The sequence below is a fragment of the Callospermophilus lateralis genome, chromosome 1 (assembly GCF_048772815.1).
Source record: "Callospermophilus lateralis isolate mCalLat2 chromosome 1, mCalLat2.hap1, whole genome shotgun sequence".
Lineage (NCBI taxonomy): Eukaryota > Metazoa > Chordata > Mammalia > Rodentia > Sciuridae > Callospermophilus > Callospermophilus lateralis.
This window is the reverse complement of record NC_135305.1, coordinates 42,752,209-42,896,387: the sequence shown is the minus strand read 5'-3', so window position 1 is coordinate 42,896,387 and position 144,179 is coordinate 42,752,209. Positions and strand designations below refer to the sequence as shown.

The following is a 144,179-nucleotide window of genomic DNA, read 5'->3' as shown; positions in this document are numbered from 1 at the left end:
TTTATTGTGGTCCTGGGACCTGAATCTGGGGAACCACTACTACTGAACTACACCCCCAAAGAATTTGTTCTGTTTAAAGCAACAAAAATGAAAAGCAAAATATTTTCATGGGCCCCTGTAAATATCATGGGTCCTAGACACTTTGTCTAATGGAGAAATCATCTACCTGGGGTAGATGTTTAAAGGGGTTTCAAAGATTCTAAAACAATGAAAAAACTTCTTTAAGAAAAAAAAAAGTAACATAAGAAGTAATATGAACCTCCCTTCTATCTAGGATGTAGAGAGAATGCAGGTGTTTTGGTCTCATATCCCAAGGAAGATGGTTACTTGAAAGTGGTACTTTGTTGTCTTTATATCTTCTGCATTAATTCTGGCTCCACTGTGCACCTGGGCTCATTTTGCTTCTCATTGTTTTCTTGAAGCCCTGTGCACAAGTTTGGCAGGATGCAGTCTCCTCACCTGGGCTTAGGTAGGGGAGGAGAGTGTGGTGCTGATAACTGTCAATTCTATTGTGCTGGCCCTTCAGCATTAGTCACATGGGGTAGCCAAGTGTTCAAACTTAGAATACCAAGAAAACATAAAGAACCTCTTTCCCACTCCAGTCCTTTAGGAAAGCACCTTGGAAGGTAATATCTTCACCAAGGGATCTCTTCTATCCCATTCCTGATTCCCTCTGGGGTCCCCAGTCTTCAACATTACCCCTACCTCTATCCTTTTTTTAGGGAAATCCCAGTTACCCTCAGGAATTTAATCTTGCTCTGGGTTCCGCAGCTCTGAATCATTTGGCTTAATCATTTGGCTTAATCCTTAACTTCACACATTTTAATGGACGTAAAATTTCTTGATATCTTACGCAAGTAAAGAATCAAACTCAGTAGGTCTGAAGTGGGGCTCTAGACTGTGTAGTTCCACCAAATTCCCAGGTGACGCCCATCTTGCTGACCTGCTACCATAGTTGGAAGAGGGACTTTCTTTAACATTCTTAAGCAAGTGACTGACTCATCAGAGAAAAATGGGAAGGGCTGCTAGCACAAGCTTATGACACATTGCAGGGTTTTGACATCGAAGTGGAGATCAGGCTGGGTGTAGGGTCAGCACATCAGGTGCCCTTTGTGACCTTTCACTCTTTTAAGTAGCAGAAAGTTGGGGCTGAGTTATGACATGAGGGAACTATAGGCACATTTGCCTCATGGACCCCTTCCTTCCTAAACAAATATTTAAAATTATATTTTATGACTGCATTGGTATCAAGATAAATATAGTCAATTCTAAATTCATTATTATATGTGTGTCTATCTATATGTATATATACATGCATATATATATATATATATATGTGTGTGTGTGTGTGTGTGTGTGTGTGTGTGTATAAAATCTTCTGATTTTAACAAAAATGAACATTAAAATATTTTCATGGGCCCTTGTAAATATAATGGGTCCTAGGCACTTTGTCTAATGGAGAAATAATCTACCAGTGGTCTGCCTATTGGACCAAATGCACAGATATATTGTGAGAAAATCACTTCTCAAAAATGGACCTAAATTCCTAAGAAGGATAAAGTATTTTTTTTAACTGCCTTCAATTCACAAAGTATCTCCTTTTCTATAGTACTACATTAATATTCAACACCAGAATTAATTTAATTTGTTCACTCTCCTCCCTGCTGCTTTCCAAATTGTGCTCATTTGGATTTGTCATGAATAAAAGAAAAGGGTATAGTATTTTAATGGCTGCATCTTTAATTACAAAAAAAAAAAAAAAAAAAAAAAGGAGCTTTGAGACTCTTCTCCAGGAAGAGCTTGATTACATTTTGAGTCAAGGGCCTGTAGTTCTGCTCCATTGCCACCTGCAAGTATTTTATTCTTACAGTTGTAGCAGTTGGGGAACAGATGCAAGAGGAGCCCTGTGGTTGCAGTGGGGAGTAGAGTCCTACCTGCACAGATTTCCTTCCATGCCTAACACTCCTCTGAGCAACACCAGGGCTCTTCAGAACTCCATTTGTGAGCCACCAATGGAACCCACTCCATCCACCGCACTTATATAAACAAGGAATCAGAGGGCCAGAAAGTGTGATTTTGCCTTGTTTTTCAAATCATAAAGTTTCATGCGTTTCTAGGTATTCTTGCCTCTTAACTTAGATACTTGCCTGCCTTCTAGACAGAATGGTGAGTCACTTTGTTAGTCTGAATGATCTTGATTCCAGAACCCCTCCTTGATTTCCTGGAGATAAAAACAGAAAGCCTGAAATGGAATTGTCAAGGCCAACAATGTCCTACTCCCAAGGAAGAAATAATAATAGAACAAAGATACTTAAAATAATTTGGGTCACATGAGGTTGTAAGCACTTGACACATGCTACTTCTTTTTACTGCATGGTGGTACTACCAGGTGGGCATCAGCGTATCCATAGAGGGTTTCTGTCACGTGTACAGGGGTGGGTAGTTACTCAGCTGTGGAGTTAATCCATTTTCTAGTCAGTCTGACCACATGGTCTAGCTCTTAACCCCTTTTTGATATGGAGAGCCTTGAAAGTTCCTATTCCAATACTGACTTTTTTTTTTTTTGCTTTCTTTTTCACTTAGCTTTCGCTGTTCTCCATAAAGTTGAGAAATTGTCCACATCCTTCCTTATCTACAGTGACTACTCACCTCGCTTTCAGAATCCATCTGCAGACAAGAACTTCTGGTCATAATCCTAGTTATGAGATTTAAATAAATACTATTTATTTATAATATAAAAACTATTTATTTATATTACTCTTGGGAGTTGAACTCTGTGTAGAACTATCTTGAAGACTCAGAGGGGAGTTCCTTGGAGGCTGCTGTGGAGTTAGAGCTGGAGCCAAGTGAAACCTGTTTCTGGTGCTCAGAGCACTTGCTCTCCCCACCCCGGGGGAAATGCTCTCCATGTCTGGACATTATGTCTGAGTCTCAGAACTGAGCCATCCCCACTTGACCAATTAGTCTGACCACATCCATGCACAGAGAACTGTGCAACACACAGACCTCCCATCCCTGCTGCACTCATTCCCCCCCTGTCTCTGGGAGGCATTTGAGTGTTCAGACGGAAATCAATCTCTCTTAGAGTCAATGCTGGTCTTGGGGAAGTTGAGTAATCAATTTAATCCACTTCTGCCTCCTTTTTCTTATAATAAAATAGAAAAATAATTATAGTGCCTGTGTCATTTAGCTGTTATAAAGAATGAATGGAGCCAGGTACAGTGGTGCATGCCTGTTAATTCTCAGTGGCTTGGGAGGCAGAGGCAGGGGGATCACAGGTTTGAAGCCAGCCTCAGGAACGTAGCGAGGCTGTAAGCAACTTAGGGAGATCACGTCTCAAAATAAAACATAAAGAGAGCACAAGATGTGTCTCAGTGATTGATTGCCCCTGGGTTCAATCCCTAGTAAAAAAAAAAAAAAAAAAAAAAAAAAACAACAACAAAAAAAAACAATAACAAACAAACAACGACAACAAAAACAAAAAAAAACATGATAATATATATAAGGCACAAAGCACTTAGAACATTGCCTGGTTCACAGTGAAGGAGTAATGTACACTAACATTTACTATTATGAGATGGTTGGCAATAGGAGAGAAGACAAGGTGATCCTCATCCTGGGAAAATGGATAGGGTCTACTACTGGTAAAAGGTATCTCAAGAATTCTAATCTTAGTTGGGTGCTGTAGCACATGCCTGTAATCCTAGTAGCTTTGGAGGCTGAGAAAGGATTGCAAGTTCAAAGCCAGCAAAAGTGAGGAGCTCAGGAACTCAGTGAGATGCTGTCTCTAAACAAAACACACAATAGGGCTGAGGATGTGGTTCAGTGGTTGAGTACCCCTGAATTCAATCCCTGGTACCCAAAACAACAACAACAACGTCAAAAAAAAAAAAAAAAGAATTCTAATCTTAAAATATGATCAGATTATAATAGTGGATCACTGTGCTGCCTTCAGTTGGGTGCAGACAAAGCAGTATCTAGTTAATTTCTGGGTAGTTGTTAAACTAACTCACCTGGGAAAGCTATGTCTGTTAATCCTAGTCTGGGTCATAGTACCAAATCACATCTGACTCACTGGTTTCACCTCCACTGGTCATAGGGCGTTATCACTTTATGAACAGAACTTCTAACCCTGAGCTCAGTTTTCTTCTTCATCAGCTTCCTTCTACGTACGTTCATGACTCTTCTTGGGTTTATCTTGTGCCACTCCTAAATCATGAGTTTTTACAACTGGGACTTTCTGCCTTTTACATTTTCTTTTCTTTTAAACAGTGTGTGTGTGTGTGTGTGTGTGTGTGTGTGTGTGTGTGTGTGTGAAAAATACCAGGCATAAACTGGTGGTGTGGTGAACACTGTGGTGTGTGGCTCCATCCCTTTTTAAAATGAAGGACTTTGTCCCAGATTCTGGGAGTGTTATGAGCAATAGTTCTCAGTGGTCATCCCTAGGTGGAGGACTCCAGCTGAAGAGAGCAGCTTTGCCCAAGGTCAAGTCATTCTCTGAGGTGGCCTGCATCCCAGGAATGATCAATGTGGCTGTATAAAGACTCATCCCCCATCACCAAATCAGGACAACTCTAAAGGGACATCCCAGCTCCAAACTCCCTATACTCTTGGCTGAGAGTCTGTTGAGATGAAATTGAGCATCAGCCACACCCTCTACACAATACTGCTTTCTTCATTGCATTCTAAGAATACTCTCAAATTAAACTCTTACATGAGAATCTCCATCTCATAGACAGCTTCTCACCAAGTTGTGACACGTATAAAAAAATTGTATCATTTAGGGGATAATAAAACAAGCATTCATGTACCTTTCATCCAGCTAAAGATGTAGAGTATCTTACCAGTATTTGAAGGCCCACTATGTGCGCCTCCCCCTCTAGGCATCCCATATTCTCACCCCAGGTAATTACTATCCTGAATTTTGTGTCAATTATTTTGAGTTTATATTTTTATCTTATATATGTAGGTATTTTACATAGTACTTTCTCCTTATTTTTGAACTTTAAAAAATGCATCCCCATACCATATGCATTGTGGTAGTCAAACTTTTCCTTCCACATTATGTTTTTAAGATTAGCATGAAAGTTGGAACAAAGAATGTTCCATAAATATTTGTTCTCATTTTCATTCTCATAATACAAATTTTCCCTCACAGTCCTCAGGAAAAAAAAAAAAAACAACAACAACCCTGGGGCTGTGGTTATAGTTCAATGGAAAAGCACTTGCCTAACATGTGTGAGGCACTGGGTTCGATTCTCAACACCACATACAATAAATAAAATAAAGGTACATCAACTACCAAAAAATATTAAACAATAACAACAACAACCACCTTGCTGATGCTTTGAACTCAGGTTTCCAGCCTCCAGAACTGTTGTTTGTGCCACTCATTTTGTGGTACTGGGTTACAGCAGCCCTAACAAATTGATACACTCTATATTCTCTTTCCTCCTCTATCTGTATGCTCCCTCACCATGAAAATAAAGCAGGTATATAGGGTATGTATTTTCTGAGAGCTCTGTTGTCATGTTATGGGAACCAGTCTGAAAATGTGGACGACTTTTCACAATAAGTCCATGCTAATGCTGGGAAAATCAAGTACTTATTCAGGTTTTCGGTTTCTGGGGGAAATAATTAAGAAAATCAGCAGAAATTAAAAATACAAGAGTTGTGATACTAGATCTGGACTGGGATGAGTTGTAAATGGACAGACACTACCAAAGTAGCAATTTTATCTTTACAGGGGAAGCAGTAAGCATGGCTATTGATTGAACAGACACTGGGCAACAGGAGTCAACAGGTGAAAGAGAGACAGATGGGAACCCAGGTGGGAGAGAAGTTGAGAGTCAGAACCAGAAGAATTGAAGTAGTGTGCAGAAGGTGGTGTAAGACGGTGACCAGATAAGGACTTTGAACTCAAGCAAGAGATTGAATGTCTTCTCCATGACCTGTCCTTCTTCTGACCCATGCGAGTGAGTTTTATTAGTTACAGCAGCATCCATATATCTTTGAAAACCCGTAACATGTATCCATGTATATTTGTTTTATGTATCATGTATCCAATCTATACATAATACTTGGCTTTTGCTGAAGTGTTCTGAATGCCCAAGGAGTCTAAACAGGAGCCTGAAAATACATTATTTTGAAATTAGTATTCTCTGATGTATGTATTTGTGTGTATGTGTGTGTGGTGCTGGGGATTGAAACCAGGGCCTTGTGCATGTGAGGTAAGCAGAATACCAACTAAGCTATAACCCTAGCCCTCTCTGGTATATTTTTAACTCTTACCACCAACCCCTCCTCACAGCCCCACCTCCTCACCCTGAACTGTCATCCAGTATGGTTGCCATGTGGCTTCTTTCACCTGCCAGTGTATTGCTACTGATTCTGGGGGTGATATACACTCTGTGTGAGGAACAGAGGCCTATGCATTAGAAGATGCCCCACCATTGCTTAGGGTTCTTTGAGAAAATGATATCTAAAAATTAAGACCTTGGGTAATAGGAAATAACATATAGAGTGAAACCATGCTAACACGTTACTTTTCCCAGTTTACTTTTGGTTTTCAATGAATATTTCACAAAGGACTCTGAGTGATATAATGGTTAGGTCAGGACATCAAAAGAAAAATACGTAAGTAAATAAATTAGAAAAAAAAAGCTGTTTATTTTAGAATACTTTTAGTATTGCAGAAAAAGTATAAGGACAGTCTAGTGTTCCCATATGCCCCACAACCAATTCTCATATTACTGACATTACATAAGTATACTTCATTTGTCTCCATGAACAAACTGATATTGGTAAATTATTATTATTAACTAAAAGTCCATACTTTATTCTGATTTCCTCAGTTTTTATCTTAGTTCTTTTTCTGTTCCAAGATCTCATCTATGGTACTACATTATATTTAGTCCTTGTATCTCCTTGGGTTCCCTTGGCTGTGATGATATTTTTTCAGAATTTCCTTGTTTTTGATGATCTTGATAGTTTTGAGGAGAATTGCTTAGATATTTTGTAGAATATTATTAAATTGGGATTTACCTGAAATTTTCAAGGACACATATTGTCAACATGACTCATGACTGTTGATGTTGACCTTGTTCACCTGGCCAAGGTATAGTTTGTCAGGTTTATCTACTACACAGTAATCTTCTTCCTTCCTAGCTCCCTTCTGTTTCTCCCTTCAATTAATGCTAATTTATATTCATTCTACACTGTAAGTTATAATCCAATACTACTCTATTTTGTTGCTCAGATTTTTCTAGATTTGCCCACTGGAAACTCTCTCTCTCTCTCTCTCTCTCTCTGTGTGTGTGTGTGTGTGTGTGTGTGTGTGTGCACATGTGTTTTAGCATTTTCTTATTTTCTGGGACAAGATGCTCTAGTCTTATCTTGTTTGGTAGGTATTTTTAGGATCCACCAAAAGAACATCAAACATTTTCCTTCCTTTTGGCATCTGCTCAGTTGCTCTGTAATTCCAAGAACTATCTTGTTTATTTCCTGCAGTATCCTAAATGCATGAGTTAAAGACCTACAAAAACCCACAGTAATGAAATAGCCACAATAATGAAATATGTTTTTCTTATGAAAAAATGAAAAATAAGATGAACACAGAACTTTCTGTACTTATTACACCACAGCAGAACAGACCCCTGTAGCCAAGAGACTCCAGAAAGCACAGTGTGAAACTAAGGGGAAATGAAAGTTCAGAATGGTTGCCATATTAGAATGACCATGATAACCTATCACCCAGATGCAGAAACAACAGGCAACGTACAAAGCAAGAAATGGAGAAATTAATGGATGACTAGCAAAAGTTGGTGTTTTAAATAAAGTCATCTTTGTCAGATGCAAGATAGAGTCTAATATTGTTATTAAATAAAATCATTTAGTGAAACTTGCATTTGATCAAGAGCATTGGGAATTTCACATTTTTACATTTTCATTAAAATGCAGATGTCAGGTAGCATCAGTTGGTCAGGTCTTATGCAAGGTGTTATAAATGCAGACCACCCCAAGCTTGCAACTCAATTTATTACTTTCACTCTTCATGCTTTGGCTGGACATTCAAGCAGGAGTCCCCACTTTGCCACTAGAAGGAGAGCACCAAGCAAAGAACACTTTTTTTGGGTGGAACTGAGAATTGTCCTGAGCCCTGAGGCTGTCATTTAGGAAGTGAAGACTCCAGTTTCAATTTTCTTCATCACATCTTTATGTAAAAATCACAGCCTGCCTTAATCAAAAGCAGACTGAATTTTGCCTCTAGTCCTCTCCTTCCCATTTTAGACTTCCTTTTATAGCACCAACTTCCTGTTTCTTATCCCTCTAACCTCTTGGGTGCTGCTCTCACTTTGCAAATCTGACAAATGAATGCAGCCAACGGAGTAATGAGAACTAATTTTTGCATGAGAGCAATCTTTCCAGGTGCTCTTTAACAAGGATTTTTATAAAGGAAATATGTTAACTTTAATGATAAGAAGAACAGGAATTCAAAAGTAGGGACGATAGTTTTGTTTGTTTGGGTAGAGGGTTTATGCTACAGTAAAGGTATATATCTTGCTTTAGCCTTGCAGGTATTTTTAGGTAATGAAAGATCCCAATTACTCTAAATAAATAAATAAGATTGATATTTTTTTAAAGAGAGAGAGAGAGAATTTTTTTAACATTTATTTTTTAGTTTTCAGTGGACACAACATCTTTATTTTATTTTTATGTGGTGCTGAGGATGGAACCCAGCGCACCGTGCATGCCAGGTGAGCGTGTTAACACTTGAGCCACATCCCCAGCCCAATAAGATTGATATTTGTGGTGCACTTCTATTATTAACATGGACTCTGCTATACAACAATTCATTAACAGTTATTAGTGCTGGTGGTATTATCAGGACCCACTAAAAAACAGAAAGCATTTTCCTTTATTTTGACACCTGCTCAGTTGCTGTTTTCCGAAGGACTACCAAAATAATTAATTTATGCATTTAGTTTAGGAGTTCCAAAATAAGCTGGAGTTCCATAATGATAAATAGATTGTTGCTGGGCACAGTGGCCCCTGCCTACAACCCCAATGACTTAAGAGGTTGAGGTAGGAGGATTGATTACAAGTTCAAGGCAAGCTTGGGCCACTTAGCAAGACCCTGTCTCAAAAATTAAAATGGTTGGGGATGTACCTAGCTCAGTGGTAGGCTCAATCCTCACTACCACCTTAAAAAATAGTGTATGTATCTATCTGTCTATCTACATTCACACCCACACCCCCCCCCCACAAAGCCATATAAACACACATATACATGCATACTGATGACTAATTTTTTTAAAAAGCAATTATAAAATGCATGCAAAGTAAAGAAGTTTGTAAACTAACCATTTTCCAAGTGGCAAGTGGAGAAGTGTGGCAAGTACTCCAAACTGTAGGATTTCAAATTATTAAATTTTTTATACTGAATTATTAAGCAGGACTTCCACAATGTATCATTTCCACTCTGATTACTATTTGTGATGATTACTGAAGACTGACAGTATATATGACTTACCTTTCATTGAGACTTTAAAAATGATGACTTGAAAACACCACTTATTCTTGATAATATATGTTTGTTGGGTAGCTAAATGCATTTACCTTTAGTGTCTTCAGTAACACTGATCCTAGAAGAGGGATAGAGATGCAGGAATAAGACTTAGTTCTTGTCATGAAGGAGCTCAGAATATATTATCAAGCTAATAAAAATTTGTTATATGGCTCAAACAGTACAATAACAAAAGAATATATTAGTTAAAATGGCAGCATAGGGAGGAAAGAAGGATTTATGTGGAATTTAGTAGATTTGAGAAGGCTTTGCAGCAGAGGAGAGTTTTGAGTTGGGTAAAGGAAGAACATGATTTTAACATTTGAAAGGGAAAGGTACAGACTGGTGAGGGCATTTCTAGGGAAAGGAATACCACAGCAAAGAGGGAAAAATGAGAGGACATTTGAAAGTCATTTGGGAATGGTTGGAACATAGAGGTGGTCACAGAGGCAGGCACCTAATCACAGAGGACTTTCCCCATTTTACTTAGTACTGTGTATAAAAAGTGGAAATTCTGGGGAATGTTAACTGAAAACTTATTTATTAAAAATAGGCATTGGGCTGGAAGTAGTGGCACACACCTGTAATCCCAACAGTTTGGGAGGTTGAGGCAGGAGGATCACAGGTTGAAGCCAGCCTCAGCAACTTAGCAAGGCCTTAAGTAACTTAATGAGACCTTGTCTCTAAATAAAATATAAAAAGGCCCAGGGACATGGCTCAGTGGTTAAGATCCCCTGGGTTCAATCCCTGCTACAAACAAACAAACAAACAACAACAAATAGGTATTGGATTTAGGAATGGTAAAAGGGGCCAGGAGATGGGGGAGACCAATAAGGAGACTATTTAAGATGCTAGATTATGAGGAGACTATTTAAGATGTAAAAGATTATGAGGGCCTGAGGAAAGAAAAGGCAGCAGACAGAGGCAGGAAAGAATGAGAGACATATGAGATGTTTAGGAGACAGAATTTTAATAACCCGTTGAATCTTGGGAAATAGAAACATTTAAAATGTGAGTGGAAGCTGATAAGGAGAAGAAAAGGCATTTGGGTAAAGCAGAAGGTGCTGGCCAAGTAGCAAAAATGGAATCAAGTAGAAGGTGGTATTCCATAGCACCTGTGCCTCAGCTTTATATATAAGCAGAACACTAACAACTACTGCTTCATTCATTTGACAAACATCTTTGAGTATCTATTGGGTGTCAGGCTCAGTCTAGATGCTTAAGAGTATAGAGATGAATAAGAGAAACCAGTCGCTGCTCTCTGGAATCTATGTTCTAGTAAAGATGAGACAAATAATATAGAAGTAAACACATAGATATGGTCATTTCAAATAATTATAAATAACATACAGAAAATAAAATAAGATTAATTTAGAGTATGAGCATATTACTTTAGACTGGGTGGTCAGGAAAGGCCTCCTCAAAAATGATGTGAGGGACCAACCTGTAAAAAGTCCTGGGTCAGATAGCTCTAGGTGGAAGAAAAAACTCAGGGCAAGATCTTGAAGGGGAACTGAGCTTAAAGGAATGAAAAAGATTGGTGAGGTGCTAGAGAGGGTGAATGGAATGAGATGGATTGAAAAATAAGTTGAGGTTCAATTATGTAAGTTCTAATGAATTAGTAAGCAACTTGGATTTCATCCTAAGTACAATGGGAAACAGTTGAAATATTTTAGGCATGAATGTGGCAGGACCTGATTTATGTTTTCTAAGGTTCACTCTGGTATGTATAGAAGATAGGTTGTAGTGAAAGCTTGGAAACGATTTGAGCAGAAGTTCAGATGAGAAAAGATATTGGCCTGGTCTTGGGATTTGGCAGTTAAGATAAAACAGATGGTGAATATATTTAGAAATAGAGTTAACGGTATGTGCTCCTGGGTAGGATATTGGCAGAATGCCACTGGTTGGATGACAATGCTATTTACCAAGATGGTGGAAGACTTGAGTGTGGAGTGGTGGTCAAGAGTTTCATTTTTCTCTGTTACATACGAAGTGCTTCTCACATGAAGACGTCAAACAGGGAGTTGAATGCATGAATCTAGGGTTCAGGGAAAGATGTAAATTTGGGATTCTATGGATGTTATGAGAAACTGTGGGAGTGACTCCTGTTACCCATGAAAGAAGTGAGGATGCAAAAAAAAGGGTCTCCAGGACTGAGCCTGAGATACTCTAATATTTCACATTCAAACTAGGGAAAAGGATTTATCCAAGGAAACAGAAAAGGTTCTTTCTGTGACATGTAGAGAGACAGGATGGCATGGTGTCACTGAAGCCAAGAGAAGAAAGTTAACCATGGAGGGTGGAGTGATCAACTGGATCAAATGCTGGTGAGAAGCTGTGTAAAATTGAGGATAGATTTAGTATCAGTGGTGCATTTGATGAGAACAGATCCAGTTTGAGGAGAAACAGAACAACAGGAAACTTGAATAGAGAGAACAGAGTATTAAGATGTTGAAGTAGAGACTGTCTTTCAAGACATTTTACTGTCAGGTGCAATGGCGCATGTCTAATCCCAGTGGCGCAGGAGGACAAGACAGGAGGACAAGACAGGAGGATTCCGAGTTCAAAGCCAGCCTCAGACACTTAGTGAAGCTGAGGAACTTGACAAGACCCTGTCTCCAAATAAAATACAAAAAAGGACTGAGGATGCAGCTCAGTGAATAAGTGCCCCGGGTTCAATCCTCAGTACCAAGGGTGTCGCGACCCATCCATGGGCTGTGTGTGTGAGTTGTGTGCATTTGAGCCATAAAAGAGGACTGGTCTGGTGTTGCACGCTGATTGGGCTGTGTGAATCAAGTGTGCCTTTCCTCTGCCTGTGATCACACACAGCCCCCGAGATGGGTGTGACTTGCCAAGATGCCAATCATTCTGCTGACCACAAGACATCACCAAGCAAGACTCCACCTTTTGAAACCCTATCCCTTGCCTTATTTGGGTGGAATATTCTATCGAATGTCTTTTCCCCAATAAATTAGGGGGTTTGGAATGTGCTCTCTCTCTTGCTTTTTCCAGCACTGTCCAACATGGAGCTGACCCTTGGGGTCTTAGAGCAGTCCCACCCTCGAAACTCACTGCCGTGGGTTGCATGGTTTCTTTGCTGCTTTCTTAGTTATTGCTGCAGCCAGCTCCTTTAAACCCAGCTCTTCTCGTTAGCCCAGCCAGCTGGCGACACAAGGGGGGGAAAGACATTTTACTGAGCAAGGAAGAAGAGAAATTTAATATTGCTACTATTTACTGAGCACTATTTTGTACTAGGAATTTTTTGCAAATATTATTTACAATCCTTACAACTCTCAAGGTAGTTTTTATATTCCTACTGTATAAATAATTAAACAGAAGATCAATGGGGTAAGAAAAAATTTAAAGGCCATATAATTAGAAGTGACAGAACTGGAATTCAGGCCCAAATTCGACTTGGTCCAAGTCCTATCTCATTCCATCATACTATATTCCCACCAGAAAGGCAAATTACTCCATTGACATGATCTGCAGGGACTTACAAATTCTCTTATAATTTCTGGCCAGAAATATTTTTTCTTGAAATGTATAATATTCTTGAAATTACTAACAGGGATTTAAAAAAATACCAATTTTTAAAAGTTTTTCAGACTTCTAATTAAAAGGTCAATGACCAAGGGAGATGTAGCAATCAATACAGATTTTCATGGTTTTAAAGTACTGACTATAAACTCATGACATCCCCCTTCTTTTTTTTTTCTCTTTAATTCTGAACTTTTCTTTGGATTCTGGGCTCATCAATCAACTTGATATTTGAATGTATTACAGATATTTCAAAAGTAACATATCCCAAATTGTACTCTTGGCTTTCACTAATCCCTCTTCCATATGAGTAAATGGTGACATAGTTCTTTCAGTTGCTGATTGCAGAAAACTAGTAGTCATCTTCTAATTTTTCCTTATCCTCCATGTCAGATCCACCAAGAAGTCATATCAGCTCTTTCTTTAAAGAGATCCTAAGTCTGTCTGCCTTTCTCTGTCTTCAGTATCCCACTCTTATTACTCGCCCACCCAAAGTGGGTCTCTCACTCCATCACCTCACCTACTATCATTAAATTCTTCTAGCATTTATTCCATTTATTCCAATGATAGCAAGAATCATTTGGTTTATTTCTTCATTTGTTGTAAGACTTCCCCTCCAGATTACAAGTTCCATAAGGGCAGGGACTCTGTTTTGAATACTATTGTATCCCTGGCATATAACAACACAATGCCAGGCACATAGCAGATGCTCAATAAATATTTTGATACCTGTATAAAAGGATTAATGAGTAAATAATTTCCATGTAAAAGGTGGGGTCTGAGGTCAAAGAGATTGCTCCAACTGTGACTGAAAAACAAAAACAAGATTTAAAAAACCAACCTAAAGCACTAAAACCTGTGATCAACAAGGTCAACCTTTCCAGTCCTCGAGGCTCCATGATCAGTGGGGCTGCCTGCCATTGGCACCCCTTCTATCCCTTCTCCTGGCATAAGGTGCACGTATGCCTTCTAGGACTCGACAGTGAAACAATAACAACTTAGTATTTGATGGTTTACCAAGCACATGCAGATATATTACCTTAATAACCGGTGAGATGGTGAATTGAATTTTAGAGATAGGAAGTATGAAGAGCAAGGGATTATTTCAGAGACTATTCAGGGCTGAAATCAGTACTGGGCCTTCATATCGGACTCCTGGTCTACTTTGATTTCCACTGGGATATTTATATTTTCTACCAAAAGGCTATCATAACCAGTCTCAAAACATAGCAGTGCTGTAAGGTCCATGCCATGTTATTTGCGTAAGTTTAAACCTTTCTGATGAGCAAGGATGTCTATTTCAGAATTTTACCTAGAGTACATTGTTTTTGCTCATTTTTGAAAGCCAGGAAAGAAAATGAAGACCAAAATGATTTTTAATTTACTGAGACTTTTACATATAATGATCTCACTTAGACCTCAATAGGACTTAGGGAAATAGGTGGAGTAAATTTTATTATCCTTGTGTTCAAGATAAGTTATCTGAGTTGTAGGAAGGAAAGGGTTCAAGGTCACCCACTTGTGGAACATTGATTAAAAGCTTGGGTTCTTGGAAGAACACTACGTGTGTTTGATTCCTAATTAGTCTGTTTATTAGTTACATGATCTTGGGCAAGTTTCGTGACCCTCTGCCCATTTCCTCATCTACAAAATAAGGTAGTTAATAGTATGCACAGAATGTAATTTTGGCAGAGTTTGCTGAAAATTATAATATCAACATACAGAATTGTTTTTCTTTTTTTCAGTTTATTTTATCCCCCAGAATTGCAGAACATAAGCAAATGTGGCCAAGTCTGTTTGTTATGACACATACTCAGACATACTGTGTGTCAAAAGATGAAAGTTTTTAATATGATGTCGAGGCTGCAGCAATTATTTATTATTACTTTTTCTGTCTCTTTTGATTTCTGCACAGAACGCGTTGTTCCAAAAGCTGGATTAATTTAATCAATGTATGTTAAAAACAAAACAAAACAATGGGAGTGATACCAAGACCCAAAGCCACTGTTCTGAAGCCCAGGAAATTACAAATGATCCTGGCTGTGGTTACAGGCATACACAGATGCCACGGACCAGTGTTATTTGTCCTTATTAACAGTCTGCTTCATTTGAATAAAAAACTTTAATTGAGCAGTGCTCATGTATGGCAGAATTCTGATCTTAGTCATTATTTTTCAGTTTCTTGGAAGGCGAGAAGTGAGATACTTTTTTTTCAAAAGAACTTCTTTGATAACTACTTTAGTCTCATTTTTGTTTGTTTGTTTGTTTGCCATCTCTATAGCTTATCTGTCCACACATTTTTCTGCTGACCTCTTGGTGGATGGTGAAGTTAAGTGGCAGAGCCTTAGTTTCAAGGACAGCCCATGAGGTTAGAACTGGTTAAAATTTACTTTTCAGTTATGGCTACCTCTTACCTATTACCAGATAGGCCAGGCAATCAAAGAATGAGGGGCAAAATTTGAGATAGTTTTGCTATTCTCATGCTCCCCCCACACTGGGAAAGCCTTTTCAGATGTTCAGAGACAACTGTTTTTTCTGAAGTTAATACTGGATTGAGTAGCAGTCTTCATCTTTGACATGTGGGAAAATCTGATCTAGTTGGCCATTGTTCTAGATTTTAAACAAATCTAGAAATGTCCTCTAAGAGCTTCATGATCCGCTTTCTAAAAAACCAGAAAACAAAGATTACCTTCTTCTTTCAGCATGATGAGGTTGAAAGAGCTACTCTTTGGAGCCAGATAAAAAGAATTCAGATCTTGATTTTGTTACTGGCTGATTCAGGTGGGCAAATTTTTTAAATTTTTTAATTATTATAATTTTGACACATACTTATTGGATGAATTAGTGGATTTCATTGTGGTGTTTCCATATATGCATATATAGAACTTGATCACATTCACCCTCCTTTCTTCTACCTCCTGCCACACCCTCCCTCCCCTAGACTCTTCTCCCAATCCATAACAGTCATATGTGTGAATTTTTAATACATCCTAGTATTAGTTTTCTCATCTGTGAAATGGGAATGCTAATCCCTATAGGGTAAGCTATTTCAAGGATTAAAGAAAATGATGTATATAAGGTCAGGAACTTCATGCACAGAGAATGCTCAGTAAGTCCTTGGTCCTCATAGTGAAAGTGTTGTGAAGGAACTAAGTTTTGTATCAGAGGCTGACAGATGCATCTAGTCTGGCCTGAGGATTTTTTTTTTAAAGAGGTTAGCATATATGAAATTGGGAGATTTATGCATAAAAATCTATTTGGTTGGTTTTTCTTGGAGGGAAAACAATAGAAGATATGGCAGTACTGGGTCTGCCTTACCAAGCCAGTCTTGACCAGAGTTGAATGTACCTGCCTCCTTTAGATGTAGCGTTCACACACCTTTTCATCCAGCCCTCACAGGTCCTATTTATCTTATTGGTTGGCACCATCACTTTGGAGTTAGAACCTGCCATTATTAGGGCATGCTCTTGAAATTGTTGTTCTATAATATTGGGGTAGGGGAGACTCTCCAAGACCTTTTAAGGGTAGAGAAGACAAAAAATTCATAATGTCAGAAAAGGCAGATGTATTAGACTACATAGAAATTAAAAAAAATTAAATGGCAAAAGACAGAAGCAAAAGATATTAAATCAAAAACAAATGATTGATTTATTTTTCAATAAAAATTAAGAGTCAATGGGGCTGGTGTTATGGTTCATTGGTAGAGGCCCTGGGTTCGATCCTCAGCACCACATAAAAATAAATAAATAAAATTAAGATATTAAAAAAAGACTCACAGAATGCTTTAAAAAAAGAGTTAATATCTTTAGTGAACAAGACAGTTTTACTGATAGCTAAGAAAATGATAAACAAACCAAGAAAAAATAAATAAAAACAACAACTGAAGCCAGAATATGAGGGGGCAAAGACTATGAAAAAGAAAATTTAAAGAAGAAATGCAGATGGCTAATAAACACACAGTCAACTACCCCATTAATTATGGCAAGGCAAATTATTACAAAGGTGAGAATCATTTTTACTTTGTGACAATAATTTGAAAAGAGTGAAAATGTCCTGACCTGGTGGGGAATAAATGAATAGATAGTCTCATGTCTTGTTGGGAGTATGAACAGCTGTACTCTCTGAGGAAAGTAATTTGCCTATATCTAGTAAAATACACACTGATAGATTTTGCGATCCTACTTTGGGGACTGTAAACATGAACAAAAGGCCAGCATATTAGATTATATGTAAAAGATCATTTTTGCAGCATTGTTTGTCATGATAAACACGACAAAATAAAAAGTGGAAACAACTTGAAGGCTCATGAAGAGGGGATTGATTAAATAAATTTTGAATTATCTATTTTACAGATTGCTAGGTAGCAATGGAAAAGATGAATTATAAACTCAAAGAATGCCTATGATATGCTAAAGTGAAAATAAGCTCGTAGATTATGTGTATAGAGCGATCTTATTTTTATTCAAAAATTGAGAAATCCACATATGTATATGTTTTTTGATAAGTGTGAGAGGGATATAAAAATGGAGAGGATAGAATCTATTGGAATGTAGGTGATACTGGAGAATACTGTTAGAATCTTCAAGAACTCTAGCTTTAAAAATATTGTAACTTCCTTAGATTTAAAGATAATTTACTTTCCCTCTGTTTGATCAATTTTTTAAGAAAATAAATACTATTCATTTAATTTTAAAATATTGTATCTTGACATTATTTTCCACATAGAAATTGTGTGTTAATTATGTAATAAAACATGAACTAAGAAGACATTTAAAATGTTTTTCTTTTGTAGTGGCCAATTTACACGTTTACTCTCCTAAGCCCCCTTGATCTTGAGGAATTGTACTGATAAGATGCCTTGAAGTACCCAACAGCTCTCTGTCCTGTTAGAAATCAAACCTTTGAACTTGATTTCAACAGCACAGAATTTCAGCAGAACAAATACCCTTGTTGACACATCATCATAGCCAACACAGGGTCTGCCTGCAAATTATGAAAATATGCACAGGATCACACACACCTTCTTAAATAACTATGATTTAATATTATGTTTGTCTTTTAATTTATAAAAATTATGATATGTGGATTTCATTATAGTGCAAAACTAAAACTATGATGTCTGAGCTTTAGATATGTACATACAATTGCCTCCCTTTCCACTGACTTACGTGATGTTCTTTAAAATGTGGCAACTACCTCTAGGTTTCAGATTAGTAAAGCCTTTGAAATACGACTCTCCTCCCAGAAAGGAATCCAAGTCACTTGGAATAAAGATTATAATTGTTGGCCTTCCCGTGTGAGATTTACAACTGTGACCTTCGGCTCTATTTCTTCTGGAGTGTAGTCACTTGAAGTTACCAGTGATGATTGCTTTGAGTTACTAGGTCAGTATGAATTGCCTAATATAATGTCAGATTCGTGCTTCCCAAGGGCTGGACAGTATTAGGGAAACGAAACAAAGTGAATTTTAATGTCTACAGAAGGCAGTACTGTGATATACGAGCCACCCCAGAAACAGCAAATTTCCATGGCAGGAGATTTCAACACCAGCTCCATCCTAGCCATCCTTTAATTCATGAATTATTATGAATTCACCTTTAATTGGTGAAAAAAACCTCAAGAAACTACATGCTTAAAGAGATGAAAGGAAGGAGTTACATGTTAGTTCTTTAAGGCTAATCTTTTCCTATCATGATAAAGTTGCTGTATTGGGAATGAAGCAAAACTGCAAACAATAGCCTCTAACTCGTTAATTCACCACTACCTGGGTGTGGAACAGAAGCTCTCTTCCCACTGCAGTTCAAAAGGAAATATTTTGATTCTTTGAAACTCATATATAAATTTGGGTGGCAAGCAATAAAGGCTGTTTAAGAATCTGGTTTAACAAGAACAGTCACATGGAGTATGTGAAATTAGACCCTTCTTTGGTGCGCTACGTCTAGTCAACACTAGATGGCACTCTAGGGTTGCTTTTCCAGTGTGTTCCCCTAGTTCCAAGTTCCTTCAACATCAATTACCTCCTTTAAAAAGAGCAAACATGCTATTTAAACAAAGGGTCCCTGTAGTTGCTCTGTAGTTCTGTTTTTATATTTATAGTCATGTAATCAATATGTTGGAAGAGTAATTAATTTTTAACCTCAATCCATGGGGAGATCAAATGTTAGTGGAGTTAATGGATGGAACAGGCTTCATTATTCTAAAGTAACACTAATGATAAAGCAGGGAAGAAAGTCTAGGGTTGTAAACAATTGTGCCATCAAACACAACCATAAAGCAACTGTGCAACGTGATCATGCGGTGCTGACCTCTGGTCTCCCTCTGTACTGCTGCAGTTTTAGTCAACTGGACTTGAGCGAATAGTCTTCTAATGTTTTAAAATATTTCCTCTTTGAATCAATGCTATTGGGGTTACTATTCCAAATAATAGCTCTGGTTTCATTGCCACTCTGTTTGAAAACCTTTCACTATTCTCCATCTCTGGCCACCTTAGGGTGATATCAAAGCCTTTCATGATACACTCTAAGAGAGTAGCTGATTCCTCATCTGCAACCTCCTTGTAGTGTTTACTGTGTGCCGGACTGTGTGCCAAGTCCTTCGGAGAGAGGTACCAGCCCAGAGTAGCTTTAGCATTGATTTCATCATATCTATCAGCAGAGAAGGTTCAGGATGGGCTTATTCCTGTCACAGAGTGTGCTGGCATCATTAGAGCTGAGGGGACGGAAGCCAAAAAGAACAAAGGACTTTATATAACTATAATGCAACAATTTAAAAAAAGTAGAAGGAAAAATCAATAAAAGTAGAGGAAGGGGTTGGAAGTAGGGAGGAGGGAAGAGAAAGAGGAAGTAATATGGAGTTAAATGAAGAAAACCATGTTATATGCATTTATGTCTAAATGAATCACACTATTTTGTAAAACATAAAAGAAATTTCAGAAAAAGGACAAAGGACTCAATCTCTTTTATTCTGATTACACTTACTCATCACCCAACTTCACCCCTTGAATTTCTAAACTCACATCCCCAGATCATGAGTTTATATGAAAGATCATTATAGGCAGAGAAGGCTCACAGTGAAGTGATGCCAAGGCTTGTTATTAACAGATACATTGCTATTACTTTTCTAAGTATTGTCATATTTAAATTAATCTCTTAATCAACCTTGTACTTTTCTGACTTCTTTGCAGGCACAATTTCCTACATGGGGAAGGTTCTTTTCCTGCCTATCCACTGGGCCTGACTTGCATGTATCTTCTTTTACAAAATGCTTTTCAACTCCTTCTATTATAATGAATCTCTTTATATATTACACTCCCAAGTTTCTTAAGTTACATGCATATTATAATAACATGTTATAGTCAGGACTTCTGTCCTTATTTTTCTTTTTAATAAAAGTGTAAAAATGTGAGGACTTGCAATACCTCATGCAACACAGATGAGTCCGTAAATGCTGAATTTTCTGAAATTGGATCAGTTGAAACTTGATGAGCCTAAGGATTTGGCTCAGCAGTAGCATACTTGCCTACCATACTAAAGGCCCTGGGCTCCATCAGTTTCTAGAGACAGCAAGGAAAAACAAACAAACAAACAAATAAAAGACCCAGGATGGATGCTTGTGTAATTGTATTGAGGAAGATCATTTTCTTTTTTTGACTAATCATTAAAAATGGAAGATTCCTAAATGATTTATTCCTTAGAAAATACTGGTTGATATTAGTCTGGTACACTCACTGTGAAAGACTATCAGTTGCATGTCAATATTCTCCTTCCTTAATAATCCTGGTTTTCAGCTGGGCAAATTGGGGCCAAGAGGAAAGGGCTACATTTCCCAGTTTTGAGGTTCTTTAGGAAGGTTCTTATAATATGCTAACTCAACCTCTCCTTTTTCCTGAAACTCAGGGACTGTCTGGAGTACAAGGGGACCTCGAGATTAGAAGCCATGAGTGTGGTTTGAATGTGTTCCCCAGAAAGCATGTGTTGGAAACTTCATCCTCAATGCAACAGTGTTGGGAGGTGGGGACAAATGGGAGGTGATCAGTCAAAGGGGACTCTGCCCTCATGAATGGATTGATGCTGTTGTGAAGCGAGTAGGCTCATTACCACTGAAATGGGTTCCTGATAAATGATGAGTTTGGCCCTATTCTCTCTCTTTTTTTCCCTCTCTGCCCTGCCCCCATTGGATGGTGCAGCAAAAAGCACTCCCTTCGCCACATGCTGGTCCCTAGGTCTCAGACTTCTCCAGAAACGTGAGCTAGTCTATTCATTACAAATTATCCAGTGTCTGCTCTTCTGTCATAGGAGAATAAAAGGGACTGATACCATGCACTGGGATGGTGGGGCAGAAAGATGGGAGCCCAGGTGTTAGCAATACCTTGTGACCTTGGTACCAGTCCCCAGCTACTCATTCATTCCCTAACCCCCTAACTAGGTCTATGCAAACCACACTTGTTCAGGGGTTTTCTGAACCCAGTGTTGACACTCACACTCTAGGTTAACTTGGGATTATTACTTTTTTTGTTCTTAGGGATTTTCTCTAATTGTGATAATGATTATATAAGCTTTTAATCTAAGCGTAGGCAGGAGTGAATGTGTTTAAAGGGAACAGATAAATGTAGGATGCGTAATTTTCCATTTTAAAATAGACTATAATTGGAGATATAATTTGTGTCAATGTAGTGAGGTAAAGCAGAATAATTTGAATGAAATAAAATTTTTCAGAACAGAGGAGACCTGTCATTTGCGGTTTCTGTTGTGATGCATAGTGACTTGCTAGTGTATGGTCTTCACTCATCCATTACATTCATTTGGGACCTAGATGAATTGAGCTAAAAGAAACATAATTTTTTTTTTATTCCATAGGGTAGGTAAAGACTCAGTTAGAGTAGAGATTGATTGTACAGCAGGAGTGGGTGAGAAGCGAAATGACTATAAAAAGGGAGGAAATTAATATTTGTTAAGTATCTTTAACAGGTTAGTGAAAAACTTGCACAATTTTATATAATCTTTTCAGAAAATAACCTTGCATTTAGCCGGCCTGGTGGCACACTCCGGTAATCCCAGTGGCCTGAGGTAGGAGAATAGAGAGTTCAAAACCAGCCTCAGCAATTTAACGAGGTCCTAAGCAACTCAGTGAGATCCTGTCTCTAAGAAAAAAAAAGAAGAAAAGAAAAGAAAGAAAGAAAAAGAAAAAAGAAGAAAAAAGAACTGGGGATGTGGCTCAGTGATTAAGCAACCCTGGGTTCAATCTCTGATACTCTGATACTTGAATTATTTAAACAAAACAAAAACAAAATGTTGGATTTTATTAAAAAGTAACTCTTTCTCAAATTCACTTTTCTGACTTCCAGACGGTTTCCTGAAATTGTGTCTTGGCTTCCCTGAGCTTCTATCCCTTAGCTGATCTGATTCTGGTCCCATGGCCATGTCATCGGAATGTCGATTATCTACTATGTATCTAAGTATCTATCTATCTACCTACCTACCTACCTAATGATGGATTGAAATAAGTGCTCCTTTGGTTAGGAAGAATTACTCCTGGGGCTAACAGACTTGGTTACTATATTCCCTGCTATATTTTCCTTCTTTAGAACAATGCCTATCATGTAGAAGGCTCTCAATGATATATTTAAATTAAATAAATAAAAAACCAAATTTGTCCATAGGCAAATGGTAAGTAGGTGGCAAATTTAGAATGGGAACCTGGTCCGATCTTGCTTCAAACCCTGTTCTTTCATTATAAGTCTTTGCTACCAATCAGCTGAGACTTAGAGTTCTCTGACATTAAAGCAAGGATAATACTAGCTAAAGTGAAGAAATTCAGAAATGATTTGGTCAATTGTATTCTCTCAAGATGATTTTATCTGAACTCCACAAATGCTTTAAGTACTATATGCTAACTATACAATTCATAAAAACTCATTTTTTACTTGAATTATTTAAATAATTGCCTTGACCCTTGGTTTTCTTTGCTGTCATTTATTATTCTTTATATGTATGAAGAACCATTTCCTTTTGAAAATAATATTGTTCATACCCTTATGAACTAGTTAATTTTCTTTCCGACATTTTCTTTTGGGCAGCATAGATATGACCTAATAGTCACCACAATAATACTGTTGTTTCAAAGGGTAAAGACCTTTTTTCTTATAAAAAATTGAATGTGTGTGTGTGTGTGAGAGAGAGAGAAAAAAAAAAAAAAAACCTTCCTCATACAGTATGAGAATGCCTGTTTTTCTTGGTAATATTTCATTTCCTTAGCAAGAATATTTTCTTCTGCTTTCCATTGTCAGTAGACAAAAAAGATACAATTAAATCAAGGAAACCTGGCAGGACTGATTTTGGAAAATGAAGTGAATTCAGTTTCTGATTTGAACAAAGAGTAATTTATTATGTTGGAAAAACACCCCCCTGATGAGATTCAAATTCAATATGCCTCCTGTTAGTACAGGACTCCAGCTCAGATCTCCATTTGTGTTTATCTTTGAGAAAGGGCAGTGATTTCACTCCCAGACTTTGAACTCTGTAGAAGACGCAGAGATGTTTAAGGGTCAGTTAGCACTGAGTGTCAGAACCCCTGGGTGAGGGGCTCATGGTCTGTTGGAGGCTTTCTCCAGCTCTGAGCTCTTTGATTCTCAGCACATATTTGTGTAAATAATTCCAGCAGTTATGTTGGAGCAAAGGAAGTGTTGGGTTGATTAGAGGGAATTTTAGGAGTCAGATGAATTATAAGGAGATTTTCAAAGTGAAAAAAATTATTTTGATGATTCTAAGAATTGTTATAGCTGGGAAAGGTGGAGTGAGCCTGTAGTCAGCCACTTGGGAGGCGGAGGCAGTATTGCTTGAGCTCAGGATTGTTGTAAGGCCAGTCTGGGCAATAGACTGAGATCCTGTTTCCAATAAAATTAATTAATTAATTAATTAGATTTTTTTTTTTTTAAAAAAGCACCTTCTCAAAATATGTAATATACTTCAGCACTTAGCTTCAGTTTTAAGGAAAGTACAACTTAAAAGATGAAGTGACACAGAAGGTCACACAGGTAGTAAAAGTCAGGATGTGTTTGTAGGTACTTTTATGCCTGGATCTTCCACACTGAATCTTTCTGTGAAGTAAGGCAGGCTATAAATACTAAAAAGACAAAAGAGAAAATCAAGGTCTTGAGAAATACTGACTGTTGCTTGCTGAGTGCTTTGCCTGCACGCATTCATTCAATCTTTGCACAGTCTTGTGAGGAAGCCATGGTTAGTATTTCCATTTTACAGATGTGGAAACTAAGGCTCAGGAGGATTAAACAATTGTCCCCCCAATCACTTTGCTCTTGCCTGGTGGAACTTATTCAAACCTACCGTGTCCAATTCTAAAATGTGTCCATCTAAACCCTGTGTTCCAGCACTTATTCAGAATGAGAGTAAGGGGTGGCCCTCTGAGGCAGGCTACTGGGTGCTGACTTGTGACAGGATTAAGTCAGTAATATGTGTCAGACGACTCAGGTTTCCACATGTGGCTCCTTATGTAATGGACAAAATTAGGTTAGGTGTGCTCTGCCAAAAGGACAGTTGGGGTGAAGGAAAGTAACTCGCAACAGTAAATAATCCACGTCTGTGGTGTACGTGTGCCACACATAAGAAAGTATAATTCCAGTCAGTGAAAAGTCATCCGTCAACTGAAATTCTAAAATAATTCCCCACAGAATGCTGTTTATAAGGATTGGGTGATTTATACTTACTAAGTTGAAAACCCTTTATAACATTCAGGCAGTCTGGAAACTTCCATTGGAAAAGAGGAGGCAAATTTTTAAAAAGTGTACTACTTTGCTAATTTTAAAACTATGTTTATTTTGCTTTGGCAAACAGAAATAAGTAAATCTGTTTCTTTAATTTTCTGAGTGAAAAATAATTTCAGTCTCCTCTCCATTTAAATAGAAGTCGAGAAAATGATTTTTACATATCTATTTATTTATTTATTTACTGAAAAACAATTCTATCTATTCATTTATTTATTTTTGAGAAAATAATTTTTAAGACATTGGTTTGAAGGGACATCAAATTATAATCCACTGAGGGCATAGGGTTGTTCAAACAGCCCTTTTATACAGCTCATAGCCCAAAGGAGGGTATTTTGGTGGGAGTTCAAAGTCACAGAGGTGGAGAAACAATCCCTTCTTCTGGACAGCTCAGGCTGAGTAATAGAGTTTAATTGACAAGAGGGAGGCTAATGAAGGCTGTACCTATGTGTCTGGCTTAGTTTAGACCTGTTGTGGGGTGGAACTTTTCTGGAGTAATATATAAGAGAGTGTTAACATCGTTTACCCACAGGGAGTGAGGATGGAGGGAAAGAGAAAGTGGCTAGAGGATATTTTCCATCTACTTTATAGCTTTTCAACAGTTTAAAAAAATTTCCATGAGAATATGTTTTATAGTGAAAACAAATAAAGTAAAACAACATAAAGGATTGGTCTGGAAGTGAGCATAGATGTTCGAGCAGGTAAGTGACATGACCAGACAGATAATTTTGGCAGCAGTCTTTAAGTTATGAAGCAAAGGCAATACGGAAAGGGCAGAACCAAGAGGTCAGCTGTTAGAATAATCTTGGAAAAAGATGTTGAATAATGACTTCTAAGCCAAGTATAATTTGGAGACAATACTTTAAAGGCAACATGGAGGATCCACATCTTCTTCAGATCAGCGATTTAGGGTAGAATGATTCCAGTCAAACATAATTTTAGGAAATTCAATATGTTTACACTAGAGGGAGTTGTATTTTTATTAACAGGTTAATTCTCTGTCAATTAAAACTAATTCATAAATAAACACATTTTCAGAGTAAAATTATGAGACAGATGTATGAAAGCCAAAAAACCATAAAAGATACATATTTTCTGAGTCACTAATAAGTAAAAAATTGAGTAAGAGCAGCACATGACACATTTTCACATTAGCTTTTTTTCCCCTGTGAGTCAACCAGTCCTGATTTTGTACTTTCTGTCATTTTAAGCGTTCGTTTACTAAACTAACAGCATTTCATGAAGCAAGACTAATCCCCGAGAGCATTACCTTAGCCCATTAGCTTCTAGACAGTCATTAATTCCTGTGACATGCCCTGGAATGAGGTCATTATTATTATCATTATTATTATTTTTATCAATTAAGTTCATTTTCAAAAATATGTGCCATTTTAGACTGGGTATTTTCTATTTTTTTTTCCTGAAAACAATTTTTTAAAAAAATCTGTATGATAGTGATTTGCTGTTTCTGGACTCAGGTGTTTCCATAGACCCTGTGGGTACTGCTGAAGCTCAAATTCTCTGTTTAAGGGGCTGGGGTTATGGCTCAGTGGTAAAGCGCTTGCCTAACACATGTCAGGCACTGGGTTTGAACCTCAGCACCATACAAAAATAAATAAATCAAATAAAGGTTAAAAAAAAATTCTCTGTTTAATTCTCACAGTTCAACAACACTTTAGAAATCACCGTGTAGAAGTAGCACAATAGGATATGTGGGTTTCTCTTTATCGAGGCTTCTGAAATTGTCTCTGGGGATCACGTGACTGAAGTGTGGTCTCTCGGGGCAGGATTTCACAAAGGGTCTGAATTTGGCATTTCTTGTTTACAGGAATTGTTGCCACTGATGAATACGGTGGTTGTTTAGTCACAGTTCTGCAAAAGGAAAGCCCCTGCTCGACAATAATGGAAAGAGCAGATGTCACAGGAACAAAGTGGCAAACGTCAAAGTGAGGGCTTCGCTGGCAAAGCCCAGGTCCACTTCCCAACACTCTTAGAATTAGAGACAGAGAGAAGAAAACTCACGAAAACACTGTGAAAATTATGACCAACCACCGAAGGTAGATGAAATCGGGTGCTTAAAAATTCCAGGCTGTTCAATAAAAAAGGGGAACTGGTATTACAGATGCCACAGGGCCATAAATGAGGAACACAAATGGTTTGGGGAGAAAAACAGTACTGACATGTTTGGATGCCAAAGATTTTTAAAGTTGATCTCTTTTGGCCTAGTAAGATTTTATGCATTTTTGTCGTTCCAGCTGAGAGGTCTAAGGATTAGTGGCTGTTTTCTGCCAGCCTGGAACTTGTATGGTGAAAGGAATGGACTCGTGACAGTGGAAAGGCACATCAATAAAGACAAAGGGCTTCTTTTCAAGAAAGGGATAAAAATTAATTATCATTGTAATCTGGGTCCAGTGCTACAGAATAGTGTTGAATTAGTAGTTCATCTAAATGAGAAATTTCTGTTTATGCATCCAAGCTCGGTAAGCTCAGCTGTACTTCTGTAAGGTTACCTGATTTTCAGAGTGCTTGACTAGGTAGAGTTTAACTGTCCAGAAGAATGGTATTTGAAGCCTATTCTAAACTGATTTTTATGGGGAACTCTAGCTTCTAATAATAATAATAATAATAATAATAATAATAATAATAATAGATTAATAACTATTTGAATCTTTGCACATTATTACATATATTAATAATTCACATCAAATTTTTTAAAACCTACACTTTTTATTGATAAGAAGGGAAACACATTCATCAGAATAGCTCAGAAACATCCTATGGAGAACAGGGAGAAAACAGAAGTTCCTACCGATTCCAGAATCTATTCAGTTTTTGCTTGTAAGCCAACGCAGTGTTAGCTGGATGACAGGACGGTGAGTCCCATTACTGATGGACTTTTCATTACCATAGATATGCTTTTGCAATTTTCCTAGATTTCTACTCCAGGGTCACATGGTAAGTCAATAGTAGTTATAAACCTCTCAGGGTTGTGATCAATACCTTTGGCTGACGTAATCTAGACTGTTAGAGTAATTTACAATAAAGGACAGTTTGGGCAAGTCTCTGTTTTATTACCTTTAATTCACTAACTGAAATATTTCACTGGTTTATGACTGAAGTTCTTTGTAGTCTTTTGATAGATAGGGAATTGAAATAGTCCCGAAGAAAAAGGTCAAGTTCGAAAAGGAGAAACTGCACAAGTGTCTCCTCCTTTGGGGCATGGTGCTTGCGTCTCTTCTATGTCCTGCAATTGGCTGAAGTGCCAAAAGAGTGAATTGTGTCTGTGACTACATTTGTATGTGTCCAGCTGTCTAGATGGACAAGAATATGCACAAAGTATTCCTTATCTTCCAAACACACAGCATGTAACTAAAGAAATAATGGTGCTTGGTGCTTAGTCTGTCTCTACTGGAACCTTAGTAAACATTAGCTACCTATTTGAGCAAAATAAGGAATAGCAATTATCTCTGGACACCAATACTGAGGCCTGTGCCTCCTATCATTGTACCTTCTTGAAACATTCATGTAATTTAGGTGAATTGCTCTTTTCTCTGTCTATTGTGTATTCTAGGTTTGAAGGCTAAAGTGGGGCGGGGAAAGACATCAGTCAATGGAAAACTGATTAAAGGAACACTGAGAAGCCCAGAACAAGAAGAGATGGAGATATCCTGCAGGTGTCCTGCACACAGGGGAAGGGTGCCAATGTCTTGTCACTCTTCCAATCTGTCACTCTCTGTCTCATGAATCAGTGTTGGAGGATGAGGTAGAATCACAGCTCCCTACTGTCTAAAGCAAGCTTGAGGTGGAGACTTAAACCTTTAAAAGGGTGCTTTTGGACCAACCACAGTCTCCATTTACTTGGGTTTTTATTGTCTTAGACTAAAGATAATAATAGTATGGCAAGTATTGAGCAACTATGGTATACCAGGTACCTTCACACTCATTCAGTCCTTAAACACTTCGTTAAACGAACAGGATTAACCTCTCTGACCGATGAGAAACAGGTTTAGAGAGGTTCAAAATGTTGCTCAAGATGAGTCAGGGCTTGTTCAATTTGCCCAAGGGTCTGTACTTTTTGTATCTTTAAAATATTATGTTTCTTATAGGCATTTTACAGATCTGAGATATGCATGCTTCTAATATTCACTAATTACATAATTTTGTCTCTTTCTTCTGTTAAATTCCTTGGAGTGAGAAACACAATTTTATATTCCTATTACCTAACATGTCTGATACACAGAGGTGCTTGATAAATATTTAATTAAATAAAATATCAACTTCTTTGATATAGTGCTCTTATTTCCTAAATGAAGTTGGGTAGATTAACAATGTGAGATGTCAGCATTCAAACATTTGATGTATTTTTACAGGTTTAATATATCTTTCCTTTATTTCTTTAAGGATGGGATCCCCCCTATAGAGAGTAAATATATAATTGATGACTATATCATGAAATGAAAAATTAATTACAAGGTAATTGAAAATTCAGAGAACCAAGCAAAACTTTGCAAAAGGATATCTTTTTAACCCTCCTTCCCCAGAAGGTCCCTTTTCCCCATTTCCTATGTCACTGTTTGCTAAATATCATGGGAGCTACATAAACAATAACTTTCTCCATTGTGGTTTAAGACTGAGGATATAAAATTACTGTTTCAGTTCAGCAATTATTTGAGAATTTACTACATGCCGGATACTAGGGATATAAAGACAACAGGCTCTCGTCTTTATGGGGTATAGAGAAGTGATTGAAGTTTCTAAGGAAATGAATCTCTTGACTGAGAAGGAGTGTGGCTGTGTATTGGGACTGGATTTGCTTCTAGTAAAGGATCAGCCCCTTTCTGTATTTTGTAGCACTCAGTCTAAACTTGGGTCTGTTCTAGTCAGCTTTTTCATTACTGTGACTAAAGGATCTAACCAGAACAATTTTAGGGAAGAAAAGTTTATTTGGAGGATTACAGTTTCAGAGGTCTCAGTCCATAGAGAGCCAGGTCCATTCCTCGGGGCTCAAGGTGAGGCTGAACATCATGGTGGAAGAGTAGGGTGGAGGGAAGGGGCTCACATGATGATCAAGAAGCAGAGAGAGAGAGGTAAACTCCACTCTCCAGATACAAAATATATATCCAAAGTCACACCCCCACTTCCCACTTCCCCCCAGTCACACTCTACCACTCAGTTACCACTCAATTAATCCCTACCAGTGGATTAATCACTGATTGAGTTAAGACTCTCACAAACCAATCATTTATCCTCTGAAACTTCTTGTTTTGTCTCACACATGAGCTTTTGGGGGACACCTCACATCCAAACCATGAGGGGTCTTTAAAAAATTCAATTTACCTGAAGTGTTACATAATTCTTAGATAACATAGACATTGCTTTTGATTTCCTTTACCATTCAAAAATATCTGTGGAGAAAACTTGAAGATAGTTTCTCTGGAAATTGAAGGCTCAGAAGAGTGAGCTCCCATGTAGATGATAAAAATAATTTCGAGTGGGAAAGAAGACATCTTTCTTCAATCCCTACCTGGGTATCTACCTCTGTGCCAACCATAGGGTTATAACTCCATTGTCACATCTTTTGGTGCAAGGAATACATCTTGCTGGAAAAGAATACCTAGCTAAAATAGAAATCAGTTGCTCTAGCAGATGAAAGATTGTTAAAACATATGAAGCTACTTTAGCAACTCAAGGCAAACCACCCTTGGAAAGAGAGATTTCCAGAGATTCAGGTATGTAAATTTTTTAGCTATAGCCTATGCATTAACGTGACTCCATATAGCCAAGTGAAATCAATCTTAGGCTTCCTATGTCATTATGTAAATGGAGTAGGTAATCAAACATGACTAGCAATAACAAACTCTCAGTAACAAGATGTTACATCACTTTATTTTAACTGTATAATTGATCAGAACAACAACTATTAACATACAAAGTACCATTCAGTTCAACTGCAGCTATAGGCAGGGACAAGTATCTAATTCTTAGCAGAGTCATTTACTCCCACAATCTGTCCAGACACATTAACCTAAGGACAAGTTCATAAATAGAAAATAACGATTTTCACATTGCAGCTTTCTCAAGCATGTATGTACAGGTGTGCATTCCTGTTGATGGGTGATTTTCACAAGTTCTCTGTTCTCGATGCGCTTATTCTCTTAACCTTGTGGAGACAGCTCTTTCTTTCTGCAGAGCAGATTTTTTTTTTCTGTCATTCACCATTTACAATACTCTGTGAATTAATATTACTCTTCACATATAGGAAGTAGTAGAACTGATATATTTCTGCAGCATAGTTCCTTGTGTCGAAGATCATTTGGTTGCAATCATTTCCCCGAAAGGACAGCCGAACTCAATTACTGGGTTTCAGCATAACACACCCTTGTTGCAGCTTGCTCTGTTAACCCATGGCTTTGAGTCCTGGTGATGTAATGAGGGTGGGGTGTATTGGCAATTGGTACATTTCCTTATCACTATTTACAGCCATTTAAAATCATGCTGTTATTAATCCAAGTCTGACATACCTTTTCTGAAATGTTCACAGTGCAGTATTTTTGTGGCCCAACAAATTTTTTCTTATATCATTAAAAATAAACATTTCTATAAAAATATAATACTTTCAGTGTTTACATCAACAAAACCTGTTAGAGTAATCTACGGCACATGCACTATACAGTAGTAAGCACAAAATTCAACTGAATGAAACATTGCAAAATTCCTGACCAGAATTCATCCAGGCGAAACAGCCAGGATTTTCTGTTCTACACAGGAGCAGTGGTTGAAACCAATGAACCTTTCAGTCAGTCGTATTCTACTTTAAAAACATGCTAGGTTACCTTTAAAAATATTTACCATCACAAATTACTTGTTTATTTTCCAAGTTGGCATTAAAAAAATACAGACAAAATGTCCAAATGTCCACATTCATTTGATCAGAACAGTATCATTCTCAGTTTATTTAAATTTTTTTTTTCTTTTAATATATTTTTTTAGTTGTCAAAAGACCTTTATTTTAGTTATTTATATGCAGTGCTGAGAATCGAACCCAGGGCCTCATACGTGCTAGGCAAGTGCTCTACCACAAAGCCATAACCCTAGCCCCTCAGTTGGTTTTTCAATGACAACTAAATATTTCATTGTGATTAAGCTATTTTATTAAAACCTCCCTAATGTTGTCTATGTACAATATGTAAATACCCCTATTAATTTACAAACATACCGGTGTCATGCTACTTTGAAATTTTGCATTGTCTATGGACATTCCTTCAACCAAAGGAATATGTGTACAAAAATTTGAAAGGGAATGTCTACCTAACTGGTGAATGACAACATCAGTAATAAAAAGTGTTCATGACCAACAACACACAATATTTCTTTTAAACACTAGAATTCTAAATGTGTGGCCTGGTCCTGCCATATCTGTCGCAGACAATATTATCTTTTCTTTTCTGTGATTAAGCAGCCTTCAAAATTTGTTGCATCAGTTTCACATATGAAATCAAGTGGGATTCTGAGTTTTTAGAAATTTCAACCCAGAATTCAGGTTTTGGACTACAATGCAATAGGAGTGTTGTCATAGTGGCAGGGTGGCCATTGGTCACTGGCCTGTGAGACCAAGCTTCTCTTTCTGATACTTTGTCAGATAAGAAATTCCTTAGAATCCAGCAGTTTAAATAACAAAACAAAGTCTTATACTGGTGCAATTTTGGCAAAAAGTAAAAAATACCAAATTGCCTTTCTGAGGCCAGGCAGTGAAAACTGTTGGAGAAAGTGTGGACTGCTGTTAGGGCAAGTACAATGATGTCGCTCAGAAGCAGGTGTGGTGTTCCCATCCTTCACGTGTCCACCACGCCATCAGCGTTATCTTGTGACGACAACAGAGAGGGATACGGAGCCACACACTTCACATTCACATAAGTAGCGTTCACATGGACATAGTGCTCTCCAATGAAAGTGGAGAAGATGGCAGATATCCTGGAGACCAGCTCAGAGAAGGATGGGCGCATTTCCGCTTTGGGGTGCCAACATTTAAGCATCACTTCATACCTGTTTCAGAAAGAAATACTGTTGAGAGACCCCTTGAAGTCAAGTAGTTCTGCAAAAGTAATGCATGTAAGAGCTAGCCACAGAAGATCCTGTTGGGATTCCTACTTACAAGGGATCTGGGCAGTACTCAGGTTGTAAGAGCCTTCTACCTTGCAACAGGTAAACCGTGATATCAAAAGTGTTCACATCAGGATAAGGTGGGGCTCCCCTTGTCATCAGCTCCCAGAGGAGCACACCAAAGGACCACTAATAAAACAAGAAAATGGAGAATTCAGGTCAGAGAGTGTGACAACACACACAGGAAGGGGAATCAGTAGGTCTTGGACATTGTCAATACCATGGCTACAGTGGAACAATGGTTTCCTTTAAAGGCAATTATTAAGCCGTACATTTCATGATATGTTTAAATGATAAGGTTTAGTTACAAGTAAATGTAGTTTTTAAAAGGACATCTGAGCTGGGTGTGGTGGCGCATGCCTGTAATCTCAGCAGGCAGTGGTGGGAGGATTGCAAATTGAAAGCCAGCCTCAGCAACTTGGCAAGGCCCTAAATAACTTTAGAGAGACCCTGTCTCAAAATTTAAATCAAAAACAAAAAGAACAACAACAACAAAAACAAACAAACAAAAATAATAAAAACCAACCAAACAAAAACCAAAAACACAAAACTTAGGTCCACATGACAATGAAGATTTCACCTGTAGTTGGCAGAGTACATTTTCAAGTTCTCTGTTGTGGAGTCAAAGCACCAGCACATTTCTATCCTTCTCTCTTTCAATAACTTTGCTAAAATTTCAGATTATTCATAAAAAGGAAGATAAAGGAAGCCTTGGGAAAGTTATATTTGTAGAATTTAAAAATGAATGTCCATAGTCTTAAGAACAGTAAAAATATCTAAAGTTTAATGTTAAAAGAAAAGATCTAAATCAGTATTAGTAAAAGTCAACATTAAGAATCATACATAATAAAACCATTGGACAATTATTGAAAATTAATTTCAAAAAAATGTAATTTCAAAATGTTAAAGTACTAGATGACTATAAAAGAGCTGTATCAGTACTTCATAGGAAGATCACAGACACGGAGAGGTTAAATGACTTGCTCAAATTCCCCAATATATCTGAATTTACACTGGGATAAACATTTGAGAATTCTTGACCTTTGGGTCTTGCTGGGTCTCCTGAACTTCACTAAATATGCAATTTCTTGATTTAAAGCACTCTAGTCGGAACAGACCAGGTCATGCACATTATCTCTCCCTGGACATGTGCCAAGGTGAGTATGACACAAGAGTAAGTCAGCAAGTGCGGGTCACCCCGTGCAGAAGATCCAGAATGTCAGCTCTCACTAGGCAACGTTTCCAGATCAAGACACATATGGGGGAGGACAGGAGCCCCTGGTTAAAAAGACACTTGGAGGTAAAAGACAGGGGGAGTAGGAAAATGTAAAACTGAGAAGCGAATAGAGCTTACAGTTCTTGGCAAGAAAAAGAATAATGCATGTTTTTGAATTCTATGACTGAAAGAAATGAGGTAGATATTGTACTTGCTGATACAAATCTCCATGAATAGCTTTCCCTTTGCCCAGGTGTAAGAACCTTTTAAAGTAATAAATGCCTTGATCTACATAGAGATCTCAAACCCCTGCTGAGGTGGGAGCCAGGTAACTCTGCTAACTTAGCCTTTCAAAATTGAAATTTTCTTAGCCTGAAAATCCTTATGAGTCATTCTGAGAATTTTATTGCGTTAACCTTCAAGTCCCAGAATTTGTATTAAAATTCGAATCAGTTGAACAAGTATCTATTGACCTTTGATCATGTACCAGTAGGTTACTGTCCAAGTTCTGGGGTAAGTCCCAGGGCTGATTAAAAGGGTTGAGCACTGTGCAGATATTTGTTCACAGAACAGTAAGATAATGCTTGTAACATACAGCAATAATATAAAACAGGTCAAAGCACTGTGAGAAGCCAAAGAGATAATAGTGGGTACTGAGAAAGCCTTCAGAAAGAGTGACAGGAAAGTGGGTCCTAGAAACAGGGGGAATTTGTTTCATAGGTTCGTGTAACATGAGGGCAGAAAGTGTTCAGATGGAAGGGGTGGGCCCAGAGGCAAGAATACATGTGTTCTTATTGAACCCCCAATACCAGCGCTCACCCTGCTGGATGTGTGGAGTAGATGAGGGGACTCGGGTTAGATGAGGTTGAAATGGTACTGTGCAGTGGAGGTTTTTAAATGTTGAAAGTGGGCTACACTGAAATTGGTGGGATGTAACTAGTTGTGTTCCTGGAGACCTCTGTAAATACCAAGTTTAAGACAAACAGGAGAAATCGGTCCACAACACAGAGACTATTTAGGAGGCTTCTGAAGAAGAAAAGGTGAGAATGCATAATATGCTGACACAGAAAGCCAGAGGGGCTTTACTTCCAAATTAGGGTGGTAAAGAGGGTATCCATCATATGGTGAGGCATCCATCATGCCCTTTACAAAACATTATTTTATTTAATCCTCATAACGGGTTGTAATTGGTTATAGTTCTGTAATGTAACTGATCTTGTGGATGTTTTAAGGATGAGGAAACCAAAGTTTCCATCCACTGAGAGGCTGTCCAGTTTTGTGATCTGGGCTTCTCACTGGAGAGCCTAGGCTACCTGCAGGTTTGTCTGGGACAAATTAATTTAGAAAGGGAGCAGAGTTGGATAAAATCCTGAGGAACTAGAGGACTTGGGTAATAACTGGTACCAAAGGGGAGCTGGAGGACTCATGGGAGAGGAGAAGTTAGAGAGAGGCAGCTTTCAGGAGAAGTACTGTACTGAACTAGAAAAATATATTTGCAAAAACATACGTGGGATAACATAAAACTGCATTCAGAATATATAAAAGGCCCTTAACTCAACTAATGTAAGAAAAAAAATGAAATTAAATTCTAAAACTTAAAAAAAGACAAAAGATTGGAGTAGACACTTTACAAAGGTGCTATAAGCATGTCAAGTAAGAACATAAAAAGATGTTCAGTGTCATTAGTATCAGGAAAATACAGATTAAAAAGAAAATGAGGCATCACTACAACCTATTAGAATGGTTAAAATCCAAAAAAAACCTAGCAATGTGAAGTGCTGGCAAGAATGATGAACGACTGGAGGACATGACCACATTGAGGAGTTTCTCATAACATGGGACATAAATTTACCTTCCAACCCAGTGGTCTCATTCTTAAGCATTTATCCCAAAGAAATAAAAAACCCGTCCACACAAAAACTTTTAAGCAAATGTCTCAACAATTATAATTACATAGAAGTAATTGCCTAAAAATAGAACTCAATTGTCCTTCAACTAGCAAATGGATAAATCTAAATGTGGTGCATCTGGACAATGGAATACTACTCAAAAAATAAAAAGACATGAACTACTCCCTTATAGAAACAGTACCAAAGTAATTCATTTGAACATAGAGCCACTATATGACCCAGAAATCCCACTTCAGGGTATATATCCAAAACAACTGAAAACAGGTTCTCAAAGGGAAATTTGCACAACCATGGTCACTACAGCACTATTCACATTAACCAAGGAGTGGAAGAAACCTAAAGGTCCACCAACAGATGAATGATAAAGAAAATGTTGTTTATTCATACAATGGAATATTATTCAGCCTTATAAAAAAGGAGATCTAGTTATATGCTACAGTATGGAGAAGTTTTGGGAACATTATGCTAAGGGAAACAAGACAGTCACAAAAAGACAAACACTGAATAATTCCATTTTTATGACTAGGTGAATATAATTAGTATTACTGCACTATACACTTACAAGTGGATTTAGATGGTAAATTTTATGCATTTTTTTCTTAATAAGAAGATTGAATTTGATATATTGATACTACTGATTTAGCAACATGTATCTCTCTCAAATGCATTATAAAAATGAAAGGCAACAGACTCACAAGACTACTGACGGTATGATTCCAGTTATATAACATTCTAGAGAGAAAAATACCAACTATAGATATTGAAAATAAATCAATGATTTCCAGGTCCTTGGGATAAAGTAGAGGTTGACTACAAAAGGGCACAAGGAAATTTTTCGGATGATGGAAACTCTACATCCTGATGGTGATGCACTGGCCCAAACTTGATGAACTCTACATTACAAATGGTGAGCAATAGATGTGTTCCACAATGAGGATGGACACGGATAGAAGATAGGAAGGGAGGAGTTGCCAGTTTGGTGGGAAAGCATTTGATTTTGAACAAGACAAACTTGTGATTAAATGATACCAGCTGATACGAGCCTCCAGATGGAGAGGGTCAAAGGAGATTGTTGATGAAAATGGTGGCAATTGTTGAGGGAGTTCCATCCCAGAAGACAAAAATCTTGGGGGTTAGCTACCTCTAGTGCATAAGAGAAAGAAAAGAAGCAGTCAAGGCTAAAGAAAAAACATAACCAAGTAGCAGGAGGAAAACCAGATGGTGCAGTATCCAGAAACCAAAGGAAAGGATAATTTCAAGAAGGAAAGGATGGTCAACAACATTAAATGCTTCAGAAAGATGAGGCAAGATGAGAGCTGAGAAGAAGCAGCTGGACTGAACAAAAGGAGTAGTCAATACAGACTTTAATGAAAGAACTTCTGCTGAGTGTGAAACATTGCACAATGCTGGGTGTGAGTAATTTCAAGAGTAGTAACACACTAATTTGTTTGAATGGACTCAAGACTATTGAGTTAGCCAAACTCCATCTGGGCATTTGCTAGAAAGAGAATCTATCTACAAGCAGGCAAGTTTTTGCTTGTAGGTCTCAACATGCACACATGCTTTTGGAAATGTTCCATGAATGTTGGTTCAAAAGACTGTGCTGTCTTTGTGCAAATTTATCCAGGCAATCAGTAACCACTCGCCAAAGCAGCATTGTGTGTGGATTACTCAGGTTTCACCTTTATGTCACACAGTATCGTGTCTTTCAAGGAGAGGGAGAGAACACTGTCTTATCTACAGAAGAGAAATTTCCAGTCAAGCACCTCAGGCTTGACTCCCCGTCTGCTCTTACAAACTGGAGCCAACTCTTACAACATAATAAAAAGACAAAACAGCCCAATTTTTAAAAATAAGGCAATTAAAAAAACATTGCCTCTTGCTATGTGAGGAGCATTGGCCTCCATGCTGTGTGTTTGTTGAGGACGCAGTGGTAGTGGTGTTTGTGTGTTGTTGTCAAAAAGCTCAGGGGATGGGATTGTGGCTCAGCGGTAGAGCGCTCCCCTAGCATGGGTGGGACCCGGGTTCGATTCTCAGTACCAAATAAAAATAAAGGCATTGTGTTGTGTCCAAAAAAAAAAAAAAAAAAAAAAATTCTCTCTCTCTCTTTAAAAAAAAAAAAAAAAGCTTAGAATTCTAACTTCTGCCTTGAACACGCAAAATTTCATTAGACTCTCTCTTTTTAATCAGCTTTGCTGATGTATGATTTATAGGTTGTAAGATATACAAATTATAAGTATATAGTCGATGATGACCACTAAATTTACATAGTTTATACCAATCAATGTAATCTAGTTTTAGATCACTTTCAACATTCCAGAAAGTTCCCTCATGTCCATTTGTAGGCTATCCTCATGCCGATACGCAGCCCAGGCAAACACTGATCCGTTTTCTCTCTCTATGGTTTTGCCTCTTTCCAGATATTGTGTATAAATGGGGTCATTCAAAATCTAATCTTTGGAGTGTACCTTCTTTTACTTAACATGATGTTTGTGAGGTTTACTTCATCCATGTTATAGCACGTATCAGTAGTTCTGTTACGTTGCTCAATGGCATCACTCCATTCTATGGACATACTACATTTTGTTTGTCCATTCACTAGATGATAAACTTCAAGATTGCCCTTGTTTTTTTTGACTATTATGAATACAACTACTGTGATCATTTGCCTAAAAAAAGTCTTCATGTGGCATACATTTTCATGTGGGTTAGCTAGCTATTTATACAACTTTTGGCAAAATGTCTATTCAAATCTGGTGCCTATTTTAAAAAACTGAATTTTATCTCTTATTAAGTTTAAGAGTTGGCTCCAGTTCTTAATGATAGACTGGGAGTCAAGTCTGAATGAACAGTCTGTTCTTTGAGGATGGATTACTTCTTTCTACCTTATGCCTTCACTTGCTACCATTACAAGTCCCCAGCCACCCTCTCTAGGACTCACTTCTATCATCTCTTTCAGAATCTTTCAGGGTCAAAACCCCAAGCTCCAACATGGTTTATCATTTCTTTTCTCAATCTTACACACCCAGCAGTCCCATTTTTCCACCATGACCAATGACACATTTATTTATTGGAGAAAAAAGAAAGCCAGTCACCTCAGTTTTCTTTCTGGTATTTCCTCCACCTCTTTACAGGAACTGAAACTTGGTATTCACTTGATAACACAGTTTTTTTGACCTACCAACAGAGGCCACACCTCCCCCTCTTGCTGACTCAGGGATGAGAGTAAAATGACTGGATTCCCAATATTACATTCAGATTCCTGTCCCTCGTCATCTCTCAATAGCTGCTAACTCTTTCTTGTTTGTACATAGCCTCGATGAACATTATTTTCAGCCCAAGTTGTCAGCAGATATCCTGAATTTGCACTTTTTTCTCTCTCAGTTGTTACCCTTACAGGCAGAAATGTTAAATTTTTCTCTCCCTCCAGATATCACAATTATCTTGACCTGTTACGTGCAACAGAGTAAGTATACACTCTCCATTTCTTTCAACTCCCAGGCTCCTCAGTGAATTCTGGACCTTCTAAGTACTCAAGGGGCTCAGCTTCCAAGACCTGTCCAGCACAGTAAGCAGCAATGGATGTGGTAAACATTCCAGATTCTTCTTGAAACTTTTTCTTCTTCTGACTTTCATGGTAGTTTCTTCTCCAGGGTCTTCCACCTTTCTATTTTTTTCCCTCACTTCATACATGTAGGTTCTTTGAATAATTACTTTGGGACTCTCAAGAGCATGTTCCTAGGCTTGACCTCTGGCATGTGATGATGTTTGAAAGTAATTAGGTTTAAATGAAGTCATAGGATGGGGTCCTTATGGTGGGATAAGTGCCCTTATTCAAATAAACACTGGAGGGTTTGCCCTCATTCTCTTTCAACCCTGTGAGGACATAGTGAAAATGTGGTCATCTATAAGGCAGGAAGAGGACAACCTGGTCTTGGACTCCTGGCCTCCAGAACTATTAGAAATAAACTTCTACTGTTTAAGTCAGTCAATCTATTTTTTTTTTAAATTATGCCAGCCTGAGAGCTGATTAATATAATATAATCTTTTTTACAAGCCTCAGATTCTTGTTTCCTAGTGCCTAATGGATGAGTCTGCCTAGATGGAGTAATCCCAAGTCAAACTGAATGTGGTCAAGGCTCAACTTGTTATTTTTTTCTCCAATTCTAGCTTTTGCTCTTGTGCTTTATATTTGTTAATATACCAGCCTATAGCTTTGCTCATCTTTGAATTTTATCAGTTCTTACTAAATACTGTTAATTCTACCTCAGAGATCCTTTTTCTTCCACCTCTTCCTTTCCGTTCTCACAGTTTCTCTATTATTCCAAGATCTACATCTCAATTGATAGTCCTGCCCCCATCCCTCTCTAGTCATTTTACAGAATGAAGATGGATTGTAATCTAACCTGATCACTTTTGTTTGTTTCCATGTGACTAGAAAATAAATTTCAGACTCTAGCTTGGTAAAGACCTTTATGATCTATCATGAATCTATTTTTTTAAAATTGTAGCTTCTCTCTACGCCTTCCAGTCTTGCCAAATCACCCACTAAATCCTCTGTCCTCAGCACTTAAACATTCTTATACTTTCCTGCCCCTTTGCTTTACCTAGATTGATATTTCCATTCACCCAGCTGTCCAGTTCCAAACCTGCTATCCCTTAGGGCCCATTTCAGGTGCTGCCTCCTCCATAGGGGTGTACGAGGAATGTAGGAGAGCTGGTCCCCCAGGTGAGTGTCTTGCCCATCCTCAGCTGCTCAGCTGCATGCCTTTTGAAGTGTGTTGTCTGAGAGGAACATGGCTTTTACTGATAAAGGAGGACTCTTTTCTAATCAGGCATGAGGATCATGCCCTTCCTGCTGGATCTGCCTCAGTTACAGCTTCCAGATGTCTCCAAGTGGAATTCTTGCTGCCCTTGGACTATGAAAGGAAGTGCAATCCCAGACTACTTTGTGCTATAGTCAATTGATGGCCATGTCTTTCTCCCTGTGGACCAAAGCTCCTTCCTGCAGGACAAAGCTTATGCCTAATTTAACTTAGCACTTCCCAAGGAGCCAGCTTGGTACTCCATTCAACAAATGTTGGATAAACAAGTGAATTTATGAAAATATACTATGGATGTTAACTGGACAGTCAACCCCAGTTTTACATATAAAGATAAATGAATTAGTAAAAACTAAAAAAAAACTTTTTTTTTTTTTTTTAAATTAAGTTGCCATAAAACTACAAAGAAGTGGGGTATGAAAGTAAAAGAGAAAAAAAGTCAAGGATGATCAGTACATTACCACATCTGATTTGGTGGTGAACTTCTGAGTTTGTAGACTTTCTAAAGCCATCCACTTCACTGGCAGTTTTGCACCTGTTTTGTTGTGTACGCTGTAGTATTCTTTGTCATACATATCCCTGGCGAGACCGAAATCAGCAACCTTGACAGTGAATTTTTCATCCAGCCTACAGAAAGAAAACAAAACAAAACAAAACAAAACAAAACAAAACAAAAAAAAAACTACTGGTAGCTGAAGTAAAATAATTGCCAAAGATGTCAAATATCTATAGATCAGAACAAATGGCTTCAGTATTTGAAATCCATAACTTACGAAGCAGGGCTTCCTCTGGCCTATTGACAAACACTAAATTACAGTGGAATTCTTGAATAAAAATGTTTGACATTTATGTGACAAATTCAGCAGGCTGAGGAGAGGGATCATGAATGATACAGCATTGGAAAGTCCTTTTTGCTTTAATGGAGATCTGGAGAAAAAGTAAAGCTGTCTCCCTCCCAGCTCTCCTTAGCTGATAAATAGAGTACGTCAACTGACTACCCAACACAATTCCCCATCTTCACTTGTCAGTTCATCAGCAATACTCAGTTCCATGACATGGGATTGTTATTTTACTTCTTCATTCTCACATGTGTCAGGTCAGTATATAAAACTCAAATATTTCACCACTGAGATAATAGAGAAATAGGATCCAAATAAAGCATCTAACACACTAAGATTAACACACACACACACACACACACACACACACACACACACACACATTCTGCTAACTGGTTTAAGTTGGATTTTATGATGTTACATTAACCAAAACCAAGGTAGAAAATTAATAGCACAGCTCCTTCATTCACACATACCATAGGTCCTGAATCAGTGCTCAGCAAGGGGAAGGCACAGAATCAATTGCAAACTGTTGACTGTTGGTTATACAGCCAGGCAGCCAGACACAAATAAAAGTTCTTTGTATATTCATTCCCAAATACCATTTTTGGTAGGGTGTCTGCAGGCTGACTTCAGATCTACACTTGGGAAGTTACACTGTATGGTATTTGTGTTACCAGCGCTCCTTTCCACTGTTAAGATGCTGAAGATCAAATTCTCCCTCCTAAGGACTAATTCAGTGTGAAACCACAACACTGGGGGCTGCTTGTGGGAAGGACCCAGGAAAGTGAAAGTACACGACAGCTGCTGGAGACCCCCTGTGGGGCAACCTTTTAAATCCTCTGCTTGATAAAGCCTGAAAGCCCCTACCCCCACCTCCCAAAGGCTTACACATTCATTTAAAACAGCCAAGGAAATAAAGGATTTTTTTTGCATAAAAAGAGAAAAACATCTTCATTAGCTTTGAACAGTGGGAAACAAACTCTCATCACTTAATTTGGACTGTGGGTACAGAGATTCTCATACTTACATACAGTTTCTTGCAGCCAAGTCTCTGTGGACAAACTTTTTGCTTGCAAGATATTTCATGCCTTTGGCTACTTGAAGACCAAAGCCTATAAGATCTTTTACAGTTGGGTTCTGCAATCAAAGAGAGTTGGAAAAGCATAAACTAAACACCCACTGTTCTAACTCTGATCTCCAAATCCTAACATGTTTATAAGAATAATCTTGTCTCAAATAATAACTTATTCCCTGTTGACAGCAACAACTATTTCTTAAGGACCTATAGTATGCAAAGCATCAAGCTAGATGTTTTTATGAATTATGGCTAATTCTCATACTCTTCTGAAGGCAGGTGTTTTCCAGATGGGGAAATGGTGATGTTTTGAAATGCAGGTTTTAAAATCTTCAGTTATGATGAGGTCAACAGCTCCAAAGGCAATTTTCATTGAAAAGATGGTTTGTTACTTACAGTTCCCAAGAGAAGGGAGCATCTGATGCCATGCAGGGCTACCAGGGAAGCACTGGGGAAAGTCAGGAGGCGGAGGGAGTGAGGGGCAAGAGCCTTTATTGTAATTTCCCTGGGGAGGAAAGGTGAGGCAAGCTACCAGATTTCAGATTGGCTACTCTGAAGAAGGTGGCTGGGGTGTGGTCTATGGAATGGTTGGTCTGCATATGAAAGGTGCTTTCTGAAGACAAGTTGTTTATTATTTCTAGGAATTCTAACTCTGGGAGGAATAGCCTCAGTGTCAGCAAGGCTCAAATTCAAAGCACCAGAAATACATAGTAAATTCAGGAGGCTCAGAGAGAAACAGATCAACCTGAAGTACTTGGGAGAGTAAATGGTGGAATTAGGATCTAACCTAAGTCTCTTTGGCTCCAATCATAAGCCCTCCTACTGGGACTGATGTACCATTAGCACACAACTCTTAGGCTTCTGGACCAGCTCAGAGAATAGGATATCCCGTTCCCCACAAACTCCACCCACAACATTAGATGGACAGAGCAATGCCTTATTAATAGGAAGAATTGAATCTGAAATCACACAGATGTCATTGTGACTGACAGCCCTTGCAAGGGACTGGGCTTCAGGAAGAGGGTCTCTTTTTCAGTAGACTCTGTGGAGTTTGTAAGCATAAAAGGCACTCAGTGGGACCCAGTAAGATGGGCTGCTGCCTCCTCTGATGTACAGAGACTGTGAAGAGGCCAGTGACTTGTGTTTCAGGCTTCTCTTTAGAAGACACATCGTGTTAGGGGCCATCATCAGTGTCAGTCAACTCCTTTAGGTATACAAGTCTGGATGGGTACTATTCTGTACTGGATAATAAGACATGTCTTTCATACTTTAACCCTTGGGGAACAACACTCCAGAGAAGGTAGCACATCTAAGAAAATTGACTCATCTGGGTAAAGACAAGAGTTAAAGTGGGGTCTGTCAGGGTAGCTTTGCACTTTGCAAAGTGAATTCTTTTTATCTGTAAAAATTCCCTGCCAGGGAGTTGTCTGAGTCTTTTGGCTGAACACAAAATATTTCTTAACCGTCCTAGAGCTTATTTTCTCTGAGAACTTGACCCTGTGTTTATAAAGTTGTTTTTGAGTGAGAGTAAAGCTGCTCCGTTGAGTCCCACAAGACCTGGGCTACAGGAGCCAAAGAGGAGGCTGAGGCCATAGGTGGATTCAATTCTGGAGACTCCTCACTAGCCCTCCCTGGCACTGACTGGCCTGGTCAATGCTTGCTCAACACCCTTGAGGTCCTGGCATAAATTTCATTAAGAAAACTCCCACTTGCAAGAGCCTATAATCCTCTTGTTAACTGTAAGAACACTTATTCACAATACTTACTGATAGCCTATGAGTTGAATGCTATTTTAATCACTGAAGCCTTAGAAGTAACCAAAATACATAAAAATACCTACCCTCCTGAGCTTGCATTCTAACAGCCTGTGTGTGTGTGTGTGTGTGTGTATACCACACACACATAAACACCAGAGCTATTGTTTATTGTCCAGTACAGCACAATTCAACAAAGAACGCAACATAAGCCACATACACAACTGAAAAATTTCTAGTAGCCTTATTCAAAAAGTAAAAGAAAACAGGTGAAGTCAATTTTTAGAAAATATCTGTCAACCCAACATATCAAAAATATTATTTCAACATGCGATCTATAGAGTGATTATTAATGAGATACTTTATCTTCTTTTTATGTTAACTATTCAGACTCTGGGGTGTACTCTATGCTTACTGTACCTTTTGATTTGAACTGGCCACATTCACACATGTGGTTGTGACCACAGTACTAGACAGCGTAAGCTCATAGTTATCAGCTAAGTTTGATGGAGAATAAAACCAGGAAACGAGAATGACTGAGGGCATGAGGATGGGGCAGGCAGCCACCATTTAAAACAGGTCAGGGAAGCCTAGGCAGAGGGAGCAGCGAGTACAAAGGCCCTGAGGTGGCAGAAAGGGTGGCAAGTCTGAGGAACATTGAAGACTCATTGGTTATTAATTCTTCATTGTCTCCCAGAGTTAAAATGTCACATGGGCTGTGGCTCATTTTGCCTCTTCTCCTGTACTATGCTCTGGCAAAGAGTAGGCATTCAAAGATGACTTCAATGTATCATCAGGGAATGGTACAGCAAGATTGCTTACGGGGCAAGTAAGAATGATTGTCCAAGGGTACCATTCCAAGTCTCACCGTCTTCCCACCAGGCCAGAATTCTGAGGTACATTTGAATGTTGCCAACATTTTATATGTGCCTCTTTGGCTGATAGCTTTTTAAGAGTGAAAGCAGCCATGTACAAAGGGATGACGGATTTCTAGGTAGTTCAACAGTTAGCAAACTGGGTAATATACTCACATGAGTCTCATTTCGAATGAAATTTCGCAGATCTCCATGCTTCATGTATGGTAGGACCACCAGAGGAGACCCTTCACTCCGAAGGCAGATTCCCAAGAGTGAGAGAACATTGGGATGACTAAAGTCTTTCATGATGATTCCCTCAGTCAGAAACTGGGAAACTTCTTCTAGGTCAGTGATTCCTGAGAAATCCAGAGATGGAGACTTGACTTCATTGTGGAACAATGCATACTTTGTCAAATTAGATAGGAAGAGCAAGGAGATGTCAAACCCCAAGGTGATGCCTTGTCCTGAGGCCTAACCCCACTGTTTTTGTACAATATATCTGAGTGAATGGTGTCACAGTGGTGGAGAGCTGTGATTGTTTTTCCTCACTCATCATAAGGGTCACAGCTGAGACTCCTATAAATAAAGACAGATTACAACAGCAAAGCAAAACAGATTTATTTAATCAAAGTTTTGTAAGGCATGGGAACCTTCAAAAAACCAAGCCCTAAGTACTCAGAGAAAGCTGTCCTTTTTAATTTTTTTTTAAATTTTATTTTAATGCTTGGACTGATGAAGAATGGACGGATGGGTGGAAATGTGACTGGACAAAAAGTGTGTGACCTAATGGTAACAGGCTGAGAGGGAAACCAAACAAGGCTTGTCTTCTGGGATTCTTTGTGGCCTCTTTCTGGGGGATCCCTTCTAGAATGAGGGCCTTATGAACTACTTGCAGACAAGGCAGGCTAGAGAATTTCTTTATGGTTAACTCCAAGACAGAAAGGCAGAAGGTTAGAGCAATCTTTCTGTGTTTCTTTTGGTGGGGGACTGGGGGAAATGTTCTAGGTTCTATGACCTGACTTGGTGGGGACAGGAATTGGGGGTGTGAAGAGGAGAGCAGGAGAAAGAAAGGCAGGAGAAGGTCAGGAAGAAACTTCATTTCTGAAGCCCCTCCAATGTCCTTCAGTTCAACGTACTCAGCATGCCATACTTTGGAGCATTGTTATCTGAGCCCCACAATGTCCCTTTACACTGTGTCTTCAAGTTACCACCTACACCCACTTTTGTAAAATCAAGTTCAGCAATCAGTTTGTCTCATACAGAACCATAGATAGTCTCTTACAGAAAAAGGATAGGGGATCAGGGGCATCAGACCAGTTAATTTCTATAGTGATTATCTATAGGGCACAGGCTGGCAAATTTCTATAATAGAACAGATAGTAAAAAACACACACACACACACACACACACACACACAAACACACAGACACACACATAGTGGGCCAGATGGTCGCTGTTGCTCAGATCTGCTATTGATCATCGTGAAAGACACCACAGACAATGACTGGCTGTGTGTCAATAGACTCTATTAATGAAAACAGGTGGTGGGCCATTGTTTACTCATTTGTGGACTAAGAGAGTCTGAAGTCCAATGACCATATGGTATCTACATAGGTCCCTTTTAGTCTAGTAGTTTCTACGCATTTCCAGAGAGAGAGAAACTGAGGGATTGATACACGTTCTCATTAAGGAAGTCAACAACATTAATACATTAATTTGATATGTATCTTTTTGGTGTTCGTGGCACGTTGTCATTTTCTTACAAACGAAGTGCATTCTGAGACCTGGAAAAGACACTGGAAGTCAGGATGGTCTGAATAGGGATAGACACGTACCAATGACAGGGAAAGATGTCTTGATGTTAGGATTGCTGAATATGGTTGGCAGTACTGCTCTCTAGAGAGATGAATTTATTGACAACTGTACTTAATCCATCACAGTTTACTATTAGGTTTCTTTAATTACTTTGTGGTCAGACTTCCAACAAAATTAACCACACAAGGGTACTCAGCATGGAGAATGATATTTTAAAAAGGCTGAAATAGCTGTGGCAGTGGTTTATCTTGCAGGCAAACCTTCTATTTGTGCATTTAAAATTATTAATGCTAATATAACTCTGTAATAGAGGTGGCTAACATTTTTTTTCAGGCTCCTTCAAGTTATAGGCAGAACATTAGAAATAGGAGTAGAAAATGCAAGCATGAGAGGGGTGTCAACAAAGATGGAGTCAGAAACACTCTAGTATGTGGCATGCACGAGCTTGTACCAAATGGTAATTTATGGCCATAATTACGTCTCTCAGTCATCAGTAAAGACTTAGTTTATGTTTGGAAACATTCCTTGTTTCTTAAACAGGTATATATTTCATCTTAAGAAGACTTTCTCAATAACAGCTAAATTTTTAAGAAATGTTCTAGCAGTAAAAGGGAGTAGGTTTCACTTTTTTAGGAAGTTCATTTATATAGAACAACTCAATCCCCAAACAGGCAGATAGATGAAGTATCACCACAGTTCTAATTTTCTAATTTTCTGCCAGCATATTTCTCTCTCTCTCTCTCTCTCTCTCTCTCTCTCTCTCTCTCTTTTTTTAATCTTTTCAATTGGAAGTTGTGGTTAAAAAATAATTACAGTAATGCCTCTGGGTAAAATGAGTCATTACTACTGTATGTGCCAACCTGCTTTCAGTAGTTTCCACAAATGTCATTTGCAAAACAAATATTATAAGACCAACACAGTTAAATGATACTCAGCTCATCTACAAATATCATTTTTCCTATACCCTTACTTATGAAGGCTCTGAAGGATAACTTCAGAGGAAATGCTTCACTGAGTTTAGACTAAACACATTTTCAGAATTAGACCCATAATTTTTTTCCAGAAAAAGTGTAAATCAGCATTTTATTAGTTGATCTATTTTTTTAGTTTATAAGCCATGAAAGTATCCTCTACTGTTAAGTAAAATGTAACTTACTATTCAAGGATTTCACAGCACAGTGAATTTTCTTGCCATCCATGTCCAACAAAGTTCCATGATACACACAGCCAAAATGCCCTGTATGAAAGAAGGGACTTGGTTAGAGTTGCATAATGTTTAATTATGCAATAATTATTTACTAAGCCTTCCATGACCATCATCTCTTCCTTTTTTCTATATGGCAAAAAAGCACATTGCTTTTGATACTTTCATTAACAATACCATTATATGTGTGTGTGTGTGTGTGTGTGTGTGTGGTGTGTGTGTGTGTGTGTGTGTGTGTGTGGTGTGTTTGTGTACATATGTAGAGGAAGTACTTTTTTCTCCAGGATATTAGCAATATGATTATTAGTATATGTAAAAACTGTAGGTGAAATGAATGTTTATATGAAAATAAAGTTTTACTTGCATGAAGAAATATAACAAACCAAGCTCCCTGTATTCCAGTAAACCAAAATAAAATAATAATGCTGCCATTAGAAATAAGATTAGTATTATAGAAGAAGGATTTCCCCCATTAGTCACCAGTTAATATGTAAGCCAGGTTGGCAGAAATTGAAAGGCAGTTGCCCAAATGAAGCAAATTCACTCTGACTCATTTCATGCACTTCCCTTTAGCTTTAACCACATCATTTTCCCAGTGGTAGCCTTTCATTCAGTGGCAATGATTTTTCCCAGAGGTGCCAAATATCTGATAGCTGTGTAAGTCACTCATCAATTAATTCATCCAGCCAACCAAGATGCCCTGAGTGCCTAGTATGGGAATGTCAGGCATTAGGTAACACAAAGATGAAGAAAATAAGCCTACACTCATGAGTGAGTGCTTACATTCTCCCGGAGAAAAACATATAAACAAATAGTAGTTAACACTTATAGATTGTTAATTACTATGATTTCAAAAGAGCAATAATTGCCACTTTAGCACTTTTCATGATAATTTTACAGTGGGTAGAATTGGAACGTAACTAGTAAGGCTCCACACTCCAAAACCAGTAAAATCACTGGTATTTATAGGCTGATAACAGAGATATACAATACTCTGATGTGAGACATGGAAACATATTTGTGAATAGTGAAGGCCCTTTTAGGGAAAGAGCAGTGTGTTCAGAATTAAGTTCTGGAGTGTGTGATAGAGGAATATCTGGATGCTACCATACGAGAGTGAGAAGGTCTCATGTTCATAGAAGGCAATGGATCCTATCAGTTCTCCTGCATCACACTGGCAGATGCCTGTGCTACTTCATGCAGCACATACAGAATCAAAGGGATCAGAGGCCATTCAGTATTAGGATAAAAGTATTTTAGGAAAAAAAAAAAAAAAAGAGTGGAGTTCATTTCTTGGCTTCTGGTTGCTTTTTTTTCCTGCTAAATATTTCCTCAAATACTGTTTATGCTAGCTGTTATTGCTGCTCTGGCTAGCTTATTACAAATATTCATTCTTCTTTGTATAAAGAAATTGGAGTGCATTGTGGAGATGATATATGTTGCTTCAGATCAGGGGAATGCTATAAATTCCCTGTCTTCTGATGCTGTCCAGTAGTATACAAACTGCTATAAACCAGGACTTTAGAGTTTGTCACTGTTCTCACGGCAAAGAAAGACTGGAAGGAGATATGAGTGAAAATAACAGAATTTACAAGAACAATCTTTAAAAAAGAAGTGTATGGCACTATTCAAGAAACTACAGTTGCCAGTGTAAGGAAGATGAGGAAGGAATGCAATTTATTTCTAACATGTTTGGGAAGTTATCCAATTGCCTGAATACACAGGGACAAGTCCCCCTGGATATGATTTGCAAGGCTGCATTTCTACAGAACAGAAATCAAACACACTCATTATCAGTGCTCTGTCAGTTGCTTTCGCCATTGTCTAAGTTCCTAATCTGCAAAGGCAGAAGATAAAATGCTTACTGGAAAATCGTATTTAACGAAAAGCTGAGTGGAAATACTTACCTCTTCCTATGACTTCATTGAAATGCACAATCAGGCTACTGGGCCCAATCACTACGTGCTGGACTGCCTGGACCAGCTCTGGATTTAGAGCACTGAGGTCAATGTGGACATTATTTTGCAGTAATGGACTGGATATATCAGAGTCTCCACTGGTTAGGATGGGGGACAGGTCCGTCAGAGGATACTGCCCTTGTCTGCATGATCCATTCTGAGATGAGTTAGGAAACTGGTCTGCAAGATAAAACAAAATGACTAGAAAACAGGCGTAAAACCTCACTTAGGGAGGCTGCAACAGTGGTAGTAAATTAATTTAAATTGATAGTGAAGCCTGAATTTTAAAATTAAAGAAATGGTGGTTACAGAATCAAATGAGGCTGGGAATAGCCTTTACAAAGGGATTGGTTGATAAAAATAGTAATAAATTGGGGAAAGATATTGGCTTATACAAATAAAACACTTGCAAATTTTCTTTTAAGTAGACAATACATTAGTTTTTTTAGTCTCCTCATTTGCTTAGATGTTTCTCTTTTTATTAATAGCAAAAAGCCAGGTTTGAAATTTATTTTTGAATATTTCCTTAAAAATGGGAAGCAGAAAAGACAGTTAAAAACAATTGCTTAATCTCATAAAAATCCAGCTCACATGTAAGAAAATAAAAATAATGTCTTTTGAGAGTCTGGTGTTTATGAATGGAAATAATTAATATTGTGCAAATTCCTAGCCAAGGAAAAATGTGCAGAATAAAATATACATAACTACATATAGACCGAGTATGACTTTCTTAAAATGCTTGGGACAGAAGTGATTCATATGTTAGCTTCTCTCAGATTTTGGAATATCTGCATAGACTTTACTCACTGAGCAGCCCTGATTTGAAAATCTACTGAAATGCTCCAAAATCCAAAATATTTTAAGTGCTGATATGATGCTCAAAATATTTTAGATTTTGGAACATGTTGAATTTCAGATTGGGGGCAGTTAGGGATGCTCAACCCATATACACATATAATTACATATATAATGGCCACAGTTTCAAAGCTAAAAAAAAAAAGCTTTTCACAGTAGTGGTACATTCTCCACTTTGTGGTGACAGCAATAGATTTAGTGTTATCGCTATTTAGAGGCAGCTTGGACCCTGGTCAGTGTGCCACCCCCACTGCTTAGGGGAGGGGACTTGGACAGGAGTCTGCATTCCTTATAAGTCTTTGTTTACAACCAAAGCTTTATAAGAGCTTCAGACAAGGTTTCCTTTTGCAAGAAGTTTTGGTTTTGATATTCATTTAGGGGTGAAGAAACTGTTGTGTTGCCTCACTGCCAAACAGGGCAGAGAAGCACCAGTTGCTCTGCTCTTGATGCTGGAATCTGTATATATCAAAGAGGGGGCATCAAAACCGCAGCAACTGATTTGAAGATACCCTAGGTGGGTACGGAGGCAATCATTGGAGGAGAGGGTCATTCATGTGTGTTGGGGGAGGTCAGTTTGGGCACCAACTGATAATGTTGTTTGTTTTCGAATCAACAAGAGAATCAGAATTTGAGCGAAAAAGGTTGATGGTACCCTGATATTTCTAATCCCACTTCAGCATTTTTAGTATTTTCCACAGTGGATATAGCTGGTTAATAATAAAAATTGGCCCAAACAGTAAATCTCAAAAATAGTTCTAGAAAAGTTTTGGGTGCTGCCTACAGTCATGGTAATCACTAGCTGGAAATATGACAGTTGTGACCTTCAAATGTGGATGTGGAATGAATAAGAAGTACCTGAAATGTTGATGAAGGAAGGAAGGAAGAAGTCTAGTTCAATGCCTGCTCCTTTAATCCCAAGGTCAGGTTCTCCAAACCTTCCTCAAGGGGCTAGAAGTGCAACTGAGCCTCTCTAAACTCAGTCGTTTCATCTTCACTCCCAAACCTTTGTACCTAGAGATCAGAGCTGTAAATTCTCAGAGGTGCAGAGATTGAGGGAACTCTATAGTGGGCACAAGACAAAGGTCCTTTGGCAGGGAAATTCTACTGAACCTTTAGCTGAATTCAGATATGTACAAAAACAAATTTAGACCACCAATATGTGACACTGGTGTAACACCACAGAGAATTCTGGGTCTCCCTGAAAGAAGACTATCAGGCTACACCAGCAGTAACAGAGAGAAGGTCTGTGGTTGCCTCTTTGTCATGTTTTGATGTGCTCCCTTCCTCTTCTCTGCAGGTGGCCCTCTTCTGCCTGTGTTACCTATCCATGTCTCCAAGGTGCAGGCTGAAAGTAGACAGGAGGAAGCAGCTCATTGTTCTTAGCAATGATGATAGAGGTTTGGTGAGTAAGGAATTGGAAAGATTAGGAAAGCCTTTTTAAAAAGATAACTTTTGAATTTTACCCCAGGTTAGAGTTACTAAATATGAACATGAAATCCTAACTAGATCTAAATTTCAAAACCACAAATTAGGTTTGTTTTGTCCATATTGTTAAAGAAATTGATTTCTAAAGGTGAATGGAGTCAGGTAGGCAAAAACAGTGTTTACAGAAATAACAAGTGAGCTTCAAAAAATAAGAGGCAGCAAGTGCTGAAAAAGTTGAATGCTTCATTGGTCTTGTGCTCATTGGATGAGCAACTTCTGACTTTCCAGGATCCAAAACTGCCTGTGACTCATTTTATTTGTCCAATGGTAAATATTCAACCAGGGAAATGCTTGTGCTTGACTCATGTCCTGTAACTTCTAAAGATAATGGAGCTGATTCAATACAGACATTTTGCTTTGAGCAGGAGATTTTTAAATAAAACAATGTGAAAAGCTCTGGTTAACTCTAACCATTATTAGGCCTAGTGTTTTGCAAAGCAGACGATGTTCGTCTCTCCTTGCTTAAGAGCATAAATGAAGGTTTTTCTTGGATAAGACTCAAAATATATTTAAGTCCTGGAATGTTGTAGGTAAAGGCTGTGTTCCTTGAGAATGCTTCAAAAGATCTCTAATGGTATAATTCAAAAATGTGGGGATCAACATGGTAAAAATGTAGCAGCTCTGACTTTTATTTAAATAAAAATATGTTTTGTAACTTAGCTCTTCCTGAGTTGTTAAAGAGAGTGTCACAATTTCTTAGCTTTGTACTCAGCCAATAAGTTATCTTTGCTTGAATGATTCTATTCATTTATTTATTTACACTGCTGGGGATTGAACTCAGGGCCTCAAACATGCTAGGCAAGTGCTCGCCATGGAACTACATCCCCAGCACTGCTCAAATGATTTTAAAATTCACCTTTTTTGGGAGACTAGAGTTCACAGACACTGAAATTAATATAATATATGCATGAGTTAATCTTAAAGGAAGAGCCATGTAATTCTTTCTGCATCAAATTAAATTATTTTTTGGCAGAGGGAAATGCTTCTTTCTCAGGCTTATTAAAACTATAAAGGCAAAAGCAGAAAGAAACAACAATGCCACAATCCACAGAAGTATATATATTTAGGTACCTCTCAGGACAATAAACTGAAACATACCTTCTGGAAAAGTAGCTCGATAGTCAACGGATTCATTTGAAACCATTTCTGCAGTTGGGCTCACACTCCGGGCACTTACAAGCCTATCCAAATGTGGAGTGTGGACTCTTGCATCATAGCGAACTAAATCACTGTTGAGATCTTAAAACAGAGAGAGAGACAGGGCTTGTTAGACTTTGCTGTCACTGGTTTGAACACTTGACCCAATGCCCAGTGCTCACAGGTGTCATGGACTGCATGTGACAGCACACATAGATCTGTGACAAAGTTAAACTGGAATAACTGTATTTCTAAGAGAATTTCTTAAAACAAACAATAACAACAACAACAACAAATGCACCTTTTGTTTTCTTTCTCTTTTTCAGCCACAGGAAAAGCCCGAGTAATAATAAGAGTATTGCTGATACGGAGACAACACCAATAATCAATCCTGTAAAATTCTGATCTGGTTGAACTATTACTTTCCCAAGGACAGTTGAAGTGACTGCTTGCTTCCACTAAAAATGACAAAGAAAAAAAAGTCAGAATTTGGTCATGACAGATATAAAATATACCATCCAGGAACGGTTGTGATTTTTCTGGGCCCAAAATACCATCTGGTTACTACCATTCTAGAAGTGGCATAATTGCCTTCGGAGTAATGAGATTCCTAAATTCTGTCTCATTGTTTGAAGAATTAGGAATACTGATCCTCAAAGTACTCATATAATGCATGTAGCTGTTTGTAGTTATAACTGGGTAATAGGAATAAAAAGATAAAACAGTTTTTCATCTTGAGGAATGAAGTATATTAGGAGACAACACACAAATAAATCATTAGACTATAATGTGAACTATATCATGGGAGTAAGAAGAAAAAGTAAGAAATTAATTTTTCCTTACTAGGGAGAGTGGGGTGGATGACAGAAAGAACATCCCAAAGAGGCAAATAATCAATTTTTATAGGACAATAAAATCTTAGAATTTTTTTTTTTTTTTTTAAAGAACTAACCTTTATTTTTTTGTTTGCCTTTTAATGTGGTGCTGAGGATCGAATGCAATACCTTACTGGTGCTAGGACAAGCACTCTACACTGAGCTACAACCCCAGCCCCCTCAGAATATTTTTATGTCAGTTTTTAAAAATTTTGGTACTGGGGATTGAACTTAGGAGCACTTTACCTTTTCAATTTTTTTTTTTTTTAATTCGGAGACAAAGTCTTGCTAAGTTTCTGAGGCTAGTCCCAAACTTGTTGTGATCCTCCTGCCTCAGCCTCTGGAATCACTGGGATTATGGGCATGGGCATTACACCTGGTTTTTATATCAGTTTTGATACAGGGAGGAAACTTTGAGTTCCCTTCCAATTCTAACATTTTATGATTTTTGATTTATGGTTATTTTGAAATTCCAACTCTGATCTCATGATTCAGTATTCGATTTTTTAATTCTTTTGTAAGTCTTCATAACTTTACAGAAGACTCAAGGAATCCTTTAAAAGCCACTTATTCTTGTATAAACAAAATGTGATATATATACACAATCAAATATTATTCAGTCATAACAAGTAATAAAGTATTGATACATGTTTATGTTGATGAAACTTGAAAACATGCTAAGGAAAGTGAAAGCTAGACACAAATGGACAAATATTGTATAATTCCACTTACATGAAACATCTAGAATAGGCAAATTCATAGAGGCAGTAGATTAGAAGTTACCAGGGGATCAGGGAGAGAAGGGAATTTGGAGTTAGTGTTTAATGGTTTCATAGCTTCTGTTTGGGGTGATGAAAAAGTTTTGAAATTAGACAATGGTAATGGTTACACATTATGGGTGCAATTTATGCCACTGAATTTCACATTTAAAATGGTTAAAATGGAAAATTTTATATTATATATGTTTTACCACAATTTAAAGAAATTAATGATGTAATATAACAAATATAACAAAAAAGTGACCTGTACACTTTTAATGAGTGAATTGTATAGTATGCGAGCTACATTACAATAAAGCTGTTAAAAATAATGAAAGAATCATTTGGGTTCTAAGTTATCTGATTTAGCTATCTGCATGACAGAAGTTACATAAAATAGTTTATCTTTGGTCCAGTGCGTATGACTTCTTATATTTATGGAGGTCCATATATTTGTGATCACTGTGGTGGGCAGTGATATATTGGCTCTGGCCTCCTGGGGTGGTGAGAGATTTGGGGAAGGACATTTAGGTGTGCCCTTATCCCCACTGAGAATTTCAGTATGTTTTAAAAGAGAGGCATTGTGGATAGAAAGAACTTTTGATATCCAGCCTCATAAGCCTGGGGAAGGAGACACTGTGACAAAAAACCCCACTATTTCTAAAATAACAACTAGGAATTGAGGCTGAGTTGATGAGCCAAAGCCAACACACAAATGAGCTTTAATGATTTATTTTAAGCCTCCGAGTGACATAATTACACTGGCATCCTTATTTACATCATGAGACGAATGCAGGAACCCCACCTCTATATTTAGCTCGCTGTTCAATTTCAGCAGGTCATTGGGGACCGTACATAAAATGGCTTCAGAACGTGAGCGTATATTCTCACAGCTCTTATTTCCAACTTTTAACACTTCACCTTTAACTGCTTCAGGGTCAATATCATTTCCCTGGAAGAAAAAAAAAAAGAAAGAAAAGAGGATGTTAACCATTCACAGGTTTGCAGGAATTCTGACAATTATAGAGAAATATAGATGTATTGTAAATGCAGGCTAATTTGTTTGCAAAGGCATGTGATTTTATAATGTTCATTTTTGTGAGAATTGGGATGGAGAAGGGGAGTGTAACCATTTCAAGGCATTAATTAGGAATTACAGGACACAGCTTTTCCGACAAATCAGATTTTAGAGAAAAGGGAGAACCTTATTTTACGTTCTTATGTTGAATGGCATCTTATTCACAATAATCTTATTATTATCTTCAGGGGATATCAATATTTGACAAAAAAGAAGCCACATAGAGATTCAGTTGCTGCTCTGCCTCACACTACCTAATGCAATGATTCTCAACCTTGGCTTCACTTTTAGAAGCACATTTAGAGCTTGAAAAAATATTGATACCCAGGTCCCATCTCCAGAGAACTGATGTAATTGCCCTGCACCGAAAATTCCTTTTCTGAGTTGGGCAGTTTCTTATTTTTCTTACACACTTGAATCCAATGCATAAATGAATTCATTTTCAAAGAAATTTCTCTAAGATGCCACATGCCCTTCATTATGATTTGAGAGCACAATTACATTAGTTTGAACAATTATATTGTTACATGAGGATTTTTCAAAATTACTCAATTTGACATATTTAGTTTACTAAAGTTACCATCCAGAATTTTTAAAGCATCAACATTTTGTTGAAGACATCAATCATTAGCCTTGGGAAAGAAATGTAAACATGAATACAATTTCTCATATCAAGACTTAATGAGTACAGTTATTTATTAAACAAGTCATTACTTTAAGGAGAGATGTATCAAAACCTATTATCATTTTTCTCATAGACAAAAACCAGCAAGTAGTAACTATAGCCCTGCTACTTTGTTTATATAGTCTATAATAGTTGGTGAACGCTTTTACGTACAATGTCTCACTAGATCTCAACAGATTAATAAGTCAGATATTATTCTAGGAAAAGGATCTGGAAGGTATTTCCTTATAATATGAAGCTGAAATAGGATAAAAAAATGAACATAGACAAACACTATCCTTATGATATTCCTAGAGGCAGTATGAGCAATCCATTGATCCAGGTCAGCCACACAGGGCAATTCAACATAGAAACACATAAATCTAATAGGTCACTTTGGGGCTTCAAATGACAACTTGTTGGTTAGGTCTGAGGAGGGCCAAGGCCCTTACTCACATATTGGAGAGAATTCAGAGAATGACAGAGAAAAAGAAAAAGATTAAAGAGCTGGAAGGCTTGATTTATGAGAGAAGGACTAAAATGCTTGCTTAGATAATAAGTAAGGTTGGGGGAAGGGATGAACTCACTGCACTTCCATCGCCAAGGCTCATTCTTTTAGGCTAGGAGCTCCTTGGATGTTAAAGGCAAAATGAGAGCAGAGCATACAGCTGAACAATGAATCCCTTTTCACACACCAAGGAATAAATGATGAGCAATGAGTTACATGAAAAATTACCATCAGCTTTGTGTATGTGATTGTCATAAAAGCTGAAAAGTCCAGATATCACAGCAGTGATACTGACACTCCATGCCTATAAGGGAGGAGCTGATTTTCAACCAGGAAAAGTTAAAAAAAAAAAAAATAGGTATAGGCTACTTTTTGTCATTTAAAGTAAACATAGCATTATTGAGCTATTAAAAAAATGTGTATGTTTAGGACTCTTATTATTTGCTTTTTACTATTTATCATTGACTATCAACTATTATTAAAAAGATAACACATTTACAAAATCAGCTCAGTTCTTTAGTCACTGAAATGATAAAATATGGGCTTTTAAATAAAGCAACAGAAGAGAAACTTTCTGATCTTTAATCCTGTATGCATATAGAACAAAAGAATTATAATTATCTCATTCTATCCTGCAAAGACATCCCCATCTAGGTATTATTGTAATTCCTCATTACATACAGACAACTGAGTTTCAAGAAAGGACTAGGTCACAAAGGACATCAAATTCTATTGGATACAAAATCTGCTTACCATCTATCATGTGTTAGAGCCAGGTCTCCCCACTGAGAATACAAAGATGAATAGAGTTTCATTGTAATGGTAAGTGGGTGCATTTCTAAAACGAATACCAATGGTTCCCAATGTGTCACATTAGGATACACTTTGCCTTTTCCCTCTCCTACTCCGGCCAGGTGAGATTCTTTTTCTTTTTGATACTGGGGATTGAACCTAGGGGTACCTTGCCACTGAACTGATGACCAGCCCTTGCTCCTTTTTTTTTTTTTTTTTTTAAATTTTGAGACATGGTCTTCCTAAGTTGCTCAGGGCCTTGCTAAGTTGCTGAATCTGGTCTTGAACTTGCCATCTTCCTGCCTCAGCCTCCAGAGTGCTGAGATTACAGGTGTGTATCACCCGACCTGGCCGAGACACAATGTTTCTACTCTATTCAGGCCTGGGGATGCTACATGTCTGAGATGGCAAAAGAATAGAGCAAATAGGAGTGGAAATGAGTAAGAGTTGAAAAATTGCAATATAATAGAAGGGATCCTGCATGTTTTCACATCCAGGTGGTAGTGATGAATTTGAGTCAGTGAAAGCAGTAAGGTGCACATTGGTAGCAGCACACAGACAGGAACAGTTCAGTTCAGGGAGGTCACCAGCCGGAAATCAGTGACTGGGTGGTGGGTTGAATGAGATAAAACACTTCACTTGGGGGTGTAAGTACCTCGCTTAGAATCCAGGCACAGAACCTTCAAAGAAAGTTTTCAAACTGAGTTCAGCAAGATTTCAACAGATAACTGAAGGAAAAAGTTTCCTGTAGCTTTGAGACTAACCAAAACTAAGCTGGTTTCTTCACTGGTTACTGGGGATCTTTACTACTTCTGTACTTGGGGAACCACTGTGGAACCACAGGTGCTTGTCTGTGTGTCCTGGCTTACATATTTTCACAGAATACCTACTGTATGCAGCCCAGGAGAACACTATTGGAGAGTAAGATATCAGTGCCATAAAATAAAATGTTGATGCTGAATCCAATGACCTGAGAAAGAAAATCATTCCCTTCCACCTAGTCTAGAGTGAGAACTGGCCTCAGGGTAGTTGTGAGTGGGGTTGGCCTACAGTTGTAGGTAAATTAGTGGTGGAAGGAAGAATACAACCTCTGGTTGGAGTGGGCTGGTTCAGAATGATGGTTTCATCTAGGCCTTTTTCATGCTTAGTGTTTGATGACTGGCCTCCACCTGAGCTCTCAACTTTTGTTCTTGTGTTCACTGTGTCATAATTGAATCCCTATTCCCTGCCTCAGCTCATCTTCCTGCCCTTCTTTTCTGTTTGAGCTGAGTTTTCCAGATTGGTCTTTTGAAGCATGTCTATACCATATATCTCTATATGCACTAGAATAGGATAAAACTCCTGGGCAGTGTCAGGCCATCCTCATTCCATGTACTTTTCTAGTGACTACTTTCCAGGAAATATGTCCACGCACAAAAAGTCACATAATAAGACAAACAGGGAAAATATAAGGTTTCTTTAAACATAATCATATTTAAATGTAAAAAGTTTAGAGCTATTTCACTTAAAGAACTGTAGAGATATCTACATAGCATATGATACAAATGTTTTTCTTTTATGAAGGGTATTTTATTTATTTTGGCATACATTTAATGAAGATTAATATGAGAAGCTTTGCAATTTAGTTAATTTGCTGGAATTTGGATTCAAGAATCTGGAATGTGAGCCCTAGTGCTGTTATTTTCTCCCTGGGTGACCCTAAGATAAGTAAACTAATCTCTCTAAACCTGTTTTTCTAACTAAAAATGGGGATAACCATTACTGACCTCCAAATCTCATAGGTCCATGTAAAGTTCAAATGAAATAATATATGTCAAAGTACTGGATTCACTGTAAATTTCCTCCTAAGTGTGAGCTGCTGTTGATAGGCGCACTGTGTTCTACCATGTGTTCGGTCTACAACTGGCTCATGGACTTGAAGACTTGTTCATGAACTCCCTCCTACATCCATGCGGCTTCTAATTCATTCTGAGCAGTGACTGATCTTTGGCACCTATTATGTTCTCTTGCTTCAAACTTGGCTGCCCTTTAGCACACTGTTTTGTCACTGGGTTAACTGTTCATTGAGGCAACTCTTAAAACTAGGACTGGAAACTTCCATAATCCCTTCTTTAGCCAAGGGATTCCTTCAGGAATGTTTGGTTAAGGACCATGAGCTCTTCCTGGAAGTAAAGAATAAATCTCACTTCAAATACATTGTTGTCTCCACAGCACTTTCACTGGTGAAAGACAAACACGCTTTTCACTCATGGTTTGAATGGTAATTGAACAAGTCCAATATGAAATAAAATGGTCACCTTTCTTTTTTCTTTTTTAAAATATTTATTTATTTATTTTAGTTGTAGATGGACACAATACTTTTACTTTATTTATTTTTATGTGGTGCTGAGGATTGAACCCAGGGCCTTACATGTGCTAGGTGAACTCTCTACGGCTGAGCCACAACCCCAGCCCAAGGTCGCCTTTCTTTTGATAAAGGCACACTGTTGCTTTTCCAGAAAAAGCCTTCTCTTTTTATGCTTCATTTCCTTTTGTTTCTGCCTCAAGAAAGGGTTAAATCACTGTCATGATAAATGCATAAACATTCCTGTACACCTTAGATTTCTTCTTATACTTAAGGAAAATGGAATAAGGAATTGAATCATGATACCAAAACCATTGCTCCTGGCCCCACTGTTTACTGCTCTGTGACATGGCAGGGGGCTATACACTTGTTAGAGAAAAAGAGTAAATCTTTATATAGCCAAGAAAAGGAAGTGCTTTGTGCTTGTCTCCAGAAACCCCTTGGGCTATGTTAGAAATACCACTAATAGGATGAGGATGATGTCAAATCACGTTTTTCTTGGTCCAACAATTTTGAAGGATGTTGAATAATGGGTATTTACTTTATCGAAAAAGAAGTTTTCTCTTCTGCACAACACTGTGCTTGTAAGTGTAGATAAAGAATGATTTATCTCTCATCTGTCCATCATAGATACAGAAACAGAAAATAGAGTTTCTTTGGGCGTAAAACTCTTTGCACATAAACCTTTGTTTTCATCAAGAAAACCAAATGGAATCTTTCAAACAGCAAACACAGTAATTGTTGAAAGCAAAAGGTCACACTAGATTAGTTTTATTGAAAAAAAAAGTGATAAAAGCTCTTTCTTCTTTTCTAAAACTAATTAAAGAAGCAGATGAAAGAACTCTGCTGTGGTAAACGTGCTGTTCATTGAAGCAGGCTTCCATTTAATTTCATGCTGGGACTGCTTAATTATTGTGCAAAACACAATTGTGGGGTTAGTAAACTTGTATGAGTGTAGTGTGTGCACAAGTAAGTCGACAGATAACTATGATAGAAAAATCTGGTGGAAAAATCAGGAAAATTTCAGTAAAGACATTGGTTAGATGGAGATGACCTATGACAAGCTATTTTATTGTTAAATAAGGATGCTCTGTGACATGGCAGGGGGCTATACACTTGTTAGAGAAAAAGAGTAAATCTTTATATAGTTGCTCTGTGTTCATTCATATTTGCATGCAGATAATCTTTCACAAAAATTTTCTGAATGTGTATAACAATACATTGGAGGATGAACATATTGCTGTTTTTTAATGACTAGGGCTATGGATAATTAAAGTCCTAATCATTTTGTCTATTTTATTATTATTTGAAGTAAAAATGACTGAAGTGACATGACAGAGTTATATTCTAGTTTTTGTTCTACTATTTCATCACTTGTCAAACCACTTAACCCCTCTGAACTTCAGTGTTCTTTATTTGCAACAGCCTGGCTTAGAAAGATGATCTGTTATTTATCTCTATTAAATTATATTTAGAAGCTAACATATTCCTAAGATGGGAGAAATCCAGTTCCATTTATAAATCAGCTTAGAGGAGACAACACCCAGATAGAAAGTTCCACATATTATAAGAAAATACAGAATTGCAATTTTGCATTTACTTTCATGGTCCTTACTTTGTATCTTACAATGAGCACATTCAGCTGAAATAAGAAAAGCATAGCACCATCAGGACAATGAATTACAGGAAGCCTATTTAAATAGATTTGCGTTCTGCATTTGCTACTTTTAAACATACACCAAGGAAGGGTTTTAAAATACTTCATTAAAAAGCCATCCACAATTAAACTTATCTTTTAGTCTTATGTCAAAAAATTGGTTATTCAGAGCTTCGGCATTTGCTGATGTATCATAATATACAATAACCAAGTATAATTATTCTATTCACATAGATATAAAGTCAATAAAGTTCAAGTTGATGACTTCAGAGAACATTTAAAGCAATTCTTACCTTAATTTCTAGTACATTTTCATTACCCATTGAGATCACCACTGGCTTTTCAAAAGGCTTAAACACAGGATTATGTACATAAGTGAGATCAAAGTATTTGGAAAGGATCCCGTCTAACACGAACAAGGCTTTGGTCTTCAGTGGGAGTTGCAGATTCAGCTGTTGCAGTGAGGGAGTTGTGCAGCAAATTATCTCTGAATTTGAGCGATGCTGACATGCCTATAGGAAGACAAAATACCCACTGTCAATAGGACAGAGTATGACAAAATCCATAGTAACTTTCACATTTCACAACTTCAACTGAAAATACACAATTGTCAAAAAAAAATCTGCATTTAATTTCCTAATGTTCAAGAACACAATTCTAGAAACTTGGAAGATGCAAAATTTTTCAAACAATCCAGTCTTCGGAGGAACACAGCTTCACTGGCCCAGAAAAAGCTATGTTGATCTATCTGCAACTAGCCCTCACTCCATCATTTTATTTTCCTTAAGACAGGACAGTGACCTGGAGAGACTGCCTTCTGGTCTTGTGAAGCAGCTATGAATGAGTGGAAGCTGGACTTTGGGGTTAGAAGTTCTTGGTCTAGGTCCTAGCTTTAACTCAAGCTGTGAGAACAGAGGCAAAGCCCTTCCTTAGAAACTCAGTTTTCTTATTTAGGAATTAAGATTAAAAAGTGATTCACAATGCGGGACATTGTATGGCAAAGTGCTTCACAAATTACCAAGTATCGTATGGTTAAGATGTAAATAAATATGTAGTTACATAATGTTGATAGTGTTTTAAGCTATTAACCATTGAGTTCTAGGATCTGTGTAGAATGTTTTATAAGGTTGATCTCATTTAATTCTCTGATAATCCTGAAGATACGTGCTATGAGCATCCAGTTTACAGATGAAGAAACTGAGCTTGGCAGAGATCATTAGATCAGGTCACAGCTCTAAGAGACAGAGTGGAGTGCATATATCTCAGGCCATTACAGAGGACACTCACTGTTGTAGCGCCCATGTTTTGCTTTGTGTTTATTATATATTCTACATTGGTACATTTTTTCCTATGCTCCCTATTTTAAAAAGACTCAGCTATTATTATTTCATGGGCTTTCATCTCTCATTTCAAATCTTCCCCTTTGAAATTCTGATTTATGGAATTTTGGAAAATGTAGTTTCCTCTTGATTGTACTTAGACTAAAGCCAGCAATACACAGTGGTACATTTAAGGTTAAACAGTTGTGGTTTTTTTTTTCCCCCCAAGGAAAGGACAAACAAGCAACAACATCCCTTAGATTTCCTTTTCTTTGACAAGTATAGTTGGAGATAAAACAATTACTTATGCCACAATAGAAAAAGGCCTCAGGATATTCATAAAAAGCACAAACAGAATTCGGTGCTTGATATGTTGTTTTAAAAATAATTTAAACATTTAGTCTACATTTAAAAATATGTGTTGTAAGCAGATAAAACAGTAATATGATATGAACTAAAACTGATATAATTTAGTTTTATCTCAAATTAATGCTGTAATGCTAAAAAGTATTCCTACCATCTTGAAAAGTGACAATGAACAATTTTATTGTCATCACAATGATTTTCCATATAACAACAATAATTTGAAGCTACACAATAACCAGCAGGCTTCTGGGATATAATGTGCATTAACAAATTAATATATCTTTTGTTAAGAAGATCATTATTATTATAATGATTTGTGTGTGGTGCTGGAGATTGAATCCAAGCCGCCTGCATGCTAGACAAGTGCTCTACCACTAAGTTACACCCCTAGCTTTGAGAAGGCAATTATTTTCATTTTAAAAGATTTGAGTTTATTGGATTAAAGTTATTGTAGCTGGAGATATATATAAATCAGACTTGACCATGAGTTTTTATTTGTTAAAAAATAAATGTTCTATTGTAACAATCTGTTTGTGGCTTAAGCAACGAAAGTTTACATTTCCAGACATGTTAACAGATAAGATTTTTATCTTCTATCATTGCCTAGCTCTTCCCTGGGATATGCATCTCTGATACCTAGAAAGTTTTCAGTAATTATTTGATTACATATAAATGAATGAAGCTAAGAACTGTTCTATCTATCATCTTAATGCTGGTGAGGGAAATCAAAGCTAATTTAGTTATTATTTTAATAATGTAGGTTTGTTAGCAATTAGATAAATTAATAATTTCTTGGATTTCTACTTTAAAAAGTCACATGCCAACACCAAAGAGGGTTACTGCTGTTCTTATTTGGTTAGTGAAATATTGTTATCTTAGTCGTGGAGAACTGACGTCTTCCAAATTAATAGCAGTGGTATTCTAACATTGTTTGTGGCCATGTGTGGGGATTGTCTTCAAAGCCTTTTACTTCATGCGGTGACTCCCTGGAGCACAATCTCTCAGGAATATGATAAAAATCTAATAATACCCTTTAGAGGTGATGCAATGTGGCTGATTGAGAAGGTCAAAAAAAATCTCATTTGAGATGACCCTATTGTTTGGTGATTTAGCTTGACATTTTTAGCCCCAAATTGGTTTTTGTAATTAAAGAACATGGTGGGTTTAGGCTTCAAGAAATATTGGATGAGAAATCTCAAAGAAAGTGCTGTAATTCAATCTATCACTTGCCCTGTCCAGACCCTGTTGAACGGGAGCACTTAGAACTTTCATTCTAAGTTGAGTGCACAAGTCCAACTAGATTAGAAAAACACATCAACACAAAGTGTGGGGCCACTGGAAATAACTCCAACCTTCCTAAATTCTAAATAAAAATGACCATTTTAAGGTGACCCATTGAAATTAATGGGCCAGTTACTTTTAAGGAGGTATTCAGTTAAATTCTGATTGATCTTGCAAGTAAATAAGGAAAGATGGAGGAAAGATAAATAATATCCACACTCTAGGAGATAACTAGTTTAATGCTCTCTCATTACTTGATAATGTATTAACAAAAGGGCAGGAAGAATGATAAGAAGAATGGAAGGTTAAGAAAATATTGTAGTCTGCTGCTTCAGAAAGATGCTGTAGCAAGGTCAAAGGCTTTATCCAAGGGTTTTATCGGGACAAAAGGGTCAATAGTCTATGATGCACTAGGGGGTGGAGGAATGCTGTGATTTCTATATTCACTGACTGTCTTTAAAAACACTGCAACACTGTCTCCAGTTGGTAATCTTCATTTGCTTCTAAACAGTGTGTGTGTGTGTGTGTGTGTGTGTGTACACGTTTACAATGTCAGCCCAATTAATTTAGAAGACATCAGTTCTCTGCGACTAAGATAATAATATTTTATTAACCAAATAATTTTAGTTGTTGAATAAAAAAATACAATTTCATCTATGCTGAAGAAGGGAACTAGCAAATACTAAAGGCAAAACTGAAACGTCCCACCTGTCCTGAAAGTCAGAATTCTGAGTGAAACCATCATTCCAAGGACTTACCACTGTATAGTTCCTTCCTGCTTCATGCACATTTATTACCAGTCTTGGGACGCTAACTGAATTCAGATTTTTTCCAACTCCTATTATTGTGCTCCCACCACTGGCAAAATAAAATAGAAAAATGGTAATATTGAGAGGTTCTTTCCACCAAGTATTTTAAGAGAGAGGTTCAATTTTTATCAAAAGCTGTGATTACATGTCAGAGGAACCGCCAAAATCAAATGGAAATTTGGGGGGTGTGTAACTCTTTTTTGGAAATAACTTATTTAACTTGAAAATATGAGTTCAAGTTCATATTTCATAAGCCAAAAAATGCTGAAAATTGGATTTTTATTTACAAAATACACAATAGAAATTTTTTTCTTTGAAAAAAATACAAAGAAAAACATATGTAACTATCATTGCTAGACTGATAGAAATAGCGGAAATAGGGCAAATTGAACAGAGTCCAATGAGATACTGATTCAAAGGGAGCCTGGTATGGGGAAAAGCTGTGCAAAGCAGGACTGACAAAAAATACACTGAAGAGTGGAAAAAAAGGGTTTTTTTTTCTTGCACTGTGATTAGTATAGAATTGATGCATGTGTAATATACGTGTTTACATACTTATGATGTCACATTAAACTGTTTTATGGTAATTTGTTTAAAATGTAATTAAATAGGATGAAAGCTTCCAGGCATAAACTAACATTGATATAGTAAAAAATACTCAAAACTTAAATGTAGTTTTTTTCTACCAAATCGGAAAGTCAGCCTTGAAAGAAAAATGCCAGCGATAAAACTGCAACTTTTCTTGACTCTTCTATACAGCCAAATAATCCCTATGTTCATTACTTTCTTACACTGTCAGAAATTTTTACTTACCTAATAAAGGATTTGGTTGGTTGAATTTCAAAGACAACAGGGTCTTCCCGATAACTGAAGCTGCTGGTCTCTCGGTTGGCTAAGTCAATTTTCAATTTCACCGGAAACTCAGCTGAAATGGTTTGGGCTGGGGTATAACATTCGAGAATACTATTTGACACACTGAACGACAACAAAAAATAATAAAATAAAATAAGAAAATGAACCTTAGCTATTAGAGATACACATAATTTAGAATTATAAAGGATCCATAAATCAAAGGGTATAACTCAATGGCTCCTAAATGGGAATTTCCTGCAGTGATCTAGAAAAAAGCCTTTTCTAGTGTAGGCTGTTTACATTTGACTAGAGCCCAAACTTAGCTTTGTTGTTGAAAGGCCATCCTTGACTTCAAAACATTTGGCATTTTCAGCAACCTTTAAAGTACTTTCGTCACTTGAAGCTACTCATCTCTTTCAACTCCAAGAAGCAGAAATGTAACCTCCTTCCAAATCCAATCTCCCCCATTTCTCTCCAAACTGACTTATTCTAATTTTAAATCTCACTTGAACAGTTTAATCTGTTGTCAATTACCAGAACCTCAAGCTCATAATAAAGCTTCAATATTGAGATATAACAAAAAAGAGGATGAATGGGAAGACAAAACTCAAAAGTGGGATTAATAAATAAAAAGGGAAAGGTAGAAAATTCAGCAAAAGAGTAGATGGATTTGGGAAGGAGAGAGTCTTGTTAGCAAGGGAGTAAACAATAAACATCTTGATTTTTCTCCACACAAAAAGGCACAAACTTGGCTTGATTTGTTAAGTAAAGATAGTAATCTAACTTGGCAGATGCAACAAAAAAGAAATTCACAACACCTTTTTAAAGTACATGTTTTTCCACCAATTGAAATGTGTCTAGAATTCCCACTGTTTAGATACTTTCCAGTTAAAGTAAGTAAAGTGCCTCCAGCCTTGGGACCATAGCTTGGAGAAATACTGGTTATTATAGGATCCTGAACAGAAGACAAAAACAAAACAAAGTAACTTTTTAGTTTTATAATTATAAATAGATTAAGTAAAAATCACTCATCCTAGTTCATGAGAAAAGAATGCTTAGACTTACTACATAAGAAAAAGTACTATATTGTGCTGTGCCCCGACTGTTTGAAATAGTTATGGACAGATTGAAATTTTCATTCATAGCAGGACCAACTGTGCATTTTAGCCTGAAAAAAAGCAAAGTTTAATATGTTAGAAATCCACAGATATTTTCTGGTTAGGTTGTCTTTTATGATGGGACATGAACTCCACAATGAGCTAACTCACTCTGCATAACAAGCAGTTTCATTAAGCATTAGGACTGAAAACTGTATAATCTGATTTCTGTACTATTATGCTAAACTTATATTGACTATAGTATAGTATTTACACATTTAAAACAGGAAATGTTAGACCTGATCAATGCAGACCTCCTCAACTTAAAAGTAAATCATAACTAAACCTATAAAATTGTAGGGATAATGTCTGACACACTTAGGAAAAGCAATGGTATTCAGTATCATATGAAACAATGTGCAAGCTACAAATAAGCCAAATCCTCCATCAAAGTTTTTCATCAGGTACATTTCTGTTACTATACTTGTGACATGTTTATTTAAATTACTTAAAGAATAGTGAAATTCTGATAGCTTTCCATAAAATTATTTCTGAATAAATAATCTTATAGTTCTGAAAAAATTTTGTATATTATTTGTTTTCTTAAGTAACTATAAAAGAAGATAATGATTATGTTTCAGTTTTACAAATCCTAATTTATGATGCAGTAATTAAAAGAGTTTTGGAAAACTTACACAGGAGATTTCTAGAATAAATTTGTTTTGTCATTGAGCCAGCACATATGACATTAATTGATGTTTCAGTTTCAATAAAATGAAGGAGTTTAGATCTTTTATAACCTTGGAGTAAGTTCTGTTTTTAGATAAAATAATCACTTGATAGAATAGGTTCAGCCATAAAGATTCAACAAATAAAACTTTGGTTGTTGTTGCTACAGAACTGATAATTTCCAGATTGTCTGTTCATTATGGGATGCAGAATTTATAGAATGAAACTGATGAAATTACGTTATGTGCATACATGAATATATAACAACAAGGCCCATTATTATGTATAATTATAATGCACCAATAAAAAAATCTTTTAAACAAAAGTACATGTAGCATTTAGTAGAATAAGCACAGATCTTGGATCTGAACAGCTGTGTTTGAAAGCCCATTTCTGACTCTCTGGAATATTCCTGCTAAGTTTCACTCTACCTCTCTGAATTCTGGGGACTTCTTTTGTGTAAAATAAGTCACCATTCCCAGGACTTTGGGGGTGGCTCAATGAGACACACCCCAAAAATGGTGCTGATAAATAGTAGCTTAATAAACTTTAGTTCATCCAAAAAGAGACTTAAATTTGTGATTGAGTGACTTTAATACACTACCAAGGTTTAGCAGATGAATTAAAAAAATGGGATATATACTTTGAGCATTTTACTTTTTTTTTTTTTTTAAATAAAAAAATGTCTTGGAGACTGTATCTGAAGACTCTAAAGATGGAGTGTCATGCTTTCAAATCTACCCAGACAATTTCTGAAGAGGTGTTACATAAATGGTTGAAAAACTTTATGTAGACCATATCATTTTTGTCTTTCCCTAATCCCCATAACTAAATAGGGAAAGAACAAAACAAACCTGCTAAGGACATGCAACCAAGGCCCTCATTAATTTAAGAAATGAGCTTTCTGTACAATTTTTTTCTTTTTACAAACACACTTTCAAAAACAAAACCCAACCCTGCAAGACATTTTAAGATCCTTACGTATTTTTTGTGCTCTCACTTAAGGTCAAGGTGCAGCTCTCATTTCCAAGGAGAACTTTGGTTTTTTTTAAATCAAATTTATTGTTCTTCTTGAATCCAAAGTCCCAGCCACATATGGTCAGCATTGTCCCTCCTTCAAGGGGTGCACTAGTTGGAAAAACCTATGAGGATACGTAGAACTTTAGAAAAAAAAAATCCAGTGTATTATTATTTTTCATGTGTGGAAAACAATGTATCCTTCAAGAGCATAAAATTTTCCATTCTCCCACAATCCAGTAAAGGTTGAATTTTTACTGAAGGAAAGGGTTTCAAATTCCAGAGCATCTGGAACAAACATTAAAACTACCTGATCATGCTATGAAATAAGCTATTTTCAGGAGAATCAGAGATGGAACAAAGAGCAGAGAGTCCGGGTGGGAATGGGGAGGTCTTTGGGGCCACTCTGAAATTAATTAATTTCTTGAGCTTTTTTGGGCAGCAGTAGTCACTGCTTGTAACTGATTATAATTCCTTCATGGTCTCCAGATCAAAATGATCCAACCTCCTGACAGGCCCTGTAAGCCAAGATCCAATGTATGCCTTGGTACCCAGCATTTTTTTACAGTATGAATTTCTCCTTGGCTGGGGAGGACTTTGGGGATGGCTCAATGAGACATACCCCCAAAATGGTGTTGATAAATAGGCAGTTACCCTAATATCCAACATATTGATGGTATTCAAATCTGCCACCCATTCATTCATTATTTCTCCTATGTTCCAATAAATAAGTGAATCTACTTCTTAAAGCCTAATAATTCACACTTTATATCATAGACTCAAGATTTTTCATTATTTTCCAAAGATGGTCACTATTTGATGTACAGTAAATACATAATGTACTATTAAAAATTATGTGAAATTCAGTACATACAATATATTATTTCTATTGGAAGTAGAAAAAAATGCTCGGAATTGGAGAGCACCTCAAATCCATGTGGTAAAATTTTTTCTAATTCTCTCCATTGACATTATTTTACATCTTATTTTGAAGATTTTTTTTTTTTGCCTCATGACATGTTCAATGGTCAGTAAATAACAGGTTCACTGTATCAATACAGGCTTATTTTTGGTGTGTTAAAAGTGAAATTTTAATTTATAACTAAAATGTTGGCAAGTATAATATAATACAGCATTCAATGCTTTTGAAGTTTGTAAGACAACTGTTCTTAGGTTAAAACTAGTTAAACAAAACACATTTGCAAGTTAAAAATAAGCTTTTCTTGGGCAGCTTTGTGACAATTGAGAAAGGAAATGCTCTTTTGGGGGGACATATTGTAAATTGTGCTGTGAAGTACAATGGTGGGAAACCGTAGTACCAAGATAGAGGCAACTCAAAACCCAGCAAAGGTGTTTGCTAAAGCCCACTTTGTGTAAGTCTGACAACTGAGAGGACTTTTTAGCAAAATTCAAATTTGCAAACATTCCCATCCTTCCTAAGTAAATAATTGCAAGCCAAAGTCTTAACTTAACCCTTGTTACCAAACCCTTTTAAAGTCTCAGCTTAATGCTTTTATGATGGCCATTCTACCCATACAAATCCATTACACAGTTGTTCCTTTCATAAAAATTTACCTCATCCACGTCCAGCAAATCAGCACTGTTAGGAAAAAAAAATCTGTTTATTATTATGTTAGAAATCCAGTAGGAGAGAATAGGACATCCAACCCTCCCAGGACTCTCTTCAGCCTAAGGCCATCACACAGCTGCTATTCCCATTTCTGAGGAGGAGACTTCCCCATCCAAAGCAGCTGCCCAAGGCTGATGTCAGCCCCATCCCACTGCCTACATCCCCCATCTCTAAGTAAAAACTGAAGACTGTCACTTAATACACAGATTCTCTCCGTCCCCTGCCCCCTCTCTTTTGTACAGGGGCATTCTACCACTGAGATGCATCTTATATCCCCAGACCTTTTTATATATGATTTTGAAAAAGGTCTTCCTAAGTTGCCAAGGCTGGCAAATGAACTTGAGCTTGCACCCCTGCTGTCTCAGCCTCCAGAGTTGCTGGGATTACAGGCATATGCTACACATCATCTCTTGTATGAAAGGTAAAGGCACTGGGTGATGATTTAAAAAGACACTGATTTGGTGTCCTGGCAGTAGAAATGGATATTATCAACCCTCTGCTAGATCCTCAGAATTTGAAAAGCCAGCTAGGTTTGGCTTTATTCTGGGCTGAGCATTTTTCCCTTAGCTTATGGGGGTAACCTTCATTCTTCCAGAGGAAGAGGAAGGAAGCAGCCGTGGACCACACACCCTTGGATAGACCCAACAATGGGCTGGCAAACTCAGCTATCCTGAAGTGCAGAGAAACTCCCTGTGCAGGAAATGAGTGTCCGGCATAAAGCCTCAGAGGCTGGGTGGCCTATCTGTCTGAACAGGGGAGACGGAGCCACAAAAGTAGCTCTCTTCCTCTTATAGGTGAGAGACTGTGCCACTGGTGGGTACATTCCAAAAGTATTTTAAATGATCATGCTTTTTAAATGCATTAAAATAAAAATCTAAGAAAGCTTATAAAAACCTTGAATATTAAAATTCACAAAGGAAACCTCCTTTCTGCTTTAGCAGAAAAATAGTCACAAATATGCTGGTAGCAGTTTAGTGCCTGCACATCCTCTACCCCCCAGAAGATATTGCTGTTGCTTCTTATCTGAATCTTCTGATCAATTAATAAACAGTTTTATTGCCTCACTGGGATTGACTTCAGTTCTATAAGATGTGACAGTTTTATACTGACAAATTCAGAATACACTGGGAAAGTGCTCTTCCTTTTCTGAAGCATTTCTCATTACTCTTTAAGTACAAGATCAGATGACATGTTTGAAACAAATAAAGGGCTTACAATCCTGAAATCTCTCATATCTGGAACTGCAAAGATTTTCAGCCATTGAACATCATGTACCTTGAAAAACAGGTTAACATTCATGTATTGGAAAGTGAAACTCTATACAGTATCTGGATCTTGAACGGGTAGAGTTTAAGACAGATAAGAAAAAGACGAATAATCTGTCTTATTTTTTTGCAGTGAGAATGCTAAATGTCACGGTCTAGCACAGCATGAAATCTTCCTAACAACTATGAACCGAAAGGGATTTATGGACTCAGCTGCACAGCTTTGCTTCTAACTGCACAGCCCACGCCTCATCGACTTGTGCATGATACAATGCAACCTTTCAAAATCAACAACTGCTGAGTGCTGCAGTGAGGGAAGGTGAGAGAGGAGGGAGATTCTAACATTTGAGACAATCTCTGTTTCCAGAAAATTCTAAAATGTTTACTTTGTTTTCAACCATTTCCATATGGCTTTCATGATTAGTAAAAGGTAGCACAGTGGTCAAAATTAAATGTTTTATTTGGGCTAGTTATCAACTTGCTTTCTTTACTTAAAACCCCAACTTGGCTATTTTTGAAATGAAATTGTTGCAATTTAGTTGTGCATATGAGTGTGTGTGCACGCACAACACACACACATACACAAACACACACATTGTATCTTTTTCATGGAATATGAAGAGCTCAGATTTCTAGTGTCTCAAATTGCCAAGGCTGTGTGTTTATAAAAGTATAAAATTGCATGTGGGTTTTATAAGTATACTGGACAACAACAACAAAATGTACATAAATACTACCGATTAAAATTCTTTTCTTATTCTCTTTTAGTTTATTCTCCAGATTATCAAGCTAAGGCCTGATAGTTGTGTTACATCTAACAGAAAATGATTTGGATTAAAACCCAGTCACCACTGCAAATCTTGCCCCAAACCGTAACTAAATGAAAACAGCCATGTGCTTGGGGGCCATTCTTGTTCTGACTCGCACACTTTGTTTACTTGAGCCTGAACCAGGTGACCGAGACCTTTAACTTGAATATTTCACAAGAACCATTTACTAAAGTCCAACTGTTCAACATGCAGGCAGAGAAAACACATACTGAGTCCTCACTGGTTAAGTATTTCCAAGCAAAATGTATTTGGACGAAGAAATTTTTAGAAATTTTCATAGTGCCAAATACATGCTTAAGCAAATAAGGTAACCAGAGAGTGTGTCTGCAAGGTCACGACTGACGTCCACTTCCAGAAGCTAAGTTCTCTAGCAGCAGGAGTATCCTTTGTATTTATTTTGGACTGTATGTCCCCAGAGTCTAGAAGAGAGCTGTCCATGTGGTGTGTACTCAGTACAAGTTTCTGGAGTGATTAAAGATGAAGTGGCTTATGGAAGTATAGATAACAATACAGTCATCAGTGGAAACTTTACTTCTCATTCAGGCATATTGAGACAAGACACCCAGTCACCATGAGTGTTGACCCCCTCCTTTCTTCCCATATCAACCTAAGAAACCACCTCTAGCCTCGTCTGTGATTGACACAAGGCCTCCCCCTATCATCTATGCCTTGGACAGGAAGAAGTGTGTTCTGTCTGCCCCAATATGTCTGGGATTGTCAGGTTGCATGGTTCCTTCAGCTTGGAGTTCTGGGGTATGAACAGATCTGTCTCTTTGGTGGAGGGTCATGTCTGGGCACCTGGCAGAAAGTAGGTAATGAGGAATCAGAATGGGCCACTCGGGAGGAAACAGGTCCCAGCACGAAGAAATGGGGAACAACGATGCTCATTAGCCACTGCTCTGCTATGCACATAGCATAAGGGACAGCAGCTGTCCAAAGAGAAAACCTAGCGCATGGGAAGCAAGCACTTCAACTGCAGGACACAGGGGGTGCTCCAATGCTGCCTATGGGGACAAAGCCAGGAGGGAGATGGTGCTTTGGCTGATGTGTCACAGCTAAATTAGGAAATTAAGTTTTGTATTTTTTTTCATTAGTGGGATTTGGAATTACCAAAACAAAAAACAAAAACAAACAAACAAAAAAACCCCCCCTGCATGACAGCTGATAGATATTCCTACCTTATAGACTGTAGGCAGACAGATCTCCTGAGTCCCATTGGGACATTCGTCTGATCGCACACATTGATCATGGCACCAAGCACACTGCACAAAAGGAGGGGCAGAGAGACACTGACTGCAGGACTGGAAGTGTCCACAGCCCAAGCCATTCAACGGGATCTTGGTGATCTGTGAAGAAAAGAAATAAAAAGGGCTTCCAGAGGTGTTTTTGTTGTTTAAGAACAATTAGAATACACAGAAGCTACATATAAACATTATTTTATGGAGTTTGCTAGGATAGCAAGCACTGATGTGCAAATCAGCTAATAATGGTTAATTGATTAGAATTTTTTAAAAATAAAATTCCTTCCCTCTACTGTTGGCATCTCTATAATAAAATGTAATATTGAGGAACACAAGCATTGTGATGCAATGTTAGAGATTTGATATAGTAGGGACATTTGGCCCTGTCTGAGATTATTTTAAAATATAGAAGGGAGTATTATAATTTAAGCTTCAGGAAGACACACTTGAACCCTTGGAACTCCTAAGTAAGGTTACATATCATTCTGGTATCAGGCTGCACATCCTTCTCTCAGAGAACAGAGATTACTGGCTGGAGTCAGATTCCAATGTACATTTCCAGGATTTATCTGCCTGCACTGGAGCTCTACCTTTAGGACTGTATTTCTTATTCTGTATTCATTTTTCTCATTGAGAAACTAAAGGAGAAGTACTTATTATGAAGAAGACCTCCCTTAGGTCTAATCTTCTTTGGATAAGAAATTAACTTTATTTCAGAAGTTCTCTGGAATGATCCCCCAAAAAATAACTTAATGGAGGAGATAGGAATCTAAGATGAAGAGAGAAATTATAAAGATTGAATGCTGTTGGCTAGAAGTATCCATTCAGGAAGAACCTTATCCATGGAAACTCCCTGGGGGAATAGGGCTCACCTTTTTCCCAGTGATAACCAGGGTGTAGCCATTTTGGTTTAATGGGTGCTCCACAATCACTTCTGGGGACACAGGGTGGGAATCCAGGCGAAAATTCACATGAGGGGTGGATGATACCGTTCGAGAAACAACAACCTGAGGAAAAAAAAAAGGAAACACCCTATTCCAACAAGCTATTTAAAATGTAAGTGGAAAACGTAGATGATGATTGTAATAACAGATTAGGAGAGCACAAGGGTATCTGAACTAAAGACCCAACAGTTCATCTTGCTGTAAATCAATATGACATGTTCTAATCTCCTGCCTTGATGCCAATTTATCTGAACCCCCAGGACAGACGTTTGCCTATGATCTTTTAATGGTTTCCAGGGAAGAAGATCTTCCAATCAATCAGCCAGCACCTGCAGGCAAGTCCTTACAATTGTACTGGGAACTGGAGGAGCCAAAACTCTTCCCAGAAAGAAGACACCACACATACTATAAGGATCCTGGATATTTTTAAATCTATACTCTTGATCCTTCCCATGGGGCAGTTTCCCTTGACGTAATGGTAAGAGTAGTGGACAGGAGTCTGGAAACCTGGAGCTAGTTCCAGCTTTGCTACTTTTAAGTCATATTTATAGATCTTTTGAGGTTAAAATAGGTCCCCATGCTCTTTGAAATGTATTTTTTATATACCATAGTCCCAATATGTTATTACGTGCATTATAAATAAAGTTCTACTTCTTGTCCCAGTTTTATAATAAGGCCTGATTGTTTTAACAATGCCTGGGAGATGAGGTTTGTTGATTGGTGTCATTCTTGCTTTCCAGCTACATAATTTCCACCTGCTCTGAAGCTAAAACCCAGCAATAATGAAGTTCAGACTGTGATCAACAACTACAATAACATCAGAATGATCATCTTGAATGAACAGAGATTTTTAGGAGGGTTTAGGAGTTCTGAGAGAGACCGTCACTCTTAAGTAGGCCATCCGTTTGCATATACATGAGAGTGTAGGAGGCCGAGCACAGCTTTGGGCTTGAAATCTGCTCTGTGAAAATGCCTGACATCTCTAATAATCTTTTACATTGCATCAAAAGTGCATTTGCTTGCCATGTGTATGAAATTATAGGACAAACATGGGCATCTGTGAGATTAGATTAAAGAAACTCTCCTTCTATCACAGCTTTCTCATTCAGAAAATAGGAATGAAAATTAGAGGAGTAATTAATTGTTTTGTACTCTCACAAACATGTGCGAAACATAAATGTTCTGGGGAACAGTAGTAAGTTTTTTGTTGTTGTTTGTTTGTTTTTTTTGTTTTTTTTTTTAATTTAGCACAATAAAGGAGCCAAGTAGCCTGAAACAATTAGGAAGATTTACTAAGTACCTAATTTTGTTCCCAGAGTGGACTGTTGAGAGAAACTCCCCAAGCTCATACAGAGCTCCAGAGTTGAACGTGACATTTTTGCTCTAACATTGTTTTACCTCAAACACTCAACACTTTCAAAACATCTCCATTAAAGCAGGGTGGCTATGTTTGCACAGAAGTTAAATGATGGCTCAAAGGTCACTTGGTCAGGTTGGAAAAGGATGGAAACTACTGTTATTTCCTACTGTTAGGGCCCAATAGGTATTTGTGACCTTTTCAGGCAGAGTGAAACAAAGTTCAATTACCAGTTCTCCCTCCCTCCAGGGATGGCTACAAGCAGACTCCCCAGGCCTCTATCCTCAACTATCTAGATTTCAGTTATCCATTTTGCAATCTCAGCTCCCTTTTGGTGCTCACCACTTCTCATTTTTTTTTCTACTCTCTTTCATCTCCTGCTCCATATTTCCTTGGTTGTCGCCAATCTCTTCAAACCATAAAGGGGGGAAAATATCTCCTTTTCTCATGCATAAGAGAAAAGCAACACAAAACATCAATCTGTCTTAATTCTCAGACTGTATTCCCCATTGTTATTCTGTGCTTTCCACTACACTAAAGAGTGTTCATCAGCAGGAAACTTACCATGGAGATCTGCATTCTGTGTCTGCTCCTGATTCCTTCCATGCTATTCAGACCTGCTACATACCCATCCCCTACCAGAGCCCTTGGAAATGATGTGTTGTCACAGTCCCATGATGTGTTAGGTGTGGGATTGTAGGGCCTTGTGTTAACTCCATATTTAACCTTCTTATTCTCTTTAAAATCATTTTTTGTATCTACATTAAGAAATCCCTTCTTAATGACTAGGTCATCATCTTTGATTTTATCAAATCTGAAGGCCATCCATATATTCATTTCCCAGAAAGGATTAACCTTCTCTCTTTCTGTTCATAAAAAAAGCTCTTTGCACCTCTGGACTTTGATTGATTTGTTTTCCTCCTGTCAAGAATTTTTGTCTGGAGAGCACCATATATATGTCACTGTCATAACAGGTAACCCAGCAAGGCCCTATGCTAAGTGCTTTAAAATAGAGATCTCATTGGCTCCTCACAATTAATCTGCAAAGTAGGTACTATTATTTGCCTTATAGAAAATACAAAAGAATTTCAGCTAGAAAGGACAAGAATCAAATTTCCAAGGAGCTTTATCTAATGCCTGAATCTGTGTGCTTGACCTGTTCTTAACTAAACTGCTAGGCTCTTGGCGCACCAGAGTAAATACCAATAAAAAGCTTCAACTCCGAGCTCCCAAGAGCCCTGGTGAGTTGAAGCACTAAAACAGCTTTCACAATATATTTGCCTTGCCAGTTATTCCTTGTTTTAGTAATCTAGGTTGCAGAAGTTTCGTGCGCTGAAGGATAAAGCCTCTGCATCTGCATAGTTTTTGATAGTACAGAGGAAATATTACTAGCTCAGCTATCAAAGCTCTGCTTTTAATCATGACTTGGTATAGACAAATGGGACAAACAAGAGAAGGTAGGAAGTCACGTGGAAAAGTGGGATGACCCTCTGGAATGTAGCACAGAGGTAGTTTCACACATGCGAATAGCTTCTAGTTGATCATTAGCTCTCTCTCCATGGGCACATCTACTGTCATGAAATGCCACGAATACTTTTTCTATCATTAATTCCTCACTTTCTGTTATTGCCAGAATTCTAAATAATTGAGTAACCACTTCAACTCTCAAAAGATCCCTGAAGCAATGCTTGCAAGATTCAGGAGTTCCTTTTTGTTGTCATGGAGATATTTCTAGGGACAGAACAGAATTTGGCATATCAATTTAATTCTTATGATAAATCACTTGGCAATCTCAGAACAATTACTATGAAATAGAAGACTGGCAATTACTCTACTGTGTCCATGACTAATCTTTAGTATTTAGATAACAAAACCTTTTTCCTTAATGTTCTTGAACATACAGGACTAATATATTTGGGGGGAGGGCAGGGCAAGGAAAGAATCTGAATTTACTCCATTGTTGTGGTTTTGATCTCACATAACCTCTCCCAATAAGTTATTTGTGAGAGGACATGGGGAAGAAATAAAAGTACAGAAAAAGTAAATGAAACTGCTGGGCCTATCCCTCCACATTTGTAAACCTGTACCAAATGATTTTGTGTGATATTCTACAAATACATGAAGGCCGGACAGATTTTCTTACCATATACAGAGAGTTCTATTTTTAATTAAACAGCTTAAATTCTGTTTAATTTTCTTTAAGAATGAAGAACATAATTTATCATATTTGTATGTGGTTGTCTACTCCCTCAAAAGTCTTTCTTTCTTTCTTTTAGACAGTTCAGTGGTTTTTAGTGTATTCACAGATTTGTTCAAACATCACTTCAACCAACTCTAGATTACTTTAAATACCCCCAAAAGAAATCCTAGACCCCTTAGCTATCATTTCCCAATCCCCAGACCCTCTGGACCCTGACATCACTTATCTACTTTCTATTATCATATGTAATTTTCTTATTCTAGATATTTCACATAAGTGAAATCCTACAATATGTGATCCTTTTTGTCTGTTATCTTCCACTTAGCATAATGTTTTCAAGGTTCATTCATTCTGATTTTTATTGTCAAATAACATTTCATTCTATGGATGGATCACATTATATTAATTTATTCATTACATAATAGACATTTGGGTTGTTTCTACTTTATGGCTGTTGTGACTACTGCTGCTATGAACATTCATGTATAACTTTTTGTGTGAACATGTATTTTCATCTCTCTCGGGTATATGCATCTAGGAGTAGAGTTATTGAGCCTTAAGGTAAAGGCTTTGCTTGACCTTTTAAGGTACTGCAAACTATTTCCCATAGTGGCTGCACCATCTACACCCCCACCAGCAATTTCTCATTTCTTCACACCCTCAACAACACTTGTTATTTTCCATTTTCTTGATTAGAGCTGTCCTAGAGAGTGTGAAGTGGTACTTTATTGTGGTTTTGGTTTGTGTACATCTGCCAAGTGTTTCCTTAAGTTAAGCAAGAGGAAGTTTTACCTTTGGAGGTTCACAATCTCCTTTCTAGAATGAGTACTTTGGCTTTCCCAGTTATGGAGAGCAGAGGGAGTGCAGGTGGCAGGGTAGATGGGATGGGACAGAGTGGATGAGGGTGACCTCCTGAAGGAGAGGGAGGAGCCCCTGAAAACTTCCAGAGAACAATCAGACAGAGGTTTTATAGAGTTGCTGTGGACTAAGCATGTTTTGTATCCTTTAGTATTCTTGGAGAAACTTGAGTAACTATTGGAATTTCCATCTGCATCATACTTCTTGAAGGAGACACTGGTCTGGGATAATATAACTTTATAGTTATGTTTTAACTTTATAGTTATGTTATAACTTTATAGTTATGTTGGTCTGACATACTCAGTGGTCCTTGATACATCTGAACTGGATGGCAGACTTTTTAGAAAAAACATAATGCAGTTCTTCTTCACATAGTCATCGTGGGATCAAGAAAACATGGTAGACCTCATGGTACGTGGTTCAGTCATATGGAAATGTAGATTTAAAATGTGATCAAGAAACTTCAAGAAATCTTCTGATGAATTAAGTAAATCTTTTTTATATAAGAAATAAAAACAGACAGTTCCATTTCAAGGTAAATAAAACTGAAAAGGAGCTTTTATACCATCTAGATTGATTTTTGAATGAAAAGTTAAAAAGAAGAGAGGATATGTGTTAAGGAATAAGCAAAACTCCGTTCTTCATGAAAGGTGATGCAAATGATCAGAATTTGAGTTTCAAAGAGAATAAAATATGAGTGAAGATGCAGACACCATGGGGTCACATGACCCAGTAGATTCAGGAAGTGTCTGCTTCCGTCTAGCTGCCAGTATAGACCAGACTCTGGCACAGAGTAGGTCCTTAAGGTGTATCTATTGCCTTCAGACATGAACAGATTGAAATCAGAAGCCCATAGAGGCCTTAATGAAGGCATGGGTTTAGAAGTGTTTCAGAGTTTAGAAAACCTTCAGGAGTTGAAGGTTTTTTCCAGGTATGGATTGCAATGCCTCATGCTTCTTGTCTGTTTAAAGTTTACTATTTTCTTTGGTATATGATAAGGATTGGTTTTTATTTAGAAAGAAATCAGAACATGAGGCTTAGAGCAATTTGTTTCAATCAAGGCTCGTATCTAGTTTTGTGAAACAGGAAAAAAAATGAAAAATAAGAAGTAGAAATTGCAGACTGGTATTGAAAATAGAGAACTAAAAATGGTAAGAGAAAGTACCAGGTGGTAAAAATTGAATTAAATGAACTTTTACCCCATTCTTTGCTCCTTTTGGTAAATAGACTAGTATATCCAATGGGCAAAGCAATTTTCCTCACTATTACAACACTGATGTGTATCTGCTTCAATTTTTTGAAATGAGTCAAAAGTGAGTCAAAATGAGTCAGTATTGGGTTGACTTTGTTAAAAAACCAAATAAGTTAGGGAATTTGTAAAAATTTAAAAATAATGAATAATTTCAAGTCAACATCCCATATGTGTTGATTGTAGGATTAGCTATTATCCAGAGTATATCTACCTCTGAATTTTGAACTGACTAAAGTTCAAAAACAACTGATAAACATATTTCATGTCTTACAATGTCTCTGTTCTATCCGAAAGGTAACTATGCAAGAAATTCCAGTTACTCCTTGCCACCCCAAACCAAAACAAACAAAAGCCTTGCATTTTCCTAAGGTTGCAAATATTTGTGATGTTTTAAATTTCTATGTGTGTGATAGAGTATAACATACATGTCCTTCAAAAGCATACATTAATTCATTTGAGGAGACTATACATGAACTGGACTTAATTTTTATTTATGGACATAATCCTGAAATTATTATCCTGAAATTATGAGCTCTTTTTTTGCACAAAAGAAATTTCAGAACTCATGAGCATAGAGAAATAGCCCAATACTAATAATGTTCCTTAGGGATATAATTAAGTCAATGATGTACAAATTTTAAAAAAGGCAGATGATATTTTTATCTGAGCATTTTGTAAAAGAGATGGATAAATTAACAATCCTTATAGAGAAATGGTGTTTGAGTATAAGCTTCATTCAGCTGTGTCTCTGCCTGATGTTCATAACATTGGTGAATTGATGATCTGCATCTACAAATTCTGAAATAGCAGTCATTCCAAATGTAATAACTGGCACAGGCTTCCAATGCAAAGAACTGACACAGTATGATGGTGGCCCAGAAACTAAAGGAATATAAAGAGGCCAATAGATGAATTGATTCTGCTTCCTGGAAGTGAGTAATTATTTGCAGGTTCACTGATTACTAGCATAATTATTTAAGTAATGGAATAATAGATGATTAGGACCAAAGGGTGTCTTTTTGAGCCATCCTTACCTCTTTAAGTTTCTTGCTTGAAACCCAACTAGCCCAGTTAAGAGCAGAAGAAAAAGAGGATGATGAGTAGTAACAGCAACAACAGTAACAGAATTCAGAAGAGGGGAAAAGGAGGATGGTACCAAAGAGCCTAATGGCAGACGTAATGGTGCCAGGCAGCGGGCACAGTTAGCAGCCTTCAGTGCCCATGAATGTTTGTAGAGCTGAACTTGAAACAAGTCTTGGAAGGGCCTTTCCACTCCCATTCCCTCTGATCCAGGGAGACCTGGTCTAACAGTCACACACAAATATTTTAATAGCAATGCTTTGCATTTAGAGATTAAAGGCCTTATACAAGTGCTGTTAAAAAAAATCAAGCAAGCATTGTTTTGGATGTAGATTAGACGAGGAGCTCAGAAGGGGAGACGTGGGCAATCCCTATGATTAGTCCTGTGATCTTCATGAGAATCCTGCTTCCCTCTCCCACGTAGCCATGTACATTTGCTAAGGTTGCTCAGTCTTATTCTTTTCTGTACTCCCTCCTCCCAATTTGTAAGGCCTATTCTCACTGTTTACTTAGACCATCTCAAACATTGCTTATCATATTATTTTACGTCAAGGCATCCCAAGAGAGTGATCATATAAATAAAATCTGGTTTTGAAATTTATATTGACATGGCTCAACAGATACAGAGACTCCACATGTAGACAACAGTATATTTAGACGTAACTGTACCTATATAAGTTACACATGATGAAATGTCAGGAACATGTCAGAAACGTCTTCTCTGCCATGCATATACTATTGTTAGCTAAACAATATAATTCTTTCTAATCAAATAACCACTGTGAAATACCTGATTCACTTTGCACCCAACAGCTGGGGCTGTAGCTTGTGTTCCCAGCCTGAGCTGAACACAAGCACAATAGGAAGGGCAGAAACAGCTGCAAACTCTTGGGAGAAAAAAAAAAAAAAAAATTGCAAAGCAACTTTGCCATTAGGTTTCAGGGTAGGAAGGAAGTAAAATCATTTTTCTGTTCCTTTTCATGTGTGGCAGCTGTCTTCAGAGAGGGAGAGAAAATGTTCATTCTATTTTGTAACAGAAACTCCATAGTATTTATTAAAAGTTGCCTTGTAGAACTTAGGAGGGCCACAGGTTTAGCCCTTAGTCCAGTCAAAACATTTACAGAACTTGGTGGGCAGTCACTGCTCTGAAAGATCAGGCTGGAAGGAAGTCACTGATCTTCCTCCTTAACCCAACTCCCACCCTTAACCCATCCCCCCACTATTATTTGCTGTAAACAAACTGCATTTCAGTAATGTGGAATGATTCTTCAAGTGCTTTCAGTTTATTTATATAAAATTTCAAGTGTCAGAAAAATAAATCTTCTGTGGATACCAACAGCCCTTTGTCTGTGAAGACTATTGTTACCAGAAAATGTTTTTCTCTCTTTTACTAAAACTTGACTTTTTTAAGGGCAGGTTCTGTGTCCCTGTTTCCTTTTCGTCCCTCATTCGCCTGGTAAAGAAAAGTAGGTGAGGTCTCCACACACAGTTGATGATTAAAAGTCACCTGTTTACAAAAAAATCAGTGACTTCAGTACTTTTCATAAAATAAAAATCTATTATTTCCACCTTCTGTATGGGATGCAGTTAATGGCATAAGAAGTTTCTTTTATATAAGAAGAAATCATTTGTCACAGCATTTCTGTTATAATGAGACGGACACAAGACACATTCCTTGGATTGTGTGGACTCTTATCATTAAAGCAACCTATTTAAAATGAGATTTTATTAGGACTTTAGCATCTGGAAACAGATCAGGATGCTTTTGATGTTTAAAAAAAGACCTAAAATGGTTACAGAAAACTTATTAATATGAACCTGGATTGGTGAGATAATGAACAATTTAGAAAAAAAAAGAAAAACAGAAATTAAGATAAAGGGAGACAAAGGAAAATTATGAACACATAAGGAATTCAACAGATGCTAGGTTTTATCCTTCATCTTCAAATTCTTTGGAATCTTTAAAACTATCATCAACATAAACTAAAAACACATATAAATACAAAATAATAATACCCACGTTACAAGGATAATAGATACAACCATATTTAAATGTGTTAGAGGCCATGTCTGTCCATGTGGAAGGCCTGGGCTTCCCTCCTTCAGATTTTGAGAAGTTAAGGATAGAATTAAATGGCTAAGATGGGTGAGGTGGTTAAATAAACACAATGGAATGGGATAGAGGGAGGAGAGGGAGGAATGTGAAGCTCAGGAGGGGAGATGGTGTGGAAACATTTAGAGCACAGGTTCTATGTAGTTAGTTTTGAGCTAGAAAAGTTTTATTTACATGCTGTATGACTTTGAAAACATTCCATTATGCCATTAGTACTAGAAAAACATGATTTATAGTCCTTAAAATGTGGCAATGACCAATATCTAGATTGTTATAAAGACTTCAGTAATTTTTAAAAGTAAATTTTACAAAAGAGCACAGACACTGGATGTACAGATGAGCAAATCTTAGGAAGAACTCATCGTCCTCAATTGACTACTAGAAGTCATTTGTTTGATCAGGATGTTAACTATATCAGACAATTGTGAAGTGAGCATCTTCCTTCACAAGAAATTTCTAGTGTTTGTAGAACTTCAACATTTCCATAGATGTCATTGTCATTCTGTATTCATGAATTCATATTGAAAGTGCCAATAACTATTAAAGTGGTAAAATAAATCCAACACTAGAGCATTTTAATGTCTGGAGAGTGCTATGATTCTTGTAGCTAGGAAACACAGTGACTTCAATCAAGCCTGAAATGTAGACTTTTATTGTATGGAAATACTGTTGCTCGTCATTAAAAGCATTTAATAAAATGCATTTTTTTAAAAAGTATTTTAACTTCTTTGTGTCTGATCCCATAATTTTGCAGAATCAGGAGAGCCTCAATTACAATAGGATTTTGATGATAGTGTGTCTTCCCGACTCCTGCCAACACTTCTCAATGATGTGAATGTTTCTTCTGATGGAGACACACGGTTCACACAATAGCTCTCCTTTGATCCGCTGCTTCCCTTGGAATAGGAAAACATCTCCTGGAAGTGCTTTAATTGTTTCATTTTTACTTTCCAATCATGTGATAGAAGTTATGAATGGAAAAAAAAAAAACCACCAAACCATTCCAGACATGAAAATTAAAGCAACCACGTTCAAAGTGAAAGCTTCAAAAACTTAACAAAACTAGGCCATACACTTCATAAAAAGTGGACCAGACTTCTTTGTTTGGCTTTTGGCCTGTGTCCTGAGCTTCTGCTGTGAATTGCACTTCACAGTATTTGCAAATTCCTTACTACAAAACCAAAACAAACTAATTACATAGTATCAAATAAAAGAGACCCTCTGAAAGCCCTTACCTGCATGAAGCGACCCTCTGACGTCCCAAGATTAGCAATGGTGAGGTTTCCTTTAATGAAGGTAGATATAGATGTTAAGAGCACTTGGTTGAATTGGCCCATGAATAAGTCAATGCGCGGCAAAGGTGTGGTAAACTCAGTTCGATATTCATCACTGCGCACTTCACAGCCTGATGAATTTCTCAGGAGCATCTGGAATAAAATATGATTATTGAATTAATTACAGTGCAGATGAAAACAAGCTGGTAAAGAAACTTCTCAGTGTGTCTTTTCATAGCTTGGAAGGGAATGGCAAAGATAACAGCACAAGTAGAAAAATGGCCCCACACTGGCATAAATATTTCTACTGACCAATAGAGCTCCAATTTTACTAGGCATGGTTTGTGTATATACAGACTTCAAAACTGGAGGCAAACCTTACCTTCACAGTTTGCACAGTGGTTGGATATGTGCATATGTAAAGAAGGAACTTAGCAGACTCTATTAAAAGAAAAACAAAACTTTAAATGTCTCAGCCCTTGCCATAAAGGTAATGCTTCTAGCAGGCAAGTCCTATGAGATGAATTGCAAATGGAATAACAATTGATTGTAGAATCATACTGTGATATTACATTTTAAAATGTGTGCCTCTATGCATTTTGTGCAGAGGTGGTGGGCAGTGGCGGTTAGTAGATAATTCATGGGTAGGCAGCAGTACACAGACCCAAGTGCTTGCAACAAATCCTGATCTCAAATGCTTATGTGCTTTATATAATACCTATAATCTCTCTGTGTTCAGAAATTCACATCATCTGTTTCTTTCCCCATGTGTAAAACACACAGTATTACAGAAATAGTTCCTAGCTTACAGAACTGTTGCAAAGACTAAATGAACTAATTTATATAAATCTCTTACAACAGAACTCAGCATATAGGATCTTGGGTGAGTCATCACTGGGCAAAAGTTGAAAAAAAACAAAAGAGCTGTGCATTAAATGTATCAGTAACTAGCTTGCCAAGACAACTACGGTCTGGTAACTATCTTTTAGGTTCAACCTCAAGGGGAAGGATTTTTTTAAAATGTTGTTTAGTAGTATGTGACAATTATATACTGAGAAGATCCTTCCTTCTGCTTCAGTCTGTTGTTGTTTTTTTTTTTGTTTTTTTTTTTTTTTTTTTTAATTTAATGGTGCTGGGGATTGAACCCAGGGCCTTGTGCATACTAAGCATGTGAGTTACCACTGAATCACCACCAAGTCCCAGCCCTAGGCACTCAGTCTGTAGTAATTCTCCTTTGCTGGACCATCTGCACCTGGCTATCAATGTCAGGATTTCTCAAGGCTCTAACAGGGCTGTTTCTCCACTTTTCATAGTAAATCCTGACAATTTCTGTGATGTCTATTATGCAGACACATGTCTATTATTCATGGACACATGCTTTTGTGTTTCCACTCTCATGTATCAAGAGATTTCAGTCTCAAAATAACTAATACTCTGCTTGCCTGATTATATATTACACACCCCAGCAATATATTACATATATCCTTCAAGGCACATGAGTTGGAAATTCAAGTGCCATCCCTGATTCCTACTGTTTTTTTTTTTTTTTCTTTTTTAGCCCCCCATATACAGTCCATCTTCAATTCCCATCACTTCTAAATATCTTCTGGACCTCCCTTGGGCTTTTCTCTCTCCATCACCACCATCTTCATCAAGGTCACCCACCCTTTTCTGGGACCACAACTAGTGGGTTGCTAACTAGACCCACCAAATCCACCATCACCCTCATCAGGGATCTCTTTTCAACACTCTAACAGGATTCTTGTAAGAATGTGAATCTAACCATGTTCCTCTCTATCTAAAACACTTAATGCTTTCCCATTGCTTTTAGGATAGAAGAAACTATTTTTGACATGTTGGATGTGGGTGGTATCATCTGGCCACTACTCAGCTTCTCCAGGTCTGTGTTCTCCGTGCACCAGGGAGGGGTCCTTCCTTCCTTTCTCCAGGTGTCCTCCCATTAAACGCTTTGGCCTAGGTAGGCTGTTTCCTCTGCCTGGATTTCTGTCTCCACCTCCATTCACCTTGTGAACTCCTATATACCTCCTTCAGACCTTAGCTTATCACCACTCCCTCAGGATGCCTGCCCTGATGCCAATATCAAGTTCCAGTGTTCCTATTATTAGACTCTCACAATACCTTTTGCCTAAGCATCATAGACAGCACAGCATAGCTGTAAGATAGCTATAGCTGCAATTTCAATTTGCTTATGCAATTGTAAGATAATGTGAGCCTTCTCCTGTGATAGTTCTCTGCAGTTAGAGACTGCATTTTCACCACTGTACTGTTGGCAGTAACGAAACACCACATATAATAGGCATCTAGTAAATATCAATTGAATGAATCAACAAATAAGTGAATCAATTATAGGTAGACGGGGATGAGTGTGGAGACATGAACCAGTATTATTTAAGTCATTTTTTTTTCTGGGATAAGCGTAGTTAAAAGTTTATGAAGGACAAATAAAGAGTACAAGGCTCCTGACTATCTTGATGAGATGGCTAGGAATTAGTAAACCTCTCATCATCATCTGCCCCAGGTTCCAAGCCTCTCATTAAGGAAAAGGAGGATCTTGGAACAAATAGAAAGTTCATTTTTACACATCACTGTATGTAGCTACCAATCCAGGAAAATGAATGTTGTTTGATAACAACCACAAAATTATCATAGCATATTTCAATCAATGTGTTTAAGAACAACAACAAAAAATTATTCTTCTATATGATGACCTTACTCCTTAAGGTCAACCATCTGTCACATGAAATGGAAAGTTCCTATATCTATTGATTTTTATGGTTAAAAGCTACCTAAAAAGCTCTATTTCATGTACCAACAATTATTTCTTCATTTTAAATGGTAATAAATTATTAAATAGAGTCTTAGAGATGTTAAACTTACTGTCTCTTGGAAATAGTACAATGTTTTAGTTTTAGATATTTATTTTGCTCTATTAATGAGTGCTATTTCACTATTTAATTAGAAGCTTTTCCTCACTAAAATACTATAGATTACTCTGAGGAGTAGCAGATAACTGGGATGAAATCCTGGCAACTCAATAGCAATCGATTAATTGATAATTAAGTTTCTATTGGTGACCAATTGTCCATGTTAAAAGAGCCAAGGGAAGATGCTTAAAGAAACAGAGACCAATTTCAAAGATAAGGTCATTGGAAGTGCTCCATTGCAGAGGCCACTGCTCTTCAGGGTCAGCTTCTGTGGCTCTTTCGTTCCTTCTTTTGTTAATGATCGTTGTCTTTCTTTATTCTTATGTGGCATCCTGGGAACTTTAAAGTCTCAAACTTGACCGGAGGTATGGTGCTACTTGAGCTGTTGAATTCACTGGGATATAAAAACAATTTGCTGTGGATGGACTCTTCTTTGATCATAAATGATTCCTGTCCTCCTTTCTATCAATGGGAGGACAGGAACTGTCTTATCCTCTGTATCCCTGTACCCTGTACCATGCCTAATATAAGTAGATTTTCAATGACACTTGCTAAGAAATAAATGCATCTACAAAGCCAGCAGAGATCCTCCTCCTACCCAGTTTACTTTGCAGTTGCCTTGCTGATGGGCAGCAGGGGAATGGAGGTGAGAAGACCTCTAAGAACCCCTCAGTGTCTGCAAACCCGCAGGAACTTGCTGACCATTTTTTAGATGAAGAGAGAGCAATATAACCAGGGCTTTGGCCTCTACACACCTGTTTCCACACATGAAAGGCATAAATGTAGAATTCTGCATTAGAGTTAATGCAATATTTATATTGTGCACTTCAAGGTTTCCCTTCAGGAAATAGAGAGGTCCCTAAATAGTACCACTTCAAGGACTGATAGGATTGAGTCGTGCTCTATTGCCCACTAACAAAATTCCTTAGTATGGAGACATTGCACAATGTTGGAATAGCATCTACAGAACTTATTAATCTTGAAAAATTGTGCAACTGAAGCTAAAAAACAAACATGATTTCAAGTACAAATGGCATTCAAATTTCATAAGCCAGAGGATCCTGACCTTTTTCTTTTTTCATTTCCTCATAACAGAGATCTACAGGGGGACCCGTGGGAACACTGGTGCTAGGAAAAAGTAACATTCTAGCATTAGCTATAGAAAAGGGGGCTGTCCTTGTCTCTTCCTGCTGAGAATCCTGATCAACTCAATGACTGGGGTCATGGTGGCACGAACTGACTTAGAGAGCTGCATGCTGTCCTTGCACTTTAACAGGGAGCCTTGGTTGAAGTTCTCACATTGTAAACGTATAGCAGTGTGCAACTGCGATTCTCAGCCTCACTCACTGTCCCTTAAAGACACATCCTCACTTGTGCAAGGAGGATGCGATTGTTTAATGTCAGCACTTTACACACAGTTCCTGGGGCCCAGTTGAAAGAGGAACTACTCACCTGCTGCCAGGGATCTCCTACCTATGTGTGCTTTCTTGAAAGCCAGTTTGTGTTGTACTTTGGGATATGAGTGAGCATAGCTGGCAGGAAGCAGCTCTCTGGGATAGGAGCTGCTTTGGGAAGTGCAGAAGTCTACAGAGAAGGTTTCACACCAGCTGCAGGAGGGAGCCAGAATGACTCTCCCCATACTAACAAAGGGAGGAAGACGGAAGGAAGGAAGGAAGGAAGGAAGGAAGAAAGGAAGGGAGGGAGGAAATCAGTCTTTACCTTGCACACACAATGTGCCAGGCACTGAGCTGGGCATTTTCATACCTCACAGCAGCCCTGTGAGGTTTTACACACTCAGGGTAGCTGAGGGTTCTGCCACAATGCACAGTTCACATTGGAACAGGTGCCTGAATACAGTTCTCTCTGATTCTCAAGTTCATAAACTTCATTTGTTATTATTGTTTTCTGGGCAATGTTCTGAGACTTACATAACTTGAAAATGGAAAAGACCCTCAAGATCATCTTATACTGGGGCTATAGCTCAGTACTAGAGTGGCTGGCCTAGCATGTGCGAGGACCTGGGTTCAATCTCCAGCATAATAAAACAAAAATCCCCTCCAAAACATGAAAATATCACTTTATAGCAGTCCCTTAAGTCTGAAACTAATCATTATTTTCTATATAATAGCAGAGAGACAATCACTTACCTTTTGGGATGTATCAATCACTGTGGCTTTCAATTCTAGCTCTCTTTGTTATTTATTCTGATTAATGAACATGACCATGTGTGCATTCAGGTAACTTTGGAATTTCATTCCTCACCACTTTTTTTTTCCTCTAGTATTTCCTACTCCAACCACTTGTGAAGTCCTGTTGAACTCTGTCCAGTGTAGCTCCGGGGCAGGTCCTAGCCGTGCCTATGCCCCTGCCCAGAATAGGTGTTTCCTCACTGGCCCTTTTGTCTTTTATCTCTTCTGCCTTGAAGCTGTCCTGAACTATCACTTCCTTTTTCAAAATCTTAATTGCTTCCCAGAGGCCTGTAGAGAAATCCAAACTTCTTAGAATAGCATTCAACTTATCTCCTTTTGTTATTTTGAGGCTCAAGGTCAAGGTGCCACCTGGGACCCAGATGAATCTCAGAGTGGTTATCCTGACCAAGACCCTTCAGAGTCCTGGATTCCTGCATACTTTCCACTAGCACTGGCACCCATTCCTTACTCTTGTAAAAATGAAGTCTGTGCTCTCCTAAAATCTCTCTTGATGGAGTCTTTTGAATGACAGAGGTGATGTGTTTTATTGCACAGGGAAAGGATATAGTAGCAAAGAATAAGGCTTAATTATGTAAGAGTACAGGAAGATACTAAGAGTAATTATGTAAGAGTACAGGAAGATACTAAGTACTACTTAAGTCAAGAGGGGAAAAAATATACGGAAAAACCCACATTAAACCAATACGTTTTTTAGGCACACACATCATGTGTAATGTAACAACAGGCAAGGAAAGATGAACACACAATTCACAATCATTTACCCACTCTCTGGGAGGGAGAGGGATATTACTGGGACACAGAGGGAGCTTCAAAGGCATTGGTAATGTTTTCTTTCTTAAGTCTGGTGGTAAATACATGAGTACTGGTTTTATTTTTCACACAACACACACATACATATATGTATGCAAATATAGTCCATAATTCTTTATATATATATATATATATATATATATATATATATATATATATATATAAAGCATATAATAATAAGATAAAATTTAAAAGAAAACAATGAATAGGAAATGAGGAAGTGGAGCAAGCCTACCAAGAACTTTCTCCTTGCCAACTTCTTGATGTCCTAAGCAGTTTTGAAACATTGTCCTGGCTGAGCTCCCAATAATAATATTAAATAACATTGGTATACTGGATTATGGTTTTCAAAGTACCTGATCTCATTTGATCCTGTCAACACATGTGTAATTTGGGTTTGTTAGGATCATCATAATTCTACAGATAAAGAAACTGAGATTCAGAGTGTTGAACCAGTATATATTAGAGCTTGAATTCTAGTTGTTGATTTCAAGTCCTATATTCCTTTCACTGAGTCATACTTATTATTCACAAGCTCCTACAGGATATCTGAGGCAAAATCACATTCTATGGATGGCTTAAGGATCTGATAAAAAAGAAGAATGGTCACTTCTATGGATAGGACTGGAGCTATCCCAGCAATGCTTTGCTGAGCTGCATGGCCTTGGGCAAACCACAGCACCTTGGTTTTATTTTACTGATTTTAATAAACATTCATTTCTAGTATTTACAGGCAGACACTGCTCGAAGCACTTTACAAATATTAATCACCCAGTCTCATAGTAACACACTTAGGGGGAAACCAAAGCATTGAGTTGCTCACATGGCCTGCAGACATCAGGACCCAGGGTCTTCCAGCAGCCTAGCTGAATGTTTTTTATCCACAAAGGGAAAGCCTGAGCCAATTGATTTCAAATTTCTACGGATGGCTTCCCAAAGCTTCCCCTCCAGAGTTACCAAACTGCCATCAGCCAACTGTCAGACTAAAGCTGACAATCACTGTCCTCTCACCAACTTGGGCTGCCCCCAAATCCAAGTACATTCTGGATTCTATAAGAAGCTCTTTAAAAGAATTTAATTCTTCAAAGCCTAGCCTCTTCTAAAACAATTACATGACTCTGAGAGCCAATGGTAAACATGGTTTTACTTTTTAAAAAATGTATTACAGTTTTGCTTCCTTTCCCAAAGCCTTACATAATGTCATAATTATAGGAATTACTCTATAATTTGTAAGCCTTGATACATTAATTAATTTAGTCTTTATAGTCTTTCTTTACCATTTCATGAGTAGTTGCCATATATTTTTTACCTGACTCAGCCCATACAGCTTTTTTTTTTATAAAAAGAAATTAAAGTACTATATACCTCAATATATTTGATTCAAAATGTTTCCCCTAATTAACACTATGATGTATGCAGTGAATGTGTAATTACATTTAATTCAGTATAATTAAGGATGTGATATATTTAAAATAGTGATTCTTGTAATTGATCTATAGGACAGATTTAGCTCATCTGTAGATAATTTAAATCAGCCTTGCAGATAAATTTTTAAAACTGTACTACCTTGTAAAATCATTGCCAGTTCACTCACAGCAGCTCTTTTCCCTCTTGACCATGACTAAATTAAAATAAGTACTGTAATATAAACCTTATCCATAATCCAACTTTGTACAAATTCCAGATACACAGAGTAATGATTTTTTGGGAGAAGCACATTTCAGAATGGAAAGTCCCCTTTTCCTTAGAGCTTTTCATATAGTTAGCTAAAATCTGAACTGCTTCTGTTTCAGGAATTTCACTTAGTTTATTTCCCTAGATGTCATTCACGTGTTCTCTACTGTTTATAAGTAGGAGTCTACAGCTGTATCACCCTGAATGAGCCTGATCTCTTCTGTTTATTAAGCAGGTGTTATGGTTTAGATATGAGGTATCTCCCCAAAGCTCATGTGTGAGACAATGCTAGACAGCTTAGAGGTGAAATTATTGGGTTACGAAAGCTTTAACCTATTCAGTGCATTAATCCACTGATAGGGGTTAACTGGGTGGTAGCTGCAGGCAGATAAATTGTGGCTGGAGGAGGTGGATCCCTGGGGTTGTACCTTTGGGGTATATGGTTTGTTCCTGAAGAGTGGAGCTCTCTTTGTCTCTCTCTGCCTCCTGGTGCCATGTCCTGAGCTGCTTTTCTTACCACACCTTTTTACCATGATGTTCTCCCTCACCTTAGGCCCACAGCAACAGAGTCAGCATCTATGGGCCAAGACTTCTGAAACTGTGAGTCCCAAAATAAACTTTTCCTCCTCTGAAATTGTTCTTGTCAGGTCTTTTGGTCATAGCAGCGAAAAAGCTGACTTAACCAGTAGGACTGGGAGGGGGTCAGTGTGGAGCTGACTGTAAGCAGGGCATGGAGGTTTGAACTTCAATGACTGCTTATATTAGGTATAGACATATTTTAACTCCTGTCATCTACTTGAATGTCTAAGCTGTTGACATTGAAGCCCATATTCTCTGGTCAACGTAACAGAGTCACCTTTCAGGAAGAAAAGGTCATTCATGGAAGGCTCTTTGGGTCATTAATGCAAGGCTGGCCTGTTAAAGGATATTATGATCCAACCCAAAGAACTGGACCATTGACTTGCCTGGGTGAAGTTATCCTTCCTTGTGACTTCAACAGAGCCCTGGTACATGCCTACCTGAGCCCTCCATTAGAATTCCAGCAAGAGAGCAAAGCTGGGGAGTAGAGTTAAAGGGAAGGTTGGTTGTGTCTTGTCAGGAAGAAAGGACATCCTCTTTTGTATGTACAGCTCAGACGGCCACAAATATAGCCAGGCTCCTGGCCAGCCAGCTGCTGCTCAACACTGGTGATTCATGAGGTGATGAGTGCCACAGACACTCTGCCCTCTCCGTCTCCTGGCATTCTCTTTCCTGAGGACCAGCCCTGTCTCCACAACTGCCTGCAGGCATCTTTGAATATGACACTGCTGACATTCAAAGCCATCCTATTTCTTTCAGAGCTCCCATTTTTATATGGCGCCTCTAGGTTTGAGGTCCCAGTCATCTTCGATTCTTCCTTTCTCTTTGTTGTTCCTCTCTGTGCAAAATTGATTCTTATATATTTTTCTATTGACTGAAAAGAAGTCTCTTTCTTGGTCTCCTACAATCTAATTTACTTGACTCTAGAATCTTCTTCCACACGTTCACCTTTATGACTTTTTAGTGTAATGCTCCCGAAACACCTCAGCACATCCCATAGCAATCACAGGAGTCTAATGGAGAAGCGCCAGGATTCGGGAGTGGCTGGGCCATCATTAGCTGTGCACACGGGAATACTCAGTTCTCTAAGCCACAGTTCTTCACTTGTGAAGGGGAAAACACATACCTATGTACCTTTTTAACAGAATTGCTTTGGATTTTAAGTTAAATATATCCAATATCAGGAACATGTTAAATAGTTACTGTTTTCATTTAGTCATTCAGAAATGTTTACAGAGACCCATAGTAAGTTGAATAGTATTCTCTCAAAATTCACGTCTCCTGGAACTTCAGAATGTAACCTTATTTGGAAATGGGCTTCCTTTGATATATAGTTGTGGATCTTAAAATGAAATCATCCTGGATATTATGTGGGTCCTGAGCCAAATAACTGTTGTCCTCATACAAAGAAGAGAGGCCACATAGAAAAACGCACAGGAGACGGCCATGTGAGGATGGAGAATGGAGTGAGGCTGCTGTGCCTGAACAGCCCTGGGGCAGCACAACTGCAACAACCAAGGAAAGATGTCTCCTTGAGCCTCACTTTGAGTTTGACTTCTAGCCTCCAGAACTGTGAGGATAAATTTCTTTCTTTCTTTCTTTCTTTTTTTTTTTTCCAGTCATTAAGTTTGTGGTAATTTGTTATGGCAGCTCTAGGAAACCAACACAGAATCATCAGACACTATTCTAGGTGCTGGGAGGATATGGCCTTAAAGAAAAAAAAAAAAAAAAGACTAAGTTTCTAACCTTATGCAACTTAAACAGTTGTTATTATTATTGTTGCTAATATTATTGTTCTTGGTCTAGTGACTCTTCATAATGTTTATTAAAGACAAAGTTCAAAATTCTAATTATGTAGGTCAACAGGCCTTAGTTTCTTCATCTGGAAGAAACACTCATACCTATCATACAGAATTATGGTTTGTAAATAGGTCATCCATAGTTCTTCAAAACTTGTGGCCCTGTTATCTGTCTACTGATTTCTTGTATTTTATTTCTTCCTCTTTTTAAAAAAATTTTTAAAGTGGTGGGGATTGAACTTAGGGTCTTGTACATGCTAAGCATATGCTTTACCACTGAGTTATGCCCTCAGCCCAGTTTTTCATTATCTAAAGCACACTTTTAAAAAAGACCACAAATATGTTAGTCTTTGAGGGGCTATGACATATTTTACTTTGTCTGTGTATGTTTAACCCTTTCAAAGGGTAAAAATCATTCTTAACTTGCTGAATATATAAAAAATGGCACAGTTTGCCAGACCGAGCAAATACTTGTATTATGCTTCAGCCTAAAGGTACTATGCACATAGGGAGACATGAGAACAGTACAGAAAACAGCAAATAACATGAAGTACAAACTATCCAGTTGATGAGTAAGTTCTGAAAACCCCATACAGGAAGTTAAGTGCTATAGATGAGGAAGAGTAAAATCATGAGGCTCCAGCAGCTCATGGTGGAGGTGGAAGTTGAGCCAAGTCTTAACAGAGTTGTATTAACAAGGAAAGAAGTGAAAATAATCTTAGAGCAGAATATATTTTATGTACACATGTGTATGCATACATACATGCATGTGTACAAATGTATGCATATGTAGATAAATGTATATTCTCTCTTTTTAAGGTATCATTAGGATCCAAAGACTCAGAATTCTACAATGACATGGGCTTTGGAATTTGAAGTGTTAAAACTTTTTCTTCTTTATCATCATCTCCTAAGGTGAATCAGATGCAAAACAGACCGAACCCATGTGGTTTTGGTTAGCAGTCTTCATTTTGCCCTTCCATCATAGCCCAGAGTGACAGTGATTCACAAAAAGTTGTTCAAGTGAGAAGATTTTTAATGCTGAGTGCAAAGAGGTTTTCTGCTTTTCTCTATTTAGTTAACGGAAACCAAATTTTAATGCACTTACTCATTGAAGTATAAGAGCTATTCAGAAGACACAACACCAGTGACCCTGTACTAACCAAAGGGAAGCAATTCTTGCTGAAGGTTTAAGAGCCATGATCTGTTTATGTGCCTAATGGTGTTGTGCTCAATAGGAACGGGCTGATAAATGCCTAGTGGAGGCCCAGGACAGGTGAAAGATGGATGAAACCAGAGTCCTTCAATCGTGTCCCAGTATATTGTTTAAGGCCATGGCTATATTCTAGCCTGCCGTTAATCCATCTGTCATTAGTTCTTATCCCTCCTTTCCATCTTACATCGTAGAGTGAGATTCTTATCTTCTTCCCTTGTTTTTAACCAGAACTGTTTATTGGAAACCTCCTTCCGTGGGCAGGGTGGTCAAGGTCTCTGAGATCCTGACCTGGTTCTCTTTTCATCTCACAGCATCAGGGCAAGCTCGAGAAATTTTCTCTGTACAAAGCATGTGCTCGGTGCCTATGAACTTGTGCCACTGCAGGCGACAATCCAGTGGCCATGGGAATGGTGGTATGGATAAAGACATTTGCTCTTAACTTCTTTTCCTTAACCTGTGTATCATTTTCAACCTGAAGCGATAGATTTTCAGCCAGTGGTAAAAATCTGTAGATTCCAAATGCAAACCTCAAGGTAGGTCACCTTGATTGGTACCACTGCTTGAACAACATCCATCAGAAGGTGTTGCCTAAAGTTCCTCTTACAGGCAGTATTATCCAAAGTTGAGCTCTGTGTGTGAAAAAGCTCAAGAGGGCATTAAAGAGCAGAGAAGCTATTCCCTCTAAAATATTTTAATGGCTTTAATTCAGTTTTCCTAATTTCAGCAAAGTACAGAGTTCTGGAATTTTTATCTGTTCACCTTCCTTATCCTTATCTATTCTTTTAATTTTTTTCCTTCTTTGATCTTTGATCCATCTGTGTTCCAAACTGTTGGATGGAGGGTGTGTGTGTGTGTGTGTGTGTGTGTGTGTGTGTGTAAGGAAGGGACACAGATCACAGTGACCAGAACTTTCCAGGTGTTCCTTAGTGTGATTCAAATCTTGGAATTCCCCAATTCTGTACATTAGTTTTTTACAAGTTTTGGGGAAAAGAATGAAAATTGTTTTACCTGAAATATTACTTTTACTAATCAACATTTTATTATATTATTTGGAACATGGGCTTTGTCATAATTATTTCCTCATTTAATAAATATATATTTTGTTCAAGCCATTGTGTTAGGTAGCAAAGATATGAAGCTAAAATCCATAGCCCACATCTGCAGGGGATAACAGTGGAAGTGGTGAATATATGCCACTGAGTGTGTAGGAGCTATGGGGATGAGTAAAGAATGCACTGGAGGACTGAACAACACCCGCAGTACTGAGGGGCATGGTAGGGGACGGGCCAGAGGATATTTCCTGGGTAAGGAAATGTATAAGTAGACTCTTAAAGAATCGGGAGAAGGTGTGAACTAGACAAAATGAGGAAGCCAAGAACAGCCAGCACCAAAGTAAGAAATTCCTCAGTTGTGATAGTACAGAGCATGGATTTTACTCCGAAACCACTGGGGAGTCCTCACAATATTTCAAGGAATGCACTTGTACAAACGGATTTGCTTTCGAGAAAGATTACTCAGTCTATCTGGAGACAAGTAGATTGGGTGGGGATGAGAATGGAGCCAGAGAGATCTAGTTTCATCTTATTGGCATCATTTTAAAATACACCAAAAATAAAAATAAAAATTCTGGAATAATATAAAATTTTCTGTTTCTGCTTTGTTTACATGTAAAAGGAGAGAAGACGTGAAGCTTTTTAAAGTTTGTTTTTACTAGGAAAGAAACCAGGTTTTGTTTAGAAGAAGGAAAAGAAGGAGACGGAATAAGATTGTGCTAGTGAAGAAGGCTAAGAGAGGCCAAATGATTCTTTGGAAATATTAACTTTCTTGATTAAATAGATGTTGGTGGCACCTACACCAGCAGTAGATACGGTGCTTAGGAAAGTCTTAAATAAGGCTGGGGCACAGAATGAGAATGTCAACACGGGTTAATGAATGAGAGACACTGTGTAAACTATTACTTAATCCCCGCCGAGGGTTGCCGAGCCACTGGGGAACTGGGTTGAGGCTGATAGACAAGAACAGGGTTAGAAGAAAACAGAGCATTAAGCAAACAATCGTTCCATTTGGGATTTACCCGCCAGTCAGGGGGTAAAATGAAAGCCTTGCTAATGGCAAGAAAGGTAAATGAAGCTGTGCTGTCACCATTATTAAAGCAATTGTCTACCTACTCACTAGAGCAGGGATTTCATTATGTATAGGCAGAGAAAATAAAAAATGTTACTGTTTCTTAGTTCTTGAAATCCCAGCATACAGGGCCTTGGATAAGGCTCTGGGAGTTATAACAGCTGGTACAAAAGGCCATGAGAACAAAGGAGGGCTGTAATGCAAAATTCATATTTATTTATGAAAAGATAGGTATTTGGTTTCCAAACAGTTCATAATCTTTCTCTTTTCATGATTTCATCTGCATTCAGCTGGATTGTTATCTTATCATTAGGGTCATAGGATATCCAACTGAATGTGGTTTACACCATGGTTACCCTAGGTCCCATGACAACTGAAGTTTTTTTTTTTTAAATAAGGAATTTTGTTTTATTAGATATAGTGAAGAAGTCCTGGTGTACATTTGTGTGCGTGTGTGATCTGCAACTATATTTCCAACGTTGAACTTTACATTTTCAGTACCAAGGTATAGCATCTATAAAAACAATAAGTGGAGTTAGGAGAGGAAACAAGAAGGCTATTATTGCACCACCATGTCACATGTCCACCTAAAAATACATAATTGATGTTCATGCTTTCAAAAAGCACTTGATTCTAAAAGGTATGACAAAAAATATAAAAATCACTGGTTGCAATTTACCAAACATGGTATCATTTTTAAAGCAGGTATGTATTTTAGTGCCCTTTGTGCAAGTCAAAAACCTGTACTTTGACCTTCAACATTAATTACAAGTCTACCAACTATTTTAGACTACCACTTACATATTGTTTATCATTTTACAAACACTGACTAAAATCCTTTTAATATTGGGGCAGTGCCAGAATTGGTCTTGCATGCTATATGCCCAACTCTACTTGGAATCAGTACTTTTCTAATTACTATATGAAAATAAGAGTGAGTTTAGTTGAAAATAGGAAACATTGCTCAATTTCTTTTTGCACATTGGCTTTAGATAAACTCAATGTGATTGGTGTTTTTCTAACTAGAAATAACTCTCAATTACTCTCACTAATACACTTACTGATTCTTGTTTACCGTGATGTTGGAGCCACAAATAAGTTTATATTTAATGGATCATCAGATATCTTATATCCTATTATAAATTCCTCTTTATTTAATTCTGTTGCTTAAGTCCTAGGATCACCTAATTTGACCCCATATTCATTATTTTTATTTATTTATTTATTTATTTTATTTATTATTGCACTTTAGAGCATTTCTAGAGTCTTATAGCTGCTCATGGTATTGAAAATATAAAGAAAAAAGTGTCTCACTTTCCTATTACCTTTCCCGAGGTTTTGTATACTGCCTACACACACGCTATTCTCATAAACAATCAGCTATGCCCAAGATTCTGGTCACTCTACTGGAAAATAAATAGTCTTCTCCCTGTAATTACAGCTTTCAGGAAGGGGCCAGCCAGTGACCTCCTTGACTTGTAGGTACAGGAATAAGTCCTGAAGATTGAGTGTCTCCCATTCCCTTGGCAAACACGACTTTTCTGGGGCCAAACAAGTGAATGAAATGAACCCCAAAAAAGGTAAATATTGCTTTTCATTCCTCATATATATTTTATGCCCACATTTCACATCCTCATAGTTTGTAGAGATGACAAAAACATGGCCATTAACAATCCATTCCTAAAAATATATTCTCAAATGTTATCAAGAAGAACTTTTATCTAAACCCTTTAGCCACTGGGATGGTCTCTGTTTACTGTGTAAATACATAGATTTCTTTATCAACGCTATTTTTTGTCTATGATCTGCAAAGCATATAAAGAGGGACAATGAGGCTGACAAAATGCCTGCCCCCTGAGACCTCAAACTTACTTAGATACCTACATGACTAAATATATGCAGATTGACATGAAAGAGAGGGCAAAGTGTGTGTGCAGCTGAAGATGAAGGAACTTGCCTAGGAATCACAATGACACAAGATGGTACAGCTGGAGAGCACATGTGTTCATTCAGTAGGTGCTCATGAGATCCTCGTGAGTCCTGGGAGCTGCCGGCTCTCCTTTGGCCTCTAAGCCACATGATTCTCATGAGAAGGGAATGGACTAAAAATGGATGCGATTGTGCAGAGCATACTATGCAGATGCAGAAAGATGTGACTTGGGGCCACCTCAGCATCACATCCCTTGTTTTCTACTAAAGTTTATAATTTTGATAGATTTGAAAGGGCTTATTCTGCATGTTCTTGACTTCCTGATCTTCGTCACAGGACCTACTGGTAACTGGCAGTGGGACAATCCCTTCCACACCCAAGACAATCATGTTCCTCTGACAAATAGGGTCCTGAGAGTTGGCACAGAAGAAAGGAAAAGGAGAAGAGGAAGAAAGAACTTGTCCCAACAGTAGAAATATCTGTTTTCAAAGCAGCTGGGTAAGGTGATGGACTGAGAGCAAGTGAGAGTGAGCATGGCTTAAATTATGTCCTTAGCTTCTAGAAACCTACAATTACATCCTTCACTTCACAAAAAAGTAACAATTCACTTAGAAATCAATGATAAACAATGTTTAAACACATCAACAATTTTTTTTAAAAAAAATAGAAAATGTTTAAACAGTTATGTTTTCCAGCACACTACTACGTCTTGTGAAATTTCTGTGAACACAAAATATTTAACTCTACTGTCCATTCCCACTTGAAAAAGCTAAAGGTTAATGCTTTTACTTAAGGTGGAAAGCTCATGAGATAGATAGGAAATGACTGTTAGCATATTAAATACATGCTATCTATTTGCTCAAATACTAAAAATATATTGCTTTTTCTTAAGATTTTAAGCTTCATCTAAAAGTTAACTTTCACCTCCTCGGAGCCATGTCTTATGCCTGAACTACCAAATCCAGATATCCTTCTCATGAGTACTCACGGATGTTTCTTTCCCTCACAACATATTTCACGAATTACCATGATGTATTTGTTTATTGGTGTTACTGATGGTCTACCTGCTTCACACACACAAGCACCACATCCAACTGGCTCATCACTGCTAACACCAGCAGGGTTAGGTACCCAACAAACAGCTGTTGGATTTCTTGTTGAATCTTGGTTTTGTGAATAAATCCTTCTTTCTGTCTCTTGCTGAAAACGATCATCGCAGTATTTGGTCATTTTATGCACTAAATAACATGGTTAGGCTTCTAGCACTTAGCTTAAACTAATAAGGCGAAAGAACAAGGACATAATGTAATTAGCTTAAAATAAATGGAAAATACTGCACATTTTATTGTCAAGATCATTTTTAGAGATATTCATTTTTGCTATTGACTGCCACTGCATTAGTGCTTGTAATCTGTTTAGTGCATTAGCACTAAATACTATTGATTCACTTGGAGCTAACAGACCAATTTCATCTTTGCATTTTCCTTGTTTCCTGAATATCATTTCACCTATAGTTTGGTTAGTAGACTGGTTGCTAGATGCCAAGTGTTAATCAGATATTTTAAACTTAAAATGCCACTAGAAAATTTAATATATAGATTCACACTTTTCTGGTACCCATGACACAAATTCTAGCTAATCATGACTAATCTATATATTCTCAGATGACAACTTGGCAAACTTAATTTTCATAAAATCAGCTCTAGAAAAGAAAGCTTTACACAATAAAACTGACCTTAATTCACCCCATTTACCTACGGCACAATGTGAAGTATCATCTACCATTTTAGTGTTCTCTAATTGAAAAACATTTTTTGGTGATTTACCTAAATAAGACAACTAAAGTCAAATGTTAGTCTGCATTTGCAATCCATCCTTTTGTTTTATAGTTATAATATTAAAAAACCATTTCCCCCCATGTGTGAACATTAAGAACAGTTAAAGCAACTTTTATCCTAGATTAGCACACACTTTTTGGACATTTTTCTTTCCTCTCATTGAAGGAATGGAAAATATTTTTGGATTGTCTGTGGATCTACATACTTGATGCGCTCCACTGTTAGCCTAGGTCCAGGGTGAACCCTTCCCCAAGGCAGAACTGCTTTTTAGAATAGGAAATCAACATTTCTCAGCCAGTAATTCATATGCAAATGAACCTGCCTAGAACATTTTAGTTAGAAAAATATATAATTAGCAGACTGGAATGCATCCAGGATCCTAGAATCACTTATCACATTCACTATTAAAAAAAAAAAAAAAATCAAGGGAGTTGTAATGACTTCAAGAGTAGCTGAGCTTTTGGTTTCATCTCCCTGATAAATGAGCACTTTACAGCCCTTCCTGGACCCTGGAGATGTGACTTACTGCACATTTCTGGGCACTTAGTCATTCTGGACTATGCAAGCCATGGAATCAGTATCTGTGTCAATCTGTGAATAAGAAATGGTAGAAATTCCTGGTTGGGTCTTCTATCCAAATTCAGACAGATACTCATTTTTCTTATTAGAGTGAGGAGATAAGAATACCGGGTGGAATGGACACTGATAAGATAGAAGTTTCAAGTTAAGGGTGCAACACCTAAAATTTGAAATATTATGCTGAGTAAAAAATCCACTATTACTCAAGCAGGTTAATATCCTTATCAAAATGCATGTCCAGAAATCTCTAATCATGGAGTACAGCAATGAAAATATCATGTATCAGTGTTATGGCTTCAAAGTTTTATCAACATTTGGGCTTTTCAAAAGTCAGGATTCCTTCTTCTTCATGAACTCCTAATTGTTTGCTGTATCAGTTTTACCACATGAATCTCCATGTAGAAATCAAGGTTTAAATCAAACACAGGGCATTCCACTTGCTTTAAAAAACATAAAGAGAATGAAGACAATTTAAAATCCAAGTGGCATAGTTAAATCTTAATCACCTACACCAAAGAGAAACTATGAATCACATTATGAATCAACATAATCCACAGGTAAACCCCACCTCCATTTTTTTTGGTGAGAATTTCAGCTTTAACTGTCCTGTTGCTTTTAATTATAAAAATATCATGGCTTTGTCTTTTCATCGAAAGATGAAATTTTTGCCTTCTGGGGGAGACCTGTGAAATGGTTTAAAGAAGGGGTTAGCAGGAGGAAAGGAAAAGGCTAACGGCTCATTCTGTAACTGTTTTCTAACACTCCCAGGATGTGCCTGGTGTTAACAAAATTCTGGAAAGGAACTAATTTTAAATGTCTTTTAATAAAATAATAAAATATGTTATTTTTAACACGGAGAATTCAAATAAATTAGGAAGCAGCAACTCCCTCATACTGGTGGAGAATAGAGTCTAGAGGACAAAATCAAGTGAAAAAAATTGATAAATTTCTACTGAGTTTTTAAAAAACATATAAAATCCTTATAGTATGAGTGTGTTCTTTCTTGCAAATTTTGCTTTGGTAGCAATTATATTTGGCATATAGCCAAGATATTTAGTGTTTAGGTTTGGAGGACTATCTAATATCAAGAATGAAGAATCCTCAATAACAGTTTTTTTCATATAGGATCACTTTTTTTTTCAGAGCACAGGAAGTTAAAAAAAAACAATTTTGTAATTTGACTTCACATTTTTCATTCCTAATACAAAATGCTTTCTCTTGAGAGTTCTAGCTTGTTTAAATAAGGCATGCCAACCCAGTATAATTACCTGGACATTATTTGTAACATTGACTTCCACACTCACAGTTCAAATGGTGTGAGAGATTATAGATATATGGGCTATAAAGAGTTATAAATCTTTGTTTATTTTATTAAATATTACGAGACATGCCCTGAGGATGACAGATCAATAATGGTCCTTGTGGTTTCCTGATGGAAGGCTGCAATTATTTTCTTCCATTACAACTTAAATGTAACTCAATTTAACTCATCTATCATCTTTATAATAGTAATAAAGAAACATCACTGTGTGTTTAGCTTTCTGCCTATTCCTAATATTCCTTGTTTGCATCTTGTTTTGATTTTTGTTCTCATTCAAAATTGTTCTAATCATTCTGCTTTCTTCCTTTGATGGCTCTGAGCAGTGACCCTTTAACTCTGGCACTCAAACGGAGATGGAAAATTACTACCTTAAGTTTCCTTTATTTTGGGAAGCAGTTGGCTAGTCTTTGGATCTGAGTATAAATGATATTTAAAAACAAGGAAGCTTAACACAAACAACCTATGAGGCTGATTTTTTTCTAAAGCTGCAAAATATTACCATGCAAAATATGATTTTAGTCATGCACAGTATAACTTATAGTATGTAGCATAATATAGTAGTTGGAATTTTAAGTCAGGTTAAGAAGCAGAATTTACGCCTTTATCCTAACTACAGTATCATTTTGATTCAACCGTCTTTCTCTCTACCCTCTGTGCCCTTAAACCACCACTAACCCTCACCCCATCTTTTTGTTTTGTCTTAAAATATTTAATCTTAAGAGGCATTAACAAATTAAGCATTATGGAGGTGGGTCACTCAATGATGCTCAGGAACAATGGAACCAGAAGGTGACTCTTCCAGAAAATAGTACAAGCATTTGAATTTGTTTTACTTTACACAAGTATTCCATACAACGATAGCTGCTATTTTATTCTGTGTCAAGGACTAAGGACTTTTTACAGACATTGGGCACTTGTTCACACAAAAGAAGTCCCACACAAAGGAACATGGGTTCTGAGAATGAAAATAATGCTCTCATGGCCATCCAGGTAGAAAATGATGGAGTATAGACTTGAACCCATACCTCTGATATTAGTTGCCTGCCATTAGGTCATGCTGACTCCCAAAGGCCTAAATTTATGGTCACTTTATTGTGCCAGGTACTTAATATGCAGTATCCCAAATTTGCTTAAGACTCTGTGAAGCAGGTATTATTATCTGCACATTACAAATCATAGCTGGGCTCTAAAAATTAAGTAATATGGCAATAGTCACAGAGTGGGTATGCGATAAGTCAGGACTTACACCAGGTGTGTGTGGCACCAGATGTTACATTTTCCCTTTTCAGTTGCTCCATCATTTGGTCATTAAGATGACCTAAATGTTGGTGCTCTAAATGTTGTTACATGTTTACTTCAGTTCTTTCAAATGCTTACAAATAGAGCAAAACTTTGATAATGGAATTGCAAGAAAAACAGTGTAATGTGTTAACTATTTTATTTCAAGAACCCTTTCTTATTTTAACTTTGATTAAAAATATTTTCAAAATGTATCATTCCATCTCTCTTAGTATATATGTTATATACTATATACTTAGTAAGTTATATACTAGTTATACACTATAACAGTAAGTTATATACTATAACTTACAGAAGTGAATCGTTGCTGATTTGGGGATTTAAAACAAATTCTATTCAATATTGATTCTCATTTGCAGGAGATGAGCCGTTGTGCACCGATTCTATTTTATTTTCTGGGCTTGTCATGTAAATAAATCCCTTATATGTGGCTGTTGGAGATTATAGTTAATATTAAGCAAAATAACACAGTTTGTTTTGTTTTGTTGTGTTTTCCTAGCTGGTGGTGGGGATCAAACCCAGGGGCTTACACATATAGGGCAAGTGGTCGACCACTGAACTACACCTCCAGCCCTTAACTGAATTTTTAATACTGTTGATCCTCAAACAGAAGATATGGGGTTTTTACTTTCCAAATTTTGTGTCTTTACAAAGTCTTCATATTATGAGGGCATTTTCTTAATCATATTTTGAATAATAATGTGCTGTTTAGTAAATATGCAACTTCAATAAATGCTGAACTAGGACGTTTATAGAGATTCACTGATGGATGAATAAAAAAAGGCAGTATAGATATTTAGTGCTGATTTAGTAGTTTTTGTGGTATGTAATCTCGTAGTTCTCGGTGTTGGGAAGCACTGTAAACAAACCCTTTAAGAATCACTTTCAAAAGCAACATAGAAAATGTTTACATTGTGGGAATTAAAAATATATTCTTAGAAAACAACTGACATAATAGACAGGACTGGTATTCCATCAATGGTCACCTGCAGCTTGAGATAAGTCCCCAGAGACAGCATCATGTATGAAGACAAAGAGTTTTGAAGTCCAAATAATTTATAGGTGAAATGATGTGCTCTGGGAATTATAAGATGACTCAAAAGAGGGCTTCTGTCATAGATAAAAGATACATGTAAAAAGTTTGCATAGACACATTCATGAAAAAAGAAGGTTCTGCTGTGGCAGTCTTCTATGATCCTGGGTTGGAAACACATTTTGAACATGGCAGGAGGCTCAAGAAGGGCCAGAAAAGCCCTTTAAGACTGTGCTTTCATCAGAGACACAGCTTCCTTAAGGTGGTCCACAGAACCCACACACAGTTATATTAGAGATACATGTATGTATCTTCACGTAGGTGTGTTAATAACAAACTACAATACAGTTGTCTATCCACCACACTTCATACCAAAATAATAATCTGTTCCAAGAAATTACTAGAAGGGTTACCTGAGACCTAATCAAGTTAATATGCCAAGACTGAATAGAGTGATCTTACTGCTTAGACACTCTCTAAACAGGTTCGATCTTGTGTGATGCATGGTTATTCTTGCCTTCATTATGAGATAAAGCTGAGAACTGATTATATGCTGATTATTATAACACTCTGTGGTGTTTCTGTGAACCAGTTATATGAAAACAAAGGATGTGTATAGTCTCAGTCTCAAAAGAATTTTGATCTTTAGTAATCAGAGAAGGTAAACAGGCAAATAAAATAGAGAAGGTTTGAAATATTTTTCTTTATGGAATTGGGCCAGTGCAAAAGTTGGCTTCCCTTGTAAGAAGACTATGTTGGCACATTCCACCTTATTTGCCACAAGAATTTTTGTGATGGGAGTGATAATGGTTTCAGGTGTGGCTAGTGCATTTTGGGCATTTTTCCTGGGCAAAAAAACTGACCTGAATTTAGATAATAGATAATTCCACCTTGTTGTTCCTGTTGGGACACGAAAAAATGTCAAAGGGGTAGAATAAAGTTCAAATGAGTTTTAAGAATTTCTAGAATTAATAGGTACTTTCACATCTGGAGACTGAAATGTACAAAATAAAACAATATGATAACATATCACTATACCCTTGTAAAGTCAAGTCCCTTTTTAATTTTTAACAGATTAATGTTTAAATAGCAACATCACGTGCTGTAGAAGCCTTATAAGAACTTTTTAAACTTGTGTTTGTGAAGTTGCTTATTGGATGTGTTTTCTCAGCATTGCTTTTAATTTTACACTTCTTTTTCCTAATCCCATGTTTCAAATAGTCCTTTTGCTTCCTTTTCTGTATTTTCTAGTGAAGAAAAGGAGCAGCTTCTGAGGAATCCCATTGCTTCTTAAAGTTTTCAAAATATATTACACAGGTGCAGGGGAAAAAAGTTTTAATTGGGATATATGTGTATGCTATGAATATTGGTCAACTTTGGAAGGGAGAGGAGGGAATTTTGTCTTTACTTCATCAAAAGATAAATTGACTATCTCAGAAGTATTTCCCTAAGCTTCATAAAAAGCCATCTAGAGTTTTCATCTAGGGAAGTATCCCAGACATTTCAGCAAAAGTCAATAAATGTTTCTGAATTCATATGCCCTTGATATGCCTAAGCAAAATTATGTACTGTTTTTTATCAAGGACATAGTTAATGTATTTCCTGATGACAATTATAATCTTTATGTCTCACGATAAGTGAGACACATGTTTTCAAAGTCAAACTCTGGATAAGCTATATTATTTGTTCAGTTATGATCATAGTGGTCATTTTGCTCAAAAGCACAGCCAGGCCCATATAAGCAAATCTGGGTTCAGTACAAGGAATGTCCAAGGCCACAAAGGACTTCCAAGTTGATGTTCTTCCTCCAGCACCAAGTGATAAAATGACTAGCAAAAAAAAATCCTGAGGTATAGATGTTAGGTTTTACTGTATGTAAATCAAAGCACCAAGACTTTCCCTAAAATGGATGGCACTAGAGCAGATTATGCTAAGTGAAGGTAGCCAATCCCTAAAAAACAAATGCGAAATGTCTTCTTTGATATAATGAGAGCAACTGAGAACAGAGCAGGGAGGAAGAGCAGGAGGAAAAGATTAATATTAAACAGAGACATGAGGTGGGTGGGAAAGGGAGAGAAAAGGGAAATTGCATGGAAATGGAAGGAGACCCTCATTGTTATACAAAATTACATATAAGAGGTTGTGAGGGGAATGGGAAAAAAAAACAAGGAGAGAAATGAATTACAGTAGATGGGGTAGAGAGAGAAGATGGGAGGGGAAGGGAGGGGGGATAGTAGAGGATAGGAAAGGTAGCAGAATACAACAGTTACTAATAGGGCATCATGTAAAAATGTGGATATGTAACCGATGTGATTCTGCAATCTGTATTTGGGGTAAAAATGGGAGTTCATAACCCATTTGAATCTAATGTATGAAATATGATATGTCAAGAGCTTTGTAATGTTTTGAACAACCAATAAAAAAAATAAAAAATAAATAAAATAATCATTCTTAATGTAAAAAAAAAAGACTTTCCCTAACACTTCATGTGAAAATACCATTTCATCTTAATACAAATGATCATCAATGTAAAAGAATGTGTTGCAGACATTTCAAATTCCAAGTGTGAAAAATATTTTCTTTTCATCATCACACTAACTTCTTAAGATATGATTTTAGCTATAAATCAAGATTTAACTTACTGATTTTCTTGGAAAAAATATTTTGGCCCTTTACCAAGCACAGAAAAGCCCTTGAGAACCTTTCCTAGAATGATGCTTATTCTGCTTTATACGCCAGGATTTGTAAATGAGGAATCTGTGCGACTTACCCTATTAAAACAGTGCTCATGATTGGGTCCATAAAAATGCTGGAGGCATCTCACATTGTTTTTGTTGACGATCTTGTTGAAGAATTCATTGACATATTTGATAGGGAATGCACAGACAGCTGATCGATTCATTGGTTCGGCAGAATCTGGCTTGCTCTGTGCGAACACCCCATAGAGAATGTCGTCATTTAGGTTGGCTCCTATTTGCTTGGCAAGATGGGCCCCGGGCTTACTGACATATGCAGCTTGAAGGACATTAAATACCTCTTCCCTTGTGGATCTCTTCCTTCTCTTTTCCGTGAGAATACACTCCAGAGGCATTTCCATGTAGGAATGCAATCCAGAGTCCACGGAACAGAACCTGATTATTCTGGTGTGAAAAGTCTGGGCATTCAGAGTTTCCCTTTGGACTGTCAGAAAGTAAATAAAATGGTTACTTTCAAAGGCATGGACATACTTAATGGGGTAAGAATCTCGGAACTCAGGTAAAACATCTATATAGGACTGGTCTGTTAAGAACTTAAAGCCATCTTGAGTCTCCTTCAGCCGTCTCACCGATATTGAATGCAATGAATGATCTGGAAGGTAAGAAGAATTGATGGTATTGCCCACAAAGAAGTTGATGAACCTGTTCTTTACAGAGAGGAGGACTTTGGCTCCCAGGGGGCTCACCACACAGTCGGGACACTGTCCTGGCTCTTTGTCCGCCTGTGGGGAGAACATGCAGTGGACTTCTCGCTGGATGTCAGCAGTATTATTGCGTGGAAGGACATGTCGCTGGCAGGTCCCTCTGTTGACACTGCCGCAGCTAATAAGCTGGTCATCATAGTATGTGTCCACAAGCAGGGCCATGTTGACGTTATCTTTCCAAACGCCCCCTGACACATTCACTTTGCTGCTGCAGTCCTGGCATGGAAGACAATCCGGGTGTTCCAGCACGGGCCCAGTCTTGTACTCCGCTACTTTCTGAAGGTCCTTGTCATTTAAGACATAGATGTAGTTAGTAGCGCCGAGGTAAATATGATGCTCATGTAGAACGACATTCTGGATGGGCGTTTCTGCGGTGAAGTTGGGAAGCTGATAGTTCATGTTCACATTCATCTCGGACTTCGCTAGTGCCTCTTTACATTCCCCATCGCTCCTCAGCACCCAGGTAAACAGCAGCACAAGGATGCCAGGTGCAAGCACAGCGGGGACCTTCATTGTGTGAAGCTGATCTGCCAAAACACGTTCAAGGAGAGAAGGGGTTTAGTTGTCATTAGGAACAGAGAAGAGAAAACCGAAAAAGAGAACTATCCCAGTTAAACTCTCTGAAATAACACTTCCTAACTGGAGATCGTACATAGAATGAAAACAAAAACTCGAGCTGGTTGCACATAAAGATGCATTGTGTGGTTGGATATGACTCCACATAGTTTAATTTTGGAAGTCAAGCCATGAACGAGTAATTTTAGAGAGCCATTATGAGATGCAAACAATGTTCTGTATTAAAGTCCACACAGCGACTAAGTGAGACTCATTCAGCAGTGAAATAAGAAACACAGCATATTTCTTTCTTAACCCCTTGCTGGTTGTTTAATGTGGTTTCCTATCTGTGGTTAATGACTAGGTTGATATTTAAACTTTCTTGTGTAGTCAAGTAAAGGAACTGTGGTTCAGATTCATTTATTCTAGAAATCACAGCAGGCATTGTTTCCTTGGGAGCATGTAGAATTACTAGGCTAAATTTAGCTTCCTTTTGGAAGAAAACAATCATAAATTCTAGAAGCAATACGATCACATGCTGTTTATAGGATTTTGTGTGCAGAGGAAAGGTATGGTTAAAATTTGGCTATAGTTAACCTATTGTTTCAGACGGACAAATGCTTAACGTACGATTACTGGGAACATAAAAGCAGAGGGCTGAAATTGTATAAAATAAAATATAATCTTCAGAACTAAAGTCTTAGAATTATTTCTCAGAGAAAAACAGCACATTGTTCATTACCAAGTCAAAAAGCTATTTAGTAAAAAGAACATTATTTTAACATTTCATTGTATGCACATGGACAATATTTCTATCAGGAAGCATGAATGGATTAGTTTCTCAGTTTTTAAAGACTTAGATGCACAAGTTCTAGGCATGTGAGTTCTACTTGTAACAGCTATAAACAGGGCAGTATGTTGGAAAGGAGAGCTCTTAGAACAGAAGAAACTAAATAGCTGTTACTTTTCTTAAAAAACATCATTCTGACAGGACAAAGGGAACCTCTAAATAAGTACTAGGCAATATATCCATGCCAAAGACTAATCTTGGGTCTGTAAAAGCACAACAGAATTAACTGAGCAACAGTATGTGTGTAGCTCTGTGCTTGTACTATAGGGAATGGACCATGGTCCCTGACCTTCAGTAAGCCTAAAAAATTAGTTAAGCAGTAACATACACATGCTGATAACTATACTACATGGTATTATGATACCCCACATAGCACAAACAAAAAGCTACAAGCACATAGGATTAGGATTATGAGAAATAAGGACAAGTTCATTATGTCATGAGGTCCAGCAGAGCAAAGATAACATCTATTTGGCTTATTACTGTATCCCTAATACCTGGTACAGAGTCTGGAACACTACCTGATGTTAAATATATGTTGAATAAGTGAGCAAACAAAAATTAAGCAATATGTTCAAAGTCATATAACAAGTAAGGGTAGTAGCCAGAACCTGAATTCACATCTTTTTGACTCCAAAATTAAAGTTACTTTTATTCTACTAAATTTCTAAGAATCAGGGGCTATCAATAAAAGGTAATGAAAAGCTACCAAAGGGATCTGAGTTGGGGAGTCCTAATAAGGTTTGACTCTAGGAAGATTTATCTGGAGGCAAAGGGTTTAGAGTAAGGGAAAATTTGCAATGAGAAGACCAGTTGACTGGCAATTATTAGGCATAATAAAATAATAAGGGTTGGACCAAGATGGTGGCCCAAAGAATAGAAGGAAGAGATGAATGAGAGACATATCTGAATAAATAAAGACTGGACACCTAACTGGGTAGAGTACAAAAGAAAAGGCAAAGATGATTGACAGTCATCTGGGCAAAAGTGAAACAAGTTACAGAACTAGGGTAGTCAGCAATAGGATGTTAGGTTAAGATATGGATTTTAAACACATTGAATTTGATATGCTAGTGGGAAATGAGTCAATGTTTTATATTATTCATCAGGAGGCAGCTGCCTGGAATAAATAAATAGTAAAAAATTTAACCAGACAGAGCATGTGTGCCAAGGACCAGAGGTGGGAAATGAAAAGGATTCTGTCCTTACTGGGAAAGGGGCATGACTGGGGGGACAATATCTGTTCTGAGTGAGACAGTGGCAAGTGGGCATGAAATCCAGGTATTCACCTCTGCTGCACCAGAAGGAATGAACAATCCTAAATCAATCTTGGTGGACTAATTGTGATGGTTAAAACCAAGAGTGGGTATATTCATGGAGGCACTAGGTGAAAGAAGAGTCATTAAATCAAGAAAGGTTAAGGTCTTGGAGACATGGAAGGCCGAAATTGTACACTGTCGCAGAAGCCATGTGAAGGTCTCAGGAAGGAGAATGTGGTCCACGTGGAAGCTCTTTGTTGATTTTAAAAGAGTATTTTTAATGGATTTAATAGTGGTGTGCAAGGGAATGTGTGATGAGGAAGTAGAATGTTTATCAAAGGAAGAACAAGCAGAAACCATTAACAGGGTCAAGCGGAGTTTATTCTTAAATTGTAGGAAAGACATATGCTTATTTGTAGGACTTCCCTTTCTTCTACTAATGTTGTTTTGGTGTCTGTGAAGACATGGTGCCCTTCCCCATGAAGCTCACATTGTGGAGTAATGGCTTAACAGTTATGGGAATGCAAAGGAAGAGCGACAATCCAGATAGAAGATGATACTAGAGCTGAGTGTTCAAGGAGGAAATTTTCACAGAGAAAATTTCTAGTAGGCACAGCAATTTGTGCAAAGACACGGAGGCAGTGGAGAGCATATGGCATGGGCAGAAAAGTGGCAGGTAGTTGAGTCTGGAGAACTGGGGACCCCAGACAAATGAGCGAGAAAACTGTTGGAGCAATATTCTAAAGGAGAAAAGGAGAGCCCTCCCAAGGTCACTAAAACATAAGAGAGGTTACTGTTTCTGAGACAGCAGGAGAAGATGAGTAGTCAGGTGAAAATACAGGGACATTGAGAGACAAGAGTTATGACCTCAATATTGAAAAAATAAATCAGTGCATGATCATTTCCTGAAAACAATGGACACAAAGGAGGAACTAGTGACTTTGGGGTGCAGGAAGAAGTTTAGGGTAACTATAGCAGGGCATGCAAAGTGTGGTCAGCAAAAAATAAATAATAGTTCTATGGGCGTCTTTAAGATAAGACATGATGCGTTGTGACTTCCTCTTCACCTTCATGAAAGATGTACAAGTCAAGGACACAATACCCTTCAGCTTCCAAGCAAAGGATTCTTATTGAGGATTCAGGTTCTGAAGAACAAGCAAAGCTAGAAAACTGCAGTTGGATCAGCGAGTAAGGTGAAATTTCAGTAAGGTAAAGAACTGGAATGTAATAAAAAATAACAATAACATGCACAGAGCCTTTACCACGTGCCAGGCATTCTGCTAAACTCTCTGATTTACTCTTCAAAAAACCCGGGGAAGAAAGAAGTATTCTCATCCTCCTCTTCTGAGTGAAGTCAGAAGTCAGTTAGATCCAGGATTGGATTCCATCTAACAGACAGGAATCCATCCGCCCTCTTAAATACTTCAATACTGAAGCAGCTTCCTGAGCTTTCAGGGAAGCACACTGGAGCAGAAGTCAGAAGTCCTTGGCCTCTGATTTGGCCCTTCTCCCTCCAGCTCTATGGCTTCAGGCCATTCACCCACTCCTAGCCCCAGGGTCCAATATTCTCATAAGATTGCTTTTAAATATCAAAAAGGGATTTCAGGACTTCTGCAGTAGCTCATGGAGGAGCACTTGCCTAGCATGTGGGAAGCACTAGATTCCATCCTCAGCACCACATAAAAAATAAAGGTATGTGTCCATCTACAACTAAAAAAAAGAGGGGGGGATTTCATCTCTGAAAGTACTTAGACCATTATAAAATGTTCAAAAATGTAGGGAGTTGTACATGCTATTTTTTATATATAATTGTTTTGAAAGGTACTAGAAATTTTTCGATGCTAATGAGGAACATCATAAAGAAGAAAAGAAAAGAAGGATTAGGAACAAGTTGTTCTCTTAGTCTAGTGTCTAGTGTATATTATGTGAAAAATGAAAGGTTCTTCTCAATATGGTATATATCAGTATATTTCTCAAAATTGGGAACATTAACCTAATAAATAATTTCTTACTATATTTTCTCTAGAAAATACTAATAAAAGAAAACAAATGAACCATTACGGCCAAAAGGAAGAAAAACAACATTATGACCAATTTGCGTGTTAGTTGTTGGCCATTAACACAGTACAGAATGTGAACGACTTTTTTTCTTTCTCCTCTAGGCTTTTTGAAGGATTTCAAAATTAACTTAAAAAAATCTAAGGTATTATGTTAAATTATGTTTTAAAAATAAGATTCATATCATAAGTTCGGTACATTATGTTATCTCACTTGGTGAAAAGGCAAAGCCATAGAAAACCAGTAGGAAAGGATTCCTTTGAGGAAAAAACCTTTCAGAAAACACACTTGAGTTACTGCCCTGTTCTCCTACACCTTCTTTCCGTTCTCTCATAACAAGTAGTGATGCCATTTTTCATACTGAGAAAGGAAAGAAAGGTTAAAATTACTTATCTTAATTAAAGAAAAAAAAGTGAGACTATGGCCCATCATCAACAACAGGACTTTCATTTAAAATATGGGTTTCTGTTTAAACTTCAGATATGAGAAAACTTAGGCACCTAAAATGCTCTGTTTCTTTTAGCCATTCTGTTAATTAAGGCCAATTCTTATTAACAAAGGTATGTGTTGCTCAGACCAGATCTCTAGGAAATGTACGTGTCCTGCCTAAAGGATGAAGGGAGATTTTTTTCTGTTGTTGAGCTGGATACTCTGATGACTCTGACGGTTCACCGAGTGATAGCTGAGGGATGAAGTGCAGACTCTAGAGCCAGGATGCAGGGTTTGAATCCATCCACTCATTGTATGGCCTTGGGTAAGTAACTCTGAGCCTCTACTTTCTCTTCTGAGGTATGGGTGTGACTATGGTACCTTTCTCCCCTGTTGTGAGGGTTATTCAATGAGTTCATACATGGAAACCACAAAGAATAATGCCCAACAAACAGTGGGCCAACAAATGTTCTCTAAGTATTACTGTTTGTTCATTCCCCCAACAAACACTGCTGAGCATCTATAATATGCCCAAGGCTGGGCAGAATGCTGAAGAAACAAAGATGAATAAATTCCTTTCCAATTGTCAGTGAGGCCTCAGACAAACACACCACAGTTTAAATTCTATGTGGGAAGGCCTCTGCAGGAAACTTCACCAAGCTAGAGGAGTTAGATGGGTTTTCCAACTAATCAATCACAGTCCTTTCCTCATAATGAATTCACAATCTTGAGGTGAGCACTGGAGAACACATATGTATGGCAGTGAAGCTAATTAGCTGTATGACCCAAAGCACAATTTCTCTGGCATCACCTGATTTTCAGAATTATGGTGCTGAACTAGTCATCTGCTTAAGCTTCTTGAAGTGGATTGTAACAACTATTTTGTGCATCGCTTTCCAATTCACATGTTATGGTTTGGATCTGGACTGCCCCACAAAGTTCATGTATTGAAGGCTTGGTCCCCACTGCAGCAAGGTTCTGATGTGGGGCTTTTGGGAAGTGATTAGACCTTAAGGGCTGTGAACTCAGCAGTGGATTAATCCATTGACAGCTGAATGGACTACTGAGAGGTGGTAGAAACTATAGGTGGTGGGACACAGACTGAGGATGGAGGTCACTGGGGCACTCCCTGGAAGGATATTTCTTGCACTAGATCCCTTCCTCTCTCTTTCTTTCTGCTTCCTGTTTGTCTTGAGGTGAACAGTTGCCTCTGCCATGACCTTCTACCATTATGTTCTGCCCAAAGTAATGGAGCTGGCTGACTATGAACTGAAACCTCTGAAACCACAGGCCTCATGAGCCCAAATAAATCTTTTCTCCTTTAAGTTGATTTTTTTCAGGTATTTGTCACAGCAAGGAAAGCCTGAGTAACCCATCATATTTTAGTGACATCATCTTGGTAGCTTGAAATCAGCCATGATGGGAACATCTACACCATGGAAATTGACAAACACCACAAATCAGGACTCTTTTCCTCCCCTAAAAGGATGAGTTTGAAATATGTATTAGCATTCCTGCATTCAACTAAAGAACTCCAAAGTATCTTCCAACTCTAATAATTTTCATCTTTGAGACTGTTTTTCTACAATTACATGTTATCCCAGTGCCATCCGCTTGGCATATATCACCTTCTCTTCCCCATTTATGTGCCAGATCTGGCTGTGCAAGCAATTTTAATATTTATATTGGCAATGACTCCAGAAATACATTCATATATTTTTGTCTTGATGCACTTATTTCTGTGATGTGCCTGAACCAGGCTTTCAATATAGAATGTCTTTTTACTGCTTCTGTTTGTCTTTTTTTTTTTTTCCTTCTGAAATAGTACTAGCCATTTAACCAACTTTGAATTCTTTACTAAACGGAACATATAAAGATGATTCAAACAGACTGACTAATTCATTCTCTTAAAATGTTGTGCACACATCAGGTGAAACTGAATCACTCATAAAACATTCCTTTATTTCTTTTCAGTTGATAGTTAAAATAATCTCACTGACAAAACATTTCCTGGGAGTGATCATCTCCATGGCACCCTGGCCATTAAACTTTTGGCATTTAGGAGTTATTTCCTTCTACAAAGACTGTTCCTTAAGCTATGAATTTCAGCATAGCCTAACCTTCAAACCAGCCATTCAACCATCTGCCATCTGTCTACTTGCAGTTTTCTCATTAAACTAGCTTACATTGGTCTGTTCATTCTCCAGAAATCTTGAACTGCATTTAAGACACTAAGTACTTTACTGAGAGCTACTTGTGCCTATCGATACTTTCATCATCATATTCACCATCCATGAAAACATGGTGTAAAATAGATGTCATATTTTCATACTGATACCTCAGGAGAAAACACAGCATGATAAAATAAATTTTTTAAGAGGGAGACTTTCTAAATTTTCATGTAAGTAAGTCTACTTTCTTTAGAAATTGATTTTTTTTTTTTAGAAAACATAAAACTATGTAGAAAGCACTTTATAGTTTACAAGACACTATCAGTTCCATAATCTTTTCTAATCATTTTAACGTGAACATTAGTCCTATGTTTTCAGATGACAAAACTGAGGTTGAAAGAGGATAAAATATTAGCTAAAATGTACTAAACATGCAATCCAGGTCTTCTCAGTATTTCTAATTTTTAAAAAATATGTGATGTTTATTCAAACTATTTTAATTATTTACATTTCCTGGAAAGTTTTATTCAAAAGGCACAGTATTTTTGTGAGTATCTATTCTTACCTGCCCAGCACTATCTCTTTTGAAAACCCTCCATTCCCTGTCTATGGTACTGTCAATCAGTCACATGGCCTACTTCCAACCACAGGGTAAGCCTGTAAACAAGGCTTGCCTTTCAATGAGCTGTATTCTCTTGATGCTTCTTGGAGGGGTGAACACATGACCAAAACAAGGCCAATCGTTTTAATTTTGGGGATTTAGTATGGATGCTGGGAAAGGATCTCTCTCCATCAGAGATCACAAACAGAAAAGATGATGTGACCTTGGAGAGTCTGGACCCTCTTTGCCACTCAGGGGAAAGTCTGCCTGAGCGTGAAACTGATGAAAGCAGCAGGAGGGCCAGACATGGAGAGACAGGCTCCTGATGCTATTGTTTGAGCATCTATATCCAACCATGTCTCAAGCTAATGGCAGCCAGTAAAAATTTCTTCTTCTTTCCTTTTTTTTTTTATCAACAGTTTCACAATGATTCTTTTATTCCTTGCCTCTGAAAAAGTTCTGAGCAAACAATATTAGGAGAAAATACCACAAGCTTGAGAGTTTAAACACAAGGTTGAGTGTGTAAAAGCAATTTAACGTAAAATATTCAAGTAACTGGGACAAAAGTGGTTTCTTTACTTACTTGAATAATTAAATATTTAACTTTGCTCTTGGGAATCTATCAGCTAAAATCTCTGAGGGGGTATACTGATCTTTTCCTACTATATAATTTCAAAGTCTTCTACAATATTTATATAACATAATCTCAAGATGAAAATAATGTATCTAAGCAAAGAGTCAAGATATAAAAAGAAGAAAATATTTCAATACTGCTTTTAAGTGTATAAAACAGATTTATGATGATGGAAAAGAAAAATGGCTGAGGCTCCATAATAAGGAAATTGCAGCCATAAAAACAGTCATGGTTAAATCTCCAGGAAGATTTGCCAGAGTGAAATTCTAAGGAAAATTTCTAGCTCTCTCTCTACATTTATATTATTTCCATTAGCTTTAAAAGTGGGACCATAAAAACAAAGTTATAGAAAAAAAGATTCCAATAGGAGATTTCCGATGACGTTTAAAGTACTGTATTTATAAACACTCATTACTTCTGAAGTCATATTACATTATATCACACAATATTAATCAGATATTTGTAAGCACCCATTACATGCCATGCACTAGTTTATACTGAGAATTTCTGCCTACAAAGGGTACATAGTCCATTTGATTTAGAAACAGTAGGATAAACTCTATAATCTAAATCTGTAACCTAAATAGAAAAGTGAATGTAACAACAGGGTTGCTCAGAAAGCAAATCTTAAAATGTGTTTTGCTCAATGTTTGATTCTTTCACCTAAAGATTTAACACTGTTAGCCTAAGTTGACTTTAGAAAGATAGAACAATGCACTGTTTCAAAATTTCTTTCTAATGCAACCAGATAGTATTTTGACAATGATTTTTAACAGTGAGTCAAGGGCACAAAGGAATCTTCAGGACTTTTGACATGTCCACATTTAAATGATCTATATATTTTTAAAAAATATATGATGCTTATTTGAGCTTAATAACATGTTTTTATAACATTCTTCCCAAGAGCTCACGAGATAGTGGGGCTTCAGGGTGAGATGTGTCTGGGCCTTGCCATTTTCATACCCTCTGAGTCTGAGAGTCAGTTTTTTCTTCCACACTTTGTGGGCTGGCCAAGAGGTTAGAGATAGATTTTGACATTTCATTTCTGCAGCATATCCTGGAGTTGATAAACACAGCTTCTATGTATCCTGAGTTGTGTTTTAGCCAGTTTTTACCTGCCCTCAACAAAAATGAGGAAGTGGACCAGTGCCCAGGGTGAGACCACTCCATACACCTGTTGACTGCATCTTCACCTTCCTGTTCCTATAGACAGTTGAAATAGCGTCACTCCGTATTTCCCACCCTTTGGCCATCTTGTGGTTTTCCTGTTTCAAGCTCTTGAAATCCTTAAGTTGTCCTTCAAGATGAGACAGGCCATGGCAAGGGCCTCCCATATTGAGGAAGGAAAGCAAGTAGGAACCATTACTTTACCTCTTTAAATGAGTAAGCCCTTATCTTCACTGAGATTCAGGAAGTAAAGATGCAAGAAGTCCAGGGAAATCTGAAATCTGAATTTCAGAGAAACACTGAATATATATATTTTTTAGTTTAAGTAAGTACCCTAAAGGAATTTTACAGGATAGTTCTATTTGTACACAGAGAATAATAAGGGCATAATCATTTTATTTTTTTCCCAACAGAACTCAGATTAAAAAGATTCCAATGAAACCTATTTATCTTTGAGGTAGAACAGATTTTTAAGATTTCTGTAGCACATATATATTGCAAACAACATATAATTTTTTTGGTTGTTTTTGCTGCTATATATCTAAAACATGCTGTTATAAAAGTGATTACCAGGGTAACCTGTTTCTGACAGGTGGTTTCAAATATCATGTAAAGGTCTAGCAAAGTCTTTAACTCAAAAAGTTCTACTGTAGAAACCAGCCTATACATGGCATGAAATTTCTGAAACATAAAAAGTGCTCCTAGATTTGGACATTTTATTTATTATAAGATTCAAATATAAACAGCTATAGAAGAAAATAAGTTAAGCTTGGCACTAGAATAATTTCCATGTGTTAAGATTAAGGTTTTCTAGAATCTGCCTAAAACACTATTTCTTGATTATTATACAAATGTGTCTTTGGAAGAGAGAGAGTGCTTTTATTCAGATTCTTATCCAGTATTGCATTCTTTTTTCTAATAATCATTTTAAAAGTTGAAAACGACTGAATCTTCACATAAGAAAATGCCAGTTGTGCATTTTCCAGTTATGATACATGATTGAGATCATTGTTCAACCCTGATACAAGAGTCAAGATAAAAAGAACAGGATGCCATTATGTTCTCAAGATCATCACTCATAAATTCATAATCTATTAACAAACATCTTTGTCCTTTCAAGAATGGTGGAAAGTACCCAACTCTGGGAAAGAAGAATAAATGCACATTTGTTTTACCATTGTGCATATTATAAAAAAATACTGTTCAGAAAATTCATTGAACTGTCAAAGCCTTGATTGACAGGACAAGCATTTGTCCCATTAATAAATTGTAGGTCAGAAATGAATGTTTTGTTGCCCTTGTAAATGTGAAGGTTGAACCTCCCCACTCTTAAGGAAGTGCTAAAATGCTTGTAATTGAAAGTATTATTTCATGTTTTTCAGCCTAATGGATGAATGTAATTTTATGATTTGGACTGGGCAGAAGTGCTACCAGACTTTGTTCAATTACTACAGGAGCAACAAATAGTGTAAACCCACATATCTCACTTGAGATGCATCTATGTATGCCAGTTAAAATAATCTTGTAACCTTTTCTCATTGCATTCAAATGCAGGGCTTTAAGAAGATAAACCTGACTGAATAGTCAGAATGTGAAATACTAAAGGAGACAAGTTGGAGAGGAAACTGGCACATTACTCACTAATGAATCAGACATTCCCTGCTCAGGGGCTGCATTGTGCTTCGCAGAAGGCAAGCTATAATTCCAAATGGGAGAGGTGTGCTCAGCAAGGGGTTGATCAATTTCTCTGGTTTTACCAAAAGCAGAAATCAAATGGCTATGGGGGAATGCCAGCAGTGAGTGGGTCCCATTCTTAGGGTGGCTGTCATATAAAGAAAGTGAAACCAACCTCTGGGGAAGAGAGTAAGGGGAGAGGCATAAGGGTGCCAGAGGCCAGACTCCAGCCTTGAAACTTGGAGTGGTCCAATGGGTGGGCGGGGTGTCTCCTTGCATCAGCATTTTCCGCTTAATTCTGATTTTTATTTTGTTCACGCCTAAGGACCTAAGGACATTTTTTTTTTTTTGAAAGTCAATGCTATCAAGTCAAAGTGGAATGAACTAGGCTGTCTTTTTGAAGGCAAATTTTGTCAACAAGACATTTTCATTTTCAAGCAAAGTAGAAGAGAACTGTTAAGAGGTCAGAAAAATTTGAATGGAAGGAATTCACAAATCTGGCCATGTTTGTTGAGGCGAGGACTCCTTGGATAAACATAATGCAATTATGTTGGAAGAAAATTTAAAAGCATATCAACAGCATTGTGTTGAGATCAATGTGTCATCAGAAAATAAGAAGCAGTCAATACCTAGATTGTTGGAAAAGAACTTTCTACAAAATTTTAAATACTATTAAATAAACAGAGAATGCCAAGAAAACCAATTCTCATGAAAATATGACAGTACAGAAAAATAGATACAGAATCCAATTTCTAAAACTCAGTGAACACTCGGGATTCTTAAAAAAAAAAAATCAATAAACTAAAAGGTTAACACAACTTAAAAACAACTGTGCTCAGCACTGCATTTATAATAACTGATCAATTTTTTTATTTGGAATAACTGATCAATCTTTTTTTTTAATTTGGTACCAGGGATTGAACCAAGGGGCACTTAACCACTGAACCATATCCCCAACTGCCCCACTCCTCTGCCCCCTTTTGAGACAGGATACCATTAAATTGCTTAGGGTTTTTGTTAAGTTGCTGAGGCTGGCTCTGAACTTGTGATCCTCCTGTCTCAGCCTGCCAAGCCACTGATATTATATTTGTATGCCTCTGTGACCGGCACAACTGATGAATTTAAGGAAAAATTAATCAGGACAGGACAGTTTGTGTGTATGTGTGCTTGGGAAGAGAGGTTCAAAGAGAAACAGGAAGGGCAAAGAAAGGGCAAGTCATTAAAAAAGAAAAAAAATAACTTTTCCAACAAATCTAGGTATTGACTGTGAATCTGTACCTCCAGCTCACCACCCTCCCAGGGTGCCCTGAGGATGTCACTGTAGGAGCGCACAGGGAAGAAGAGCTAAGTGTGCAGACAGAGAAGGGGTAGGAGGAGAATTTCAGAAAGGAGATATAGCTTGAGCTCAGCCCTGCAGGGGCATTGGAGTGGCTCAGCATGGGGTCCTTTGAGCAGAGCAGAACTTTACACAGGCACATGGGGGGACAATGTGCAAGGGTGCCTATGAGCTGAAACTCACAAAGAGGCTATGTGAGATGGGTTAGCAGTGGATGAAGCTGGAAGGTTAGGCTGGGGCCACATCAAAGATGTATCCTGTTTGTGGGGGCGGGGGGCGGTGTAGGGGAGTGTGTGTCTCTGTGTATTTTATCTATGGGGGGAGTTACTGGAAGGTTTTAAGCAGGAGACAGAAGTCAGCATATATATCCCTTTGGGTAACAATGTAAATGGATTGAAGTGGGAAGGAACTACAGGCCAGAAGACACTCCAGAGATCATTGCATCTGTCCAGGCATGAGGATGGAGACAGACAGCAAAATGAATATGTCTGGATCTGTGTGTTCATATTACATCTGCGTCCAGAAGTCCATCTTGTTATGGTTTAGATATTAGATGTTCCCCAAAAGCTCATATATGAGACAATGCAACAATCCCCCGATGGGGATTAACTGAGTGGTAACTGAAGGCAGGTAGGGTGTGGCTGGAGGAGGTGGGCACCAGGGGTATGTCCTTGGGACATATATTTTGTATCTGGTGGGTGGAATTTCTCTTTCCTGATCATCACGTGAGCTGCTTTCCTCTGTCATACTCTTCCTCCATGATTTTCTACCTCACCTCAAGCCCCGGAGGGATGGAGCCAACTGTCCATGGACTGAGACCTCTGAAACAGTAAGCCCCAAATAAACTTTTTCTCCTCTAAAATTGTTCTTTCAGGTCTTTTAGTCACAGCAGCAAAAAAAAAAAAAAAAAAAAAAAAAAAAAGCCTGAGTAAAACAGATCTCTTCAGCAGCACTTCTATCACCAGTCTAGTTTCCAATATACTCTTTCTTGTCCCTTGTTCAAAGCACCCAAATTTCTGTCTCTATAATTCCCTGACTGTCCAGTAGTGAATTCCCTGTCGCCCACCTCATTGAGAAGCAGTATACTAGCAGCCTGACTCATGAGCTACAGAGCACCCAGAAAGTGCACCCTTCCTCTAATGTGCCATTTTTGACCCCCTCTCTAAAAGCTACTTAAGATTACATCCAGTAAAGTATTTATTGAGGCCTTACTATGTGCCAGGTGTTTGGGAAACATCACTAAACAAAACGAATACACCTCTGTTTCTTGTGGAATATCCTTGCTAACAGGAAGATCCAGACAACTAGTAATTAAAAATAAGTCAATTGCATAGTAGTGGATTAGAAGTTGACAAGCTTTATGGGGGAAAGAAAGTAGAGTTGGGGGAATCAGGAGTGCCTGAAGGGAGAGGGGAAGCAGTCTATAATGTTTAAAACTGGGAAGGTGGCTTCTGAGAAAAGTGTTGAGGGAGGGAAGGATTCAGCCATCGGAGATATGAGAAGATATTTCTGGGAAGAGGCAAGAAAGTGGGAGCAAGCCTGGTTTGTCTGAGGCTTGGAGAACAGTCAACCTGGAACTTGGTGACTGTTTGAGTCAGCTTTTTAACTGCTGTGACCAAAAGACCTGATAAGAATAATTAGAGGATGAAAAGTTTACTTTAGGCTCACAGTTTCAGAGGCCTCAGTCCACAGATGACTGACTCCATTACTCTGGGCTCACGGTATAGCAGAACATCATGGCAGGAGAGTGTGGCAAAGGAAAGCAACTCAGGACATGGAATCAGAAAGGAGATTGAGAAGAGTGGGAGGGAGATGGGAGGGAGAGAGAAAGAGAGAGGGAGAGAGAAATAGCTCCCTTGACCACAGACAAAATATAAACCCAAAGGGTGCGCCCCTATTGATCCACCTCCTCCAGCCACACCCTACCTGCCTACAGTTACCACCCAGTTAATCACTACCAGGGGATTAATGCACTGATTAGGTTAACGCTCTCATAGCCCAATTAGTTCGCCTCTAAACTTTCTTGCACTGTCTCACACATGAGTTTTTGGGGGACACCTAATATCTAAACCCTAATAGTGACTGACAGGTGACATCAGAGAGGACAAAGAATCACAGTGCATAGGACCCTATAAGCCACTATGAGATTCAGGTTTTTACTTAGAAAATGGGGAGTCCATGCAGAGCTCTAAGGAAGGGAAAGACTATTTGAATGGAATCACCTTGGCCATCTGTGAGATAGACTGCTGGTGGCAGTGTGGAAATAATGAGGCCAGCTGGCAGACTTCTAAGGCAGCCCTGGTGAGCAGTGGTCATGGCCTGAGACAAGGGAGGGGTGATTGATGAGAACTGGCTGACTTCTGATTATATTTTGAAGACAGAGCTAATAGGATTTTCTGATGACTTGGATACAAGGAGTGGCGGCGGGGGAGTGGGAAGGAAACAAGAATACTCCAAAGATTTTGGATTTCATAACAGGAAGAATGACTTTGCCAGTTATTGGCATGAAGAAGCTGGTGGATGAAGCAATGAGTAGGCATTGAGAAAACCAAGGGTATGATGGGCTGAGACCAGTTTGATTTTCTTTACTGTTGAGATGCTGTTTTAGTAGCCAGGTGGAGATGCTGGCAGGGAGTGGGAATCTTTCTGGTTCCATGTCCTGAAGAATACCTGGTCTAGTGATTTAAATTAAAAAACTGACAACATATAGAGGATGAAAAGTCCTGTGACTGGATGAGGCCACCAGAGAAAAGAGTGTGGAGAATGAAAGATGAGAACTCAGTTCTGGGGCCACCAAAGCTATCAGACTGAGAAGATGATGAGACAAAGAAGGAGCCACTGGATATCCTTGTGACAGCTTTGTCTACAATTGCGAAACCTGCTCTTCCACTCGTATCCTACCTCAGTGCCTGTTGTGGTTTGAATCTGGAATGTCCTCCAAAGTTTCATGTGTTCAGAGCTGGGGTTTTGGAGAAGTAATTGCATCATGAGAACTCTGACCTCCCAGGTAGATTAATCCACTGATGGCTGAATGAACTACTGGAAGGCAGAACTAGTTGGAGGAAAGCCGCTGGGGTCACGCCTAAAAAGGGTTTATCTTCTCTCCAGCCTCTTTCTCTCTCTCTTTCTCTCTGCTTACCAGTGGCTGTTATGAACTAATCAGCTTTCCTCTGCCACCTCCTTCTGCCATGATGTTCTGTCTCACCTCGGTCCCAGAGTAATGGTGATAATCATCCATGGACCGAAACTTCTACAACCATAAGCCAAAGTAAATCTTTTCCTTTAAGTTCTTCATGTTAGGTATTTTGGCTACAGTGACAAAAAGCCAACTCCTGCAATGCTTAAAATTTCTCAAATTCCCAGGATATCGTCCATGACTCCCATTCCAGGTGTTTGAGATCTGTCCATTTTCTTCGCTTTTCATCATTCAAGGCAGTGTCACTTCTGTCAACAACTTAAGTGGTCTTCCTTCTCTACTCTTGCCTTGATAATCTGTTCCCCAATGTACAAGAGATATTTTTCTAAATTGACAATATATGTCTTTCTCTACAAAACAAAAGGTCAATTCCCGAGCAGAGCTGAAAACTCATGCATGACTCAGCTTCTGTCTGACTCTCCAATCTTACCTCTTACCATTGCCTTACTAGTCACCCTGCCCTCTTCCAGTTCTTGAAGAAAGACACATACCCTCACACTCTGGATGTCAGCACATGGGGGTCACTTGTTATGGAACACTTTTGTCTTCAATTTTACCTGGATAACCCTCCGTCTCTTTCAAGTTTAACCTTAGGTAGCACTTCTTCTCGGAAGCCTTCTCTGATCTATTCTCATCTTCTAGTATGGGAATGAGAACACTCCCATGTGCTTATACATCACATCTGCCTTCCCCTGATCTAGCCTGTCTTGCTGTAATTTATTTATCTGTCTCCTACTAGACCACGAGCTCCAGTTTTAGCCCCTGTGTCTCTGCCATTACATGGCACTTGGTAAGCATTTGTCAAATGAAGAGATACAGAATGAAATCACATGTGAAAGAATGATCTTGAACAAAAATTTTGGCAATATAAATTGAAAAAGAAGACTAGATTAGAAAGACATTAGAGTGAAAAAAAAATGTGTCAATGATTCAACATGGATTTGGACCACAGGAGAGACTGAGATGTTGAGGAAGGCTCAAAAATGTCTGTATTGGGTGTCATAAACAAAGGTAAGGAAAATAGGAAGTGGAGAGCTTGGAGACAAAAAGTAATTAGTTTAGTTAATAACTCTGTGGTATCTGTTTTAGTTATTTAGTAGCAGTGTCTATAAAGTAAATAACAACCTAACGATGGTGGTCTATGAAAAAGAGGAAGAAAAAACAGTAATTTGGGATCCACAGGTCCATTAGTGTATTTGAAGTCATTGAAGTAAGTGAGACAAACCAGGGTATGTTCAATGAGTGGAAAGGAAGAATTCAGATGGAATCTCAAGATTAGAATCTGAATTAATACAAGTTGAGCATCCCTCAAATGAGAATCTAAAATCCCAAATCCTCCAAAATTTGAAATCTTTTGAATGCTGAAATGCTCAAAAGTTCTGAATTTCAGAGCATTCTGGATTTGGGGATTGGGGATGTTCAATTGGTAAAGTCGATACAAATATTTCAAAAATCTGAAAAAAAAATCCAGAAATATGAAACATTTCTGGTCCCAAGTATTTCAGATAAGGGAGAGTCAACCTTTATTCTAAAAGACAGAAAGAAACATTTAAATATAGAGCAGTAAGAGGAAAAGTTTGAATTTTTCCCCCCCCAAACTAAAGAACTTTAAGGAAGGGAGGACTAAGATATATAGTATATAAACACAATGTATTCCACAGAGGAGTCAAGTGAGACAAAAATCAATGACCATTAGATTTAGCAATGTGGAAGATACTGGGGATTAGTGAGGAGGCTTTCTTGATGCATGAAAGAGTCTGCTTGAGTTAAACGAGTTAAGGAATGAATGGGAATAATGAAAGTAGAGAAAACAGGTTAAAAATTTATTTTCAAGATTTTTTTCTTAAAAGGATAAAGAGAAATAAGAGTGACTACTTGCCTTACATTTGTGTTTTATTTGTTTCCTGAAGCAGCAGCAAATTGAGTAAAAGAGCTAATGAGTAATGAAAGGTGAAGAAATCTTGAAAGCTGGGAAGGGTACGTAGAGAGGGCTGGATAGATGGAGCAAAGTGACCAAAGATGTGGGGGAAAATGGAACCAGGGCAACAGGTTGAAAAGCCCATTTCATTATTTGAGATGGAAGCAAGGAAGTAATAATGGGTGACATGGAAACCATGTGAGCTTCTGTTACTCTCTAAATACGAGAGGAGATCTTACACTGCAAATAAAGGGAGCCAGAGACATCCAAGAGCTTTGGAAAATGGTGAGTGTCTGCAATCACTACAGTGAGTCTGGGGGGAAATGGGACTAGACCCAAGAAACCCGATTTGCTAGTAAGAGAAGTAAATGCAGTGGATTGGTTCACGTAACTAAAACAGGAACAAAGATTGGCTTAAACAATCCTTATCTGAATGCACAGTGCCATTCCCATTATGTGTGTACACAGTCAGCTAAGTCTTGGGTACTAAATGGTTATACGGTTATGATCTAGGTAGTAAATTCCTTGTAATGTTTACATAATTCATCAGATCTATGGGCCTTTATTAACAGGAAATGCCAGCATTTGATTATTTTTATTTCAAAACCAGCTTTATTGAAATCTGAAAGGAACAACTTCAAGGAAAAGAAAATATATTGAAACAGATACTCTTCTCTCAATAATGCCAACAGTCTAAAGATGTTTAAGAAATGAATTAGATATAATGATCATTTATCTCTGAAAATTAAAACCCCATTTAGGAATTGTGGGAGAGCCTTTGTCCTGAATACCAGTCTAGTTATTCATTTAGAATCTTTAATAACATTTGGAAAGTAATTAATCAACTTATGACATAGATTCAAGGGCTGTCACCTTTCATTGTCATTAATGAAACTGTCTGGAGTTTTTATCTGCACTTTTCTGGTGATTTAAAGAACTTTTTTTTTTTTTTTTTTTTTGTAAGCTCTTTGAAGACCAGAAGAAAGTCTAAAATCATTGGGCCTTGACGTACAGATTTCAATGAACAATCCAAGTAATGTGTTAATGAGACCAAAATAAAATTTAGAAGTCTCTTAATTTTGACAAGATGGAAAGAGAATTTTTGAAAAGTCCAAAATGCATATTCATTTCTGTTAGGAGGAAACTTTTTTTTCTGTCAACAATCTCTGCTTTGGCTGCTTCTTTATGTCATTCAAGAAAACTTTAAAATTGTACTATTTGGGGCTGGGGATGTGGCTCAAGTGGTAGCGCGCTCGCCTGGCATGCGTGCGGCCTGGGTTCGATTCTCAGCACCACGTACAAACAAAGATGTTGTGTCCGCCGATAACTAAAAAAAATAAATATTAAAAAATTCTCTCTCTCTCTTCTCTCACTCTCTCTTTAAAAAAAAAAAAATTGTACTATTTGATGCTCATTTAAAAACAATAATAGCTCAGGTAATATTTTAAGCTCAAAGGTTCACCCAGGTCCAAAATGGATTTTATTTGTTTGCTTGGTCCTGACTAGATAGTGGTTAGCCCGTGGGCTCTCTCTGGACAGTAGCCTCTGGCTGCAATGGGAGGAATTCTTCCTGAATGTGAAGCCACAGTTAGCTGACAGCTGCTCACCTAAGGGGGCTTTAAAAAGTCAGTGAGAGAAGGCAGACCCTGATATGAGCTTTCCTTCAGACTTTAGATAACCATCTGCATCTGCATTTAGAATATGTAATTCCCATATACGCTTTGGCTTGAACTTTGTATAGTCAAAGCCCAAAGAAATGGCTTCAAGATAATATCTTCAAGGAATGTTAGTTCACATCCTCAGCAGGTGATATTACAATGGAAACTGATTATGGATATGATGTTTATGGGTCATAAGTTTTGATCCCTGCAGTAATTAATACATCATAATGAGGAAATATACCAAAAAGATTTCAGTCATGAAAATGATGTAAAACATTTATAAACTTGTTGATTTTTCTTTTAATATTATGACTTCCTTATATTAAAGATGTAATTTTATATGGAGTCTGTGAAAGTAGATAATAGAGTACTTGAGATACGCCACTGACAGTCAGCTGTTTATGCTTCTGTTTGTACTCATGTTATTCTTACTAGTAGCTAAGGGGTAGGACACACTACAAGGTCTGATTTAGGACTGAAAAGACCAAATTAATCAGCTTTGTGCTACTACAGTGAAATACCAGAAGCGGTTAACCTCATAGAAAAAGGTTGACTTAACTCACAGTTTTGGGTTCAAGGGCAGGGTGCCTGCACTGTCTCAGTTCTGGCAAGACCTCATGGTGAATAGTGTCACAGTAAGTGCTCACACAAGAAGCCAGGAGCCTGAGACCCTGGAGTCCCACAATCCCTTCTGAGGGCATGATTCCGCATCATATGGACCTCCTACTCTTAATGGTGCACCACTGTCTCCCAATACCACTACTCTGGGGACCAAATTCCCTACTCATGAATTTGGGGGAAAACAAACCACAGAATAAATGACAGTGTATCTTCTCCCAGAACCCAGCCACATAAGACAGAAGCAGAAGGCAAGCTTAGACTTTGCTTACCATGTGCCCTATCATTTTTCTGTGAGTTTCTCCTTATTTCCCATTTTAACCTGTCTCTTTCCCATTTAGAAGACAGGCAGTCTGGTTCACCTGGAACACTATTATGACTTAGAATGTACCCATGCCCTTGACCCTTCATGACTTCACCCACTATTAACACTCTATGTCATCAATCCAATACCTCATCAAAAGCTCCAGGTCCTCTCCTTTATCATCTATTTTTAACATTTGTGGTATGAGAGTAATTACGAAAAATGTTCTTAAAATTGAAATACCTCTTCCCAAATGTACAAATAAAGAGGTATTTGTTCATTTATTGAGGCATGAGATCTTTTAATTGGATTTTAAAAAATCTTCTAAATGTGAATGTGTACACATTGATACATGATTATTACTGGTAGTTTCAGCCAACCATAGAAATAAAAATTAAGATGTCTACACTGTACAAATAAGTTACTCCTTTATATAGTTCCATGTGTAATGAAATGTCAGAACAAGCTTTAATGATGATGTATGTATTGCATAAACCTTCAGGGTCAACAAAGGAAGTCTGCTTAAAGACCATAACGATGTAATCTACCCTTCCCCCACCTCATACAAACCATAATAAATTGCCAAATTCTGTCAACTCACATGTCACACGAAAACAACACACTTTTGATCAGGAAAGGTTTTCTGAAGATATGTGATGAGCAAGAAAGATCTCAATACCCATGTTTCAGTCCCAAGCAGCCCTGCACTCTGATCACCTGCATTTCAACTGCTCTCAAAGCTACCTGTTTGTGTTCAGTACACCAGGGAAGTCCAGTTACCAGAAAATACACACTTACTAACAGGAAATCTGACGACCGTAAGAAGGTGTTTTCCTCTGTACAATAGAGTTCAAAGATGTGTCATCCATGCAATTTGGAGCAAAACGCAACACCTTTATTATGGTTGAATACCCCTCTTTCCTCCCTGCTGTATTATGGCAACTTATGATTACAGCATTACGTTTTCTGAGCCTGCTTGAACATGCATGCAAGTGACCTTCCCTTTTCTGTGCATAGCTTTCAATCAGTAAGCATGTCAAGGTGGGAGGAAGGATGACAGGAATAGCAAAAGAGGAAAAATCAATTTTCAGAAAGCATATGGTAACAACTGAATATTTAATCAAATTAGCCTAGAAATTCCTTCCTATTTTCAGCACTCTTTGCAAGGCAGTTGCTTCATGATACAAAATGAATTTCAATAAGTGTCATATATTTAGTTAGATGGCTTATTTTTAAAATTTGTTGAAACAGGTCACCAACTCACAATGTCTCGTTCCAAGACATGACAGATGGGTATTGATATTGAATAGAGAGATTGACATTAGCCGGAAGGTTCTAGGCAGAAGAAAAAGTCATTCACTTAACACCCAACAAAATATTTACTGCGTACCTACTACGTGCCAAGAAAAAAAAATAAATATTTGGGCTTTATATTGCAATAGAAAGAGGAGGTGTGTCCAAATCATTTCCTTGGGGTTAGTAAGGATTCTGACTGAATACCAGAGTACACAGTCTTTAAGGGTACTTATATTTTTTCACATCACATCAAAAATGCATTAGTATTCATTCAAACATCCATGCTGTCATGGTTGCAGGATTTTATACCTAACATGGATTTTTAAAGATGCTGTTTACTGACCCTTAGCAAAACCAACTTCCTTTTTTTTTTTTTTTTCTGGAACAAAAAAAAGGGGGCCTTACATGGTTTCAAAGATTTCTGAGACATCCACATGGTTTCAAAGATTTCTGAGACATCAAAGAGCTCAGAGGGACACACAGTTTATGGATAATGGCTTAAGATTTAGTGAATCAAAAACACATGGATTAAATTTCCCTTAAAAGACCCCTAGGTTTAAAACTTCAAGAAGGAAAATGCACTGGTCCCAAGCAAAGCCAACACTCATTTTTTTTTTTGTTTCTAATTTTTAAAGTGAGTTTGAGTTGCTTTTGGACCCAAAACTTGGTTGGCTTTTTCTCTCCCACATGAATTGGCCCCAAAGGACTTGACCTACCTCTGTTAAGCAAATTTACTCTACTTCTCTCTCAGATTTGTAAAGACTACTATCATATGTTAAAATTCTCCAGCTTTGAATGTTCTTCTGGATATTTTCAATAAGATATTAAAAATTAAAAATCGTTCTTGGTCTTATCCAACAATTTGGATAATCCCTTCCCCCCACCTCAGATAAACCATAAGAAATTGCCAAATTCTGTCAACTCACATGTCACATGAAAACAACACACTTTTGATCAGGAGAGGTTTTCTGAGGATATGTGATGAGCAAGAAAGATTTCAATACCCATGTTTCTTTTCTTTCTTTCTTTTACATTCAACTTCAAAATTGGACCTGAGATTCTAGGTACCGTCTCAGATTTCCAACTACTGGGGATCATAAGATCATTTCAAAACAGGAAAAGGGCACTGATCTTAGTTTGTGCACCATTTCATGACATTATTATATTTGCATTTAAAATAGTAGGAAGAAATACGGTACATAATCTTCCTTTCTAACACAATGGCCTTCCAAAGGCAGCTAGCCCAGGCATTTCACCGAGTTTTTTAGGACTAAAGAAACAAGTTAGTGCATAACCTGTGAGCTTTTATTCCTTTGGAAAAATAGATTGCAACACTGATCTGATTGCTTTTAAAGGGCACACAAAACCAGCAAGGCGGTGCAAGTTTTGAATTTCAATGGCAGAGGAATAACAACAGGCGAAGTTCTGTCAGATTAAAAAAAAAAAAAAAAAGCCAATATTCCAATGCGAGGTTTTATCCTGAATGACAGAACTTGGGAATTAAGTTCATATATAAAGTTAGGATGGATTCAGATTTCAGAGAATGACTATTTCAGTTTAAGAATAAAACAACTAGACTATTCTTTACTTTAGAAATACACCTACTTGATGCACAATATGTGGGTTGATAAGTTGAGAAAATAAGTATGTAACAATAGGTGATCAATTATAAATTTTTTTTTCTTTTTTGAATTGCTTGATTTACAGGGGAAAACTTTGAGAATTCTAAAAAATAAAATGTTTTTCAGAAGTGGTCATGGGGCTCTGGCTGTGCCCGATGCGGAATCCTACAGGACCCAAAGGTTCCATAGGGGACAACTTGGCAGACATAGTGAGGAACCAGATTGCAACTGGAACCCCCAGGGGCCAAATATGGCCTGCAGACTTTCTGTCTCTTTAGGCCTTACAGTGTTTTAAAGACACTGAAGCAACAATTTAAAACTGGGAGATGTTTAGCTTCTTTTGAAAATTTGAAAGATGCGAAGTACTGCTTGGGCCTGGGCCTCTCATCCTGAGCCTTAAGGTGATTCTCATGATGCCAAATGGTGACTGTCCCCTGAGGTGAGGCGTTTTCCAAGCAATAACTAGCTCCTAGTGAAATGGTTAGTTTTGCTCGTTTAAGTTACCTATTTCCAAATCTTCATTTAGGACATAGATCATAACAGAGGGAGGAGGAAAAGAGGAAGAAAATCAAACGTGGTTCCTTAACACTGGAAAGGCAAGAGAAAGAGAAGGAAAAGAGAAGCGCAGGGCACAGAGGCTGCACAACATCAGCAATCGCCTCCTTTCCTGTCTCTAGGTTCATATTTTGGAAGGGATCGGCAACAAAGGCCATAGTATTACTCTCAACAAATCCCACTGGGCTAGGCTCACAGTATAGAAAATAAGGAGGAGGTCCAAATGGACCAATATCTCTGATGGAACATGGCTGAGAGGAATGTAGAGAAATGCTGTACATTTCTTTCCATACTTCATAAACCAAGAGGTATGGGTCGCCCCTCTATTTTCATCTTTGAAACTGTAATTGTGGTGGACATTGTCCAGATTCCCCGGCCCCTAAAACCAGAGACTCTGTGAACAGCTGTGCAAGCTGTTCACTGCATGATTCCAGAAAAAAAAAAAAAAAAAAAAAAAGATGAGAAGGGAACTCTTGAGGAGTGCTCCCAATATTTACATGACTCACCCCCATCTCCATAGGTTCTAGCTCAAACCTTTGATGTGAGGCCTTCCCTGACCTTGCTACTGAATTTTTCTATCACCACCCTACCCCCTCTTAAGCTTTGATGGTGTCTATTCTCCTTCACCACTTTATTCTGCCATGCAGCTCTTATCACTACCTAACATGTAATACATTTGACTTGCATGTTTATTGCTCACTTGCCTCAACAGAAGAGAGCATCATGAGGTCAGAAGTTGTTTTTCTGCTTTATTCTCTACTAAAACACCGATATCTAGAACTAAGCCTAGTAGGTGCCCAACAAATCATTCTGCATGAATGACTTAAATCCTCAATCACATTTTCAGAGTATAAGAACCTGACTCTCATTAGAACTGGTAATTCTCTAACCACATTTCCTTCATTATATTACAAGAAACATTTTAAAGTTCTATCACCCATTATATAATGTATATGGCCCAGAGTCTTTAGATGATTTCTGGGAGCCCTATAGCTACATAATTTATCACAGATTTTAAAATCAACAAGAGTAACCTGCATAAACACACTTGCACATGCTTACACAATCACAGGAAGAAATGCATATGCCTTTGCATGTGATTGCAAAGTTAACTGTTCCCCATTTCACAGTGCTCACACCTCCTGCTATAATGCCACATGTGTGATTTTTCTCTCAATTATATTTTACAGCTTATAAAAACACTTTCTTCATTTTTTCCCTTGAAAAGCAAAGTAGTCAGATTTTACTGGATGTTTTTATTGAAACAAAACCCAAGGGGAATATTTTAAACTGTTTAACACAGCTGAAGAGATATCTGAGAATGAGCTCTCTGATGGAAGTGTAGATTACAAAATTACTCACAGCTTTTAATCTGATAACAGGAGAACACCCCACACATATGAATGAGGCCTTTACTTGGTATGTCCTACTACAAAAAGAGAAAAGGAGAAATAGAGATAGAGAGGGAGGAGATGAGAAAAACTTCAGGAAGTGTTAGATTCATCATCTATCACTAACTTACAGATTCCATCTGATAAGCTCGTTGGAAAAATTTCTCCAAGAGTGAGCCTGGCTTGATGACTTGGGTACGTGGTGCTATTGAGAGGATGGGGTTGGGCTCAAGTTCAGTTTCCTTGACTATTATATGGGACTATTAAGCTATTAATATCAGTCACACCCAGCTCCCAGTATCAGAAAGATGATTCATGAAGAAGCTGCTTGAAAAATTTAAAGTCTTTAAACTCGAATCTTTTTTAAAAAAATATTTATTTTTTAGTTGTAGTTGGACACAACATCCTTGTTTCATTTATTTATTTTTATGTGATGCTGAGGATTGAACCCAGGGCCTCGCACACGCTAGGCAAGCATTCTGCTGCTGAGCCACAATCCCAAGCCTAGACTCAAATCTTTTGATTTTTAAAAAAATTCTGTTACTTAGTAGCAAATGGGAATATTCTTACTGTCTTTCTCATATAATGTCCCCTTAAAGATTATATGGATTTGCACTCCATTTTATGTATGTGATGCCTGTCTGCATAACTAGATTGTAAACCCTTCAAGGGCAGATAGGCAGATCATTCATTTTTTCCTTTAAAAAAAATACTCCTAGTACCCAGCACATATAATACTCAAAGTAAAGTTCAGTTATTTTTGGTGAGGCAAATGTGGGCCTGGCAGCAACTCAGTGTCTGTTAAGAACAGAGAATCAAAGTAATCCTGAATTGACATTAGTCAGCTTACCTATCATTTATTACTAAGAGCTGACTATTTATTTTGCACTGAGAAAAGCCCATGCAGAAAACTCTGCCCTGAGGGCTTGGTGTCAAAGACATGAGTTCCAACATACATCAGCCAAGAAAAAGAAACAAATTCCCTGGCATTTAAGTTTCTGCATGTATTTTCTCCCCCTAAGCGAGCACAATAAGAAAACTAGGCGTCCCATGAACAAACATAGTAAACCAAGGGAAATCTCAGGGACGGGGAAAAGAAAGCATAGATGGCTCTGATGAGAATCACTAAATGTAATGACAGTAAAGAAGAAACCAGGAAACTGGAATGGAGAAATGTGGACACAGAGGGTTTGGAAGGGGTTGTGACCAAGAAAAGAGAAGAGGATGAGAAGGAAGGAGCAGAGAGATGGGAGGCGATCTGAATGTGTGTGCTATTGCTTTGATGTAGCCACTAGACAAAGTGTGCGTCCTGAGAGGAAAGTGTTCTTCAGAGTTATTCACTTTAAAATAACCATATTTGAGAAGAAAAGTTCACTTGGGGCTATTATACAGATTGGCAAAAGAAAAACTAGACCAATTCTATTTTGAACTATTTGTTTCTGACAACAGCTACAATAGTTGATTCTTAAAATGTATTAAGAAATCAAGCCCTCATTAAAAAGAAAATTCAAGATTACTGTAGGGTATATGCTTATAAGGTTTTAAAATGAATTTATAAAATATAGGAATTCCCTCTACTTAGAAAAATGTTATTTTTCTCTGATTGTAGGTTTAAAAGTAGTGAAAATATTAGTTTTGAGCTTTCACAGTGATTGGCCATGGTTCATCTGGTACATTTTTATTATTCAGATAAACCTCATCCTCTAATTCTGAAAGCATCAAATGTAAATCCGTATTGCAAATGATCAAGAACAAAGCATCTTTGAAAAAGGAGTAGGCAACAGACGGTCTTCTATCTGTCATAAATCCCATCTTACTCAAAACAAGATATGTTTAAGTTAATAGCTATTGGCTTATGCTCTGTTAAGTTTGAAAACTGAACACAAATTTTAAACTACCAGTATATTTTATAGGCAATCAGACACGTTTTTAGTACTACAAAAATTTCTTACAAATGATGTAAATATTACCTGTGTCATTCATCAGTTCAAAAAGTAAAATTGAATGTAAAAGACTTGCCACAAGAGACCAAAGCAACTCATCTTTGTTCCTTTATGGATTTTGACGGGTTGCAAACAAAGCCCAAGAAGCTTCTAGCTGGAAAGGAAAGCTATATACCTGCAAATAATCCCAGCATCATTTACACTGTTCACATAAAAGCACAATTTATGTCCCAGTAGCAAAGAGAATCATGATGTACATCATTTTCAGATCATCTTCGTGCAGAAAAAAATTCATTAGTCAGCTATAATAGTTTAGCTGTAAAGGAAAATAATGTTTTTCTGAATTCATTTGCATGGCAATGTGCATGTGTCTGGCTGATGGAAACCACAGAATAAATCTCCACCCAATGCTACAAAATGTGAACAGTCTTCTTAAAATTCAGTCTATATTCTCTCCTGCATCGGCTTTTCCAATCCTCTCATATTCAAGGGCCATCTTAACTTGGCAATTAAAGTATCCTGATTATTTTGCCTAAGAGAGTTGACAATATTTCATTCTGCTCAAGAGCTCCTTTGAACATAAAACTGATAAGGGAAAATCCACTAGGCAACTATTCATGCGTGAGCCCCAGGAACCCTTTCCAACTGCCAAATAGCAAATGGCTCTTTTTAAAACATAAGAGATATGAAACGGGAAACCACCACACTTTGGAGTAAATTCTGCATTGTACTTTTTATGGGTGCTTTCAGTATTGGGTCAACACCAGCACCATTCGAACCACGGACCTCTGGTTCTAATCTATTTCACTTAAGAGGTAAGGTATGATTGAAAACGATGGATCACAAGCCTTGTGTGTTTGCCAGAAATGAAGAATTCTCACCGTCCCAGAAACACCTGCCCCTTGGAAAGACCCTCACATAATACATTAGATAAATCAGAGCTGGGAACAAGGAAATGGCTTGGCTCAAACCTTGCCAGCTGCATCACCCTGGACAGGGTGACCGGATCCCTTCTATGAGGGCTGAGTCAGATCACAGCCTTGAAACTTGCTGGGCCATAACAGTCATTCAGCGCCCCTCTCCCGCCCAAGTCACACAGGTGACCAGAAACAACCCCTGAAAGCGACAAGTCCAATTCTAGTTCCCACCTCCCTCTGTCTACATCCCTTAGTTTCCGAAGCCCCTAAAGTCTCTCCCACATCCGCGGTCTTGTCCTCTGGAACAGCAGTCAGGTCTCTTAGGGGGGAACAAAGAAAGCAGAAGAGAGGTGGGGTGCGGGATCTGAGGGGGGCTGTAGTTTTTTACCTTGAAGTGCCCAGGATCCGGCAGAGGAGAAGTCAGCGGCGCAGGGACCACCCGCGCACTCCGCGCCTCCCCGCCTCCTCGCAGCGGGTCAGCTGTCGCCCCGCATCTGGCTCGCGCCCTCAGCCCGGCTCCGCATCTGGTCACAAAGCTCTCGGAGCGTTGCGGGCGGCGAGGGCCTCTGGGTCACCTGCGGCCGGGCCGAGCCCTAGCGCCCCGCCCGCCCGTCGGCCGCGCTGCCTCCGCCCCTAGGCAGCCGCGCGCTGCCCGGCGGTGACTCAGCCGGGCATCGGCGCGCGCGGCCCGCAGCGGTCCGGGCGCGTCCAGGCGGGGGGCACCGCGAGGTGACTGGACCCAGGAGCTCTCCCGTCCGCCCGCCCGCGCGTGCGACCCAGCACGTGTCTGTCTGTTTGTCTCGCTTGCAATTCGTCCGCCTCGTCGGCGGGTCGGAGGACCGCCGAGGTGGGGATTGGCACCACCCAGAGGGGGAAACCGGCCCCCGCCCTTCCTGCCGCCCGCTCGCCGCGCCTGGCCCCGTGGGGGTCGCGTTTCCTCCCGCCCCTCCCCCGCCCACGGCAAGGTGAAACTTTGTAGGTGGAGAAGTTTTCTTGCCCTGGCTGTGCGCTCTCTCCGCCCTCAGCTAAGGCAGCCTGAAGTTAGCACAGCGGGGGATAAGCGGGACCAAGTCTCCCCCTCCTGGTGCTCCGGCGCCCGGTGTCAGCGCGCGGAGCGCAGAGCGCACGACTGGCACCTTCCGCGCACCCCAGCGCGTTGCCAGTGGGAAGATCCCTAGGCGCTGACCTCGGCTTCTCCCACTCCTCCACTAGCCGCCGGGCGCACGCCTGGATGCAGACAGGTTTGGGCACCGCGGAAACAAGGAATTCTTTGTCGGAGACAGTGGTAGGAGTGGATGGACGATTGTCCCAAAGATTGCGTTATGCAACCGTTATCCCCTAATAGAATAACTCGGATTTCTGGAAGGAAGAACAACAGAGGAGTTTAACCTCCGAAAGGGTTCAGTTTAACTTTTTGCCCCCTGTAGCCAAAAACAGGCCGATTGAATAACTAAGGAAATAGCAGTAAGCAAACTAAACCGAACAAAAGTTTAATTCTTAAACGTTGAAGTCTCAGGTCTTTCTTTCTCTCTTTCTCAGTTTTTGGCAGTCTGCATGTTTTTTTTTTTCCACCTTTAAAAAAATGGTGTACTATAATTGTACATATTGATGGGATTTGTCGTTCCATATTCGTGGGTGCACACAATATAGTAATATAATTTGGCCAATATCACTCCCCAGCACTTTCCCCCTCCCTCCCCACTTGTCACTTCTTGGTACAATTTTCTCTTTTTAAAGGGTTTTGGAACCTTGGTGAATTGAATTAGGATTCGTTTGTTAAGATACATTTTTGTATTTTACATGTAAAAATTGGCATTGATCTACAAGTATAAACAAAGACTTAAAGGTAGTAGGATCTAAGGAACTCCATTACCTGTTAGAACTTAAAAGTTCTTTCCAAGTTTCATAAGGGCTTTTTCAGTAATGGCAGGGTATGAGAGGTGGATCTGTTTTTCATTGGCAGTTATGGGACAAAATAAGAGTTACTATGCAGGTTCAGGTATTATTTTCTATAGAATGGAGAATAGGAAAATACAGTACAACTAGTTATCATTTTCCAAGAACTTAGTGTGTGCCAGGTACATTACCAGAGACTACAGAATGATTTGAATACACAAAAGTGATTATCTTATTATTCCAATTCTGTAGAAAAGGAAAGTCCCCATTACACTAATGGAGTCCTCATAGAATCATTTATAGATGAAAAAATAGTTTCTAAAATTCCTAGGAGGGTAACACAACTGGAGGTAAGAGAGGTAAGGTTAGCCCACAGCTCTCAAATACCAATGCAGGTATCCTCACACCATGCCAAAGACCTCAGTTGGGCAAGACCAGATAAACAACATACCCCTACTGAAGATTTTGTGGGGTTGGGGTTGTGACTCAGTGGTAGAGCATTTGCCTAGAATGTGTGAGGCACTGAGTTTGATTCTCAGTACCACATATAAGTAAATAAATGAAATAAAGGCCTACTAACAACTTTTTTTTAAAGTTAAAAAAAAAGATTTTGTAATACTGCATGGCATAACTTAAAACAATTATACTTTACACTAAAATGCTGATTTACTGGATGTAGGACACTGGGCCTGCTTTTGGACAGATCAGTTAATTTTGATTTCAATAATAGCTTTTAATAAAAGGTGAATAAATGAATTTACACACACACTTAGCCACAGTAATCCAAATGAATGATTAGAGTGCTGTTTCTATTTCCTGGTTTCCATAGCAATATGTTAACTGGATTTTTACATTGCATTATGTAGTCGCCTTAACAGGTTTTTTGAGTTTGAGTGCCATGACAAAAATATAAAAGAAAAAAGTACAATTAAAGTTGTAGAAAGACTTAGAAAAGCCAGTGAAAACTAGAAAATAGATTATAAATTCAAACAATGTAGTACATATTTGTTACACTGAAGTTTCCTAGTTTCTAGTTACTGACAAATTTCAATCCTGTTCTGAAATGGGATTGAAAATCATTTTGATTAACCACAAGGAGGTAACAGTTTATAAAAATAACCAAGATTATCATAACAAAAAGAATTTGTGTGAAAGTCAAATAATCTTTACACATTATCTAGATAGATTTAATGGGGGAAAGTGTTGGAAATAATTTCACATTTTAGGCAATGCAGACATTCTAAAACATAATAGGAGTTCTAAAACTTAGTTCTGGTTTTGCAGCAAACTTTAATTGTTGCTCTTTCACTCTCTTGGGGTCCACAGCATGGGTGATACACTGTATGATGAAATTCTATTGGTATTTTCCTAACCTATCCAAATCACTTGTGGCTGGCACTCTTGGCTGGCTAACCCAGCACCTGTTCCCAACTAGGTTTCTTTTCTCTCCCTCCACTTTTCTTGTTGGGAAAGATAAATGTTTGTTTTCCCAGACTCCTTTGCAAACTGAACATGGCCATGTGATGTCATACTGGCAATGAAGTACAGAGTGAAAGCTTATGAGGCCTTTTAGAAAGGGTTTAATTTCATGACTATAGGGACCTGAGAAGTTGATGCTAACCTTTCTCCTTCTTTTTTTTTGGAGGGGGGTACCAGGGATTGAACTCAGGGTCACTCAACCAGTGAGCCATATCCCTAGCTCTATTTTGTATTTTATTAGATACAGGGCCTCACCGAGTTGCTTAGCATCTTGATAAATCGCTGAGGCTTGCTTTGAATTCTTAATCCTTGCCTCAACTTCCTGAGCTGACAAATTTCAATAAAGAAGCCAGGGGTGCACCACTGCACCTGGCTTCCTTATTTTCTTGATTTCATATATGATGCCCAATAGGAAACTAGCCATTTTGCCACCACGAAAGGAAATATTGGCACCAACATTGCTGAGCAATAACACCGATGCCAGTGAGTGCTTGCTTCCAGATTCTTTGGTGGAAAAATACTTGTTCCAGACACTGTTAGCCAGGGTTTCTGTCATCTGAAGAAAAATCATTAAAGATGGATATACCCCTTGAATGAGGAGCAAGACATCTGCAAGAGTGAGTTCACATAGTAGTTAAGAGTCTGGGTTTAAAAACCAGACAACTTGCATTTCGATTCCTTCTGTGCTTCTTGCTATGAGCCAGTAAGCTCCTTGTACTATGGCTGCAAAATGGTGATAATAATAGGGTCAAAATGAAGATTAAATGAGGAGCTACAAGTAAATCACATGGAATAGCATCTGGCAAAATATAAGTGGTTAGAAATCATGAGCTGTCCACATTCACATGTTTGTGGATAACACATAATACTAAACTATTGAGAACTCATCTCCCGACCTTGAGATGGGGCCAGTGGTAGCTCTGATCAAGAGAAAGATAAAGGTACCTCCTGCTCGAAATATGCCACATCCTTTTCGCTCTTGCTTCAAATATTAAATTTGTATCTTCAAAGATACCCTTTAAATTCCTTTACTTAGTGATTTTGTTGAAATAAAAACAAAAGCAACCTCCTTAGAATAGGGGTTTCATGTTTGCAACCTGTGGTGAATATGGCCTGCAGACAGTCATAGGCCACTGAATATTTTTTAACAAGTTTGAATCATGTAGACAGAACACGTGTTCTGTAGTTTGCATTGACCTATCATCTTCTCTTGTATTGTATCCTTCTCCCTCTGCTCTCTCTTGTAGGCATTAGGATTGTGACTCCTGCCTTAGAGTATTCATTTTTGGATTCTTTCCTTCTCTCTGCTGTGTCCCCTGTCCTGTTATCCATGTTATTGTGCCTAAGACAATGTCAATTTTCTATTGTCAAAATGTAATTCATATTGCTTCTATGTGCAAACAAAATTTGGAAATATAGTACTCCTGTAAATTTTTTAGACATTCATCATACAAATTAGAATATTGAAGGTTCTGAAAATTCATGTGGAAAATCAGAGTAGAATAAAGCAAAGCCAAAACAACACCTTTCTTAACCTCACTCACCCAACCATTTCCCAAACTTAATTGACCATGGAGTGCTCACCACCCCCCACTAACATCTTGGGTGCCAATTTTATGTGAAACTAGTTTTATAGATAACACATTTTAGGAAATCTCACTTTAAAGAAT

General features: G+C 37.9%; 1 protein-coding gene across 1 annotated transcript; it reads right to left on the bottom strand.

Moving 5' to 3' along the window:
* Positions 1 to 30,745: 30,745 nt before the first annotated feature.
* Positions 30,746 to 139,744, bottom strand: Met (MET proto-oncogene, receptor tyrosine kinase). Its single transcript, XM_076834151.2, has 21 exons — positions 139,523 to 139,744; positions 110,290 to 111,506; positions 86,124 to 86,315; positions 75,957 to 76,091; positions 75,022 to 75,189; positions 70,083 to 70,243; positions 68,341 to 68,443; positions 68,094 to 68,230; positions 67,237 to 67,398; positions 66,373 to 66,472; positions 62,942 to 63,160; positions 56,411 to 56,557; positions 54,274 to 54,430; positions 53,934 to 54,074; positions 50,445 to 50,675; positions 48,490 to 48,570; positions 45,693 to 45,874; positions 42,860 to 42,969; positions 41,452 to 41,617; positions 33,034 to 33,170; positions 30,746 to 32,924 (listed from the first exon to the last, which is right to left on the bottom strand). Exons 2-21 carry the CDS (start codon positions 111,490 to 111,492, stop codon positions 32,714 to 32,716), a joined length of 4,143 nt encoding a protein of 1,380 aa, XP_076690266.1. The 5' UTR covers positions 111,493 to 111,506; positions 139,523 to 139,744; the 3' UTR covers positions 30,746 to 32,713.
* Positions 139,745 to 144,179: the final 4,435 nt, after the last annotated feature.

Excerpts from the sequence above, each read along its gene's own strand:
- Met (XM_076834151.2), bottom strand. The coding sequence starts at position 111,492 with ATGAAGGTCCCCGCTGTGCTTGCACCTGGCATCCTTGTGCTGCTGTTT. Across the intron at positions 70,244-75,021 it reads GTCTGCCTACAGTCTATAAG|GTTTTTCCAACTAGTGCACC; the intron begins GTAGGAATATCT and ends GTATCCTCATAG. Across the intron at positions 67,399-68,093 it reads AAAACATGTACTTTAAAAAG|TGTGTCAAATAGTATTCTCG; the intron begins GTGTTGTGAATT and ends GTTGTCGTTCAG.